This window comes from Podarcis erhardii (assembly GCF_964252035.2).
Source record: "Podarcis erhardii genome assembly, chromosome: 7".
Taxonomy (NCBI): domain Eukaryota; kingdom Metazoa; phylum Chordata; class Lepidosauria; order Squamata; family Lacertidae; genus Podarcis; species Podarcis erhardii.
Window position 1 is genome coordinate 57,039,067 of NC_138511.1, and position 141,698 is coordinate 57,180,764.

At 46.4% G+C, this 141,698-nt stretch overlaps 6 protein-coding genes and 1 pseudogene across 10 annotated transcripts; 2 read left to right on the forward strand and 5 right to left on the reverse strand.

Annotated features, from left to right (window-relative positions):
- Positions 1–14,845: 14,845 nt before the first annotated feature.
- CFDP1 (craniofacial development protein 1) lies at positions 14,846–34,780 on the reverse strand. The gene is made up of 7 exons (XM_081872480.1): positions 34,623–34,780; positions 33,284–33,395; positions 32,520–32,751; positions 30,887–30,993; positions 25,565–25,666; positions 16,809–16,967; positions 14,846–15,566 (listed from the first exon to the last, which is right to left on the reverse strand). The coding sequence occupies exons 1-7, from the start codon at positions 34,675–34,677 to the stop codon at positions 15,476–15,478; spliced, it is 858 nt and encodes a 285-aa protein (XP_081728606.1). The 5' UTR covers positions 34,678–34,780; the 3' UTR covers positions 14,846–15,475.
- Positions 34,781–35,378: 598 nt separating this feature from the next.
- TMEM170A (transmembrane protein 170A) lies at positions 35,379–40,500 on the forward strand. 2 transcript variants are annotated; one of them, XM_081872493.1, is made up of 3 exons: positions 35,379–35,602; positions 36,411–36,518; positions 37,721–40,500. In XM_081872493.1, the coding sequence occupies exons 1-3, from the start codon at positions 35,458–35,460 to the stop codon at positions 37,849–37,851; spliced, it is 384 nt and encodes a 127-aa protein (XP_081728619.1). In that variant the 5' UTR covers positions 35,379–35,457; the 3' UTR covers positions 37,852–40,500. The 2 variants fall into 2 exon arrangements, with proteins under 2 accessions (XP_081728619.1, XP_081728618.1); XM_081872492.1 differs by having other exon boundaries at positions 35,390–35,602; positions 36,348–36,518.
- Positions 40,501–41,698: 1,198 nt separating this feature from the next.
- On the reverse strand, positions 41,699–50,574 carry LOC309347725 (C-signal-like). The gene is made up of 6 exons (XM_081872484.1): positions 50,283–50,574; positions 47,912–47,963; positions 44,662–44,849; positions 44,189–44,347; positions 43,575–43,685; positions 41,699–41,945 (listed from the first exon to the last, which is right to left on the reverse strand). Exons 1-6 carry the CDS (start codon positions 50,427–50,429, stop codon positions 41,832–41,834), a joined length of 771 nt encoding a protein of 256 aa, XP_081728610.1. The 5' UTR covers positions 50,430–50,574; the 3' UTR covers positions 41,699–41,831.
- A 4,716-nt stretch (positions 50,575–55,290) lies between these two features.
- Positions 55,291–57,244, reverse strand: LOC309347733 (protein S100-A6 pseudogene; annotated as a pseudogene). The gene has a single exon. The product of its transcript is annotated as a protein S100-A6 pseudogene (transcript).
- A 144-nt stretch (positions 57,245–57,388) lies between these two features.
- CIAPIN1 (cytokine induced apoptosis inhibitor 1) lies at positions 57,389–68,204 on the reverse strand. Its single transcript, XM_081872474.1, has 9 exons — positions 68,055–68,204; positions 63,598–63,773; positions 62,841–62,993; positions 61,787–61,863; positions 61,231–61,393; positions 60,407–60,480; positions 60,056–60,171; positions 58,925–58,994; positions 57,389–58,073 (listed from the first exon to the last, which is right to left on the reverse strand). The coding sequence occupies exons 2-9, from the start codon at positions 63,752–63,754 to the stop codon at positions 57,963–57,965; spliced, it is 921 nt and encodes a 306-aa protein (XP_081728600.1). The 5' UTR covers positions 63,755–63,773; positions 68,055–68,204; the 3' UTR covers positions 57,389–57,962.
- A 542-nt stretch (positions 68,205–68,746) lies between these two features.
- Positions 68,747–82,004, forward strand: COQ9 (coenzyme Q9). Its single transcript, XM_081872473.1, has 9 exons — positions 68,747–68,905; positions 70,591–70,762; positions 71,236–71,371; positions 72,071–72,213; positions 72,431–72,515; positions 74,129–74,233; positions 77,149–77,304; positions 80,432–80,485; positions 81,345–82,004. Exons 1-9 carry the CDS (start codon positions 68,845–68,847, stop codon positions 81,378–81,380), a joined length of 948 nt encoding a protein of 315 aa, XP_081728599.1. The 5' UTR covers positions 68,747–68,844; the 3' UTR covers positions 81,381–82,004.
- A 4,586-nt stretch (positions 82,005–86,590) lies between these two features.
- On the reverse strand, positions 86,591–120,685 carry DOK4 (docking protein 4). 3 transcript variants are annotated; one of them, XM_081872472.1, is made up of 8 exons: positions 120,288–120,685; positions 101,685–101,792; positions 99,381–99,495; positions 99,097–99,216; positions 98,106–98,295; positions 92,453–92,594; positions 90,987–91,110; positions 86,591–87,573 (listed from the first exon to the last, which is right to left on the reverse strand). In XM_081872472.1, the coding sequence occupies exons 1-8, from the start codon at positions 120,351–120,353 to the stop codon at positions 87,500–87,502; spliced, it is 939 nt and encodes a 312-aa protein (XP_081728598.1). In that variant the 5' UTR covers positions 120,354–120,685; the 3' UTR covers positions 86,591–87,499. The 3 variants fall into 3 exon arrangements, with proteins under 3 accessions (XP_081728598.1, XP_081728597.1, XP_081728596.1); XM_081872471.1 differs by having other exon boundaries at positions 86,591–87,547; positions 92,453–92,591; positions 120,288–120,683; XM_081872470.1 differs by having other exon boundaries at positions 86,591–87,547; positions 120,288–120,683.
- Between the last annotated feature and the right edge of the window lie 21,013 nt (positions 120,686–141,698).

A 141,698-nucleotide genomic window follows, 5' to 3' on the forward strand; every position in this document is an offset into this window, starting at 1 on the left:
AGGGAAGTTTTTAATCTGTGATATTTTAGTGTATTTCTGGTTTTTATGGAAGCCGCCCAGAGTGGCTGGGGAAACCCAGCCAGATGGGCGGGGTACAAATAATAAATTATTATTATTATTATTATTTTTACACTTGATATAATTTTTATTATTTTTCTTTTTTAAAAATTACAAGGTATAACAACTTCTCAAAAACAAATCAAATAAGTTTGCTCCACCAAGCACATGTCTTCCCTTCAACTGGCTTCCCAGTTTCTAATAAATTGTATGTGCATTTCAGCTGCCAGTTTCTGTCCTCCAATATACCGTATTTTTTGCTCTATAAGACTCACTTTTTCCCTCCTAAAAAGTAAGGGGAAATGTGTGTGCGTCTTATGGAGCGAATGCAGGCTGCGCAGCTATCCCAGAAGCCAGAACAGCAAGAGGGATTGCTGCTTTCACTGCGATCCCTCTTGCTGTTCTGGCTTCTGAGATTCAGAATTTTTTTCTTCTTGTTTTCCTCCTTCAAAAACTAGGTGTGTCTTGTGGTCTGGTGCGTCTTATAGAGCGAAAAATACGGTATATCAAATCCCTTTTTGTCCATGGTCAGATACTATTTTTACATTACGTTACAAGATTTATTTCAGTCCTGCTAGTGTCTTCAAATTTTTGCAATAGTCTTTCAAGTACTCAGTAAATTTACTCCAATCTCTTTGGAATTTCTGGTTGCCTTGGTTCCGGATCCTAACAGTCAGCTTGGCTAACTCCTCTTAGTCCATCATCTTCATCCGCCACTCCTCAGTTGTTGGTAATTCTTGTGACTTCTCCTTTGGGCTAACAAAATTCTTGCTGTTGTTGTGGCATACATAAATAGTCTTTGGTCTACTTTTGCAATTTCTTCTCCCATCAACTTAAGCAAAAATGCTTCCTGTTTTTGGGGGAAAGTATATGTTCACATCTTTTTTAGTTCATTGTAGATCAATTCCCCAAATGCTTTTGCCTTACTGCAAGTCCACCACATATAATAAAAATCTCCAATCTTTTTCATTACACTTCCAGCATGATTTGTTTTTCATCTTATACATTTTAGCCAGTTTCACTGGAGTCAAATACCACCTATACATTATTTTCATTGCATTTTCTTTTAAGACCATACATGCTGTAAATTTTAAATTATGATTCCATAATTTGGACCAAGATTCATACTGGATATTATACCCAAAGTCAATAGCCCATTTCGTCATTACTTCTTTAACCTCTTCATCCTTAGTGTACCATTCTAACAACAAATTATACATCTTTGACAATTTAGTTTTACCTTCCAACAACTCGGTTTGAAATCTGGATTTTTTACTTTCAAATCCAAAATTCCTTTTATCTGCACTAAATATGTCATTTGTTTGATGATATTGTAATCAGCCAGTAAACGTTTCCCCTATTTGTTCATATGGTTTGAGTTTCAGTCCTTTCTCTGTTTCCATCAACATCTCCCCATAGGTAGCCCATTTCCCTTCCATATTCAATTTTTTAACAGTCAGTGCTTCTATTGGGGATAGCCACCAAGGTGTTTTCCATTCTACTAGATTTTTATATCTATCCCATACTTCATAAATTGATTTTCTTATCGTGTGGTTCAGAAATCCTTTATGCACTTTTACTTTATCATACCACAAATACAAATGCCACCCTATTGCCATCTATTGTCATAACCTTCCAGATCCAGTAGATCTGTATTCTCCAATGTTATCCACTCTTTTATCCAGCACAAACAGGATGCCTCATAATAGAGCTTCAGATCTGGCATAGAGAATCAACCTCTTTCTTTTCTATCTATTAAGAGTTTGAACTTTATCCTTGGTTTTTTCCCTTGCCAGATAAATCTCGATAAGGCCTTTTGCCAATCCTTGAATTGTCCTGTTCCTTTAGTTATCAGAATCATTTGAAAAAGGAATAACGTCTTGGGTAAGACATTCATTTTTATATCGGATATTCTGCCCCACAATGACATGTTTAATCTACCCCATATTTCTAAATCTCTTTTGATTTCTCTCCATATTAATACATAATTGTCATTAAACAAATTAATTTTTTTAGGGGTTACCCAAATTCCTAAATATTTTGCTTTCTTTACCACCATAATTCCAGTCTCCTGTTGCAATTCATCTATTTTTCCTTTAACCATGTTTTTCACCAACATTTTAGCCTTTCCCTTATTCAACTTGAATCTCACCAACCACCCAAATTCTTCAAATTTTCCCAGTGCTTCCCTTACACTGGTTTGTGGCGCTACAGTGCCCTTTCAAGTAAGGTTAGATTGGCCCCCTCAATCTTGGGTCTTAAATGGGTTGCAAGATGCATTTGTTCCATCAGGCCTTCAATTTATTTTAATTCCTATCTACTTGTGGATCAGTTATATTAAGCTGTTTTAATGTCCCCTGGGTTTTACAGTTTTATTTATTTGAACTGCCTGTTTTCAATTTGTAAACCATCTTTTGAGCCCTCCTGACTTTATAAATTAAAATTATTACTTTCTGCAGAACAAGGTTGTTCCCGTACCCCAGGCTGCTGCTGAGTGACTGTCTCACCCTGTGTAGAAATGTCACTATCTTCCTAATAAATGCTGGAGAAAAGTGTGTCACACCAGCACCCATTTCTGTCAGTGCTGTGACTTTAACACAGCAAATCAGGTGAACATTTCAAATGCCTGAGATCACTACTGACTGGTGCTAAGAAACTTGTGGAGATGAGCTAAAAGTCTTTTTCTTCAGCATGGTACATCTGAGATGGGTGTAGTTTCAGCAAACTGCAAGCAGAATGGTTTTCACTGATGAAATCCTCAGTGAAGTATTAAATGGATTCAGATAGGGAATGTAGGTGGGCCCACAGTAGATGTCATCTGTTGATTGGTTGGGAGGTGTTGAATTTTTTCCTGTTGCATTGCTTGCCTAGGTGCTTTAAGTTCTATATCCACTTCATTGACCAGTTTCTTGCATTTCTCTATTATTGTGTTAAAGATCCCCCCAGTAGCTTCACTGTGATGTTCCATTATTCCCAGCAACTCTTGTACAGGTGCTTTCATGTCCATTATATCCAAGTTCACAGATCTTGGGTGACTGGCTCTAGCTCTGAAGAACGTTTGCTTAGGACCACGCTTGTTTTTCTGAAAAACAGCAACAACAGATAAATATAAGTCATTAAATAAATATTAAATTATATGTGCTAGCAGTTTTCCCTAATGTAATGCATTAGTGGAATGTTGTTATGTACAATTTCCCCCCAACATGCACATATTTTGGTTGGAGAACTGTGCTGCAAGATTTGGAAAAGCATGACTTGAAAATAGTAGGTGTGCTTCAGTTTGTGTATTGCTTTGGGAAGTGTGAATTAGGTGGTTTTGCACTGAGATGAAAACTGAACCAAATTTCTGCCCCAAGAGCTGGAATTAAGAAAGGGGGAATTGCCCACTTGGTTACAGGATGTCATTTGGATTCCAGAAATCTGGAAGCAAAGTTGCTATTCCACATGCAGCTTAAATCAGAATGGCAGTAGTGGGTGCTGCTAAATCACCCATTCCTGAAAGCACCTGGAAGCTGTCACTGCCTCTCACCCATATCTGCCATGCATACAGGGCTCAGAAAACACAGGTCCAGGAGGTTTTTTGCTCGTCCCATGCTTACTAGGCTGAGCGGCTTTCCATTTGCCCCACTGCTTTCCCTGGGAAAACCTACCCTTTATTGTTGAATCAGAGCAAGTAGCAGTCCGTGGAAAACACAACTGACGTTCACTCCGATACAGAGGTAAAGAGCAGGTTTTCCCTGGGGGGAAAGTGGCGGGACAAGCAGAAGTGTGGACAAGCCCAGTGTTGCAACCAGCACAACCTTGCACAACTTCTCATAAGAATCCCTGGATTTCCTGTAGCCATTGCTGCGTTGCTGGTGCCATGGCTACAGGGCTACAGCCCACCTGCCACTCGCTTGTGACTCTGGAGGACCATATGGGTATTTAAAATGGTCACATGTCATTCCTATGTGGGTGCTTAGTCTGAAGGCAGACCAAAGGAGGCTCTAGTTTGTGATGACCACAGAAATATTGCATTGCTCTTCTTGCTACAAGAAACCACAGCAGCTTTCTCTGGAATATTTCCGTATGGGGCTCCGCTGAGCATATTGCCTCCAGTGGGGAGGCACAAAAGGGAGGTCATGTGATGAGGACAAGGGTGATTGCAGAGGAGGCAGGTTTAGTCGTTGTCTGAGGACTATTCCTGCCTCCTGCCTCCGGGTCTGGTCCTGACCGGATGGATACTAGAATCAGCAAGGGATACCCACATGACCTGAAAGTGTTGCTGTGCAATGCCAGGTCAATGATTCATAAGACCACTGCCATCCATGACTTGATCATGGATGGAGGATTTGATCTGGCATGTGTAACAGAGACTTGGTTGGATGAAGCAGATGGGCCTGCCCTTGCCGCTGCTTGCCCACCAGGTTTCTCTTACGCACAGCAACCCAGGTCATGTGGGCGGGGAGGGGGGGTTGCAGTGATTTTTAGGAAGTCATTAGTCTGCACCAGGCGTCCTATTGGGAAGACCCAGTTTTCTGAGTGCATGTTCTGGAAGTTGGGCAATAGGGGCAGTACAGGATTCCTACTGGTGTACCGACCTCCCCGCTGCACCAAGGATTCCCTGCCCGAGCTGCTTCAGGTCGTGGCGGATATGCTCCTGGAGACACCTAGCCTGGTTGTCCTGGGGGATTTTAACATCCATGCCGACACGACCTTACAAGGGGCCGCTCGGGACTTCGTGGAAAGCATGGCCTCCATGGGGCTGTCCCTGAATAAGTCTGGCCCAACTCATAGCCACGGACATGCCTTAGACTTGGTGTTTACCTCTACGGATGCTGGTGATCTGACATTAACTAAAAGTGAAACAAAAGAAGTGCCATGGTCAGATCACTTCCTGGTGCAACTGGACTTCTCCGCAACCCTTCCCCTCCGCAGGGAGGTGGGACCGATTCGGATGGTCCGCCCCTGCCACTTAATGGATCCAATTGGCTTCCAGAGAGTGGTAGGGGATGCTCTATCCCAAGTTGATGGCCTTTCAGCTGATTCCCTGGTGGCCCGCTGGAATGCGGAGTTAACCAGGGCTATTGACTGTCTGGCTCCGAAGCGCCCTCTCCGATTGCATGGAGCCCGGACAGCCCCGTGGTTTTCCCCGGAGCTGAGGGTGATGAAACAATCGTTGAGACGGCTAGAGCGCCGGTGGCGGAAAACTCATTCTGAATCAGACCGGACACGGGTTAGAGCTTAACGTCGAGCCTACCAAGTGGCAATGGCGACGGCGAAGAGGGCCTTCTTCACCGCCTCCATTGCATCTGCAGAAAACAGCAGCAGGAGACTTTTTCAGGTGGTTCGCAATCTATCAGAACCACCTGTACCAACGGGGCCTGGTAGGGACCCCAAGATCTCCTGCAATGCTTTTGCAAAGTTTTTTGCAGATAAAATCGCTCAGATTCAGAAGGAGGTAGACTCCACCGTGGGAGCAGGGCCAGGGCGGGAGAGTGCTAGAGTTCTGTCTGGTCCTGTTACATGGGATCAATTCCAATCTGTTACCTCCGAGGATGTGGACAGGCTGCTTGGACGAGTGAAACCGACCACCTGTCTCCTTGATCCTTGCCCATCCTGGCTGATAAAAGCGAGCCGGGAAGGGCTGGGCGATGGGCTTTGCGGGGTGGTGAACGCTTCCCTCCATGAGGGAGCCTTCCCAGACCCGCTGAAAGAGGCGGTCATTAAACCGCTTCTTAAAAAAACATCTTTAGACCCGGCCAATTTGGCCAACTATCGCCCAGTCTCAAATCTGCCATTCTTGGGCAAGGTGATTGAGCGGGTGGTTGCTGAACAACTCCAAGCACGCCTGGAGGAAACGGACCATTTGGATCCCTTCCAATCGGGATTCAGGCCTCACCATGGGACTGAAACTGCCTTGGTCGCGCTGGTTGATGATCTCCGGCGGGCTAGGGACAAAGGTGAGAGCTGTTTCCTAGTTCTGCTGGATCTCTCAGCGGCCTTTGACACCATCGACCATAACATCCTTCTGGACCGTCTAGAGGGGCTGGGAGCTGGGGGCACTGTTATACAGTGGTTCCGCTCCTTCCTCCTGGGCCGTGTCCAGAAGGTGGTGGGGGGGGATGAATGTTCAGACCCCTGGGCTCTCACTTGTGGGGTGCCTCAGGGTTCTGTCCTCTCCCCCATGCTTTTTAATATCTATATGAAGCCGCTGGGAGAGATCATCAGGGGGTTTGGACTGGGTGTTCATCAGTATGCAGATGACACCCAGCTCTACCTCTCCTTTAAATCAGAACCATTGCATCTGCAGAAAACAGCAGCAGGAGACTTTTTCAGGTGGTTCGCAATCTATCAGAACCACCTGTACCAACGGGGCCTGGTAGGGACCCCAAGATCTCCTGCAATGCTTTTGCAAAGTTTTTTGCAGATAAAATCGCTCAGATTCAGAAGGAGGTAGACTCCACCGTGGGAGCAGGGCCAGGGCGGGAGAGTGCTAGAGTTCTGTCTGGTCCTGTTACATGGGATCAATTCCAATCTGTTACCTCCGAGGATGTGGACAGGCTGCTTGGACGAGTGAAACCGACCACCTGTCTCCTTGATCCTTGCCCATCCTGGCTGATAAAAGCGAGCCGGGAAGGGCTGGGCGATGGGCTTTGCGGGGTGGTGAACGCTTCCCTCCATGAGGGAGCCTTCCCAGACCCGCTGAAAGAGGCGGTCATTAAACCGCTTCTTAAAAAAACATCTTTAGACCCGGCCAATTTGGCCAACTATCGCCCAGTCTCAAATCTGCCATTCTTGGGCAAGGTGATTGAGCGGGTGGTTGCTGAACAACTCCAAGCACGCCTGGAGGAAACGGACCATTTGGATCCCTTCCAATCGGGATTCAGGCCTCACCATGGGACTGAAACTGCCTTGGTCGCGCTGGTTGATGATCTCCGGCGGGCTAGGGACAAAGGTGAGAGCTGTTTCCTAGTTCTGCTGGATCTCTCAGCGGCCTTTGACACCATCGACCATAACATCCTTCTGGACCGTCTAGAGGGGCTGGGAGCTGGGGGCACTGTTATACAGTGGTTCCGCTCCTTCCTCCTGGGCCGTGTCCAGAAGGTGGTGGGGGGGGATGAATGTTCAGACCCCTGGGCTCTCACTTGTGGGGTGCCTCAGGGTTCTGTCCTCTCCCCCATGCTTTTTAATATCTATATGAAGCCGCTGGGAGAGATCATCAGGGGGTTTGGACTGGGTGTTCATCAGTATGCAGATGACACCCAGCTCTACCTCTCCTTTAAATCAGAACCAGTGAAGGCGGTGAAGGTCCTGTGTGAGTGCCTGGAGGCGGTTGGAGGTTGGATGGCGGCTAACAGATTGAGGTTGAATCCTGACAAGACAGAAGTACTGTTTTTGGGGGACAGGAGGCGGGCAGGTGTGGAGGATTCCCTGGTCCTGAATGGGGTAACTGTGCCCCTGAAGGACCAGGTGCGCAGCCTGGGAGTCATTTTGGACTCACAGCTGTCCATGGAGGCGCAGATTAACTCTGTGTCCAGGGCAGCTGTCTACCAGCTCCACCTGGTACGCAGGCTAAGACCCTACCTCCCCGCGGACTGTCTCGCCAGAGTGGTGCATGCTCTAGTTATCTCACGCTTGGACTACTGCAATGCGCTCTACGTGGGGCTACCTTTGAAGGTGACCCGGAAACTGCAATTAATCCAGAATGCGGCAGCTAGACTGGTGACTGGGAGTGGCCGCCGGGACCACATAACACCGGTTCTGAGAGATCTGCATTGGCTCCCAGTACGTTTCCGAGCACAATTCAAAGTGTTGGTGCTGACCTTTAAAGCCCTAAACGGCCTCGGTCCTGTATACCTGAAGGAGCGTCTCCACCCCCATCGTTCAGCCCGGACACTGAGATCCAGCGCCGAGGGCCTTCTGGCGGTTCCCTCATTGCGAGAAGTGAGGTTACAGGGAACCAGACAGAGGGCCTTCTCGGTAGTGGCGCCCGCCCTGTGGAACACCCTCCCATCAGATGTCAAAGAGATAAAGAATTACCTGACGTTCAGAAGACATCTTAAGGCAGCCCTGTTCAGGGATGTTTTTAATATGTAATGCTGTATTGTTTTTAATACTGATTGGGAGCCGCCCAGAGTGGCTGGGGAAACTCAGCCAGATGGGCGGGGTATAAATAATAAATTATTATATTATTATTATTATTATTGTGGATGGGTTTGCTCCTAAGTGAGAGATTGGAGCAGCTGGAGAGAGGAATACTAGTTAACTTTGCTTTCAAGTGAGAGGTGGAATACTGGGGAGCAGGGTCTTCGGTGAGAGCATGTATTTCCTTTATGAACACAACAATTTCTCAGTGTTGTGTGATTTTGCTTTTGTGTTGTGATTGATCTATTGTAACTTTTTTGCATCGCTGTGTTGTTCACTGCTTTGGACCAAAAAGCAGAATATAAATCAATGATAACATGGATGTTTTCATGCCCAGCATTGTAGGAGTACATGCTATTTCCAGTGCAGTCAGCTACCATAATGTGCATCTGGTACCATCACAGCTTTTGGTGAATGCTGCAGATGCACCTTTTTTACCTCGACCTTTAACACTTGAGAGGTTTTCAGCCTATTCCGGTTGCCGTAATTTGTTTTAACTGTTTTTAAATTCTGATTCTTAAATCGTTGCAACAGTAGGCTAACTGGCCGTGTGATAGCCTCTGAAGTAGCAGACCACCCTCAGTATAATGAGTGACATTGTTGGGATGCCAGGGGATATAATCTTCTTCTCCCTACAACTTGATGTCTCGAAGGCCAGAGGAAACGTTTTCACCCAGCTCTCTCATCTACAGTCTGGCTGACATGTGCAGTGGGCATCACGTCTCAATTAAGCCAGCGGATGTGTCTCTGGCAACCTTTCCTTGCATGCCACGGCACTGTTTCCGTTCCCTTGGCTTCATCCTGCCACACTGATTTACCTTTTAACATCAAGGCTGTCTGGTGGACTTCATCAAAGAGTATGGCTGTGCTGCCTCAAGTCTGGATATACCCTCAAGAAGCAAGGCAGCTTAATTGGGGCATTTTGATTGAGCCCAGTTGATGAAGCTGGGAGCATCGTACCAGTTTACTTGTAATGAGCCCATGACTGCAGCCACCACAGCAGAGCCACAAAGCAGAGCATCACAAATCGCAAGGCAGGCAAACGCCAGCTCTTGGCTGTCACTTGCCCCATTGCCACAGGGGGCTGCTGGCATGCCTATTGGAGCTGCTGTATTTTAGTGCAGCTAGTTCCTACCATCCCCAGTCAGCTTAGCTGATGATTCAACCAACAACATTGTGGGGGCCCAGGGTTGCAGATCACTAGTAGTAAGTCTGAGTGTTTCATTGGAGAGATCTGGACTCAGATCTGTGCTCAGCCGCAAGGGCAGGACGGGAACCATCCTTGATGAGTAATAATGGAAATATTTCAAAACTGTCATCGCACATGAAATAACAGAAAGGGCCCCTAAGGGCACCACATTATTTTCCTACAGCAAAGTTGCTGATCAGGATTTGATCTGACACTCTGATCGCAGGGGGAAGTTTTAGGACACCCCTTGCCTTAGTGAAGATGGATCCATCCTTTTCCTTTTTCACCTTTAAAAGCTGCTTCTCAGTCAATGCTGTACTCATTGATCTGTCACCGCCACTTCTGGCTAGCATTCCTTGTGACATTCCTTGGGAGCAGCTTTGTTGAAGTCTTGCTCTTTATAGCAGCTGCTTTTCCCTTGTCTGCTGAGCCAATTATTTTATCAAAGAATGAAACTAGGCTGGTCTGGCACGATTAGTTCCTAATAAAAGCACGTTGGCAGCCTTTAATCACTTAATTTCCCTCTAGGCACTTAGCAATTAATTGTTTTCCTATTCATTCTAATATCTTCCCAGATAAAGAAGTCAGGTTAACGGGACCTTTCCTTTCCTATTTTTTTAAAGAAAGGTGCTTCAGGTGCTTGTCTTTCATCTCCAGGGTCCAGGCTCATAATTCACAAGATCTTGATTGGAGTGGCTCTTGGTTCAGGAATTCACCCAGGGATTCTATCAGTCCCAGGGAATCAGCTCAATGCAGCAAATGGGGAGCCCGTTGCCCTTCATATGTTGTTGGACTCCATCTTCCATCTCCCCCACCCACCCAACTTCCCTGCACAGCCTCAGTGCAGGCTGGGGAGACGGAGCCAGATGCAACGACGACTGAACAGGAGCCTGAACAGGAGGGTGCAGCCTTGTTGCCTGGAACCAGGGGATACCTTTGCAGATGGGATCAAGCCCACCTCCCCAAAGCACTGCACATTTGCAAACTTAGAGCACATTTTCTACTAAAAGAGGGATAGGCAAACTGGGCCCTCTAGATGTTTTGGGACTACAACTCCCATCATCCCTAGCTAACAGGACCAGTGGTCAGGGATGATGGGAATTGTAGTCTGGAGGGCTGAGTTTGCTTATGTCTGTACTAAAACCTTTAATGCTCAGATCAGTGTGATACAGAAGCCAAGGAGGATTCAAAAGGCACGGCAGGTGCTATGCTTGGCTAGACATGGGAAGACATTGATCCAACAAGCCACACATTCCCCCATTATGGGAATGGGGCTGGCACAACTCACATGTGGCAAACGGGACTGTTTGCAGAGCCAGCAAACGGGCACTCCTCCAGAAAGGTTGGGCCTGGCCTCTCTGATTTTGCCTGCACTGCAAAATCTGATGACTCCTCTGGAGCCAACCAGGTAGACAGGGCAGCAGACTCCTCCTGCGTGGCTGAGTCCGGCAATTCTGGGGGCAGAGCTGGCACGACAAGCAGAGTATCCAAGTCAGAGACGGACTGTGGTTACTCCAGAGGCGGCTCAGGTGTCACTCCTGGGTGAGTGGCAGGGAGACGTGACAGGCTGAGACTCTCCACCCCCACCCTCCACCCCCACCCTCCACAAAAGGCCAAGATTGGCAGGGTATGCCCCATCCCACTGGGACCCTCCGCGTGGTTATTCTTTACACAACTCCAACTCCTTGCCAGCTCCATCTGGTCATCCCTGCCACTCAAGACCATGGCACCCCTTGCTTTTTACTGTTGCAGATTTGGACCCGGAAGTGAGGTATAGGCCTGTTTTTTCTTTTCTTTTCCAACACCACTTTGTAAACTGCTGTTTTACTTGAATAAAAAAAATACTAAAAAAAACCCCACCCATTGCACTGAATTGTTTAGCTATTTGAATAATGTGATTATTATTATTTGTTTGTGCCATTGTATGTTACTATTGTTTGGATTAAATTTTTACTGTAAACCTCCCTGCATGGATAGATTAAGAGTGGTGTAGAAAAGCTTAAATTTTAAAATGGAAAAAGGCTATTTCTTTTTTTAAAAAATCCTCTGGGGTACTTTGTTGTGCAACCTGTTCCCTTGCATCGCTTAGTGCAGGCATAGGCAAACTCGGCCCTCCATATGTTTTTTTGGCCTACAACTCCCATGATCCCTAGCTAACAGGAACAGTGGTCAGGCATGATGGGAATTGTAGTCCCAAAACATCTGGAGGGCTGAGTTTGCCAATGCCTGGCTTAGTAGTTTAAGGCTCCACTGCTGTCATCCTGCCCTAGCAATCAACCAAATCCTAGAGGTAACGTAGTTTCTTTCCAAAGCTGGACTGAATCCGAATGGTATCTTGGCATGGCTCGTGTCACCTGTGGCCTTTCTCAGCTTTTCAGCCAGAGTGTGCTGACAGGCCTCATTCTATATGCAGCATCGCTATTTGGGATTCTGGAAGCAATTTGCCTCCTGGGAAGGTAGCCCAGAGCAAAAGTAGCCAAGTCCTGTGATTTGCATTGCCAGGACTGTCAAACGGTTTCCAAGATTCCCCACATTTCTGGAGCGAGCTTAGAAAAACGAAGAGAGAAAAATGGAAGAAAACGGGGCTGGCAAGGCTTGAACTGATTAACTGCTTTGGTTAATCAACTGCAGCTTGAATCTCAAGATTAAAATATTTCCCCTGATTAACAGAGAGCAGCGACAACAAGCAGAGCCTCGCAGGAGTCAGGATTACGAAGGGGGCCCATCATTGTTCTGGCTCTCTCTTCTCCTTTTTCCTCCACCAAATGGGTTGAAAAAGAACCTTTAAAGAAGGGATATCCTTCCCACTTTATTCAGCACGAGGAAATAGCTCATCTTTCAAGGTGAAACTGCTTATGGCAGTAAGAACCAAGGGCAGCTGTTAAAGCTGACGATGCTCTTGAAATCAATGGAGTGTATCTCACACACACACACACACACAGTGTTTATGAATCTCATAGTACGGAACAAACTCCATTAAAAACCTCTCTTGCCTCTGTCCCCACCATATGAATTTGGTCCATATTTCTAACCCATGGGTAGACAAACTAAGGCCTGGGGGCCGGATCTGGCCCTATCACCTTCTAAATCCAGCCTGCGGATGGTCCAGGAATCAGTGTTTTTTTACATGAGTAGAATGTGTCATTTTTATTTAAAATGCAACTCTGGGTTATTTGTGGGGCATAGGAATTTGTTCATTTTTCCCCTTCAAAATATAGTCCAGCCCCCACAAGGTCTGAGGGACAGTGGACTGGCTCCCTGCTGAAAAAGTTTGCTGACCCCTGTAATCTAACCCCTTGTCTGGGTCATATGGGCCTGGGGCATGTGCAACACCAGGTAATAATACATGTATGGTAAGGGAGGGTTCGAAATAGGGGTGTACACAGATATCTTCCTCTCCCCGCATGGCAGCTTGAGTGCAGGAGGAAGTGTAATAATGGTGAACTGCACCAACTGAGACTCCCTTCTTGAAAAGTTCCTTGCATATCGTGAAGGAACTTCAGGGAGGTTTGGTGTACCTAGTTTGCCAAGTACTACCTTGTGCTAATTTTATTACACACAGGAAGGTTTGTTTCACTGGAGATGAGGGGGGCATTATAAAATATACCAACTCCCCCCCCCGCCCCCGAAAAAATTAAATCACTGGATTGTGGAGCCTGGCTCATTTCTCTCTCCCCCTTCCCTGGTGCATGGCATGGCGCATACTGTGTCTGTGTCTCAGAATAGGTAACCATGCAATAAAACCACCGAGACAAAAATAACCATGTGGTGGTGGTGGGGAGCCCCACAACATTTTCGATGAGAATTAACATTCACGTCATTCTCTGGCTTGCTTTTTGACGGCTCCCTGGGGCTCCATTGGCTGAGAAGATCTACAGAAACCGTTCCATTCCTCAACCACCAACGGCCTCCTCATGCCACTCCTTCCCTCTGTACCAGAGAAGGACAGGAGCCTTCCTTCTTGAAGGGGTGTGTGTGAGGATTTGTGACAAGCTGCTGGAAAAGCAGAGGCGCCCCCAAGCCAGGGCCAGCGTGGCAGCAGCTGCTGGAGAGCGCAAAAGCATCCAGGGTTGGCTGGAACGGAGGTCCTGCAAGCCAAGGGGGTGAAAGGAGTCTGCTCTGCTTTCTCCCAGGCAAAGGCCTGGAGGATTTTAAATAGCTGTCTGTGTCCTCAGACACTTTTCCACAAATGCACTCCTGATGCAACAGTTCGGGACGTAAAGAAAAACCCCTCAATTAAGACAATTGTTAAACAAAACACTAACTAAAAAGGCAGCAATTTGGATAAACATCCAGAAAGAGCTTGGCCCAGGGGGAGGGGGGATTTTTAACATTCACCTTTTAAAAGCCTAGGAGAATAAATGAAAAATTTACCTGTTGCCTAAAATCAAGTAGAACTGAGGCCTATTGAGTCCTCTCTAACACTACTGATGCTATTGAGAAAATCTCCATTCAACCACAAAGCTCACTCTCTGATCTTAGGCCAGTCACTATCTGTAAGCCTAACCTACCTCACAGGGGTGCTGTGAGGATAAAATGGAGCTGGGGGGAGGGAAGAGAGGGGGAAACTAATATCACTTTGGAGTTCCTTCAAAGAAAGACAGGGTATAAATAAAAAAAGCAGGATACTGCCCCAAAGCACAAACCCAGCAGATGTTCTTGGATTGTGTGAAAGTTCAAATAGGAGGCAGTCCAGCAACTGTGCTGGTCCCTGATCATTTTAAGGCTTTAAAAGGTAGAAATAAAAAATACTTTTGAACAACAGGAAGCAGAGATAGACAAAGGGGTACCGGAGCAGCACAGCCCGACATCCAACGGCAGCAGGGCTGCAGAATTCTGTGCCAGTTGTGGCCCTGGAAGCCTTTTTATTTCCTTCAATGGTGCTACCAGATTACAGATAAAAAGTTTTGCCTCCAGTTTCACTTGTAAAGAAAACAAGTTCCCCAAAGTTGTGAGACTATTACATTTCTCTCTGTTGGTCTGACTAGGACCAGTCCACTGCCCCACCCACATGAAAGGGGTTGATGGGTCAACTACAAGGCAGGCTTGCACCTGCAGGATTGTACAATGCATCCAGAGTTCGCGGTGCTGCCTCCTTATCTCTTCCCCAACTGTTTCCTCTATTTATTGGTTATGTTCTCTACAAGAACGTGGACTTTAGACAGACACACACACACACACGCACAGACAGAAGCCAGTTCCCAATGCTGATCAAACGTCCACCTGAGTTCCAGGTGGTCTCAAAGTGAATCCCCATAGGAGATGGTGGGGAGAAAAAACACCAAATGATGCACCAGGTCGTGCTCCTCATGTTGAAGACAGGTTACAGCTTTCCACATGCATTTTGCTAGCACGCAGGATCAAGGCTGTGAGAACGGGTTTGGACTCTGTCCAAGCAGCCAGTCTTTGCTTTGATAAAAGGAGTCGCTTTAAGGTTCCCTGCCAATGGATGAAGAACGACACACCCGACAATAAAGTTTTAACACTTTATTCAAAGGAACAAAGGGATGCCGACTTTCCTCACATGCACGCTGCTGTTCCTCCGATGTTCGTGCAGAGCATGACAGAGGACTTGCTTTTTAAAAAAAAATCCTGGTGAAAGGGTTTATGAAAAAACGAGAGCGGAGATCCCACAGGGAGAAGAGGAAGTGTCTTCAGAAAGTGGGTCAATGGGCCTAATGCAGACACAATGCATCGTGTGCTTGGGAAGAAAAGCCCTCCAGCTGCACGGAGGCGCTCTGTGAGTCTGCAGCCCTTGGGAGACCCATGGAGCTAATGCCCCAGGGAAGTGGTGCCCAGGCAGCGGGCATGAGCAGGCTACTGCCACAGCATAAAGTTTGCTTTGCCCCTCCTAACCACCAGGAGCAGGGAGATCTGGAAAACCTCCACCGCAGCCGCTGACAAGCGCCCAGCAGAACCACTCTGGTGTTTCCTGCACACAGCAGCCCTTTGGCAGGCAAATCACTTGCCACAGCGACCTCCATTCACCTATTCACTAGTGTGGTGAAAAAGAAAATCCATATAGGTCATAACTCTATGAGTTTCTGCCTTCTGAGGCTAGCCAGATCAGAGGCATGATTCGGACTGGGCTCTGCAGCAGTCTCAAGGTTTCATGTTGCTCAGGCGTATGTCCCGCTCATGCTCAAACTGCCGGTGGTCAACCCTCTCCAGAAATGCTTTCCTCTCCAAGTACCTGCATGGAAGGGGTCAGAGGGTTAGCTCCAGAGACACCAAAACACAAGCCAGTCTGGCCTCCAGTTTGACACCAGGAAATAAACTATGGAAAGACCCTGTTGCTGGTGCCCTTGCAGGGGCTTCACTGCCTCAAGTGCCACCTCGCTTTTTCAGCCCCAATGAGTCATTGTTGCACAAGGCTCCCCTGGCAGATGGTGGGCACTGGTGCTCCCATGTCACCAGTAAGTTCTTGCGGCCCTTTCCATGTGCGACATGTCTTGGGCAACAACTTTGCATATGGATTTAAGAGAGTGGGAAAGATTAAGAATCAGGCAGAGCTAAAGTCCTTCATGTGACTTTCCTTCCCCAACAAAATAACCCAAATTGTCCAACTAATTGCAAGCTATAAATAATTTCCAATAATGACACTGGAGACAAGCATGAATGAAATCAAGTGCATTTTTGTGGAACCTTCAGTTGTCCCTCATCAACCCCTTGCCATAACTCAATGGGGCAGCACAAGGCCACCTATCTCTCCTCCCGCAAACACCCCAGGGCTCTCACATGGCCTGTCCTACATACTGCCAGGCACACAGATCAAAACCAAAAGGGCATTTCCTGTGGGGCTTGCCCTACATAACACCATAATGAGAAGCAGCTGAAGAACTCTGTGTGTGTGTGTGTGTGTGTGTGTGTGTGTGTGTGTGTGTGTGTGTATCCCCCTCATCTCTTGCAAAACCAGGCCAGGCCAGAACAAGAGTGTTCTGGTTTCACAAACTTAGAGCTCACTGCGATACACTGGTGGTGAATGGGGGTGAGATGTGCGTGGAGTACACCGGGGTGCCCCAAGTTTTATTGGGATCTATTATTGGTACATTCCTGGGCGATCTGCATTAGCTCAGAAAGGGTTTCTAATTCCCAATTTAACTGCCTATCAGTCTTTCTGTTCCAGTCCTATGAAATATAGCTATTTGTTGATGCTGTCCTGGTCTTTGCGCTGTTCCACTGGCCAGTTTCCAGGCTCTGCCAGGTGGATCTTGGACTTCTAGCAAAAACACACAGTAGATACACGCTTAAAAACTGCCCATCCCTGATGTCCCAGGGGCAGGCAGTGCCAGACCAAAGGGACAGCTGGGAATCTGCTCCCTGCTTGAAGTGTTTATCTGAGGCCTCAAGGTTCGTGGAAAGAACCACAAATGTAAAAACCCTGGAAAAGATATACTGCTGCTGCTATGCCTGCTGGAGGATGCTGGCCTCTTACCCATCTTTCCCTCGGTTGTGGATGGCCAGCTCCTCCCCGATGCCCTCCTCTTCTTTGAAGGTCTCCCAGTCTAGCTTGGATTTCTCCAGGGTGCTGAGCTTCTGCTTTTTGGTGCCTATCTTCCCCAGGAGGCTGTTCATGCCACTCGGCCGCTTCACTCTGGTAGAGACAAGAAGGCAGATTACAAGGGAGGTTCAAGGAAATCCCAACAAAACAAGGAGGATGAGCCCAGGTGGGGAATGCAGAGCTCCTCCAGAGTCCAGCAACCTGGCAGCTCTTCCCCTTGCAGGTGAAAATTCCTACAGGTGGGCCCAAGCTGTCATTGTCTGCAGCAGCTCAGCAGTTTAGGGAATGAGCTGTGGTTCAACTCTCTTTTCTGCCACCAATGCACACACTACCAGTCTTCACAACCTGGTGTCCTCCTGATATTTTGAACCACACCTCCCATCAGAGCTGCTGGCAGGGGCTGATGGAAGTCATGACCTAAGACATGAAGAGTGAATCAGGCTGGTGACTTCCCAATATGGAGATATAATACCAGTCTACTTAAAGGGCTGTTGTTAAGGATTATGAGAGAATATATGCAAAACCATCTGAACATGCTAAAGTACGCTGCTAAAGTACACTATAAAGTCGTAAGTATTACGGTCACTACTTCTAAGTCCCATGGAGAAGAGGAAGATGGCTGAAGGCATCAGCACAGCATCTCTTGAGAACTTAACACTTGATGAATGCATCCAGACAATTATACACTGGACTTGTTCAGGTCATGGAGCCTGAAGTCCTCCTCTCAGTTACAGCATTAGGAAACCCCAGTGTATGTCAGAGTACATGTTAGGTCACTGGAGTCTCTAGCCCAGTGCTACCTACAGCTCTACCCAACCGCAGCTCCCCAGGGTCTTGTCTATTCAGGTTTCTAGGTCCCAAGTGTTTGGGGATGTATGATAGATGAGAGCACCCTTTAATCCACGAGCTTGGGAAGGCCTTCCCCTGGCCCTCCTAGGTTGCTACTCTGGTGTCTTATATTGATTGTTTGTGGATTTCTTTACAACATTTTACTGTACTCTACTGTATAGTCTGTTATTTTCAATATGCTACTCATAGCTTTGGGGACCTTTGGGCCAAAAAACAGTACATAAATAAAATGTAGAGACAACAACCACCCCATAAACAAGGTTCCCATTTGCCTCCTTTTACAAATGGAGCACAGAGAGAATAATAATCCATAGCACAAAGAGGCTTCACTATCCAAAAGTCCATCTGGCTCTTGAACCAAAGTGCCTCCCATGGTCCATTCTGATAAAACTATTGCCACATATATGCACTTGTGATAACAATGTCAAAAGTCTGCCTGCAGCTAACAAAACTTTTTACTTTTTCCTCTCCAACTTTCCACAAGGAAGTGAGTCACGAGGTTATTAAGTGCCCACAGGTGCACAGGCAGCTTGCCTTGCCAACACACAACTTTGGAGTGCCATGGGAAGGCTTTACAAAAAATGCAGAACGTCTGAACACTGATTATTGGGCCTCCCTTTCCTTTGCTCCAAGCACCAACAAAGCAGAATCCTCCACTGCTTCTCAAATGTCACTGGAGTTACACTCCCAAAACTAACCTACCTATTCCAAACCCTCCCAATCTGGATCCCCTCAACCCAACTCCGCAGTTGGCAGAGAAAACTACACTCTTTCATCTTCTCACATAAAAAACCAAGAATAAGCCCCAAATACCTGCACCTCCCCACCTCAGAAGGAGGATGGGGAATCCCCAACATAGAAGCATATTACATTGCCAACCAAATACGTCATATAATCCCATACATACTAGAAGATGAGACAAAACAATGGGTACACCTAGAGAGGGACACAATTGAAAATACCTGCACCACAACATACCCATTCCTGCCAAACAAACTAAAGAAAATTCCCACAACACTTAACAGGTACACACAGACCATGCTCAAAGCATGGAAAACACAAATAGGCAAACTATCCCCAACCCCATCCCCACTAATCCCCCTGGTGTACCACCCATTATTCCACCATGCAGCACAAAACCTCCAGATAAAAACCTGGCGAACCAAAGGCTTATATCGCCTAATAGACTTTTATAAAAATAACAAACCCTTGTCAACACAAGAAATACAAGACAAACTAGAAGACACCCAAATGCCCTGGTTAGCACAGCACCAACTACATGCCCTCTTAAACAACCCAACAGTAAAATCAGCAGCAACTAGGCCCCTGACAACCTTTGAAAACCTCCTCCTAACAACAAAGGGAAACGGTAAAGGGACGGTATCCGCAATATACAAAATACTACTCCAAAATCCCGCAAATCCCCTAGACGCAATCAAAAAACAATGGGAGAATGACATAGGCTATGAGATTAACCCCACTCAATGGACCAGAATGTGGACTAAACCCCCCTTTAAATCCATATCAACGAAAAGAAAAGAACTCACACTGAAACTCACCTACAGGTGGCACCTAACACCAAGGAAACTAGCGCTAATACACCCAGGAACCTCACCAAAATGCTGGAGAGGGTGCACCTCCACAGGCACATACCTTCACATGTGGTGGGAGTGTCCCAAAATCCAACTATTCTGGACAACAGCCATACAAGAAATATGTAAAATAACTAAGCAAGTATTAGACTTCACCCCAGAATTGGCCCTACTAAACATCTTCCAAGACAACAATGCCCATTTACACCACAAAGAACTCATAACCTACCTACTTTCAGCAGCCAGAAACGCCATAACCAGACACTGGAGAGACCTGTCAGGAGTAAGCATGGACCAATGGTACCAAATAGTATGGGAAACAGCCCTACTAGAAAAATTAACTAATAAACTGAAACTGACACGGGGACAAACAGAAGAAGTCACCTTCACCCCGGTATAGCTCCCCTTTATCACATACACAGCCCAACAGGACAATGACAATAATCCACCAACAGCATACAAATCAATATGGCTAACCTGATCCAAAACACCCACCCACCTCACTCACACACGAAAACAAAGATCAACACAGCCAATCACAAACAAACAATCACATCCTAGGCCAACCCCAACCTCTCTCACCACCAAAGGAACACAAGTGAACAACACAAGCACGCTGACACCAAACTCTACATACATTAAGCATAATAGAAACACCGCTACCCGACCCCACCCCCATCCATCTCCCCTCCCTCCACCCCGCCTTTCTTTTCTTTTCTTTTCTTTTCTTTTTTCTTCTCCCCCTAATGCCTCAACAAATGAAATGGATTTGTAAAAATGTTACATGGGGGAAAAAAACAACAACGAGGCATTACACTTACACTGTAAAACAAGAAAACCCTTAATAAAATATTTTTTTTTTAAAAAAATGTCACTGGAGTTTCTGAAGCCAGTTCTTTGGACAGCAGAAGTCTCCTAATGAATGAGGCCCAGTCCTGGAAAAGAGTCTAAATCACAGCCATCTGCCCAGTGGGAAATTCTAGCCCTTAAGTAACAAAACAGCATGGCCCTCCAACTCCCAGGGTGTGCAGGAAACGCCACGCGGCCTTAATGGGGCCTCTGCAGATCCGTCACTACAGACGTGGAAATGGCATTGCAAACTCCCATGAACCCCGTCAGCAGCGTCTCTAGCTTGCAGTTTATTTGCATTCCTGGGATAACTTCCTTTCTGCCAATCAGGGGCCATTCTGAGAAGTCAGAGCGGAAACGACTTGCATTCTAAGGCCGAGGGGAACGAACCATGGACAGGTGAGGCCAGCATTCAGGATATTTTACTGGAAAACAATGAGTCAGAGGAAAACATTTTCCAGCCCTTTTGTTTTCAAGATTCTTTCCAAATTCAGGGCCTCAAGGTGTACAACAACACACTCTCACTCTCTCTGCACTCCTTGCTGCCTGTGTAGCTAGTGCAAAATTTGAAACACAATCCAGGCTCATGCCTCTGTTCAGTTCAACAGCCAGGCTAAATGCTTGCTTGTAACAAGGGTGGCTAACCTGTGGCCTTTCAGGTGTGGGCAGAGTCAGGCCTAGTCAGATGGCAGGGATGATGATGGAAGGAGTCCAGAAATATATGAAAGGCCATAGGTTAGCCACCCCTAGTTTGTAACGTTTTGAATTTCACCACTTCTCCCAGCTCCTCAGATCAGCACCCCTGGCTCTCCCCGTTTTCTTTATTATCCTCCGCACAATCCTGTGTGATTAGGTGTGCTGAGAAAAAGTATGAGAAGCCCAAGGACAGCCAGTCTCCCAGAAAGAGGTCTCTGGCACTTGCGAGATGGGAAACGTGCCCTGCCTGGAAAACAAGTCCAATGAGTGACCTGCCCAAGGTAACACGAGAAGCCCTTTCTCATGAGCAGCCCAGCGACTATCATCAGGATCTCACTCTCATCCTCTGCCAAACAGCTGCCATTAAAGACCATGGCTAGTCATTGGACTTTCACAGCTGAGATAATAAGTTTAGAACTCAACATCTGAAGGGCCTGGTTGCTGAAAGAGTACACTTTTCTGGTCTAGCATACAGCACAGGGCTCCAGCTTTTACTGAGACTGGCTGGTTCCCGAATCCAAGTCCCTTGTCGTCTCCTTGCACCCCCCCCCCCAAAAAAGTTCTCAACCTAGCCAGCATTGCTCTTTTCAAAGTGCACCGCTGTGCTTCAGGGCAAAACGCCTGCCGTTACAGGAGCCATATTTTGTTCCAAGGCACATTTTTCAGAGCCGCTCCAAGCTCCCCTTTTGGCTGGTGCCTGCAGAATTGGTGCTCTGCAGCTGTGCTCCCTCCCAGCCTCTACAAAGCACAGAGCAGCTAAATGAAGGACAGATGCTCCCTGCCTGGCCCCTCCCCCTCCAGGCCTGGCCCAATCAGCTCCCTCCTAACGGCTACGCCTTGCCCGGGACTGGCGTGGAATCGACACGCAGCATCACAGCAGAAGGGTCTAAATCCCTGGGATTGCAGGGAGAGTGGGGGAGTGCTAATCCAGAGAAAGAGCACTGCTTCCACCAAAAACAGCAGAAAGAAGCATCCATGTCTCAAACCACAGGAAATGGCTTCCACAGCTGGCCGCTGGCCTGCGCAGCCAAAATAAGATTTGCTCAGGAACAGGGGTGTGCTTCCAGTCATACCCCTTCCAAAGAAGGGCAGCAAATGGGACCAAGCAGCGCCACGCACACCGGAGCAAAGTGCTGGCTCAGAGGTCTAGCATTCAGGCTTTTGGTTGAGACTCCAGGTCTCCACTCCATTTAATGGCATTTCTAGCTGCTAGCAGTGTTTTGAAAGGGCTGCAGTCTTCTCAGCAAGAGGCCTCCTCTTGACGTGGGCTCTCAGGGTGATGCAGCAGGCTAATAGGAACTACAACACAGCACACAGTGAGCAAAGAAGAAGGTGATTTGTCTGGAAAGCAGCCTACTCAAACTGGCTGTGGGACTTTTGAAGCAGCTGGCCTCTGAAAAGCTGTTAGAGCTCTTGGAGGGAAATGCAGAGGAATGAGGCCCCTTCTAGCCTGACAAAGAGTTTTCTAATTGCTATTAAATCTGTAGACGAAATGACATCACCTGGACAGTAACTGATTTCATGGCTCAGAGTGGTTCTGCGCCCCCTGGTGGCTGTGATCCATTAAAAAAAAATCTATCCACACCAAAAACCTGAAGCTTCCTGTTCTATGGGTGCTGAAGAGGACTCTCTTGCAAACAAACAGGGATCACACTTTGATCTCACCACATGCCTTAGTGCCAAAAGATTATATTTCAAATGGCTCTAAAATTAAGTCTACAAACATGAAGATATCCCTGTGACAGAAGGTTTTGGGGCAGTCACCCCCAGGGATGATGGAAGCTGCATCCCAGCAACATTGCTGGGCCACAGATTCTGCACCTTTTCTACTGCCCCCCCTGCCACCAGGAAAGAGAGCAGCAGAATTAACACAGGCATTGAAAGTGGATGTTGACAGCAGGAAATGTGGCCATCTTTTCATGGAGCCAGACGCAGCCCAGCCCCTGAAGGATACAATCCCAGCCCAGGCTGTTTCCTGGAGAGCTTTTTGCTTTGAGACAGACGGCAGCATCAGCATATATACAGGAGAAAACAAGAGGCTCCTCCAGCTACAGCAGAAGGCTACGATTATCCCATGACCTCTTTAGTTGATCCAATATAACTCTTGGAGTGGTTCCTGAATTCTCAGCATAAAGCAGGGTGAAGACCAAAAGAGATACATAAACCAAAGCTTTGAGGGAGCTCCTGGAAGCAAAGATGCATGTCTTTACCTCTCAAATGCTAGAAAGGAATGCATCTTGTAACAAGGCACTGATCTGATGCACTGATTCAACTTATGTAAGACTGACCCTTCAATCCAGTCCATGCTTAAGGAAAAGGGAGCTGCCCAACTTGCTTTAAAGTTGAATTTCACCTGCTGATAATTCACAGCAACCTGGGAGGTGACAAGAGGCCACAGAGGTCACAAACTCAGGGCTGTTATTTTGGAAAACACCAAGATGAGAGTGAGAGACCAAGGCTGCTATTAACAGCAAGCAACTCTATAATAAGCCCAAACAGAAAGGCCAGGCTCTAACAATATTGCTACCAGAGCTATTTTCTCATAGCCTCTGCTGTGATTAGCACACTGAATTTGGGTTACAAAAGCAGGGAAATCTAGACTGAAAATGGAAGCTTTGTTCCCAAAGTGGAGTCACTGTGCACTGGCTAATGCAGCTTGAATGGTGGGAACAATCAGACCTGCCAGGATTACAGCATGGCGGAGAGAGGGGGCAGGTGGAGCTTTCCCAACCCACAACCAAACTCCTTCATCTTAAAACCCAACATCTGAGAACAATTCATTTAACTATTAGCAAGGAATCTTTCACACTGTGTAGCAACAGGTCCACAATGCAGGTGTGATTCAACTATTACATAGTAAAAGCAAAGGAATACCGTATTTTTTGCACCATAACACTCACTTTTTTCCTCCTAGAAAGTAAGGGGAAATGTCTGTGTGTGTTATGGAGGGAATGCCTATGGGTGGCATGCCTACGGATTTTCCTCCTCTAAAAACTACGTGCGTGTTATGGTCGGGTGCGTGTTATAGAGCGAAAAATACAGTAGGTGCAAGACCTCCATCCTGTGCCTCTGCTTCTGGACTAGAAATGGAACTGAAGAGCTATCAGCTCCATCAAGACCCCTGCCTGGAGTTATGTGCAGGCTTTAGCAGGGCAAGAATTCGGCGCCCAGATGGCTGCATCCATAAACCAAACATTACATGGCTTTCAGTTGTTATATATGCATTGTTAATATTTGTGTTGCAAAAACCACCCTGGGATCTTAAGTGATGGAAGGGTGGTTTATAAATGGGGTAAATGCTCATTGATAAGGGAGTCCAGTGGCATGCAATTCTCAAATCTGCTCTTTACAGGTTGTTCTAAGTTAAGTTGATTGTTTGAAGTCAACTGGCCTTATTACAGCACAAGCCTAAGCTTCTCTACTCAGAAGTAGAGTTGTGCTTGGAATACAGCCGAAGTCCAGTGATCCCAAAGGGTCTGCTCAGAGTAAAACGTATAACCTTAGGTGTCAAACACTGTCTTCAGTCTTGGGGTCAATGCATAACTTTATAACACTTATTTTACAACTGTTTTATGGTTGAGAATGTTTATACTGAATGGCATATTGTGTTATTAAATAAATTATTACATTTCTGCTTCAACCTGCAAATGACATTGCTTTACTGTCATGCCCACTTTATTGGGGGGGGGGGGTTCGAGCATCCCATCTTGCCTATCATCCAGCTTGAAGGAGAGTTCTGCAGAATTCAAAAGTTTGCTCAACATTCTACCATTTAAAATATTTTTATATCACCCTTCATCCCTGCAGCTATCATGGTTGATATACAGAGAGCATGACCAGCTAATCATACCAAAACAAAATACAGTAATACACACAAACCCAGAACAATGAGAGTATATTTCAAAATAATTAAAACAATAGAGAACTTGGAAGACATTTTGAGAGATTTGGGTTGGTCCTAATAAAATTGTCCTACTGTGGATTTTATACTCCCCACCACCACAATGGAATAACATGGCTATTTATGCTTTTTGTATGTCTGGTTCTACCATCACAACTTCTTGCCAAGTACTCTCACTCCATTTGTATGGTTACTGTTTATTAAGACCAGGAAGCACTTTCTGCAACGGCCTCAAATTGTCAAGCTTGCAACTTCAGCTTGAAAGACAGGATACAAGAGAGAAGGGCAGAAACAATGCACTTCAGCTCAAGAGGGAAGTAGCCAGAATATTGTGTGCAGCCATAGAACCTCTTCAGGGGCCACTTGTCCTCTCAAGGAGAATGGCAGCAGACCTCAAGTTCCTTTATGAATGAAAGCTCACTGTGATTTGCGTGTGAAACCTCCTTCCTCCCTGGCAAGAATGCTCTAGTTCAGGGCTTCCCAAACTTGGGTCTCCAGCTGTTTTTATACTCTCATCACCCCTAGCTAGTAGGACCAGTAGTCAGGGATGATGAGAACTGTAGTCCCAAAAGAGCTACAGACCCAACTTTGGGAAACCCTGCCTAGATCATTCATTCATTTACTTCCCCTGAGGGTGACTGGAGCAAGGGAAAGTCTCACAAGTAGAATCCAAGCAACTCATTGATGAGTACAGAGGTCCCAAGATCCTGCCGACACCAAAGATGCAAGCGATACACTCTCCCAGCAGAATTATAATGTCCACAAAAGCTTTGGAAATGTAGGACCAGGCGGCTAGGGCTTACCCAGAAACAGTAGGCGAGGATGCTGGGACGACAGTCTTCTGCTCTTGCTGCTTCAGAAAGAACCGGGCTTCTTCAGACGTAGCATCGACTTCCTTTGTGACCCTGCCACAAGGAGAGGGAAGAATATCAAAGCCATATGTTAAAGCTGGAACACGTGTGTAGAGCAGAAACCATAGAGGCAGCTGGTGGCCATAAAGTTGTGAGAGGCAGTGTGGTGTTGCAATGACTACAGAGACCTGGGTTCAAGTTCTTGGTATGCCATGAAGTTCACTGGGTGATTCTTCTCAGCAGCTCTGCTTTGAAGATGCACAGCCCTCTTAAAACATTTCTTCTCAGCTAAGCAACAGACCACCACCAAGCATCAAACTTCTAGAGGCATAGTGGAAAAGACCCTAGGAATGAAAGAATTATCCTGCTGAATGAGACAAAAGGCCTAGCACTTTCTTTTCAATAGTGGCAAGTCAGATGCCTTGAGAAGCTCATCTTTCCCACAAGCAGAGCACGATTGTGGTATCCACCCAGTTCATCCACAACATCTGGTTACTGGCCAGTGAACATACCAACCTTAGCTGTCACAGCTAACAGACTAATTCATATACAGCTTTTTCATATTAATTCCAAAAGTCATTCATAAATTTAATTCCTACCAAGAAAATGTCCAGGAAATAAATAAAAGCCAAATAATCCATCCTCAGATATGCTATCTAACCCATTTTTATGCAGTCATTTTTTCCTTCATCCATGACAGTGTAGTTTCTTCAGTTCAAAATCTATTGCTTTGGCATCCTCAACAGACACCATCTTCAAAAAGTTTGGAGGAGAATCTACAATATCCCTAGAACGATGGTTTTTGTGGCGTTGCTGAAGTGATCATCTACTTAGGAAGTTCTGTTCAACATTTAACCGAAATCTACCTTCCTGTTATTTAAACCTGTTACTTCCTGGAGTATCCTCAGTGGACCTGGTGAACAATGATTCTCTTCCTTCCTAAACACATGAAGTGTCAACATACTCCCTCCCTGTGGCCTCTTCATTAGGGTAAACATGAACAGTTCCTTCATGTAGAGCCATTTGAAATGTGCTTTCAAGGTATCTTATCTTCTTCAGAATATTCTTCAGTCTGTCAATATCTTTCTTAAATTACAGGCTCAGGTAATCTATGCATAATGCAAGTCTCATCAGTAACAATACTACTTGCCAAGCCCTGGAACAATGTGTCTTAAGAAAACTAAGATGCCATTTGCCCTTTAAACCATACCATCAGGCTACTGGTTCATACTGAACTGGCTATTTACTAAAGCCTCCCCCAAGTACTCCCCATTTAGCCAACCCCTCCACAGGTAACCAATGTGCAATAAGGATCACAATAAAACACTACAAGCAATACCAAGTCCTGACTGTTCATTTATAAGGTCACTGACAATTAAATGGCATCTGTTTCCAGTTCCAATTTATTACATTTACTGTGTCTAAGGGAGTAACTGTTACAGCAAATATAAATTAAGATCGGTTGGGAGCTGTGTTTATTCTTTTTGGGACTGACGATAGAAGTCTTGGAGAATGGCTAAGGTTTGGATAAAAATCCAATCGGAACTCATACGCTAAGAATTACAGGTTGCATTAGGTTTTTGATTGTTCATAAATGGAATATGTAGTAACTATAGGGTATATTTGCAGAGTTCTGGTTTGCAACAGGAGGAACACTCTTATTTATAAACTGCAACTTGGCAGCATCCCTGATAGGAGTCCAACCCGGAAAGGTTTTTTCCCGTGGAATCAGGACAGAACATATAAACTAGATAAAGACTAGTCAAAATGAACAATTACCACTACATGCAAGTCCTGCTATTGGGACATATGTTATTCAAAATCTCAGTTAACCAATCACAAAGAATTATACCCTAATGGCTGGTTCAGATATCCAGACAGTGGGAGTTTGCTCAGTTGCATACTTGTTTGTGTTTTGCTGGTCATGGGCAGCCATTTTGGGCAGAAAACACAGAGAGGGAGAGATCAGACTAATCAGTTTTTCCTTTGTTTGGCTTTTGCAGATTGGAAGCCGCTTCAGGTACAAACTATGGGGGGAGGAAGGGCAAGAGAGAACAGAAAAATCACACATTAGAAATGTTTCCATAGGAAGTAATGGAAATCAGCTTCTTATGAAATGCTCACTTAAGGAATGATTTCCTATGACTCTATTGTGTTCAGAAAGCGGGACCTGTGTGTACCCTGTCATATGGTTATTTTATGTCTGTATGGTGCAATGCCTCTGAATATCACATGCTGGGAAGAAACATCAGAGGAGACCTACTGCCTTTAAAACCTGCTTTTTCCCTTCCACAAGGCATTTGGCTGGCAACTGTGGGAAGCAGAATGCTGGACTGGATGAGCCCTTGGTTTGATCCGGAAAACTCTTCTGCTCACCTCCTTTCTCTAGTGAGATACGAAAGTCTCTGGCATTTTCCAGGCAGGCTTAAGCAAAGGGTGAGGTACTTTGGAACCTCCATAATTTCTCATGTCAGAGCAGACATCTAGAATATTGGCTGTTGATGAGACTGTCTCATTGCTTTCAGATTTTCTTTCTGGTCAAGGGTCTGATAGATTAATTCCTAAGCGAAAGAACTGGTTCAATTACTGCACACTCTTTCAATTTACATCAGTGCAGGGGCTTATAACACATTTAGTGCTATCTGTGTCAGGATGAGAAATTATTGTTCGCTTTTGCTGAGAAGAGTTTTCTCTTTAGATATTTCAGTGGTTAATGTGGGGAGGGGGCTGTCTAGACCAGTGTTTCCCAACCGGTGTTCCGCGGCACACTAGTGTGCCGCGAGACGTTGCCTGGTGTGCCGTGGGAGGGCACACTCATTGAAAGCAAACAAGCATTATGGTGGTGGCGGCAGCAGCGGCAGCAACAACGGCAGAGGCAGCGCTTAGGCCCGGCCCACATCGCCTCGGCTCACAGGCTCCGGGCGCCGACGCCGCCCCCTCCTCCCGCCGCCAGGACGTGCGATTGGGTGGCGGGCGCTGGGCAGGCGGTGCTCCGCTGGCCCGGCTGAGGAGCGAGCGCAGGCGGAGAGGGGCGGTCGGGGCGCCGCTGCGCCTTCCCGGGGCGCCCAGTCCGCGCGCGGCGGGAGGCAGCTCCACTGGAGCCACTTACCTCGGAGGAAACGGGCACGGGGAGCAGGGCAGTTGGAGGAGGGCTAGGCCTCGACCCTGCGGCGGGGCAGGGTTAGGCGCGCCTCAGGCCGGCATCCGTCGGGGTTTCGCCCGCCCAGCTTGGGCCTGGGACCCGGCTGCAAGAAGTGCACTGCCAGCATTTAAAAATCGCCCCGGGACAGCGGAGGACTTCTCCGCTGTCCCGGGGCGATTTAAAAGCCCCCGGGAAGGCAGGCAGGGGGGACAAAGACTTTTGCCCCCCGCCCGCCTTCAGAAGAGGTCCAGGACCTCTTCTGAAGGCTGGCGGGGGGTGAAAGTCTTTGCTCCCCCCTGCCTGCCTTCCCGGGAGAGCGGAGAAACACAGCGTGTTTCTCCGCTGTCCCGGACAGCTTTTGAAGGCAGGCAGAGGGGAGCAAAGACTTTCGCCCCCCGCCCGCCTTCAGAAGAGGTCCAGGGCCTCTTCTGAAGGCGGGCGGGGGGCAAAGGTCTTTGCTCCCCCGTGCCTGCCTTCCCGGGAGAGCGGAAAGTCTTTGCTCCCCCCCTTCAAAAGCCGTCCGGGACAGAGGAGAAACGTGCAGCGTTTCTACGCTCTCCCGGGAAGGCAGGCAGGGGGGAGCAAAGACTTTCACCCCCCGCCAGCCTTCAGAAGAGGTCCTGGACCTCTTCTGAAGGCGGGCGGGGGAACAAAAGTCTTTGCTCCCCCCGCCTGCCTTCAAAAGCCGTCCAGGATAGCGGGAAGCGCTTCCCTGCTATCCCGGACTGCTTTTAAAATGCTGGCGGTGGGGAGCAAAGCCTTTCGGCCCCCGCCGGCCTTCCTGGACCTCTTCTGAAGGCCGGAGGGGGGGGAAGGCTTTGCTCCCCACCGCCAGCATTTAAAAGATGTCCCCGGAGATTTCCCTATAGGCTTTCTTCTTGCGAAGCAAGCCCATAGGGAAATTCATCTTGCGAAGTGCCTCAAAAAATGGAAAACCCTTTCGTCTTGCGGGTTTTCAGTCTTGCGAGGCATTCGTCTTGCGGGGCACCACTGTATATATAGTCAATATAGGCACAGAGTTAATTTTTTAAACATTTTCTAATGGTGGTGTGCCTCGAGATTTTTTTCATGAAACAAGTGTGCCTTTGCCCAAAAAAGGTTGGGAAACACTGGTCTAGATCATTTTTATATCAATGCAGGAAAAAGTCCAGACAAGCAATGGGAATTTTGAAGCATGAAACAGAAGCAAGGTTCTGTTGTTGTGCAGCAGCTCCTGTTGACAAGGCAGAGTTAATTTTTATCCAGTTCCTGGCCCTGGGTCAATGTTATATCACTAGGTAATTGTTGTGGGCCTGAATATATGAAGACTTGTCTCCTCATATATGAACCTGCCAACATACTCTAGTCCATGGGCAGGCAAACTAAGGCCCGGGGGCTGGATCCGGCCCAATCGCCTTCTAAATCCAGCTGGCGGATGGTCCGGGAATCAGTGTGTTTTTACATGAGTAGAATGTGTTCTTTTATTTAAAATGCATCTCTGGGTTATTTGTGGGGCCTGCCTGGTGTTTTTACATTAGGAGAATGTGTGCTCTTATTTAAAATGCATTTCTGGGATAGTTGTGGGGCATAGGAATTTGTTCATTTTTTTTATTTTCAAAATATAGTCAGGCCCCCCACAAGGTCTGAGGGACAGTGCTGAAAAAGTTTCAGCCCCCTGCTGAAAAAGTTTGCTGACCCCTGCTCTAGTCGTTAGATGGTTTAGAAATACAACCCAGGGTCCCTTCTAACACACAATATCTGCATACAGGGGTCAAGAGCTTTTTGCCAGCGGTGTCCCTACTGTGAAATTCTCTGCCCCCTCAGCCTTTCATAACCCATTGGGGACAGCACTGTTCAGCCTTGTGTTTGGAGGACGCCTAGTGGTCCTGTCTTATCCACCGATTATGTTGCTGTTTTGATGCCATTTAAATTTTTTTTAGTTTTTCTGTTCTACTGAAACCTAAATCTTCATGTGAATGATGCTAAGATGCTTTGGGGACCCTATAATGGGACAGAAAGTAAGGATATGCATATTTTAATAAAATACTGCTGATATTTTCAGACACAGTTGAGGCAAACAGTTAAATGCAATTGCTCAAAAAGGACCAGGGATATGGCTCATTGTGGCTAGAAAGGCAAGAGGCCAAACTCACCTCACCTCTTCACCTGCAAAGTCAAAGACTTTGGTGATGGCAACTTTGCTCTTCTCAGATCCCTCTACCACCTCCTGAGGTTTGCATGAATTCTTCTCTTCAGCTGGCTAACCAAAACATTATGAGAAACCACATTTGTCAAACATCAGAGCCAGCCCAAATTCTCTTTCACGTTCATTAAAGTTCAGATGTTCTAGATTTGCAATACCATGCCCAATACCAGCAGTAGCTTCTCTGCCATCAGCTTCCACTTCCATTCAAACTTCACTCCTATCTAATCTGGATTTTCGAATGACAATTCACTTCCCTGGTAATTCAAGCATGAAAACAAGTGTGATCTGGAACCCCAAGTTTTGCAACACAACTGTCAGGTGTGGAGAGTCCTCCTCTCCCTTCAGTAACTTCACAGATAAGAATTAACAAGCAGTTGATAGATTTATAGTCCTTTTATTATAGCATCATGTTGTAAGCACAAATACACAGTTCTCCACAAGGAGGGCAGTTGGCTAGTCTAATCCTCCTCCTGACTTCTGCAGCATTTTAGGTGCCAATGGAAAGTTTCTCCTTCCCTCTGACTCCTTTGCTCTCGGATACATTCAGACCTCCAAGTCTGTGGTGAGGGGGTTCCCCTCACACACTCTCAACTAGCTTCCCCTCCCTTCTGGTTCTGTTGTCATTATCTTGTAATTGGGTAACTCCTCCCTGAACTGTTCAGCGGTCTCTCTCTCTCTCTCTGCTTAGGAACATGCTGTGGATGAGCGGGGGCGGGGGATTCTTCCCCCTCTCCATCGGAGAGAAGCTGGTCTGCCATAGAATGCATTCCCCAGTCCTCGTCTTCAGGCCATTCCCTGACATCAACAAATCTCATGCCTAGATGTAATGGGTTCAACTACTTCCTGCTTAAAGTCATGAAAAAGAACAACAGGCCTCTTCATCCCAAGATATCAAACCTCAAATGAACTATCATTTGAAACTTTTAAAGATCTGATTAATATAACACCATTTATGCAAGGGTACTCTGAAGACTTTTCTAAGTTGCAAATAATGGCATTCATGGCTCCATTTGTAAATTTCTTTCCAGGCAAAACTGGTATTGATCTACCTTAACTACCTTCCTCCATCTCTCTCTCTCCTCCTATTTCTTACAGTAATCTCTATACAGTGGTACCTTGGTTTAAGAACAGCCTGTTTATGAACTATTCGGTTTACGAACTCCGCAAAACCAGAAGTAGTGTCCCAGTTTGCGAACTTTATCTCGGCCTAAGAACAGAATCTGAATGGTGGAAGGGCACCTGCTGTGGGAGGCCTCATTAGGGACAGCGCGCCTCAGTTTAAGAACGGTTTCGGTTTAAGAATGGACATCCGGAATGGATTAAGTTCATAAACCGAGATGCCACTGCAACATCATCAATCTGATCTACGTTCTTGGAACAGCAAACAGGATAGTCAGAAAGAATCAACAACAAACACCCCTGATTGGACATTTGTGTGGAATCTCCCTTGCTCTGAATGTCTTGATTAGTGATTGGTTGGAAACCCAAATATCTTGCAGACATTAAGTATCAAAGACAATATACTACCCCTATTGTGCCCTCTCCAAACAGCAACGCCTGAATGACACATGCCCTCTCACCTTGTCTTTCTGTGTGCAGCCAGACGCCTGAACTGCAGGAGGTGCTTTTGGTTTCTGGCCCACATCACTGAGGAAACTGGCCCACAAAGCATCCTCTTTTTGTCTTTTATCACTTTCTTTCATGTGTGGATTGCTTTCTGCCGACTCGCCATCCTCACTGTCGCTTTCATCATCCTTTGATGCCTCTCCTCCACCTGGTTCTAAGAAGAGGCCACATCCTTTGTTCCTTTTCCTAGGAATGAATGTCACCAAACCATACTCACATTAGCAAATGATTTACATCCACTGCCTACATTATACTTTTGCGGTAGTGAGCTTTCAAAAGCCCAGTAGTTGCAATGTGGAATCATGAGTTAAGACTGAAAGCTTGATAAATGACAGTATGTCCGTATCCCATGCACCACCGCAACAAGAATGGAGACACGAATGTGAAAAACTCAGTCAACGTATAATTAGCCATTTTAATGGCTACTATCTCAGATAAAGAAGAAAACCTAGGCAGATATGAAAGAGAAAACTGGGGGAATTCTCAGCCAGCTCCTTGCTGAACCGGCTGAGAACTGTTGCTGAGCTGGCTGTGTTACTGATAGTTTCCCTCTTCCACTGTCATCACTCTCTAAGGATCCACCTATTCTGAAGGCATGATTCTTGACCTGAGCTATTTCTTCATAAGCAGAACCAAATATGTACATTCCTAGAGCCAGCCACAGGGTTCTTAATCAGCTCACTCACTTCCATTGACATCAAATGAAGCTGGTGCCTACCGACATGTGATCTCCTTGGAATTCTTCTTGCATTTTTCCCTGTGTGATGGCTTCTCCTCCTCCTCCTCTTCCTTAACCAATTCATTTACATCATCTTCACTGTATTCTTCACCTGTTATCAACACAGCTTTAGTTAGCAAAACTAATCATTTCAACAGATTTTGTGCCTGCAGCAATAGTTAGGCTGGGATTGCATGTTATATGGGGAAAGGGTCCTATGGGATTGCAGTTGGGCAGTATTCTGCACTACAGTGGTCTTTCTGGGCCACCCAACTCTTATCATTCAATATTCCACTCCTGCCCATGGTCTTGCATTCCTTTATGTCAACTTCAAAAAGAAACCATTCCTTATTATCTTAATGTAAAATCCTAGATATTCTTTTTCTAAATTAAAATTGGAGGTACACCGCACTCTTACACATCAAAAGGTTTATGTCTCACCCTTAGAGAAGCTACTGCCTGCATTTTTGTTGAGTGTGTTTGATTGGAATAAATCGAGTCCAGCGTAGGAGTTCTAAGCCTTCAAATCAAACATGACCAAAATGATTGTGATATTATTATTTATATCTATTAGCTGTCTTTTCAGAAAAACTAAACTCAAAGCAACCTAACAAAAATGAACTTCAAAAACATTTTTGTTATTAGCCTTATAGTGCGATGTCACTTTAATACTGTTACTAAAATAAAGGTAACATTTTTTTTTAATGGTGAAAGCTCCCTGCAAGGAGAAAAACAGCACATCAGCAAGAAACACTTCTGTGGTCCTAGCTTTCTACTTACAAGGGGTTTTTCTCACTGGAAAACCAGTGTGGTGGTTAGTGTTGGACTAGGACCTGACAGATCAGGATTCCAATCCCCACTTAACCATGAGGCTCACAAGTGGCGACCTTGTGTCAGTCACTGCCTCTCAGGCTAAACTACTTCGCAGGGTTGTTGTGGGGATTAAATGAGGAGGGGGAAAAGACCACTGTACACCCCCCTGAATTCCTTGGAGAAAAAGGTGGGATATAAAGGCAATAAAATAATAACAACAAATAAAAATAAAATAAAAACGACAACAATAAGAGAGCATTGAAACGTTGATTTCTCTCCTCCATTTGTAGCCTGAAGTGGTTCAGCCCATTCCACCCCTTTCAAACTCCGTCCACCTCATTCAACAGCTCAACTTGCTGAGCCGGGGCTGCTGTCACGTGATGAACACAACGTGTAGCCCGGATGTAAGAGGCGTTCTGCGCGTAGGAACCCCAGTCCGCAGCGCTCCCAGGCATTCTCTTTTTGAGGGGAGGGACCGAGCACCCGGGCCCGGTCCTCTCCTGAGCGCGGGGACCGGGCCGCCCACCTGAGGGTAGGTAATCTTCATCCTCCTCCGACGAATATTCCTCCGAGTCCGACATGGCTCTTCAGCGAAGCTAATGCGCTCCCTCAGTAAAGGGCAGGAAGTACTTCTGCTACCATAGAGCACATCCGGTTTCCTGAGCAAGAGTGCCTCACTATATGAACCCTAGAGATAAAGAAGGTTAGAGTGACACAACGCTTAGATTTTATTTTTTAAAATCGCGGTTTATGAAAAAGATGAGGCGCCATAAAAGGCTGTGAGGGAAGTGCGATCGTAATGTTGCCAGTGGGTGACGATGACAGGGCCCTTCCCTCGGCCTTGCTGCGCTATTAAATCCCATGGAGAAGAAGAAAAGGACGCAGCGAGTGGTCATGGTTCTATACTTATTTTTAATAAACTCAGTAATCCACGACGGGAGTTTCAGTCTGAGGGTACAACGGGCTTCTCCCGCTGAGGCAGCTTCTACTTCTATTTCCTTTTTTCGTTTATGACTTATATTCACCCCACTGCCCCTCCTCTTTACCCTAACGAGGTAGGCCGCTAGACCCGGGACGAAGCGGCCTAGCCTGCCCGAATGTGGAGTCGAGCTCAGGCGTCGACAATTCAATAAATTTATTCCTTTTTATTATTAAAACCTGGACCCTATATTCAGTTTTAATTTATTAAAATAGTTGTATGCCGCTGTGTCGTAAAAAAAAAAAAAATACGTTCAAAGCGGTTTACAGTACATCAATAGAAAGGCGGCTTCCGCTTCGTTCTCCGGAAGTTCTTGCCTGGGGCCGCTCTGGCATTGCCTCTCTGTGGCACTGGCGGAGCGGATGTTGATGTCGAAGGAGGCATGGAGGGAGGCGGCGGCGGCGGCGGCGACTCGGTCCCTCCCGCCCCGGGGGGCCTCCTGCACCAGATCCTGAGCCTCCACCTGGTGCCTCGCTCGGGAAACGTCACCCGAGCTGCGTGCGCCGAATCCCTCTGCGAGTTCACAGGTAGGTTCCGGGCCTCACGCCACGCCTGCCTTCCAAGGCCCCGCGAAGGGGTTGGGCGCCCTCTGCACGTACCCGCGTCGCCTCCTTCCCCCGTCCCACTTGGAGGGGTAGGACAAGGTCACTGTGGGTGCCACTGAAGGAAAGGGAGGCGCCTGTCCCTGGAGTCTCCAGGTGGGGGTGGGCAACACCTGGGAAGGCTGCTGCTGCTGCTCTCACCACTCAAAGTGTGTGGAGACCACCCTGGAAATTCCCCCAGCAGCCCCAGCCAGGAATTCATAGCCCAAAACCAAAGAGGGAGGCCATCCCTTTGGCGAAGGCTAACCAAGGGTAGGCAACAGGTAGATTGGGGTCCACAGATAGGTTAATCAAGGGTTTCTGACTCCAGAGCTGCCCCCAAGATACTTTAATGCATGAGACAAAGCAGCTAATCTATCTTTCTTACTTAAAAAGACTTATACCCTACTTTTTCCTTCCTTAGAGTTGCTTAAAACAGCTATTAATTAAAAAGCAACAATGGTCCAACTGCTGAAGCTCAAATCTTAATAAAACTAAAGGCAGTATCAAAAAAGAACAGCACACGATCATTACTTTGAGCTGTTGCATTGGGGTCCTGCTTCTGGGCTTCCCACACTGCACCTGGTTGACCACGGTGAGAACAGGGTGCTGGACAAGATGGGTCCTTTGGCCTGATCCAGGTGGCTGCTCTTCTGCTCTTACTACCCTCTTCTTTCCTATCTCATGGCAGAGATGTGGTATGGCGTCTTCCTGTGGGCAATGGTGTCGTCTCTCTTTTTCCACATCCCCGCAGCACTCCTGGCCCTCTTCACTCTCCGGCGGCACAAATACGGCAGGTTCATGTCGGTGAGCATCCTGCTGATGGGCTTCGTGGGGCCATTAGCAGCTGGGATTTTATCAAGTAGGTTGGCTGTTTGAAACATTCCTTTGCCCCAGCTGCATCCCAGCAGCCTAGCAATCTCCTTGTTTCTGTGTCCAATGACAGGACATATTGGGAACAAATCTGGGATTCCCAATCTCAGACTCATAAAATCTCGCTAGGAGAGGGAGAGTTTACATTATAGCACTCTCTCTGTGTGTCTTTCTCCCCCATCCCCCCACATAACATGACCAATTAGGCACGGGAGAGTTTGGAATAATCCTGGGAGTTTTCGCAGAAACACACCCAAGACCTCAACAGCCACATTTTGTGAGGTTTGTTAAAAATAAAAAAGAAAGGAGGAGGATAAATGGAAGAGGCAGAATGTTGCTATAGTCAAAGAACAAAAAGAGCCCTTTCATTCAAGCCTATCTATCCTATCAAATCTACTTACAAGTGGGTTTCTCGTGTCCTCACATGTGTAGGTGGTCAGATGAGCAATGTTGAGCGAGCCTGGGCTGTTTAAAAGTGTTTCTGACTGGCTGGACAATGCCACCTGTCAATCACATCTGTCATGGAGACGGTTTGACACCTTTTGAAAGTTGAGAGGCCATTTGGGGATTGCCATTCTTCTCTTTGCTACCCATCTTTCCAGCCTGTGACAGCCAGAAGTATGGCTGTCAGTGAGGGTGTATGTATGTGACTCCAAGATGCTTGATGTTAACAACAGCAGAAGCTATCCCTATTGTGCCCTGCTTTCGGACGACCCTTTGGTATTCATACTAGTGGTGTTGTGGTTTCTACTAAGGCTAGGAAGCCTTAGGTATGGATCCCCCACTCAGGGCTGAAGCTCCATGGATGACATTGTGAGGACAAAAGGGGAGGGTGAGGAAATCGTATATGCTGTTCTGAGCTCCCTGGAGGAGGAGCAGAGTTTAAAATGTGAAAACAACTGCTCACCCAGCAGGCTGCTTTTGTGTTTTTTAACTATTGGCTTAGCAGCATTCCTAAAACTAGGTTCTGTCCAGATGCGGTTGCATTACAACTCCCATGAGTCCAAGATCATGCTGGCTGGGGTTGAAGAGAGTTGCAATACAACACATATGGAGAGCACCAGGTTGAGGAAGAAGAAAAGTGAATGACAGTTGTCCATTTCTTTTGCTGTGTATTATCAAGTGAGAAGAAAGGAATGATGGGACATGAACAACCAACCTATGATGTTCCTTTCCCCCCTTCCTGAACAGGTGCTGCGATTGCCGGTGTTTACAAAGCTGCTGGAAAGGACATGATCCCCTTTGTGGCCATGACTTTTGGAGTGGGGCAGACCTTTGGTGTGGTGATGATTTCTTTCTTACGGATTTTAGCCACCCTTTAGCATCCCGCATCAGATGCCATTGCAAACAGAGCAGTACCATGCAGGATTCTGGGGGTGAAGAGGAAAAAGGGCATGTCCATGGGGAAGTTCTTCTATGCAAGCCCCACTGAAATGGATGGAGGCCACAGAAGAGCTTTGCCATGCTCTGACACAGGCCCCATTCATTTCACTGGGGAGAACTTCAGTGGATCTGTGCAATTTTTCTCCAGTAATTATCTCTGGCAGCCTGGAGCAGCCCCATCTCATCCTTGGCCAGCCGGCTGAAGATCCTGGAGGAAACCATCCTTCTACAAACACATCTTATAGTCTCCAGATGGCATTCTGGCACAACCCTGGCTGCTTTCTAACTGAAAATGAGACATTGGTGCAGAATATTTTGATCAAGTCTCTTCTTGTCAAACAATACAAGGAATGTGTGAGTGAGTGGGGGATGGATAGAAGGTTTAAAACTCTGTGGCCCTCCAGATGTTGTTAGACTACAACTCCCATCAGCCCCAGCCAGCATGGCCAACAGCCAGGAATGGTGAGAGCTGTCCCCTCCAGATATTGTTGGAGTTCAGGTTCCCCACCCTCGGTCTGAATATTTCTGGAGCACTGCCATGTAGCCTGGAAATGTTTGCATCCACCATTGAACAAGCTTTCAGCCAATTCTTTGTTTATATTTTGTAAACATTTTTGTAACCTTAAGTGCCAAGCTTTTCTGTTTTGGGGTAATTATTATTTTTTATTCAGCAAACAAATGTGTGATGGTGAAGCTGTCTTACTGTAACCGAAAGTATCCATCTTAGGATAGTACCGCTGGAGAAACTTCACTACTGAATCTCATTCCTGACAGGGAGAATGCACTTTAATGGACTTAAACCTTTTCTTATGGAAGAATGTGAATTTGAAGCTGTAAGAGAGAGGGTGAGGGGCTTCTTCTGCAAAAAATCTTCTTGGATTCTGGTCATTGCTGTGTTTAGACTGCAGCGAAGGCTGAGACAAAAGTGGTGGTGGGGAGAATGCTTTGTTGCTACCTCAAAATATGTGGCATGTATATGAAGTGCAGTTTTACCGAGCCGTGAAGGTTCTCGCTGTGTCCCTTGTTCGCGAAACAAATGGTAGTTGGATGAAATCCAGTAAATGCTACGATAATCAGTTCCTGAACACTGGGTTGTTCCCTTGTTAATAATGTCCTTGTTGATTAGGTTGTGCAGATTCTGTGTGAAACATTTCTTAACACTTGTATTACGTGAGGAGTATTGTGATAATCTCTTGTCTTAAATCTTGTTATATAGGCCTGGATTTTTAGAAGTATGTATATAGGAACAGTAATTGTCCTGCAGACAGCTCCCTGCTATGGGGACTTGGATCTTTCTTTTTGGAACCCTACAAGTGCCTGGGCAATTTGCCTCTCCTCCAGGGTCCAGTCTTACTACTGTTGCCAGCCCATTGTTACTCCTCAAGTGCCATCCTCTGCAGAGTCGTGACCTGTTATCTGCAAATTCAGAAATGCTTCCTCCAGAGATTTGGGGGTGGCGGAGATTCTATGTGTTTACTGGTCCGTCTTTGGAAGATAGATCTTTGCATTCTCACTCTTGAGGCCATTGCAGCATCAATTCGTATTTGGGGTGGGGAGGAGATGTACAGCCCTCTCCTGAGACTGTACAGTGTCAAAATACAAGCAGGTAATCGCTTGTTTAAAAATGCCCCCTTGTCAATATCTAGACAGCTCCTCTCTTACAGGGAGACGGTTGTGGGATGCTTTGAAACAAACTTCCCCTACATCCTTTAGGAGATGATGTTTCCCTGAATGTTTAAATTGGCTCTGATCAGTTAGGCTTTTAAAAATATATAATCCAAGTTCTTGGTGAAATGCATCTTTTTGTCCAGTACCTCTCCTGTTCTCCATGTCACCCTTCCATTGTAGAATTTGGGTCATGTGGTTGGCTTTGCCAAGCAATGACAGACCTTCACTTCTTCAATTGCAGAAGCTGACTGGGGGAGGGGGGTTGTGGCAGGTAGGTAGGGAATGGCTGTCTTTTTTGTAGGTAACAAATCAGGATTAGCCAGTCAGATTCTCTGACCACGTTGTAGAATTTCCAACCACTTGGTTGGGGCTTCCCCATGCCTTAAGGCTGGTTGAGCACTTTAGATCTATAATTTGTCACTTTAACTTTCCCCTGATCTGAAAAACGTTGGTATCATATTCTGATCTTTTTTCCTCTTAACTTTCTTCTCTTCAGTTTAATATGTTAACTTCCTGTTAAGTTTTTTCGGGGTAGGGGAAGGGTCTACCAAATGCTTAGCAAATGTGAAACCTGTTGAATTCCAGTGGAGCCTAAAAGCGGATCTCTTGTGAATGCATCAATGCTGTTTACTGTTCTCATGAACCCCACCGTGTATCGGGACTGTGGCCAACGGAACCCCCTTTTCTTCAGCAAGCTCTTTCCAAGGCCTGCAACCGTGAGCCCAACTTTGTGCGGGAGATGGAGAGGCCGCGTCAAAGCTCTTTTTCCCTGAACTGTTCCACTAACTGCTGCGGCAAACGTGAACAAAGCTTTATAAGGCAGGGAGAACAGAACTGTGAATATCAGTTTTTATTTTTCTACCAACACTTCTGATTTTCACGTTTGGTATTTTAGCTAATAAAATCCCAATTGATCCTTGTGTCTTTTGTGACTGGCAAACCTCTTTATGGTCGTTCTCAGTGGGCATCTGGGAAGTTGCTGATTCAGCAGAGGCTAATACTTCTTTTACAGGGTTCTGCATCTCTTGGCTAGTACTTCCAAAGATGAGGCACCCAGTTCCTATGAATATTTGTGCTGTCTGTGCCTCAATATTCTGTAGTGGTTCCCATTGAAAGAAGACTCACACTAGTTTCTGGGCATAGCAAGCAATTGCAAGTATTCTAATTGCAAGGGACTGGATTCATAGGAACTTAAGAAACTGTATTTATAGTGTTCCTGGCCATTAAGCCATCTAGCTCAGTATCACACTCAATGACAGTGGCTCTCCATGATTTCAGATGGGAGGGACTGAACCTGGGACTTTTGAGCTACAACCCACAGCCACTCCTTTTTCCTATCCCTACTCTCTTGCCTATTATCATGGACCGTCTGGATGCAGAGGAGTGGTGGGAGGCACCAGGCAGGGAGTCCCCAGGGGGAGAAGGCTCAGAGCCCAGGGACTGGTGGTGGGAGAATGATGAGTGGTGTCAATGGGGGAAGGAGCAGACTGGGAGGAGGTGGTGTTGGGAGCATACAAGGCAACAGGGTTTAGTGAGCAGGAAGAGGCTGTGGCAGAGAGCAGTGCAGACTCCAAGCCTGAGTGTGGGCAGACTGTGGAAGAAGACACAGAGTCTTCCCCTCCTGCTGTGTCCAGCACCCCTTCTCCCTGGTCTCCCAGAACACACACACAAATGAGAAACAAGAAGGCAAGGAAGCCTTAAGCTACGAGGGAAGGAACCAGGGGAAGAGCCTTAGGGAGCGGGGTGAAGACGGGGACCCTCAGTCCTCACAACTGCTTCCTTGGAGCAAGACCTGGAAAGAGTTGCTGAGACCACTAGATTCAGGTAGGTAGCCATGTTGGTCTGACGCAATAGAAATATATAAAAAAATTGTCCAGTAAGTTTGTTCTTGGTATGAGCTTTCGTGTGCATGCACACTTCTTCAGATTCTGAGACCACTAGGCCTGAGATGTGGTTTGTTTCCTTCAATAAAGAGTTCACTGGCCCCGGGTGATTTTTTGTTTTATTGCTAACCTTCGCCTGACTCCAGCCCTGACAGCCATTCAGTGTGTTTCAGTCTCTCTTGCTTCTCAGGTGCATTTTTATGGCTAGCAAAAAATGATGGAAGACTAGGACAGGTTATGAAAGCCATGCGATTTATTTCTTGTAAGTGCTGTCATGGCAGCTAGATGCAACCACATTACTTGTAGCTGACCTGGGTTGGGACACATGGACACATCCATCAGGAGAGATCCCTCTTTGGCTGCTGGCTTCACCAGGGCACAATCCTCCCCTCCCAGTCCACCAGTCGGCTATTTTTCTCTTCGTTGATGCTGGAAAGCACTTGGATGATCCCCTGCACACTCTCTTGCACCGTCAGTTCCGCCTGCATTGTGCAAACATGTTTTTGCATTGAAAATCCAAACCAAAACCCGCCACGAGGACACCAGACTTAGGCCACTTGGGAAAGGAAAGGTGGGGGCACCAGGTGTTTCCAGACACCTTGAGCTGCAGAAGCTTCTATTTTATGGATGCCCTGCTGGCAGTTTCTTTGTCGCTTTGAGCATAGTTATGGGGAACAGTTTATTAATTTAAAAAAATCACAAGAAGACCTGGGTGGGGGCCATGGCTGCTAAAGGCTTCAGATTGCCAGGAACCAACCTTCCACAGGGCTGGATAAGTTTCACTTCTGAGCAGGGCCAAGTGGAGGAAATGCGAGAAAGTCCCAAGAATGGAGACTTTTCTGCAGGGAAAAGACCCCAGCCACCTCCTTCCTGGCAACTTGGGTGAAAAAGGCCAGATTCTGGGTATTGGTTCAAGCTATGCTGCCCAACCCCTGGTTCTAATTTCCTCTAGTTCAGTGGTTCCCAAAGTGGGCAGTATTGCCCTCTGGGGGATGGCAGGATTACCTAGGGCAGAGGTTTTCAGCCTTTTTGAGTCCATGACTCCCTTTACCAACTTACATTCTTTCTGTGGCACCCCTGTAGGGCTCAGGAGTCCAGTTATGCCACCCCTTGCCCGCAGAGCTAGCAGCCTCTTACCCTTTTCAGACACCCTCCTTTGTGGAGTGTTTCCTCAGCCTCCTCCCTTTGAGAGTCCTCTCGGCAGCCACTGCTGCCACCCCTGGTCTCTGAACTCCCCCCGCTGCCCCAAAGAGAGGTGCCTCCTCACACTGCCCCACGGGCCTGGGAAGAGGATGCCCTTAGCCTTCGTGGCCCAACTGAGACTGGCCAGAGGTGAACATGGGGCTAGCACCTTATTTTGGGGGGCGGCAGCAGGCGCTGCCAGGCCTGCTTGGCAGAAAGGCTCCCCTTCAGCACAGGGCACTCAGCTCCCAGGCAGGCATGGCACACAGCAAGCACAAGAAAGGCCAGTGCCTTTCCCCCTTGTCTGTTCATTCCCAGCAGCAAGGGCTGGCGGACTGGCTGGTTAGGCTCCTTCACCTGGTCGCTTGCTTACTGCAAGGCTCCCCCACCTCCTGGCAACCAGCACCCCCTGGCCAGCCCCAGAGGCACCATTTGCCTGCAGAACATGTAGCCAGGGCTGCTGCAACAAACAGCCACGCAAGCCTTGGGGAGGCAGAGACATGAGAGGGCATCAGAGGAGGGAGGGAAGGAAAGAGAGAGAGACAGAGGCCAGTATTGCCCACAGCACCCCTGACCATGGCACCCCAGGGTGCCACGGCACACTGGTTAAAAACCACTGACCTAGGAGAGGCAGGGGGAATACTGGGGGTGTGAATTATCAGACTGAAAAGCCAGTATGAATGTGCAATTAGTTATTACTGCTATGAGTTTTATTGTGTTACTATCTTCTTTGGTGGGTCATGCAAACCACTATTCTGGCTTTTGGTAGGGTAGGGGCCCCTGGGGATGAGTTTATGGAACAAACAGGGCAGTGGCCCGAAATTGATTGGGAACCACTGCTCTAGTTTGCAAGCTGTCCTTCTTGCTCCTCCTCTGCTCTTTTACCGCATCCTGATCTAATGACCAACTGCGATTTTGCCACTACGTACCTTCTCTGTTCCCATTTCCGTCTTCACCCATCCTGGGTGAAGTGCAACGCAAAGGATCCCGTCATCCTTGTACTCCAGCGCCTGGCACCGCGTGAGCATGTTCAGCGCCGTCTGAAGAAAGACAGAAGCAGCAGCACCGTGGAGGTTACAGGGTAAACTAGCAAGTCATGCAGCCGGATCAGGCCGGTGGCCCATCTGGTCCAGCATCCTCTTTGCCACAGTGGCCAACCAGATGCTCCAAGATGGAACCCAGAAGCTGGGCTGCAGGCAACAGTTCTCTCCCTTGGGATTGTCAGCTGCTAAGAGAGGCATGCTGCCTTCATCAATGGAGACAATACATAGCCATTGTGGATAGCAGCCACAGGTAGCTCCCCCCTCCTCCACCCATTCGTCCAATCCCCTTTTGAAGCCTTCCTGCTTGGTGGCCATCACACTGCACCTTGTAGGAGCCAATTCCTAACTATGTGCAACAAGGGCTGGAATTTGCACTATAAATTCACCCCTCCCAGGAGGCCACAGTGATGTCAGCGGCAACTGTCCCCAGCCCCACTCCCTGTTGCTGACAGATTGGCCAAGATGCAGGCAGGCAGGAGAGGCTGTGCTGCCCACGTTACCTTGCTGCAGCGGTAAGAAATGACGGGGAACGTGGCCATAGAAGGGGGTCTCCCGATTGAGCTGCCGATGGTGGAGACGTTGATGATGGCAGCCCTGCTGCAGCTCAGCCCCTTCCTGTTGCTCCTCTTAGCAGCCGTCTTCAGCATGGGCAGAAATGCCTGCAAAGGAAGACAGACATGGGCAGTCCCTTTGTCCCCTTCCCAGGCCCTCCATCCTTGGTTCCCAACTTCTCCTTGGATGGACCCCTCCAGCATTTTTTGTTCCCCTCTCTTTCTTGGTCAATACGTTATGAGTGTGGCAGGGTATTAGGAAGACAAGCCCCTGTCTCAGGAAATTCAGTGTAATGAAATAAGCAGGGAGAGCTTTCCGTTAAAGTTGAGGGAGCCTTTTAACATCTCCTTTCACCTGCTGCTCCCTTCTTTGCCCAGAAGAATGGATGCCACCTCTAGCAAAGTATGAGGATAAGCTCTACCTGTGTCACCAGCATTGGGCCAATGAGATTGATACGGTAGACACTCAGCATATCTTCTTTGTCCACCGACTCCAGGGTGCTCGGGGGCATGACGCCCGCGTTGTTGATCAGCAGATTTAGTCCACTTCCGGCCAGGTGGACCTCAACTTCCTTCGCAGCAGCCTTGATGCTAGCCTCATCCGTGGACTCTGTGGAAAGAGGGCACAGGATTTGTCATGGAAACACATTCCTCTCCTTTATAGCTTTCCAGGGCTTCAGAGAGAAGACTTTCCCAGGACAACCTGGAAAAGCTGGGCCCGGGGAACTGAACCTGGGACCATCTGCATGGCAAAGAGCTACAGCTGTTCTCCATGGGTTTGGTCACATTTGTTCTTTCCTTCATCCTCCTCAGCCTTGTCCCCATCAAGACTGAGAAAGAGTTCTCTGCTCAAGGCAAAAGCCTCTGCCCGTCAACCGCAGACAATCCCTTGTATACCTGGAGCATCTCCTCTCCTGTCGTTTAGCCTGGACACTGAGATCCAGCTCCAAGGGCCTTCTAGCAGTTCACTCCCTATGAGAAGTGAAGCTACAGGGAACCAGGCAGAGGGCCTTCTCAGTAGAGGCACCCTCCCTGTGGAACACCCTCCCATCGGATGTCAAGGAGATAAGTAACTATATGACTTTTTAGAAGACATCTGAAGGCAGCCCTGTATTGGGAAGTTTTAAATGTTTGACATTTTATTATGTTTTTATATGTGTTGGAAGCTGCACTGGGGCCACCCACCTAGATGGGCAGGGTAATAATAATAATAATAATAATAATAATAATAATAATAATAGTAGATGATACTGGGTTGGATGAGCCCATGATCAGATTCAAGTAATGCCCAGCATGATGGTATCAAATACAGGTCATGTTAATCCAGGGATATAGAACCTGGGAAACAGCAACACAGGAAAGAAAGGCATTAGGGGGCCCTTGGAAAGAGGGAAAGTCAAAGGTGAACATGGAAGAAAAAACTATCAATGGCTACTAGGCATGATGGTTATGCTCTGCCTCTACCAGTTGCTGGAAACCGTAGGAGAAGAGAGCCATCGTCTCCCCCTCAGCTGTAGGGCGACTGAGGGAGAGGCAGTAGGCAGACGCAAGTCCCATGCTGCCATTTCAGGCAGCACGGAACCTGCAGGCACCTAAGCCACCATGTCACTCCTAAAACGTTTCATGAGCCCAATTTTAATTTTTAATTTTTTAACTCATTTATTCACCACCCCCACCCCCCGTGATGACACCCGGGCCCGGCTGCACCCCCACACCCCCTTTCCTCCACCACTGGGAGAGAGGGATCTTGTGCTTGGGTCCTGTTTGTGGTTTCCCTCAGGCATCTGGTTGACCACTGTGAGAACAGGATGCTGGACTAGATGGGCCACTGGCTTCATCTAGCAGGCAGGCTCTTTGTGTTGCTATTATATGTGCCATTGCATATCAGGCAGGTGCCCCTCTTGCCATTTATCTACACCAGTCTATCTCCACTATTTCCTCTATCATCTTGTTCCACCTCTATCTTGTTCCAGATTGTAGCACAATAAAAACAACAACACAATACTCAAGAAATAAAAGAAGTAATTAAAATTCAGTTAAAAGCCGTGCATCCAGCCCAGCACATTAAGATTGGGACAAGAGGCAGAAATATCGTTAAGTGGTCTGTGATTTTCAGTCACCTTCAGTGATTTTCAAATAGTCTTTTGTTGTGGGGAGAGTCTGGGAACCACAGCCACAAACCTCAAAGTGATTTCATAGTAAAAACATGAACAATAAAAGCAATGACAATATAAATAAAACCATTTCCATATGTAAGGAATTCCATATATATAAACAACTAAAAACAATTCCATGTGGAAAAGCTATTTCAAATCCAGCATGGATACTGACCAGGTTAAAGAACTCCACGTTAAAAAAGCTTTTATAAAGAAGTTTTTGAAAAGAAAACAACCTGTTTCTCATCTCTTCAGTGAAGCCTGAGGCTTGTATTCTCAAAAATGTTGGAACTCACAGGAGGAGAATACTGTTATTTTTATAAAACACAGCACCACTCCCTCCCCCCACCTGCGATTCCAGCAACTAGCATGCAGAGGCATTACCCATCGTACCAAGAACTAACTTAGTTGGTCTTTAAGGTGCCATTGTGACTAGTATTGATACCCGATTCCATTGATACCCGATTCCTCCATGAATTTGTCTAATCCTCTTGGTAGCCATCTTTGCCTCCTGTTTATGCACTGCGTGAAAAAGCACGTTCTGTTGTGTGCCCTGAATCTTTCAAAATTCAGCTAATGCAAACAAACCTAATACAACTCTCAGGAAGATGTATTGTAATGTGGGCCTGCCAGAACAGCTACAGCCTTTTGTATGGAAGCCACTCAGTTAATCTGGGAGTGATAGTTAACTGGCACAAACTTTATAATCCTCTTCAATATACGTGCCTGGGCCTGGCAAATAATCCTACCTTTATTTATTTAAAAACCTGCCAAAGGCCCCCTTTGCACCACTTTAAACAAGCATGGCTTCCCCCAAAGTATCCTGGGAACAGTAGTTTGTTACAGTGCTACAGTTCCTAGAGTCCTCTAGAGGAAGGATGGATTGTTAAACCACTCTGGGAACTGTAGCTCTGTGAGGAGATGAGGGGTCTTGCCTAACAACTCTCAATACCCTTAACAAACTACGGTTCCCAGGATTCCTTGGGGGAAATCCATGGCTAAAGTAGTGCTTTAAATGTACAGTGCAGATGGGAGTCGTAGTCCAAAAGAAGTGGAGAACCTTGTACCTTGAGTACTTGTGAGTACAGATGGCCTTGCCCCATTTCTATAGGTGGCCTCCCTGAATAAGTCTTTCCCCTGGGGCGCAACGAACACATGGCTCCATGGCTAAAGTAGTGCTTTAAATGTACAGTGCAGATGGGAGTTGTAGTCCAAAACAAGTGGAGGATTCCAGGTTGAGGGAGAGTGATCTACCTTGAGTACCTGAGTGACTAGAAATGACCTTGCCCCACCTCTGCAGGAGGATGAATAAGCCTTTCCCCTTCAAAATGAACAGAGCAAAGAGATGTGAGGATTCTGCCTGGAGCATAACTAACACATTGTGACAGGAGGCACTTAATAAATGAATGTTCAGCTATCCACCCTAAATGGAGCCACAGGGCATGTTGGTTTCTGCAGTTCTAAGATTAAAGAACTGAAATGGAATAGAAGAAAATAAATAAGACGAAAGTCATACCCAGCTGCAGAATCACGAGGCCGGGATGTTTAGAAGCCAGCGATCTCAGTTCCTAAAAGGAGAAAAAGGGGGTTATGTGCGAAACAAACCCTCAAGGCTTCCTCAGTGCTGCTGTAAAAATGTCAAATGCTAGACCCAGAAAAGTCTGAGGCCCGAGCATGTTTGCATAATTTCACTTATTTTGCACAAATTGTTTTGCTTTCGTTTGAGTTATATGGGGCACTCTAGACTGCTCAGTGTTACTCAGCCTCTGGCTTCTGAGATTTTAGCAGACATTGACTGGCTTCACAGTTTTTTCGAAGCCACAGGAGTCAGAAAGGTGAGAATCTCAAGAAACTAGTTTTTTCTGCTACTGCAGAATCACAGCAGACATACGTACAACTCTGCAGATACTGAATAAGTGCCAGGCCCCCAAGGACCTCACGGACTTCTGGTGTAACCTGTGCTGTTATTATTAATTGCATTTATAGCCCACCTTTTTCCTTTAAGAAGCTTGAGGTGACGTACATTGTTCTCCCCCTTATTTAATTCCCACAACAACTGTGTGAGGTCAGTTAGGCGGAGAGGCAGTGGCTGGTTCAAGGGCACCCAGTGAGCTTCATGCCAAATGGGGATTTGAACCCTGGTCTCCCAGGTCCTAGTCCAGGACTCTAACCACAATACCACACATGCAGCATAGTAGAGTACATTCTCTCTCTCTCTCTCTCCCCCTGGGGAAGGAATTGTACCCTAAATGAGAACTATGGAAACTCTTAGGAAACAAAATGTTAAGAAGGCATTCCGTCCCCTACCCCTCCCAACCCCCACAAGGCAAATATAGGAACAAAAGAAAGAGGAACAGGGTGACCAGTGATGGAAACCAGAAAATGTGGATTCTCTCTCTGATGGAGCATTCAGAACATAAAGGATAAAATAATAGAGAGCTTTCTCTTAAAAACAAAAAACCCAAAGCTTTTCAATGTATGATACAATACAGTAAAAGCCAAACTAATCTAAATGAAAACAGAAAAGAAAGGAGAAAACAAAACAAGACAAACACACAAAAGGAAGGGTGGAGACACAAAGGCCTCTATCAGAGGTGCATCTTAACCCTTGTACCACACAAAAGGTGGTGGACTCTCCCAGCTCTCACCTGGGAGCTTCCCTTCTTCCAGCCTGCCTCCCTGGAAGATCTTCCCTTCCCTGCCTCTCATGCAGGGTGTAAGGGAGAGCTTTCCCTTTGTAGCTTATGCTGAGCAGTTTTAGCTGAAAAGATGGTAAACGCTTGCTAATTATTATCATCATCATTTCTTACTCACCTGTCTCCATAAGGTTCTAAGGCAGGTTGCAGCAATGGAAAAACACAATCTTATTTTGTAAAAACACAATCTGTCAAACAAGCCTTTTAAACTGAGATCTTTCCCAGCCTGCACCTGTATTTGAATGGTTTTTAAGATGTGTTAAATGTAGGGTTTTTAAAAATTGTATTATAGCTTGCTGCTTGTTGCCCTGGGCTTCTTTAGGAGCAAGGGCAGCTTATAAATCTTAAAGATAATAATAATAATTTTAAAATGAGGTAAAAACAATTTACAATAAAGAGAATAGGGTGGGTCCTAAAAACACACATCTCAGGGGTCAACAGCCAGGGTCAAGAGGTGCACAACACGATGAGAGCTGAAGGTGCTGGATGCATTTTTGTGGAAAGGGGATACCACAGCTCAGGGGCTGCTACAAAGAACACCCCCTCTCCCTTAGCCACCGCCCCATGGAACTTCTGAATGGAGTGGAACTAACTTTCTTGCACAGCTCCCTTTCTCTCTCTCAGCCTGGAATCGGATGTGAAAAACTGTCACTTCCTAAAAGGATGGTCAGCTCTGAAGTTGGGGATGAGTGAATCTGTCCATTTCAGTTGCTCATTTCCCCAATCTTTAGTTCTCCATGGTGGAATCTACACATGTTAAAAATGTCATGAACATGCTTTTTAAAAAATTGTTTTGAAAAACGCATTGAATTTGCTATAGCTCACCACAATTGTATATTTCACTTTACCACACATTTACAAACCTTTTATTTGCAGCTGTATAGCAGAGCCCCATATTTCCAGTTTGCTATTTTTTTGTTTTAAAAGTCCTCATGAGAATTCATCATAATTTCAGTGTGGATTTATTCTAACATGCACAATTTCTGCAAAGCAATTTCCCCTAATAGAATGTGTTTTGGTATGTTCTCGCTGCTCTATGCAATTATATGCACGCTTTGCCATGGGGATGCTCATTAAGTGGCAATTCCAAAAAGGTGGCTGCATCTCAGCTCACGGATAACTCTGGAAAGTGCAAAGCAGGTACGTTTGCATTAACTGAAACTAACCTCTTTCCCATCCCTACGGTCTCACCTGGCTTTTTCCTCCATGTGGATCCCTGCATGTGGCGAAGACCCATTTTGGTGGTTCTCGTAGTTGCAGGAGCTGCTTCACCATTTCCAGCCCGATACCCCGATTGGCTCCTGTGACCAGGACGCTGTGGAAATGGGCCCCAGACATCACCAACTTGGATGCAGACCCTCTACTCTTGCTATCCGTCTATTTTCTCTGCACTTAAATTTGAGCTGGCACTGTTTGCCCTTGCTGGTTCCTGCCTATTTATACTTACTGCTACGGAGACCAGCTTTTGTTCGGGGATTTGTTAAGGGAGTTGATGCTACGTTTCATAATTATGACTCATGGCAGAAATCTCTGGGTAAACAAACACACACTGGAAGTTTTGGGCTGAAAGGAGACTCTGCAGGAAATCACAGCGTACTGAATGTATTAGGCATGGCAATCTATGCAGCCTGGTTCATAAATACAGCAGAAATCCTTATAGACTAAAGGGTTTCTGGAATGGAAAACAACCCCAATTTGTAGCAAACTCAGCCGAAAGTGAAAAATTTTGGGTGGGTGCCCTGCGGCCCAAGCACACATTTTTGTAAGACCGTAGCTTGAAGCACTGATCTTTGAAACAGAAAATACAATAAAAGGTACCGTTTCTAAAAAGTAGGGCACAGGACTGGCAGGAGGTTTAAAACACATGTGGGGAAATGACTGGGAGATAATAAAAAGAGAGAGAGAAGACCAATGGATTAAAATCTGAAATTCCTGCATAAATCTACTTCTGCCAGCATTAGAGAGTTAAAGCTGAAAAATTGCATTTGCCACCCCAATCTCTGAGCGGTGAGAGATTCCACAGTTTCCAGGTGCTTATCCAGAGTTTAGTCAGAAGAGACTGGAGTGCCTTTAGGAAATATGGTTTTATTTACACATACCAACAACCTGCGGATAAGATAGTAGGGCTCACTGCATTAACGCCCAACAGATTTTGTTTCTCCATTAGTCCCAGCTTTGGATCCAGCACAAAGCAAGCCTGCCATGGAATTTTAGATGTATATATGAATACTAATTGTCCTGCAGACAGCTCCCTGCTGTGGGGGCTTGGATCTTTCTTTTTGCTTTGCTTTTTGAAATAATTTTTATTTGATTTTACAAGTGTAGAATTATAGCAATCCAAAATACATATCCATATTTAGAGATTTATCTGGATCTCCAGACTTCCCAACCTTCCCTCCATGGGTCTTTTTGTCAACCTTTTCAACTGCATATTATTTCATAATCCATGTTTTATATCTCTCCATATTGTCCATTATAATTGCTACAAATGTTATTAAAATCCTGCACATGTTTTCATCTGCTTACAGAGGTCTCCTAAATTAATTATAATTTTTTCTTTATTGAACCTTTGTCTTCTTGGTTCCTGAGCTTTCTGGACAGTTTTGCCATTTCGGTGTACTCCCAAAGGCTTGGTTTGCCATTCCTCTCCGGTAGGCACTTTGTCTTCTTTCCATCTTGGATCTTTCTTTCTGGAACCCTACAAGTGCCTGGAAAATTTTTCCCTCATCCAGGGTCCAGTCCTATTACTCTTGCCAGCCCATGGTTACTCCTCAAGGGCCATCTTGCGCAGTCTTGACTTGTTATCTGCAGATTCAGAAATGAATCCAGAGATTTGGGGGTGATGGAGTTGGCAGGTGTTTACTGGTCCATCTTTGGAAAATAGATCTTTGCATTCTCACGTTTGAGGCCATTGCAGCATCAGTTCGTTTGGATGTGTGTGTGGAAGAGATGTGACTTGGATGAGCCACTAGTCAGACTCAAGTAATGCCTAGCATAAGGATATAAAATGCAGGTCATGTTGAGCTGGGGATATAGAACCTGGGAAGGGCAGAGGTCAAATGACCATTTCCCCCCCATAAATGGCATGGTTTCATTTCTTATACAAATACAGTGGTACCTCAGGTTAAGTACTTAATTCGTTCCGGAGATCCGTTCTTAACCTGAAACTGTTCTTAACCTGAGGTACCACTTTAGCTAATGGGGCCTCCTGCTGCTGCCGCACCACCAGAGCACAATTTCTGTTCTCATCCTGAAGCAAAGTTCTTAACCTGAAGCACTATTTCTGGGTTAGCGGAGTCTGTAACCTGAAGCATATGTAACCTGAAGCGTATGTAACCCGAGGTACCACTGTACCGAGGCACTTTGTGTCATCTGTCTATGCAAATATCTGGCCTGTAGAGAACCTTTATTCTAAATAATGTTACAATTCACAGGAGGAGAATAGTTATTAAAACGCAGCAGCACACCCTCCATTTGTGATTCCGGTAACTGGCATGCAGAGACGTTAGCCATCGTAACTAGTAGCCATCAATTGCCGTATCCTCCATGTCTAATCCTTTTTGGTGGTCATTTTTGCCTCCTATGGGAGCAAGTTCCAAAGTTTATTTATTTTAAATAATTTTTTATTAAGCTTTTAAAGGTTACAGAAAAAAAAGGAAAAGAAATATATATATATATATATATACATAACAATCAAAGAAGAAAAAGAAAAAACAATACTTATAGAAAAACATCATCAAAAAACAGAAAAAAGAAATAAGAAATAAGAAACAAGTCAAACCTTTAAATCACTTACTTACATCACTTATTTCCTTGACCTCCTCACGCCTCCCATTTTTGTATTCTAATTCAGTTAGATATTTCAGCAAATCCTTCCAACTTTGTTTTTATCCTAATTATATACTATAATTTTACATTCTCTCTTTCACCAATCCATTTTTACTTAATCCTTTATATCTTTTCGGCTAAAACCACATAATTTTTTCCCCAACATCTTTCTAACATTCCTTAATTTTACAATATTTCTGAAGATAAACTTTAAATTTCTTCCACTCTTATTCCGCCGACTCTTCTCCTTGGTCTCGGATTCTGCCAGTCATCTCAGCCAGTTCTATATAGTCCATCACCTTCATCTGCCATTCTTCCCGAGTGGGTAGATCTTGTGTTCAAGTTCCAAAGTTTATTCACTGCATGAAAAAGCACTTTCTGTTGTGTGCCCTGAATCTTTCAACGTTCCGCTAATGCAAGCAAACCTAATACAACTCTCAAGAAATATGAGTGGTGGAAATTCAGCTGCCAACTATACTGTGCTTTAAAAAACAGTCACCACCCTGAGCATTGTAATGCAGGCCTGCCAGAACAGCTACAGCCTTTTGTATGGAAGCCACTCAGTTAATCTGGGAGTGGTAGTTAACTGGCACAAAGTTTATAATCCTCTTTAAAATACATGCCTGGGCCTGGCAAATAATCCTACCTTTATTTATTTAAAAACCTGCCAAAGGCCCCCTTTGCACCACTTTAAACAAGCATGGCTTCCCCCAAAGTATCCTGGGAACAGTAGTTTGTTACAGTGCTACAGTTCCCAGAGTCCTCTAGAGGAAGGATGGATTGTTAAACCACTCTGGGAACTGTAGCTCTGTGAGGAGATGAGGGGTCTTGCCTAACAACTCCCAATACCCTTAACAAACTACGGTTCCCAGGATTCCTTGGGGGAAATCCATGGCTAAAGTAGTGTTTTAAATGTAGAGTGCAGATGGGAGTCATAGTCCAAAAGAAGTGGAGGACCTTGTACATTGAGTACTTGTGAGTACAGATGGCCTTGCCCCATTTCTATAGGTGGCCTCCCTGAATAAGTCTTTCCCCTGGGGCACAACAAACACATTGTGACAGGAGGCACTTAATAAATGAATGTTCAGCTACCCACCCTTAATGGACCCAGAGGGCATGTTGGTTTCTGCAGATCTAAGATGAAAGAACTGAAATGGAATAAAAGAAAATAAACACGAAAGCCATACCCAGTTGCAGGAGGGGCGGACCTTGGTAATACAGCACCCTGTGCATGCGAGGCCAGAAGTTCACACACACACACAGCTCAAAGCTACCTTCCCAAACCAGCTAAGGGAGGCACAGGCTTTAGGAAGGAGGCACAAGACTCTGGCAGGGTCTTAGAGCCCTCCTTCCCAAAGCTGGGCAAGCCCTAACTAGACTTTGGGAGAGAAGCAGGAAGGGTAGCTACAGACTGCTTATTTGGTGAATGATGGGAAGAAAAAGTAGCAAACACCCAAAATACCTGGGGATTCCTTTTCCCTTTTCAACATGTGGCTCTTAAAACCAGATTAATGTTTTAATCTCATCAGCTATTTGGAAGTGATGCCAACAGAATAAAATATTTAAAGAATTTAAGAGGTAAGGGGTGGGGGAGTAGGAACAAGCAAGCAGTTCATGATTAAAGACAAACATTGTTTTCCTGCTACTTAGCCGGTTAATTGGCTGCTATTAAAACTTTCTGTTTGGAAACAGTGCATTAACACATAAGTTTATTTATTAATAATGCATTCTATGCAGAAAAGAAGAATTATGTTTTCTATAAATACACAAAGTAACTAGGTTCCACGCCAAGGGACCAGCTAAATTAATAAAGACACCAATTTGGACTGGATAGAGAACCAAATTCTAAGAATATGCTGCAGTTAAATCAAAATAACAACATCAAGGACCAGGCCTACCTTGAAATCCCTACATTACCTTAGAACAGGTGTTGGGAATTCAGGCTGGATCCTGGACTGCAGTGAGCCAATTCGACTAGTAGGTGGCGCCACTCACAGTCATCTGATGTCACCATGCCAGGCAACCCTTTTCCCCTTTGAGGTCAAACTGTGCTGCAGAGGAACTTCCCAGTGAACTGAAGCAGGGGTTGAAGTCTGACTGTTCAGCTGGCCAGCCCTGGCTTCAAGCCCTCATTTCAGCAGGTTGTCTGCATTACAGAATTCTGCAACAGGAACTCTGCAGTGCAGTCAATCTCCACACTGAGCAGTGCCGACTTCAAGACCAGCTTTCCACTGGGGTTGCCTGCACTACAGTTTTCCATAGGAACCTAGAAAGTCATGTCCCAATTCCAGGACCCAACTTTACCAATCTTTTTGCAGGCCACCCCCTGAACAAGCAACAGTGTTCTTTAGAGTGGTTTTTAAAAAAATCATTCAGTGTTACAAAATTTCTTTACTCGACCTCATTTTAAACCTGTTTTAAGAATCATTACACAATTAGTAAGGAAGAAAACCTGAAGAAATGTACCCTAATTTTTATTTTTTTTACAACACTTAAAATTTTATTGGACATGAAATCGTCTACAGAGGTATAATCCTGAACCATGACACCTTGCCCCACCGGGGCGTACATTTAAGAAGTCCAAGCTTCATTACAAATCACTGCCGAGGCACCCAGGAAAGTGACGTATTCCTGGAAATTCACCACTTGGTCCCCATTGCGGTCCAGATTTTTCATTAATGCCTGTATCTCTCCGTCCTGCAGTTTTGGCCCAATGGTCAGCTTGTTCTGGATCAACTCCTTCAACTCCTCCTTACATAGGCTGCTCTTATCACCATCCTTGCAAGCGTATTTGTGGAAGGTGACAACCAGCAAACCAAAAGCTTGGGTCAAGAGGTGCTGCCATGGTGAGAGATCTAAGTAAGATGGTCTAGTGCCGAGTGGCAGGAAGTGGTCAAATGCACCCTATTTTAACCTCTATTACATGACACCAGTTTGTGCACTAAAGTTTCAAAGCATAGGAACTGAAACCTGCAGGAATGAGTTAGCAAGGGTCACCAACCTTTTTGGCACAATTGCAAACAAGAAAAATTGTTGTGGGCACTGCACACAGCCCACACAGCCCCCTATTCCACTGGCTACCATAGAATACCTCTCAAGTTCCAATTCCAGTAGGAGAGCTAGTGAAGGTCTCTGTGGATACATGAGCACTCATAGGTGCCGCGGTAGCAACCTCTGTAGGAGGGAATGATCTCCTGCTCTAAAGCCTTTCCCAATACCCGTGACTGAAGTTGATACAGCATGGGTTTGAAAATTCAGCATCTCAGCAGGTGAAACAGCAGGTAGTTCCCAGCTCTTTGAAAACATAAGGCATTTAAAGTTATTGCTACTTCTACAAGTTAAATACCTTTACTCCATCTGGCTCCTAAAATGAATAGGTCTCCAAGGGGACCAGTTTTCCACATTCTTTTGTTTTGGGGGAAGAAGGTTCAAGAGGCTTTGGACACCGTTGAGCACCCCATAGCAAAGTGAGATGATGGTTGAAAAGTAAGCAAAATGTGAAGGCTGGCTGATTCCTACTTATACTGACACAATGGGCCTATACCACTTGTGAACTGCTTGCCAATTGTCTCAATGATCCCCCTGTTACATCAAACCAAGGCAGGGAATGAAACAGATTAATTTAGCCTCTGCTGTCCTGCACTCATCTCGATAGATCAAAATGGCCCAGTTTGCTTGGTTTAGTGTAAATGAACAAGTTACCTGGTCTGGTTGAACATGGCCTTGTAGTTAGTCTTGCTCCAGACAAACGACAAGTGGCAAACCAAGAACAAACCTTGGCAACAACTAATGGTTTGTCTGAAGTGAGACAAAGCACATGCCTAGGTTCACCTGCAATGCTAAGCCAGAGCATGGCTTAGTGCTAGGGAGCACAGCAGCACTGGGGAGGAGTGCAGCAACCACAGTCTTCTCTCTGAAAATAAGGTTTGATTCAGTGTTGCGATATGGATCTGCATGTCTAGAACAAAACATTTCTTGGTTTAGTCAAAGCTTATTTCTTTTTCAAGAAGCATCCCCTATTACCTTGAAAAGCACTAAATCCATCTCTGTTCAGTCTGCCTTTCAACTTACATGACATAGCACCTTAATCATCAGAGGAACGGTAGAGTATTGCTGGGAATTCTCAATTTGCTGCCTGCACAGACATTATTAGAGGATATCAGTGTCTCCTATGGAAGTCCAGCAGAACACCCCAAAACAAATAGTTCTCCATCAAGCATGCAGTGAACCAGCCCATATAACTGACTCTCCTCCTGCTTTCCCATTCTAAAAGAAGGAAACATTATGAAGAGGGGAAGGAAAGCAGGAATGCTTCCTAAAAGCCTCCGTTCAATAAGACTGTCACCAGCTCAAAGTAAAACCCTGCCCCTGCTCAGGTACCATCTCCCTCTCCCTGAGTCCTCCAACACCCACAATAGAGAAGTTTTCTTGGCAGTGATATACCAGAAGAACTGAAGAAATGAGATAGCTAGTTTCACAGGTTTAATTTCAGAACCTCATACATTTCAGTTGCACAAAAACCTGGAACACATAACTGTGCAACTGGGATTTCACAATCAATCCCTCTACTCCCATCCCCAAAATGTAATTTGTGGTGCTGCGTTTGGCCACAAAAAATATACATAAAAGGGTTCTTGGTAAGACAAGCCAGCACTTGAAGCTGCTTCAGAATTCCCAGGATAATGTGAAGACAATTGCCAGTATAGCCATTTTGTCTATAGAGCATGTTAGGATGGCCAGTGCCTTGATGTTAAATCATACTCATTTTTTAAAAACCACAATGTCCACTAATCTATGTTAATGAACAGGACACCAAGGAACAAGTAATAGGTCAGCTAGTCAGAGACGAGCCTAGAATGCACACCTTTCCCTTTAGCTTACAGCAGCCCATCTGCTTGTCTTCCTTGACCCCAATAAAGTCCCTTTCCCTTTATTAGAGACCTTCCAAGAGTGAGGGTTATGGCAGCAAAACAATGCACAGCCTAAAAAGGCAAAGAACAGCTGTGTACGTGTCCCACAAGGAGGCTTGATTCAGTCCTTCTCTTAGGCATCATGGAGGTTATTCTCATTCAAGAGGATCTTCTCGCCAGGTTTGAAGGCTGGCAAGCCACGGTAAGGGCAGCTGGAACAGCGGAATGCATCCCCCAGGTAACACTGCAGGGAGAAGAGAGGCCAAGTCAGTGCCCTGCCAAAGGGGAACGTTTCACAGTTCCTGTTCATTTTCCAAGTGGGAAGGGGCTTGCATTAAATAGGACTTCAAAGTTTGTCTCAAGGGGTGAGGGGAAGAATTGGCCTTAACGAGACAAAGTCAGTCAGTATTGAGGCTCAATGCACCACGTTCCCCCCACCCCCAAGTGGAAAAAATATTTTAGTGGCTGCATATAATCCTCCAGGATAATTCTCATTCCACCTCAACCATAGCAGTTGAACAAATCTGAACCAAAGGCTATTTAGGGAACAGTCCACACGGCTTGGGGAACAGGCAAGATAGGAGTTACATTTTTACACTCATCTTGCACAACACTTCTTCACGTGACAAATTATTCTACGGCTTTCTCTTCTGTGTTAGAAACTGTATATACCCTTCACATACACCTATGGTGAACACACTTAACTAATTTGCCATGTATACAAGCTATCAGAAATCACCGTGCTTTGCTCTGCATTTACAAATGGCGGAAAGCACATGTGAGTGCTCCGGAGTGTAGCTGATCTTTGCTGAATGCGGGTCTCAAATACAGCAGCAACCAGCTGACTTGCAGTGGCTTCAAACCCTGCTAGGATCAGCTACAGTCTGGAGCTGGCAGTCAGGGAATCTAGCCTAGCCGATCCAAGCTGACCATGCTGACTGTCAAGTGACTGGGAGGAGGGCAGCCTGTCAGGATGAAAAGGGGCTGCCGTGATGGGGGACCAAAGGATTCAGCACAGCAGAGTGAAAAGGTTCCCCACTCCCGACCTAGATATAAATCCAATGTTTTGATTAGCAAGTAAATGTACATCCTTACATTGCCACATGCGGATTTGGGCTGAATGTTGTTCTTCTGCTGCTCTAGCTCTTCAGCAAGACCACAGGTACTGCAGAAGGGAGAGGCTTTATAAATCTACATATAAATCTATTTATTTAACAAAGAAATCATTATATAACAGTTTGCAAGCAGGCAGTGGGTGGCTTATTCTTCCTTAGAGAGTCTGTAAAGCTCTCTAGACATGCTAGTTCTTATTTCTCTCCAATCAGATCACAGCGGTGCTGTGCAGCAGAGAGTATCTCAACTGCTACAAACAGGACAGAACACTGAGAAATGCAAATTCCAAGATCTTCCCTATTACCGGTATTTAGGGACCTCCGGGCATAGGGCTGTATATAAATTCAATAAAATAAATTTAGTTGAAGAATTCCAGTTCCTGGCCTAGGTTTCAAACTTAGGAGAAACTACATTTCCAGCAAACTGACCTTATGTACCATTATTTGGAAGTCCTGGTTTCCATGTGGACTCATTTCCAAGTTGATGTGAATAAGCTTGCAGTTCACGCTCTTCATTTTTTACCTAGATTTCCCCAAAGGCTATATTTTGCTGATTCCACCCCCACCCCACTATCTTATTTCAGATGCACGATTTGCATAACTGATCTCAAGCAATAAAGTTCATAAAGTTTGTAAATAAATAAATAAAACATCCCTACTAGTTAATACAAAGCAAATCTTATAAAAACAAAACAAAAAGAACAACATCTAAACCTGAAAAAACCCACATGCAATTCGAGCAGCTTGTTTGCAGCATCACAAACATTTGTTCATGTCACAAAAAAGTCATTTCTCTTGAGAGTAACAAGGTGCTGGGCCTATGACCATGGAATCAAATTCATCTTAGGGCCAGAATGTCCATGTACCTCGGTTTTCGAACGTCTCAGAAGTGAAACGTTTCAGTTTTCCAATGCCAAAAACTCAGAAGTAAATGCTTCGGTTTTCGAACAAGCCTCGGAAGTCGAACATGCTATGCGGCTTCCTCTGCGTGAAAGATCCGGAGGCACAGCTGTGGGCTACTGAGGTTTCAGTTTTCGAACATTTCGGAACTCAAACTGTCTTCCAGAACAGATTATGTTCGAAAACCGAGGTACCACTGTATTTCAGTACTCACCAGTTCTTACACGCTTTCTTCTTTCCAGAGTCCTTACAGGAAGGGGCTTTAAGGGAAGCTGGATCTGGCTTTTTCAAATCCTCAGGGTCCAAAAGCTCGTCTGAATCCAGAAGATCCTGGAAAGAAGAAGACGACGACGACCATGATCCATATGAAACTAAGATGTTTCCCTCCCCATTAAGACAGTCCCCATTTTGGGATGTTTGTTCCAGGTGTGCTTCTGCACAGTCCTAGAGATATCTCAGAACAAAACAGCAGAAGTAATGTGGCACTGGCATAGCCGTCAGAACACAGAGAAATGTATAAAATAAGGGCATTCCTTTGCTTGCATTAGGTGATTTTCATACTCACTGCATCATCATCATCCATATCATTGGCAGAAAGAGTCCAGAGCTTTGCAGCCATGGGATCCACAGCCGGCTTTTCTAAGGAGAACAGAATAAGGAATTATAGAGAACAGAACAACAGTGGGGTCATAGCACATATTTTGTCTAATCCATTCTTGGGAACTTTTAGCTCAAACTTTGTTGGAGAGCACCTCAGCGTATTTTCAGATCTAACTATGGAAAATCTCTTATAATGCATCCAATATAAGGTCTGCTCCCAATATAGATATAAAATATTTACGTGGCCCTCTAACGTGGTGGCATAACAATGAAAACACATTATACTGTGCTCTGAAGCACATCACTCTGTGAAGTTCTGTGAGACGCTGTCATGATAAAATAGGGCTGCCACAGCTGAGATATTGTACTTTCTGCTTTGATTTTCTTGCAGATCATCTTACAGAGAAAGGGGGTGCTCAAGATAAAGGCTTGTTTTTCCCTTAATTGCTCCCCACTGAACAAATGATGGGCAGGAGACCTAGAAGGCTGGCTGAAATTAAGCCACAAACCACTCTGGCCAATGGAATGTAGATTCCACACCCTAATATAAAGCAATGTGAACATGTTCATCATTAGTTTAGCGATTTGCTTTGGAGGCTGAAATGAAGGCTACCAACAGACACTACGCTTATAAGCTAGAGGGTAAAGAGCATTGCTTTCAAAGACCATGTGTCAGTAACCACCTTGGTTATTATATTGACTTCTAAAGAACAGAGTGAGTTCACATTCTATGGACAAGTGAATGTATTTCCTAAGATTACACTGTGAAGAGGAGAGATCCCTATTCACCTCTCTCTTTCTTGACAAAAGAAATTTTGAGTTGACTTGAAGATCCCACTTCAAAATTGGGTTTCTTGCCTTCCATCTGAACAGAATAAATTTCATTGCACTGGAACCCCAGATGTTCCTGAAGAGATTGGATTTGTTCAGAGGTTAAGGGCTCTTTCTGTAACTAAAAAACAAGACAAAGCAAAGTATTAGCCTGGTGTCAAATCCATCCCAGAGTACCCAGAAGAAATGGCACATTAGCACCATGATACCCACACAATATGTTTCCCCTTTGTAGAAACCTCATCCAAAGAAACCTAATGGTAGTATTCAACTAAGTCCTTCTTAAGTATAGACCCACTGAAATTAATGACCCTTAGTTAGCCATGCCCATTGATTTTACTATGTATACTCTGAGTAGGACTAGCAGTGAATGCCACCCAAAGCAAGCATTTTCAAGGCTACTTTTGCTTGCTCCCTAGGGAAACCCAAAGCTTTGTTGTCTCCAAATATATTGTGCATAGTTAGGTTTTCTGGAATAAATGATCTATAGAAGTCTCAATATCCACATACGTACCTCCTTTATTTCCACCAGCCCTGAGAGTGTCAAAGCTGCAGGTAGCTTGGGGATTGTCTTGAGCCCATTGTTGTTACCTGGGAGGTGTAGGACAAGGAGGAAACAGCATCCATAATCAACTATGTGCAGTGCTCATAGTATGACTGTCCCACAGAAGAGTGTCCCACAGGCCTCATTCTTTGTATTTCCTGAATCACTTTAGGAACTGCCAGACATCAATTCAATTAATTAGGAAATATAGTGGGCTCTGGCCCTCACTAATATAAATGGGCTATTTCTAGCAATCTCCCAGTAACTGAATCCCTAAAGCCCTCTAGCTGATCTTAATTAGCATAAGGAAGTGATTATTAGGCCAATCACTGAATTAACTTGTTTAAATATCTTGTTCTCTTGCACCACAAGCAGGAATATTGGCCCTGGCTTGAACGTGGTATAACTTAACTCAAGAACGCACAACTTCCAGCAGTGCTTCCACTGATACCCAGTAATATTCAGTTACAGATGCTGTATCAACATCTGGTTAAATCAACTCTGCCGTGACCATCTGACATGCTCAGGTGTAGACAAGCTCTAAGCTATGGCAGCTTAAATTCAACGAAACCGCGGGCAAAACTAACCAGGAGACTCAGGAATCAAGAGGATAAGGACTTTAAAAAAGAATGGGAAAAATTAATAATTTACCTAAGAGAACATTGTAAGCAAATTAAAACATTAGCTGGACATTAAGAATCACTTGTAAAGCAATGAGGTTTATGCATAACTTATAGTAATGAAAAATATGGAGAATATATTATGTAGATTGGTAAAAAAAATTGTTATTAGGACCCATGTTAGGGATGGGGGGAAGTCACGGGTTTCAGAGAATCTCATGGATTGATTATATAAAGAATTTTGTTATTAATATGTATTCACAAAAACCAATAAAAAGCATTTCCAAATAAAAAGTTAAAAGAAAAAAATGAATAAAAATAAAAATAAACTCAACAGAGCCCCATCAGTCAAATTAATGTTTGACACCCATGGTCCAGAGGTAAGAGAAAAGGTACCCCCTTACCTGTTTCTGTCGTCACTACTTCCTTCAGAAGGACACGGCCCCCTGGCTTGACTATCCGAGCTATTTCAGCCAATACTTCTGCACTATGCACAGTCAAGCTGCCAGGTAACAGGCCTGACAGAACCACATCAAAACTGGATTCCTTATGGGATGCTGAAGAGTTAAAAGAAGAGCACACATTATCCCTCTACATACATATGCATGCCGTCATAACTGATGGGGTTTTACACCATGACCTCAGCAGTATTTTTTCAAAGCCATTTTAAGTGGTAATCTTGGAAAACTCTTATTGAGTCAGTCACTGAACAGAACTTCTAGATTTCTTGAGATTGCTACACACAAGGCTGCAATGTGTTATTCTGGCTGTCTCCTTGCCTCTGCATGCTGCAGTCAGAATCAGGCCACTTAGGCAATTCACATATTGTATGGCAAAAACCCAGGTACACCAAAAAAAGTATAACATCCTTTGCATGGCCACAAAATCTTCCCATGTTGTACAGGATGTCATTGCTGTGTGCCACAAGCAGCCTGACAGACAGACAAAGAGACAGCAGTCACTGCCCCATCCCTGTTTAGCAACTTCGCCATGGCACAAGAGCAGTAAGGGCTTTTCTCAGGCTGTTAGTGACTTAACAAGGAGCTCAGTGCTGTTTCCTTCTCTACACACAACACTCTATGATGTCCAAGATGTACTGATTCAGTGCTACGATGAGACCTCAAAACCAAACACAGCAACGAATACTTTTTCAACACTTACATTGGAGCAGCTGGTTGATATTTTCTACGGATACATGACCCTCAACTCCAACAGCAGCCTGGATGTTCTGCACAAAACTTTGCAGAGCTTCAGCAGGAGAGTGCCTATCCCAAATGACTGCCACTTGCTGGCCCATGGAGATCCCATGAGCCGCCATGTCTGAAACAATGCAGAACCTGAAAGAAACAAAAAACAACTGTTGACAAAGTGCAATATATTAAGCGCCAAGGAACAGAGACTTAAATCAACAGGAATTTCTGGAGATTTCCTGGTTGTTAATATTGACAGCATTCTCTAAAGAGAACGTGTCAGCCAGTTTCCCCAAATGGTACGATTCCTTACAAAAGATGGTTTCAGTTTAGGGGACTTTGCTTCTATTTTCAGTTACAGCACTGTTACCAAGATCTAGAGAATACAGGGGTAGCATCATCATCATCATCATCATCATCATAATTTATTATTTATACCCCACACATCTGGCTGGGCTTCCCCAGCCTCTCTGGGAGGCTTCCAACAAAATATTAAAATACAGTAATGCATCAAACATTAAAAGCTTCTCTAAACAGGGCTGCCTTCAGATGTCTTCTAAAACAGTGTTTCCCAACCTTGGGTCTCCAGCTGTTTTCAGACTACAGTTCCCATCATCCCTGACCACTAGTCTTGCTAGCTAGGAATGATGGGAGTGTAGTCTGAAAACAGCTGGAGCTAAATTAATTGTGAATGGTGTAGTTATGGATGAAATCCCAATAGAAAAAGGGACACGACAGGGTTGCCCAATATCCCCTCTATTATTTATATCGGTCCTGGAGGTGTTGTTGAATATGATTAGAAGGGATCAGCTGGTTGAAGGAATACACCTCGGAGCTAAACAATATAAGTTAAGAGCATTTGCAGATGACCTAGTTCTGACATTACAACAACCAGAAGTCAGTACAAAAAGAGTTTTAGAATTAATTGAAATATTTGGTCAAGTGGCTGGTTTTAAACTAAATAAGCAAAAGACAAAGGTACTGGAAAAAAATCTAACGATGGGGGAAAAAGATAGCTTTCAAAGGGAAACTGGTTTGGAGATAACAAAAAAGGTGAAATATCTGGGGGTGAATTTAACATCCAAAAATATGAACCTGTTTAAAGACAATTATGAGAAATGTTGGTTAGAAGTGAAGAAAGATCTTGACACATGGTCTAGATTGAGATTATCCTTGTTAGGCCGAATTGCTGTTATTAAGATGAATGTATTGCCGAGATTGTTGTTTCTGTTCCAGACATTGCAAATTATAGATAAGATGGATTGTTTCAAGAAGTGGCAGAAAGATATATCTAAATTTGTCTGGCAGGGCAAAAAACCCAGAATAAAATTTAAGATTTTAACTGATGCAAAAGAAAGGGGGGGTTTTGCGGTGCCGGACTTAAGACTTTATTATGAAGCAGCAGCTTTTTGCTGGTTGAAGCAATGGCTACTTCTTGAAGACACAGATATTTTAGACTTGGAAGGGTATGATAACAATTTTGGCTGGCATGCATATCTATGGTATGACAAGGCAAAGATATACAAAGGTTTTAAAAATCATATTGTCAGGAAAGCTTTATATAATGTTTGGAATCGATATAAGGATTTGTTGGAAAATAAAACACCCAGATGGTTGTCACCAATGGAAGCTAGAGCGGTAAAAAAACTTAACATGGACTCTAATTGGCCAAAATATAGTGAAATCATAGAATATGATGGCGAAAAAGTTAAATTACAGAGCTTTGAGAAATTAAAATCCAAAGTTCGAGACTGGTTACATTACTATCAGATAAATGAAACTTTTAAGCAGGACAAGAAACTAGGATTTCAGAAAGAGAGGTCAAAATTGGAAACAGAACTGTTAGAGACCAATACTAAGAATTTGTCTAAAATGTATAACTTGTTGCTGAAATGGAATACACAGGATGAAACAGTTAAATCAGCAATGATTAAATGGGCACAAGACTTAGGTCATGATATTATGTTTGCTGACTGGGAACAGTTATGGACCACAGGACTTAAATTTACGGCATGTAGTGCCTTGAAAGAAAACATAATGAAAATGATCTATAGATGGTACATGACTCCAGTCAAGCTTGCAAAGATATATCATTTGCCCAGTAACAAATGCTGGAAATGTAATGAATGTGAAGGAACTTTTTATCATCTTTGGTGGACCTGCCCAAGGGTTAAAGCCTACTGGGAAATGATCTATAATGAAATTAAGAAAGTCCTTAAGTGGACATTTGTAAAAAAACCGGAGGCTTTTCTCTTGGGCATGGTCGGCCAATTGGTACCAAAAAAAGATAAGATCTTTTTCATGTATGCAACTACAGCAGCAAGAATACTCCTAGCAAAGTATTAGAAGATGCAAGAACTACCTACTCTGGAAGAATGGCAGACGAAGGTGACTGAATTTATGGGACTGGCAGAGATGACCGGCAGAATCCGTGATCAGAGGAAGGAGACGGTGGAAGAGGACTGGAAAAAATTTAAATCATATCTTAAGAACTGTTGCAAAATTTCGGACTGATAAAATGTCAAGGGTCAAGAAATAGAGAATTATAGCTGGAAATATTTAAGTTAGGAAAATCATGAAGGAAATTAAATTTTGAAAAGGAATGAAGGATTGCTAAAAATTTTGGACACAGGGGTGCAGTGAAGGGGAGGCATGGGGAAGTCATGTATTGTTTGTTTGTTTGTTTAATTTTGTGTTTTTTGTTTTATGAAAATTAATAAAAATTATTTCAAAAAAAAAAAAATGAAAACAGCTGGAGACCCAAGGTTGGGAAACACTGTTCTAAAAGTCTGGTAGTAGTTGTTCTCTTTGACATCTGGTGGGAGGGCGTTCCACTGGGTGGGTGCCACTACCGGGAAGGCCCTCTGCCTGGTTCAGTGTAACTTGGCTTCTCACAGTGAGGGAATCGCCAGAAGGCCCTCGGTGCTGGACCTCAGTGTCCAGGTAGAATGGTGGGGGTGGAGACGCTCCTTCAGATATACTGGACCGAGGCCATTTCTTTATTCTTATCTCATCTGCACACATTTGAACCACAGATCTGCAGAAGGCACTACTCTCCCCCAAACGGTACAGATAAGAGTTTCAAAACATACGCGTGTACACGAAAGCTCATACCAGTAACAAACTTGGTTGGTCTCTAAGGTGCTATCAGAAGGAATTTTTAAATTTTGTTTCGACTACAGATAAGCAGATCTTAAGCAACCAATGAAAATGGAGTAATAAGAAGTCTAGAATCAGTTTGTAGCAAGTAGTGAGACCATGTCTGCACATCAACTGATCAGGGTCTTCCATTTCTACCAAGGTTCTCCCCTTTTTACTGAAAGTAATTGGGCCTGGTAAAGAGTTCAATCATACACATCTCTTTAAAGATCCATCTCAAGGCCTTTTGCTCACTTTCTGCACCTTCAGCTGTGGCCAGCTTCAGACAAAGCATCCTTACCACACGGAAACTAAGCTACTCAACTCGAAAAGCAAGAGACTTTTATGCAAACTGGGAAGGTGATGCCTTTTTTCAAAAAGACCTGCAGGGCCTCTCTAAGCTATCACCTACCCTCTGCAGTTCTATCAAGGGAGGGCTGTGACTATAGGGCCTCTCCATTGCAGCTGCAGAAAGACCACCTTTGTGAGGTTTCTCTATTGCCTCTGCTGAAAGACCAGCAACTTTGGGTTCCTTTTCCTCAAATGGCTGCATTCCAGCTGGCCATCGCAAGAACTTTGTAGCCTGGCGCCTGAACTTGAGTATGCTTTGGGCTAAGCAACAATTATTATGGTGAGTAAGGCTGCAATTAAATTCAATGACTAGGTAGGCAGGAGGGAAAAGATATAATCCCAAGAAGAAACTGAAGGACGCTCTCTGGTGAACCAAAGAGGATGGGGATATATGAAGTTACTTAGTGAGGAGGTGGCAGCAACTGAAGAGCAGCACAGCTGATAAAAGTATTGGAGCAGTCCGCCAACCTGGCCCCATCCAGGCATGTGGGACTATAACACCCATCAGCCTCAGCAGGAGTACAAAACACCTGGAAGGGGGCCAGCTTGGCAAATGCTGGAATAGAAGCTGAATGACCCAAGTTCATATCCTGACCCTGCCACAAGCAGGGAGGGGGGGGGAGAGCCGTGTACATGGCCCCTCGAGCTCCTTCAAGGCCCCCCGGCTTCTCTTTCCTCCTCCACCAAACGGGGAAGGGCCGAAGTGACGTCACGAGCCGCCCAGGTGCCGGGGAGATGGGCGGCCTCGGGGCAATTCGCGCGTGCGTCTGTGTGGGCCGGGGAGGGGGGGACGACGGACGACGACGATCCCCGCCTTCCGTTAGAAAAAGGTCTAAAGGCGACCCAAGGGCAGCGAGGAAGACCCTCGCCCATTTCAAGCGCAGGAAGGGAAGAGAACGTGCCTAGGCTGCCCCTCCCCGCCCGCGTCTCGACACGTACCGCCTTTCTCGCTTTCCTTCCCGGAGCCGCGAGCTCAGCAGCAGCGGGCCGCCTCCCCTTTCCAGCCGCTCGGGACGGACCTTTCCCGACTCGTCACGAGCTCTCGATCGGCCCTCAGCTAAGCCCGCCCCCTACCTCAGTTGCCCTTTGCAAAGATGGCGGTGAGCAATTAAAGAGCGGCTCCTGACGCCCCGTTGCCCGTTCCAAAGATGGCAGCCAAGGGGCGGACATTTGTGAAACATAGAGATAGAAGAGGTGGGGCGGGGAATAGAAGAGGAACACAAGTCTGACTTTTCCAAAAGCCGCCATTGTCCGTGATTCTCTGAGTCATGAGTGTGGGGTTTTTTTTTTAATCGCCCCTGGCCATTGATTGAGCTGGGTGATCTGGGAGCTGGAATCCCACAATTATCTGGGGGGTAACAGGTAGCTCCTTGCCTTCTAAGGGAGCATTGTGGTGCCACACTATTCCTAGGCATATTTATTTACTTCATAAATTTATACGCCGCTTGATTGTAAAAATAAAAAGTATCTCAAAGAGATGATCTGTCTGTGATGCAACGCAGCTATAACCTGCAATGTGACTTTGTGAGTTGCAGCGGAAAGCCAGTAAAGCCCGGAAGTGTGGTTTATAAAGACAACTCTATACTACAGCTCCTGCTTCACTCTCTTTGAAGCCTGCCAGCGGGGGCGGTTCCTCCCACTGCCTGTTTGCCCTCCCCAAAGATGGCGACTGCCCCTTCGAGCTTCCCGCTCCAAGGAGCTTCTTATTGCTCCCTGGCCCACTGTAAAGATGGCGGCGGCCGCGGCGAGTCTGAGGCGAGCGGGTTGGGGGCTGCTACGCTGCCAGGCGGGTGAGGAGCAGCTCGTGCGGCGGGTGAGGGCGAGAAAAGGAGGGGGCCGCCTGCCGACCCCCCACTCCCTCCGCGCCCGGGAAACTGAGCCTGCGGCCGGGGCCTGAGCGGGGTTTGTGGGGCGGGGCGGGGAAAGGTGAGGCGAAGGGCAAGTGGCACCCAAGGGGCAAGGACGCCCCTGAACTCGCCTTGAGGGGCCGGGGAGGCGATTAATTGTGGCTCATTTGCGCAGTTCATGCAATCATTATACGCTGTTGTGTTAAATAACGCTCAGGGAAGGGAAAGAGCCACCGGGATTTCTGAACCCTCCGAAACTCAACCCTTGTCAGGCTGGTGTTTGTTGCTCATGTATTTATTATTATTAATCATGTACAATCAAAATGATAAATCATTTATTTAGTTGCTTTCAACCTCTTTACACCTGGTTTGAACGCTAAGCCATAGCTAAGCTTGGGCCATATAAAATATTATTATTGTTACCGCTATTATTTGTTTCATTTATTCATATTTGTTTGTTGCAATTATATCCCACCTTCCCCTCCCCCCAAAGGAGCTGAAGGTGGCATGCATGGTTTTCTTCCCCTCCTCATTCAAATCCCCACAACAACCCTGTGAAGTAGTGACTGGCCCCCAAGATCACCCAGTGGGCTTCATAGCTGAGTGGGGATTTGAACACAGCTCTAGTCTAACACACCACTTCATCAAGGTGTGCAGGATGCAATTCCCCGAGTTTACTGCAGCCATTCCTCACACTCCTTGAATTTGGAGGAAGGGTAAGGTTTTGACTTCCTGGGCAAGTTTAATCCTGAGATTCTAAAGGGTCTATGATGCAAATACCAGCTTTAATTTGATTGCTTGGAGTATGGCTTCAGATGAATATCTGTGTCTACATATATGCATTATCCAAATGTCTACTGATCTGTTCACCAAGGAGCAGGAACTTACACTGAAGGAGCCTATGGACATGCCAACAAAGCTAACCAACCAACCAAACAAGTTTCTTGCATACTCACAATCAAATGATATTTGTTTAACCTAGAGTTTTGCAGTGGCATAAAGCAGCTCAGCACATTCACTTGTTCAATTTCACTGAACAGAAATATGTCCTTCTGCAACAATAAAAGAGAAAGCATATTTGCCTGGACTGACAAACATATAGATAATTGCCAGTGTAATCTGGGTATGGGGCAATTATTGGCTAACATGCCACTTGCATTGGCTAACTTGTTCAATTTCATATGTCCTTCTGCAACAATAAAAGAGAAAGCATATTTGCCTGGACTGACAAACATATAGATAATTGCCAGTGTAATCTGCGTATGGGGCAATTATTGGCTAACATGCCACTTGCATTGGCTAACTTCTTTTGGCATGTTAGGACAGAGGCTTTCAAAGGTAATACTTGTTTGAAGTATCAGTGATGTATTGTACGAGCAGAACCCAGCCCTTTTGAGAGGACTAGAGCATATACAGGCTTAGTCTAGGTCCAAATCCTTGCTCATCCTTGCAAATTTAGAAGGTAGCCTTGAATAAGCCATTCTCTCTTGGTACCAGGCATTCCTATCTCATTGGCTAGTCTCATTGGGTTGCTTTGATTCTAAATTTTTATAACTGTACTTCAAAAATGAAGTTGATGTGGCTAATAAAGACAATAGTTTGTCTTACTGAACTGGTTTCTGTTTCAGTCTTCAGACGCCAGCTATACCCAGTGCAACGTGCCATTCAGTCTGCAGCTGTGCTGCGGAGAGCGTCAGATGAGCAGAAACAACAGCCCCCACAGTCTTCCAGCCACCAGCATTTGGAGTCAGAGCCAGTGGGGGAGCAGCATGATCAAGAGCATCCACACTTACACCCCAGGTAACCTGCATTCTCCTACCACCACTTAAAGCTCTGAGAGATCTCATTTCCCACAAACTCACAACCAGTTCTGGCGTAATGCTTTGTATTGCAAGCAGGATGTGATATTTCTGCATCCCTGGGGAGGCATGTTCCTATGTGTTCTTTTGAAGCTGGCATCTCCTTCCCATGCCTGTAATCCCAGGATGACGTGAGCAGCATTGCAGTGTGTCTTCTTTTACTGCCCCCACAAAATCCATACTGATCTTGTGATGAGCAGATCCCTGGATTTATCAGAGGAGGCATCAATTCCCTTGTAAATGTTAACAGACTAGCATTGTGTACACTGAACAAGCAAAAGTTTGAGCACAGCAAACTGGGGGCAGCTTTTAAGTTGGCAGGAATTATGAAGGCAATGGAAAAGTGATATGGAAGACCAAAATGGGAGACTCCTTGGTATTTGAGGGTGTGACTTTGTATTTTTATTCTCCTAGTTACACGGATCAGGGAGGTGAAGAATCAGAGGGCTATGAAAGTGAGGAACAGCTGCAGCATCAAATCCTGACAGCAGCTCTGGAGTTTGTCCCCACTCATGGCTGGACAGCAGATGCTATTGCAGAGGGAGCCAAGGTAGCTATCAAGAGGACTGATGTGCTAAGAGGTGCAGGGAGCATCTGCATGAGGTGCTAAACACAGCAATGCTAACCATGTCTACTCAGAAGTAAATTCTGGTGAATTCAGTTGGGCTTAAACTCAAGTAAGAGGAGTTAGAATTACAGCCTTAGTAAGCTTTTAACTGTTGTGGTGGTCCCAGAACAATTCTTATTTTATGTGGGTGCTGAGAGGTTTGCGACAAAGAACTTAAAACTTTGCAGAGCTATAACTCTGAGAGTTGCCTGGTGGGGAGCCATTGCAATTAACCCATATAAAAAGTTTGTTGACCACAATGGGTCTTTACCCACAAAGCACATGCAAGACATGACGTAAATCTTGCCTTGAGGGCTCCTACATTCTAGGAATCTGTTTCTACTTTCTGCAGATGGAAAACAGTAATTTGGAGGATGTTTTTGGATGATATCATTGCAATGCAGAGGGATTAGCTGTAGGATCCTTAAAAACATAGTGTAGAGCAGAACTGCCTGAGTTTTAACAGCAGCATGAAAGCTACTCTGCACATGAGATAGGGCCATAATGTAGAGCGACAGTGTTGGCCACAGCATTGTTGCTTTGCTTGGAATGCTTGTACCAAACAGGCTGTAGAACAGTATTGCCTGCTTTCTGGCTCCTGGGTAATTTACCTGTTCAACCTGTTTCCCTTCTTCCTTTTAGTCACTGGGTCTCTCTGTTGCTGCAGCAGGGCTCTTTCACAATGATGGCAGCGAACTGATCCTGCACTTTGTTGCACAGTGTAACTCCAAGCTGACTGAACTTTTAGAGGAGCAACACAAACTGGTGCAGCTCGGTCAAGCAGAGTGAGTACTGGTCACCGCAGCTGCTGTGGGAGGTTAGTTATTGTGCCACCATTTCAGGCAGAAACACAACAGGTGACAAATGTATGTTGCCACAGAAAGCCTAACCGTGGAATGTGGTCACAAGGAGGGCACTTGTGAGGTAGTTTCCCTAATGCATCTTGCTACCAATTTTTAATTAAAGAATAAAATCACAATAAATGCTCTTTTCCTTTTAAAGGAAGAAGAAGACAGACCAGTTTCTGAAGGATGCTTTGGAGGCCAGGCTGCGAATGTTGATTCCATATATTGAAAAATGGCCCCAGGTACAAACCTAACATTATTTTTGAAAACATGGGATATCCCTTAGTGTCACCTATGTTCATTGCTTTGTATAGCAGAATTGGTATATTTCTTATAATTCCCTGGGAAGCCAGATGGTTGACATTAAAGTAGGGATTTCCACATATTAGGGAGGTATTGGAAGAGTGGAGGGGAAAGAATGTCTCTTCCCCCCTTCTCCCTTCCTGAACAGCTGTCCCTCTCCCCCTTGCGGCATGAGTAGCATTACTAGGCTGCTATTCTAGGATGGATGGAACCTTGAACAGAAGCACTTGTTATGTAGGGCAGGGATATGCTACAACATTGAGTTGCAGATCACCCTTGCTGTTGTCATTGTCACCCCAAGAGTGATTATTTAATTCATGTACCACTTAATATATTTAAAATATTTCTAAGTGGTGTACAGAAAACTGAAGCGACATCATAAACAAAATATTTCAAAAAAAATACAGTTACATTAATTAAGATTCTAATATATAAAAATCAGTATCAATTCATTTCCCTTCTGACACACTCTCCTCTCTCAGCCTCCGAGTTCTCATCCAAGGACCAAACTCACTCAGCTTACCCACCAAAGTCTTACTATGAGAAGAGTTCCTGGAAACAGCAGACATCACCAGGGGTGCCCAAACTTTTTTCAAAGAGGGCCAGATTTGATGAAATGAACATGTGTGAGGGCCGACCAAAGTTGAGCTTTTTAAAGGATTTTACCCCAGGACATATACTGCCATGGGGGCCGGGTTAAATCGACCAGCGGGTCAGATTTCTGGGTGGGTCCAAGGTGGATGATACTTCCTCAGGCTTCCTGTAGCTGTGTCCCATTCAGCTCCACTCTCCACACTCAGTTCCAGGTGCAGCAGGTTTATTGAGCTTTCCAGGGGGTCCAGAGGATGGAAAGAGGGCCCCCTCCACTCTCAATGGCTCTTTCTTCACCCTCTGTCCTCATCTCCTTCCACAGCTGCTTATACCTCTCTCTGTTTATCCAGTCAACAGTGCTGTCATGTTGATTAGGGTGAGAGATGGTAACCTGACCGGAGTGTGGGGTGGGGAAGCAATTCCTTTCACTTTTTCAGATCCTAAGGGCCTTTAGTAGCAGTCATCTTCTTGGAATCACAAAATAGCAAACATATCCATAATTTATTTTTCCTATTCAAGTATGATAGGAAACTCAAGCTTGAGTTAGATTGCTCCTGGTATCAAAGTTTGAACTGGATTTCTCTGTGAATTGCTTTAGGCCTCTCGTGGCTGCCATTGCTAGGTTTTTACGGTAATAAAAAGCATTACCAATGTTTTCTGTCCCATAAGATGGGCACAGGCAGTGGAGTTGAAGCTATGATGTATGCAGAAATGGCAAGGAATCAGTACTGGGAAGACTTGTATAGCAGGGATAGCCAACATGGTGCCCCCCCAGATGTTGCTCCCCTCACCCCTGACCATTGGCTATGCTATCTAGGGTTGATTAGACTTCCAAAAAAATGATGTTGGATTACTCCTGTTGCAGATGAAAACAAGGTGTATAGAAAAGGGGGGAGGAAAGTGTGGGTGAAGAGTGTTTCTCCTTGCCTCATTAATTTATCTGGCTGTTCCCCCTCCCTAGGCTATTAGTGTGCTGTTGCTGCCGCACAATATCCCAGCCAGCCTAAACCTCCTGACGAGCATGGTGGATGACATGTGGCACTACGCAGGAGACCAGTCCACCGATGTAAGTCTGAGCAAGACACAGATGTTGATAGGACTTTGGGGAGCAACAGGAAAGCTTGAAATGTTCTGCCTTGCATGATAAATACATTCTGGGCTGTGCTTGGGAAAATTATGCAGTTCAAACACTTGCGGTGCTAAAAAGCTTTCAGGATTTTGGTTTCCAAAGAGCTTGGGGTATGATGGTCCCTCTTTATTGCATTAGCAACAGTCACTCGCTGAAAAAGGAGGACACAAGGAGGATACAACTCTTAAGCCCCAAGGGTCCAAAAAGCCCTGAAGGTAGGATCAGAACTGTTGTAACACAGGCCCCCCTCATACCATGGAGCTGATCTAGGATGATACCATGGTCGATGGTATCAAAAGCTGCAGCAAGATTGAGAAGGAGCAAAGTTGCACTCCCTTTGTTCTGTTCTCGATAAAGATCATCCATCAGGGTGACTAAGGCCAGTTCAGTCCCATGACCAGACCTGAACCCAGATTGAAACAGGACTAGATAATCCATATAAGCCAAGGGTGCCTGCAGCTGCCCTGCCACAACTCTCCACTACCTTCCTTTAAAGTGGGTATTTGTTATTGGTTGGTAGTTAGCTCAGACTAAACCAGCGGGTCGAGAGCTGGCTTCTTTAGAAGTGGCTGCACTGCTGCTGCTCATTAATCACACCCAGCTAATCAGATCCCCTCTGCTAGTTTTAATAAAGCAACAAGAGCAGGGCTCAAGAGGCCATGCGGTTGGGCATAGAGTTGCAAGCACCTTGTACATATCGTCAGTCTGCATAAGCTAAAATTAAATATGCAGCTCATCCAAGTGTGTCTGGGCAGGTAAGGATAATGGGTGACTGGGCTCTCACTGGCCCTCTGCTTAGTGGTGTGCCCAGTCATGCTGTCAGCAAATTAAAACAAAAACCAGACTTAAGTTACAATGTTTATATATCACTTTTCTTGAAGACACCTAAGGTGAGAAATTAAAGCCTTATAAAAAAAACTATTAAAAGAAACATAATAATGCAAACTAAAACGACCAAATCAAAGCAGACAGCACTTCTAGAACTGGATATATTTGAAACTGACAGAATATTAGCTGACAGTACTGTGTAAGGTTTTTTAATTATAACATTGTTTTCCTTTTATAGAAAGAAACAAAGTGGAATGTATTTATTTAAGTGACACACACAGAGAGTTGAACTGGCCATTTGCCACAGTTCTGCTGCTCAGTATCCCACCTCCAGCCGGGACAACAGAAAGTGATGGATGTTCTTTGAAAACTCGTAAGCAGCTCCCTAAAAATACCCAGGGCTTATGAGAGCCATCAACTTTCTAGCAGGAAATAATAGCAAAGTAAATTATATCTTAATTAAAGTAATTAATGAATTACTTGACCTATTGCATTTACATAAGTAAGGGGTAGGAAAAGCTTAGTGGGTCTTGTTAATGAATGACTTTAATAAACTTGTGTGAGGATAAAATAGCAGCCACTGCAGTGACAAATAAGTAGCACACAGACAAATTAAAGGAATAAACCAGGAAGCCAAATAAAAGACAGTGCTCACACCAGGAAACTAAGGTTCTTTTTGGAGTATGCAAATTGTGGATGAACTTGTTAAAATATTCAGCCTTACAAATAGTGCTTAATTTTCTTCCCTCTCCCTCTCCCCCTCCCCCTCCCCCCAAGCTTTCTTGGAAACTGGAAAAGTGCCTTTGCGTTGCTGGCAGGACTTCATTGCAACTATTGTGGATGGCACCAGATATGTTCATTAGGTAGTTGCAAAAGAATCCAATTTTCCACTTTGGTTAACGACAGTTTGAGAAATGATAAAAAGAAATAGGAGAATGTCGTTTGTTATAATGGATTTTGAGTGACATGTTTTTTGAAGTTTCGACAGGCTGAATGATATAGTAATTGGTTCTCAGCTGTGGTGTGCCTAACATAGTTTTATGTAACCTATGAACTGATTAATGCCCCAAACAGATGCTGGTTCAATAATAATCTCTACTTTGTTGATCTGGAGGATCCTGACTGTCCTTTTGTGTTTTTTGTGTTAATCCCTGGTTTACATGCTTGATAGACAGGTATTGGGGTGATTTCTTGGGCAAAATTTCTATTCTACTAGAAGGTATGTGCCGAATTATTTTCAGAGGGTTGTTTAATTGTTTAAGTGAAATCCTGAACATATGTATACAAAAGTAAGTACCACCAAGTTCAATGCAATATGTTTCCATATAAATGGACATAGGATTGTAGTCCTTGTATGTTGCAATAAAAAGACAGAATATTGTGACACCTTCAACATTTATTGTTCGTGGGGTTTCATGCGGCTGGTTTAGCAGCTAGTTTGACTGAACTTCGTGCTTTGGGACTAGTTACTAGGCTAACGTGGAACAAGGCCAGTTTGTTTTTCAGCTCAGCAGTGGTGGTTGGTGGTGAATAGAGAGATTTTGCACTGGGCTGTGATCCAGTAGTCTGTAGAAATAAATGGGCTGTGCAATAGAGACCCATGAAAATCTGCTGGGTTCCATTTACATACTAGAATCTTTCATCCGTCAGTCCTAGGAAGGAGTGATGCTTCAGTGCAAAATAATCACACAGCTCTACATTTGCTGTGTAGTAGTAGTAGTAGTAGTAGTAGTAATAATAATAATAATAATAATAATAATAATAATAATAATATGCTGCCCATCTGACAGCTTTGCCCCAGCCACTCTGGGCATCTCCCAGAAGAACTCATTGCAGAATCCAGCAATTCTTGGTGAATAATTTGGGTTCACTTGTCACAGAAATCTAGGTTTAAAAATAATAATGCAGGGTTCAAGTGCTACTACTGGTCATGGATGGGATAATTTCATATTGGTATAGCCTGTGAAGTCTTAATTTCTTACAGGAACTCATGTAACTTTGTCTCTTGGTTTCTACCCTTACAGATAAACTGGTACACTCGTCGAGCAGTGCTTGCTGGCATTTACAACACTACAGAGCTAGTGATGATTCAGGACTCCTCTCCTGACTTTGAGGAGACTTGGTCCTTCTTACAAAACAGAATAGCTGATGCCATGAACATGGGACACACAGCTAAGCAGGTAATCCATTTATAAACAGCACAGTCTTCTGTGGCACATGTGAACTGTAGCTTTGGTCATACTTTCATATGTGTGTGTTTAAACCCAAGAAGTAACTTCACTTGACTGTTAAAGCCAGCCTTCCCCAACCTGCTTTCCTCCATTTTTTTGGACTACAGTGGTACCTCGGGTTACATACGCTTCAGGTTGCATACGCTTCAGGTTACAGACTTCGCTAACCCAGAAATAGTGCCTCAGGTTAAGAACTTTGCTTCAGGATGAGAACAGAAATCTTGCTCCGGGGGCGTGGCAGCAGCATGAGGCCCCATTAGCTAAAGTGGTGCTTCAGGTTAAGAACAGTTTCAGGTTAAGAACGGACCTCAGGAACGAATTAAGTCCTTAACCCAAGGTACCACTGTACAATGCTCATAAACCCCAGCCAGCTTGGTCATATAATGCTGGAGCTGATGGGAGTTGTAATCCATAGCTTCTGTAGGGCACCAGGTTGGGAAAAGGCCAGTTTAAGCTATAGGTGAGGAACTTTTATGGGGTTAAGGAGTCATTCGCTTGAGGGGAAAGTGGGGAGGACAAGAGTCAGAAGTGGGCTAACAGAAGGCGCCTTTTTTTGCCTCTGCCCCATTCGTAAACATCCGTTCATGCATCTCCCCCATTTGCAAACATACAACTATTCACACATCCATCCATTCACATACCTCTAAATATTTAGGATGCACATATTTTGCAAATAATTAGGATTTGGGTTCAGAATATCTTTTTAATTGATTGTTACATCTTATGAATGCTAAATTGTATTCTTAGTCTAATTTAGGAGATTTAATGCTTAGCTACTGTCACACAGTGTTCTGTGTAGAGCTACTGGGAATTCTAGAAGCAAGTTTTCATTGATTCAGATTTGGGGAGATGGGTGTGGAGAAGAGAACTGTGCCTTTGATAGCCCCAAACCAACCATTTTGTTGGCTGTTGGCTCACTCCTCTCTGCCCAGTGCACCGATCTAGCCTCCAGAATCCTCAATCTTTCCTGGGTGTTCCACAAGAACATGCGCACAGTCCTGAGGTCCTATGACAGGTTTGGGTAGATTCATTGAAATTAATGGAAGTGACTAACTAGAGTCCATTAATTTCAGCTCTAAGTAAAACATAGGTGGATACAACCATTCATGTATATAAACTCATGGTGGCAGCTAAAGTGGATGGGCCGAAGCCTACCTGAAGTTTCTCTCCCATTCTCCTCTCCACAATCCATCAGAAAGATGAGAGTGCTGGAGGCTGGCAGGCACTTCTCAGATGGCGCTGCTTCAATCTCCACATGCTGTTATCTTATGAGAATTCCCTGTGTACCTATCTGCCTGCCTCCAGCTCTCTCTGCCTTCTCTTTCCATCTCCCTCATTTTTTCTCATGGCTGCAGTTTGATCATGGTGAGAGCAAGAGAGATGGAGGAGAGAGAGAGAGAGTGGTAGGCATGCATGTGAGGTCAGAGGCATGGCAACAGAGTGCTGTAGCTAGAGTGCCTTTTGGAAAGATGTTCCAGTCTAGTCATTATTCTCAGGTGTCTCATTTTGTTGGTGTGCCTGCCTGCTTGCCTGCAGGGCTCTTGTCTTGTCTATCTGGTTCACCTTGTGGCTGTGACTACATTGCAGCAAGGGGAATGTGAGAGACTTAAAGTGAGAAGAGAGACCCTGGAGTCTGGGATGCACAGATGAAGAAGCTCTGGCAGACCAAGCCCAGTCCACCAGTTCCCCATCCCTTAGTCCAGGGTTAGGGAACCATTATCCTGTTTGCTGAGGGTGCATTTCCTCAGGGCTAGTTTGTTAGGGGCCAGAGCCAAAGTGGGTGGAATTTGCAGCATCACAGGATTTAATAGGTCTCCCCCTCTCTCCTCCATCTCTCTCTGTTTCAGCTTTCTTCTGTTTCCCAACCCCTCCATTAACACAGGTTGGAACTAATTGTTTGTCACAGTCTTTTTCTCCCTCACCCTTTTCATTGCTCTTTCTATTTTGGCTCTGTCCCATTTATGGTATTTTCCCCGGGCACACACTGTCTCTTTCTCTCTGTCTCTCTCCCACACACATACACCTGACATATATGGGAAAGTGATACCCAGAGGGATGGCAAAGAGAACAAGAGTAGACCTGCAGTGTTTGGAGGGTCACATGTAATTAAGCAGCTGCCAGGCTGTAGGTCCCCCTTTGGCTGGTCTGAAACCTGCCTTGCCTTGCCAATTAGGAGTGTATTTTAAGACTCCTTAATGTGCATTGGCAGCCAGGTCTCTACTTACCTGCACCTGACATTGCATAGGATATCAGACGTGAGGGGGCATGTGGGTGTAGTTTGGGGGGAAATGGCCAAAGATTCTACACCCCTGCATTAAAAACATGCAGCATTTTGCTGACAAAGTTGGAACCTTTTTTCAGACAGGTACACAGATTGCCGGGCAAAGTCTAGCACTACCCCCATCTGTGCAACATATGAAAAGGGCCCTGCCTACATGCTGTGGTGATAGCATTGGAAAGAACCATTATATTATCACCCACATAGTTGCAGTCAATCCATCTGTGCAGCTTCTCATAACTTTGCAATGCTTCGTTCTCATACAGGCCCTGGTGGAGAATGTAAGTTAATTATTCACATTAAGGAGAAGAAGTGGTACTCAATGCGATACACTTTATTGGTCTCTGAATTAAATCGGACTAATTTGCTTAGAAAATCTTCCTGGAGATTTCGAAGCAAGTCTTTTGTTAGTGTTGGAGCTGCTGCTGTGATGTTAATCAATTGTGTTTGTTCCAGTTGTGCCTGGTGTTTGCTGTATACGTGCAGGTCTTTGGATCCCACTGAGATCCTAAGATTGCATGTCACTGTAGTGCCGTTTCAGGTTTCTACAGATACTTCCGGCCAAATAGCATGTACTTGCTGTCAGCTCTATCACTGTAGAATAACTCTTAGGAAGCATCCTTATGCTGAGTCAGACAGGACTATTTCTCAGCCCTGTCAGAAACTGAACATGGCTCACACTACATGCAAAGCAGATATGCTCTGCCACTGAGCTATAGCCTTTCCATATTGGGCTGGTCCACCAATGCAAAACCAGCACAAAGCACAATATTTCAGTGCCTGCGTTTTGTTTCCTAGGTGCAGGCAACAGGAGAAGCCCTTGTCCAGGGACTGATGGGTGCTGCTGTCACTGTAAGTAATGCCAGACACAGGATTTCCTCAGGTGGTTGCATACCAAAAAGCTTCCCCCCTGGGAAATTATTGATGCAATAATGGATGTGGAGGAATGCAAAAGGAAATGGTTGCTTGTATGTTGTTTTATGCCTGCATAAAACATGTTTGTTTAGGTAAGCCTGTTCAGCCACGTAGAATATTGACATGTATTTTTTATTTTTTGCTATAGTTGATTTTAATTATATTTTAAATAACTGTTTTTACGGATAATTTCAGTGTTTTGTTTTATATATTGTTAAACCGCTTAGAGGTTTTTTACAAATCCAGCAGCATATACATTTTGTTAAACGAATCCAGAATAAAATGTTAAATTGCTTAGTTAGTGAGCAACCACAAGAAGTGTAGGAATTCTCTCTATAATCTGTTGCTGCCCAATGCCCTTCCTTGAAAGCTGTTGCCTTCACATTTTTATCTTCCCAGTCCACTTTCCTGCCAAGCTATCTGTGTGTGTTATGCAGGGTTCTGCTGTATGTTTGGGGGCAACATGTTCATGTCCTCCAGAGTACTGACCAGGCCTATTTGGGCCTCACTTTCCATCCTAAGTGAATGGGAACATGCCCTGAAACACATGGTGCATGTTTCAGAGAAATTTTGTTAAGGGGTGGGGGCAAGCTTTTTTCCAGAAAAGTTTGCTCACCTTATTGATCTTATTCTCACTGAGGGACTCCTTCCCTGTAACACCATTTGAAAACCACAGCTTGCTAGAGTTAATTTTCCCAGTCATAAGGAGCAGTCATAAGGAGCAGTGGCCTGTTTGCAGCAAGTAATTTTCTCATTGGCCTTATATTTAATGACATATTATTTGTGAACCAAACAGATACGGAATCTCACAGGACTGAACCAACGTCGATAAGATGGAAGAGTTGGGAGAGGGAGTTCCAAGACCCAAAAAGAGGAGGAATCCCATCGCAAGAAGTTTAAACTGTTTCCACAATTTTTCTAGTACTATTAAAACACACATTAAAGGTTGTCAGCCTAGCGTGAGAACCTTTTTTCCTGGGCTGTGTAAATGTCACAACCTGGTTTTCTGGTGATGATGCCGCTCCTGATGCTTGACCCAGTCAGCAAAAACTAGTAATTAGGGAGGGTCCATTTTTAGAAGATTATGTGAATGAAAGTTGGTAACCAAAAGTGTCTTGCTTTCATTCACCCCCACATTTGCTATCTATGTGTCTGACTCAGAGGTTGCTGCATCATTGGGAGACATGGCCAGCACGGTGCCAAATTTAGTGGTTCTGCTCCAACTCTCAATACATTTCTGCTCAGGAAGGATCACATCATCACTGTAGGCTTCTGTTGATGTTTTGTCACTGCTTTCAGTTCTCTTCCAGGACTATTTGCATGAAAGCTGATGGCAACTGTAGCTTGAAAGCCCAGCTATCGAATAGCCATCAGAGTTCTATTGCAAATGTATAATTTTCTCTGTTCCTGGACACTGACATGTCTGTAAATTAATAATAATAAAAATTCAAACAGCCTTCTGTGTAAGTTTGCAGCTGCTTCATTCTGAGATTCATTCAGTCTTTTGGCATAAATAGTATCATCTGAGATCCACAGTAATGGTACAACAAATGCAAGTTTTGCTATTTTGGGAAGGACTGATACATGCACACACATTTTCATGCCCTGTGTGAGTGAACGAGCTGTCACAGAATGTTGCCTGAAGTCACTTTGAACATCAAGGGAGGCAATTCAGCTGCCGGTTATGTTAATCTAGTTGTGATGGACTCAAGGCTTAATATTACTTGAGTCAGTGCTTTTCTTTTTCTACTCCGTCATGAAGCTCATTGGGTGGCCTTCAGCCAGTCACAGTTTCTTGGCCTAGCCTACCTCACAGGGTTGTTGTGGGGGATTTTATGGGGATGTGGGGGGAACAATGCCACTTTGAGCTCCTTGGAGGAAGGATGGGATATACATCTAATCCAGTGTTTCCCAACCTTGTGCCTCCAGCTGTTTTTGGACTACAATTCCTATCATCCCTTGCCACTGGTCTTGCTAGTCAGGGATGATGGGAGTTGTAGTTCAAAAACAGCTGGAGGCACAAGGTTGGGAAACACTAATCAATAAAATAAAAACCCAAGAGCTCACAGGCCTCTTCAAGCCTGGTTAAAAAAACTTCTATCTCCCTGCATTCTGATTCAAACCAAAGCTGTTTCTGGTTCTGTGTCCCTTCCCAGCTCTAATGAGTGTCACATTTTTAAGGCTGGCAATTCTATACAATTAACAATACAATCCTGGAGCTCATCAAGCAAAACCATCACAGTGATTTCATAGCCAGCTCATAACAGAGACACAAGTCAATCCGTCTTAGCCAGACATTTAAGAGGGGCTGAGGTGCTAGTGTCTCGGCATCCTTTTGTCCTTAACTGAAGCAACTGTATGGTTTCAAAGGGTCAACACCCTCTCATTCACACCCCATTGTATCATTCTCTCTAAACTGTTATCGTCTATTGTATAATACAATGCGCCATTGAATCTAATGCATACCCTAATTTTCACGACGTAATCTGGCCAAAAAAGGTGTGCATTACATTTGAGTAAATATGGTATAATTGTATGATGATGATGATAATAATAATAATCTGAGACTGGAATAGGGAGTAATGTTTGTTTATTGACCAAGCAGTTCCATTTTAAAAAACAAAACAACCAAAACATGTTTGGCAACCCCCACGTCCGCACCCCCCCTCCCCACAATCTGTGCATCAAATAATCCTGAGCCAACCTCTTCTCCATTCACAGCCTGTCCAAGCATTTGCATGTCCCAGCCTTCATGCCACATCCCCCTCCAGAGGATACTAACTAATTTATGTGTTAACTGCCCCCTGCCCCCCTACTGACAGTCCATTAACAGAGCTGCCTGGCTCTGTCACTCTTCCCCCTTGGCTCCCTGCTACTCCAGACTCCTCATGCTAGAAAGGCCAGGCTGTTTTGGCTGCCCCTCCCAAGGCTTTTCCAAGAGGAAAAGGGGCCAGCAGAGTTGGATCTTCAGATTTACACGCCCAAATTCTATGGGGGGAGGAGTTGCCCAGTAGAGGGCCAATGTGTCCTGTGGCAGGAGGACAGGGCTGTTTCCTAAGTATCTGCAAGGTGCCTCTATGATACGAACATCTTAGCAATGAAACAGGCCTGCCTTTGCCAAGCTGCTGCTCCCTGTATGCTTTAGACTGCAATTCCCATCAGCCACTGTGGTCATATAAAGCTGGAGCTGATGGGAGTTGTAGTCCAAAAAGTCTGGAGCGTTCCGGGTTTGGGAAAGGCTAGTTTAAGCCATGGGTGGGGAACATTTTTGGGGTTAAGGGCTCATTTCTGTGGGGAATAATTGGGAGACACACACACTGGTAGTGGGCAGGACAAGAGGCAAAAGTGGGCTGGTTGGGGGCAGACATTTTCTCCCCCCCCCCATTCATAAACATGCATCCATGCATCTCCTCAACTTGCAAGACATGTGATGTGCATATTTTGCTAATAATTAGGATCTGGGTTCTGTATAGCTCCATGATCATCACATCTCTCTACCTGGACTCTCCCCAGCCCACTTCCCTCACTGACTCTGCATCTCACCCTGAGTGTTTTTGCCTAGCTGGAATGTCCCCTTGAACATTGATGGTGTCTTTTATTTATCAGAATGGAAGACAGACTGTGTAGGAACTAGTGTTCTTTATTAAGGTAAACTTTTTCATTCGTTGCTCTATTTTGCCTCTGGTCCTGCCCAATGCTGGCATCTGGCCCTCGGGATGGTTGCCCAGACAGAATGTGGCCCTTGGGGTAAAAAAAGAGAAAAAAGGTCCCCCACCTCTGAACTCAGTAGTTCCTCTGCACACATGGAACACATTCTCAATGCTGGCAATGTGTTTTTGCAAATCACTTTCCTAGCATGAAGAAAGGGATGCTATTTTGGAAGCAGGTTTGGAAGAAGTGAGCAGACATAAAAGAGAGCAGGAGACAGATAAAAGCAGGGAGGTGAGTGAGAGGCTCTGGATTGGGGTTCAGAATATCTAAATGGCTGTCCCATGGAAGACAGAACAAGCTTGTTTTCTGCTGCTCCAGAGAGGAGGACCCAAACCACTGGAATCAAATGAAAATGCATTCTCATAAGAGAAAGGACCCCAAACTGTGCTGAGGTTAGGAATCTAGCAAATCTCAAGGAGAACTATGCTTAGAAAAAAGCTACAGCCTGGGAGCCTCCTGCTGTTATTCTTTCTCCCATCAGCCTCAGCCAACTTGACCAAAGAGTTTTAGTCCAGAAGTACCTGATAGGCTTGGAATGTCTCCCACCTGAAAGCTTAGAGTGCTGCTGCCAGCCAGTGTTGACAAGTCTGAGCTAGATGAACTCAGTAAAAGGCAGTTTCCTATGTAATAGGCCAGTAACTGGGAATAGCTTTTACCAACAAAACTGAGCTCTCGGTTAGAAGGCTTCCAGGACATATCAATACTACGGTCGAATATTTCCAGTGATCCCAAATTTTGTGGGTCTCTCATCCAACTTCCCCACCCTACTGGTACTTAAAATATATTTGAATTGGGAGTGCTGTTGAAGCAAGGCTGCTTGGACATTTGCTGGTCCAATTCACAGGTGTCCTGGGAGATCTCTCCCGCTTTCAGGTACAGACAAGATCCAAAAATACAGTTATTTACACACGCAGAGCACAAGATTGTAAGATGTTAACTCCAGTGCTATTTAAACAGGGTGGCGGGTCGGGGGGGAGGGGAACCCAACAACAACACAAAACAACACAATACCAAGGTTTGTACTACAATAAAAAGAAGATAGCCCTTCTCAAAGTTATTCAATAAATAGTAAAACTAGAAAATCAATTGCTTCTTTAAAAAATTTCAGCATAGGAATAAAACCAGCCACTCTGTGAAAGTGTTTCACTAATTCCACTTAAAATTTCTAACTGGGCCAGGGCGGGAAGGTGGTTTTTTTGAGGGGTTGGGGGTAGCTGGGAAATACTAGGGACAAAAGAGGAGGGGAGGTAAAGAATAAACTCTGTTCCAGAGGTTGGCATTGGGCCTTTTGAACGGCAGGATTGCAGGACGGGAAACTGGGTTGCCAACTGACCTGGTGTGCTCCTGTCAGCAGCCTGCTCTAGAGATGTCAGCAGGTGAAGCACTTTAAAGCCTTGATGGAAGCACCATCACAAGCTAAGGCCTGCAGATCAAGTTGCTATCCAGGGCAGAACAGCAAGGGCTAGTCGAAAAGTTGGCAACCCCATGGCTGCCCACCTTCAATGCTACTGCTGCTGTTTCCAGGACAGAGAAAGGAGCTGCTTCCCCCAGCGGGTGGGTGAGGGGAGCCTTGGGAAAGCAAAGGCCTTGACGACCATTTGATTGTCTGCAGCCAGTCAAGTGAAGATTTGAACTGATTTCCATTTTGTAGAGAACACTTGGTGGGGGACAGGTTGTGTGGAGGGTGGGGCCCTTTAGGATGTAAAACCTACCAGAAAGCTTAACTTTGCTTTGTGGGCAGGTCAGCCTTCACTACAACTTCCATCAGGCCCAGTTAGCACAGCCTGATGGAGGTTGGTAGTCCAAATCATCCGGAGGGCACTGGGTTGGTGACGACTGGGGCAGATCACTGGGGGTGGAACTAAGGGCGAGAGAAGCTTTCCTAGTGGAATGTAGCAAAGACAAGCCAATGCTAAACAAGGCAGCCCCAAGTTATTTCAGCCCCACCACCCGCAAACATCCATTGGGAACTGCCCTTGTCTGGGGGAGGCTTGTGCGTATAGTTCTATAATCTAGCACCCACGTTAGAAAAGGATGGTGAGCCCACCCCTTGCAGGCAATGAGCTGTCAATAAATATCCATAAGGAACAGCCGACGTGTGCACAGACTGAGTGAAACACCATCACTGCCTACCCAGTGCAGACCTTCCGGGCCTTGCCTGCTCCAAGCAAGCAGCCCACACTGAGATAGAGAGAGAGAGCACACCTGTGCCTCCCTCGGAAGGACGCTTGTGCAGAAGTCACAACCTGGAAAGGAAAGTGGCAGCTCCTTCTCATGAGACATTGCCACAAAGGTCAACTGTGTGTGGTCAGCCTTTCAAAGAAGTGGAAACTAAGCTCTGCAAATCTTCCCAAAGATCATAGGGGGTTGGACTAGATGAACCTCGGGGGTGGTCCCCTTCAAACTCCACAATTCTATGAAATCATTATTTTTTCAGGGACAAACACTTCTGTCGCCAGCAAAAGGACTGCTGTGGCACGGAAGGGTTGTTTTCTGGCCTCCCGAAGTCAAGCGAGAGAAGGTTTTGCTAGGCTGTTCTGCAGAAAGTCCTGGGTCAGCAGCGACAAGCCCCACCTGCCGCAAGGAGACCATGTGGCTTTTTTTCTCTGCTGCACAACCTGGTTCTTTGGCTACCATTCGGGAAGACTTTTTTTCCGTCCGCCTGCAAGTTCTCCCCTTTGGACTCGTAGCCACGGTCCCAACGGAAGAGAGGGAAAGGGCAACCCACCTGGCCGTCCGTTTAAAAATCTCACCAGAATGGCTAAGAAATGTGCATTCCTGTGGGGGGTGGGGGAATCTCTTGATATATAGAATATGCACAAGCAATATTATATATTTAAAATAGTTTTAACAATATATAGCTAGTCCTCCCCCTCACATCCAGGCTCTTCCTTCCATCCCAGGCCTGGTAGGAGTTTGCCTGCTTGGCTGAAGTTCCTTCCAGGCTGACAGGGCTCAGATCCTCTGCTATGAACATCCTCCATGGGGGCAGCCTCTGTGCAAACGTCGGAATCTCCGCCCGTAGCTGAAAAGCTGTCCCCAAACCCTTTCCGGAAAGGCAGGAGCAGGCACTGGACCACAAAATCTTCGGTGCTGAGCAACAGCACTTGTGGGCTGAGCTGGCCCTCTGCCCGGGTCTCTCCCTCCATCCAGGGCTGCATCACTGTGAAGCCGAGCTGGAGTCTTTGCTGTCGTTCTTCCCGCTTTTGGGAGCATTTGGCTTCAACAAGATGAAACGGTTCAAGAGGTCAGTCTCTGAGCTGGCCTGGGGCCCCGAGTACGAGTCACCTGTGGGCAGAGAGCAGACCTCGTCTCTGTTTGGAGAAATGCATTGGTGTTAAGAAGAAGGACATAAGAAGAGCCTGCTGGATCAGGCCCACAGCCCATCTAGTCCAGCATTCTGTCCTCACAGCGGCTGATCTGTGTGAAGCCAGCAAGCAGGATTCAAAGACAGGAGCACTTTCCTCTCCTGTGGCTTGCAGCAACTGGGATGCAGAAGCATCGCTGCCTCTGACTGGAGGCAGAGCATAGCTATCACAACTAGTACCATCAATAACCTTCTCCTCCATGAATGTGCCCAGTGCTCCTTTAAAGCCATCTAAGTTGGTGGCCATCACTGCCTCCTGTGGGAGTGAGTTCCACAGGTTAACTATGAGCTATGTGAAGAAGTTCTTTCAACATTCAGTTTCCCTTTGTCCACTTTTTCACACACTTCTATCATGTTCCCTTCGCTACTCATCTTTTGCCTTTACTAAAAGAAAGCCCCAAATATTGTAAACTTTCCTCATAGATGAGTTGCTCCATTCCCTTCATAATGTTAGTTGCCCTTCTCTGTCTGTTCATTTTCTAAAACTCTGCAACATCCTCTTTCAGATGAGGCTACCAGAACCGCACAAAGCATTCCAAGTGCACGTTGTGCCCTAGATTTGTACAGCAAATGATGATGGAAGTGAATCTGATCAACAAACCCATGTATGTTTCAATTTGACTGACAGGTCAGGCTATTTGACATAGCGTAAGCTGTGACCCTGGAAGCCCCTGGCTTGAATCTCAGCTCTGCCATGAATATTGGCTTATCTTACAGGCTCATTGCAAAAGTATCTGAGATGCAGATAATGTTAGTCCTATTCAGAGGAGACCCAGTCAAATTAGCAGGGGTGACTTAACTTAGGTTCATTCATTTCAGTGGATCTGAGGCATTCAGAATGCTTCTGCATGCGCTGCATAACTTTCAATTTTTATGATTACTCATTATATTGTCATTTTAACCAGCCTTAGTCAACCTGGTGCCCTCCGACTGTTTCAGCCATGCTAGCTGGGGCTGATGGGAGTTGCAGTCCACAGCAGCTGGAGGCAGCTAGGTTGGCAAAGCCTGGTTTAAACACAGGCCATCTTTGATACCTTTTTGTTGGTGTATTCTAATATTCTAAAAGAATTATGGTGTACACTTGTAAAACTGTCCAGGGAATTGTGGGCTAGAGAAGCACTATGTCATAGATGAATCGAACCACAAGATAGAGACTGTTTTGGCTGAAGGACGGCACAGAAACATCCCAAATAAAGACACAAATCCACTGGGCACAATCTTGCCAAAGTTTAAGCACTTTTTTTCAGTCCCATTGATTTCAAGAGAGAGACAGAGAGATTTACAGATAAGCTCAAGGCCCCCTGTGCAAATCAATAGGGCTTAAAAGTGCTTAACCTCCTTTGGATTGTGGCCATGGTGTTTTAAGATGCCAATACAATATCTAACGTAACTGACGGCAGAGCAGCATCAAAACATGACATTAAATGAGGGTTGCCCTGTCAGCTTTCTGATATGTAGAGGCATCCTAAATCCAGAAAAATCTCATTTGGCCATGAAAGTCACTGGGTGACCTTGAGCCAGCCACCGTCTTCCCTCAGCCTGACCTACCTCACAGGAAACAAATTCCTTCCAGTAGCACCTTAAAGACCAACTAAGTCAGTTCTTGTATGAGCTTTCGTGTGCATGCACACTTCTTCAGATACTTCAGATGTATCTGAAGAAGTGTGCATGCACACGAAAGCTCATACCAAGAACTGACTTAGTTGGTCTTTAAGGTGCTACTGGAAGGAATTTGTTTTGTTTTGACTATGGCAGACCAACACGGCTACCTATCTGTAACTACCTCACAGGGTTCTTGTTGGGAGATTAAATGAGGAGGCAGAGAACCATGTATGCCAACCTTGAGCAACTCAGAACGACAAATGAAATGAATCAATGAATGGATACTATGCTGTATTGTTTATCTATGCTCTTCAATTATCTTTTTTTCTTAAATTGTTGAAATTGTGTCCATTGCATACTTATACTTGGAACTGCTTTCATATCTATCGATACTAAGCAGACTATAAATGACTTAAGTAAGAAACATGGCTTAGTGTGCAATCCTATACGTCTCCACTGAGGTGAGCCACTCACAGTCTGGCAGGACTTATTCCCAGGTACACCTGTGTGGCCGGGGTAGCCAGCCTGTGTCCTTTTGGGGGTTACTGGACTCCCATCAGCCCCCAAAGCGACCATGGCCAATAGTTATGGATGATGTGTGTTGTATGCTAGGAACATCTGGAAGGCCACAGGTCAACCAAGATTGCAGCCTTATTTTACCTTTCTGCTTTCTTAGCTTCATATTCTGCCCTTCCACCGAAACGGAGCCCAGAGTGATTAACATAAAAGAACCCAAATAACATTAAAAATGTTAATCAGAGCTAATTTTAAAAATTGCACCAGTTAATACCTTTAAAGTTTTAAAAGGTGCAGGATGATTAAAGCAAAGCTGCCTTTCAGTGAAAACCTGTTTACAAAAAGGTCTAAGCTCAGCATTACAGATTTCAGGATCTACTCCAGATCACCACCAGAAGCAAAATTATTGTGCTGTTTTGCATGATGAAGAGCCCTGGAGGAAAGAAGTTAAGTTCCTTGAAAGCAAGGGAAGCAGGCTCTGATTCAACATGACACATGTAGAGCCCTTTTCAAAAAAGTGAAACTCCAACCACCAGCAATTTTGTAAGATCTTGAGAAAGCGAGATCTTAACTTTTTAAAAAGGGGCAGCTTTAATCCAGGGATACCAGTTGGCAGCCGAAAGGCTGGATCTGGCCTGCAAATCCATTTTAATCTACACCCCCCCAGGAGCCACTCTACCAAATTTGAATCGCAAACCCTGAACACCAGCTGCAACTCTGTTAGCACACCCTGCGAATCTTTAGGGTCACAGAACAGAGACATAATGCAACGAGGTGAAGAAGAAGAAGAAGAGTTTGGATTTGATATCCCGCCTTTCACTCCCTTTAAGGAGTCTCCTTTCCCTTCCTCCCCCACATCAAACACTCTGTGAGGTGAGTGGGGCTGAGAGACTTCAAAGAAGTGTGACTGGCCCAAGGTCACCCAGCAGCTGCATGTGGAGGAGCGGAGACGCAAACCCGGTTCCCCAGATTACGAGACTACCGCTCTTAACCACTGCACCACACTGGCTCCTTGTTGGAGTCAATGCAGGAGCTGGATTTTGGGAGATTTTCTTTTGGGGATGGGTGGGGGAGAGATAAGGAGAAACAGCTGACTCCTTGCACCCCCACCCCAAAGCCTACACTTTCCAGAAACACACAAGTGCCTACAGATTTTGGGGGTTTGGGTGGGAGACAACAGGACAACTGAATTCTGTGGGAAGCCCAGATTCGCCCCCCCCCCACTAGAGAGCAGAAACTCACCACTGTAGTTTGAGGATTCGGCAATGTTCTGCGAGCCGGTGATGTGGTGCCAGTAGGCGCTGCGTGGCAACATGGTGGTTGGTGTGCAGGGGTAGGAGTAATGCTCTGTGCCCTTGTTCAACAGCTGGAAAAGAGGAGGGGGAGTGTAGATTTTAGGAATCAGAGTTGTGCACAGTGGAGAGAAAGAATGGCAGGTAAGGAATGCTGCAGTCTGGGAAGAGTTGAGATAATAATACGGCCAACATTGGCAGGGGGTGGAAGCTGGAACAAATTACTGGGGTCTGGAAGGTGGTCCAGAACCCAATTATCTTTCATATGTTTTGTGCAGGGACAGCCCATCCCGTTTCGCTGCCTGAGGCAAAATGGAAAGGTGCCGCCCCTCTCAAAGCCTCACGAGACCCCAGGGGTGGGGGCACAATCTTGCCAAGCTGGCCCCTCCAGTTGTTTTGGACTGCAATTTGCACCAACTCATGGGATTTGTAGTCCAGGGGTCCCTTTACCTTTTACATCTGGAGGGCTGGACCAGGCTGGCAAAGTCACCGTACATTTAAGGCACTACTGGACAGCTTTAAACTGCCATGGCTCCTCCCACAAGAATTCTGAGAGCTGTAGTTTGTAAAAAGGGAAGAGAGTTGCTAGAACATCCTTGATCCCCTCCCAGAGCTATAATTCTCAGAGTAGTTTAACAATCAATCCCTGTTCAAAGGAACTGTCTGGGAATTGTAGCTCTGAGAGGGGAATAAGGGTCTCCTAACAATTCTCAGCACCCTCAACAAACTGCAGCTGTTTAGAGAGGCAGGATACTGCTTTAATGCATGCGGTGAATGTGGACTAACTGAACTTAAGTGTTTGGGCTGATGTTTTAAAGGTGTCACAAGAGTCAAGGAATCTCTCCAGGCATCCCCTCAACTGCCGCCTGGGGGCAACCATTCCTGCAGCGGAGAGCTGGGAAGCAGAGCTCACTCTGTCAGCTCTGCTGTGACAGGCTAGCCACTAGCCCCACCAGGCCTCCTCTCCCTTCAACGGTCACCAGGGGGCAGCCATTCCACCAAGCTGCCTCAGTGGGGAGAGATGGGAAGAAGGTGGCTTGTTGCATCAGCTTTCATCCAGTTCCTGGAACTGTTTAGAAATTGGTGCCTGAGTTCTGATTTGAATTTTCCTCTTCCTTTCCCTTCATTCTTTTAGTTTGTTAAGCACACGGGTAGGGATTGCACAGAAACTGCTCTGGGAGCCTTTGTGGCCGAGGCACAAGCACAAATGCTCCAAAATAAAATAATCCAACCAACCAACCTCCCTTTCATACTTGCCTCTGTGCTGCAGCATGCTGAATGTGTACAGGTCTGTTCTTGCAAAGCACCAGCTGTTTTGGAGACACCCACTTCCATATCCCCAGTGCCAAGGGATGGCTAGAGGCAATGAAAGCCCCCTACATCCCACATCCACCTCCCCTCCAGCCATGAGCTCACCCTCACATTCTTCTCCATCTCCAGAAGGACGCGCTTGTGCTGTTCAGCAATGGCTAAGGTGGCGCTGTGCACCCTCTGGTAGATCTGCTCACCCTCCTGGGTCTGAAAGGTATACAGGCCTTCGCCGGCGTCACACATCCTGCTAAGCAAAAGGGCGGCAACAGAGAGCAAGAGGTCAAAAGCGGGACCCCAGTGAAGGGGTGCACAAACCTCATACCGGCTGCTTCCACCCCATCGGTGCTGTTCATACTGTAGTTGTCCTGTCTCCCAAACTCACACTTGCACCATTTACACCTCACTCCTGCATGGACTTCACAAACATGTATGCTTACATCCCTTTCTCTCTGCCCCACTTAAAAATCCAGTACAAGAGCTTCACAAATACATTTTGCTTTTTGTTTTGTTTTTGTGTTTGCTTACAGTTTTTTTTAATCCCACTCTTCAGGTGGAAAAGGATTGCGGAGCTGCTTACAAATGCCAGTGCTAAGAGAGGCTCTGTTTTCAGGCTTGCAATCAAAAAGACATGGCACAAAAGGAAGGAGGATTGGGAGGGAGGAGGAAAAACACTTAGGAGCTATTTCTTAGTTACAGAGTTCTTGTAATGACCAGGCGAAATGGAAAGATTTCAAGTATGGAAGGAGCCAAAGGGATGCGCTTTAAGGGCTTGTGAGACTGTGGTAGTTTGCCAGAGCTCTCCTGTGCTCTGCTGAAGTTTGGTGCCTGCAACCAAAAGGTCCTTCCTACCAAGTGCCTTCTGAGCCCAAGCAACTGGTCCACGCCTGCCTGCTTCCACCAGCTCATCAACTCTGACAGGACTACAATCCATTCCCTACCCATATGACAAGTGTGTGGAGCATGGAGTTGTGACCCTGTGTAACACACACAGGCTGCAATGAAGGTGCCCACTAATGCACCCCCAGAAAAGAGGCCACAGGAATGGCACATACTAACTTTTACATGCAAAGGTAGAATTAAGCATAAATATATTTCATCTCACCCTACTGTGGAAGACAGTGACCTGGTGATCTGCTTAGTCTGCAGACCAGGGGCTTACTGGCCTCTTGGGTTCTCTCATCATAAAACTGGACTTGGACCAGGTAGTCATGCAAGTAGAGGATGTTTCTAAACAGAGGACTGTCCTTTAAATTAGGACACAAGGCCACCCTACATCCACTGTAATCCAAACACAATCCCATAGCAAACACTGCTCAGTGCTTTCTGAAACTGTAACTAAAACAATTCATTTGTTGTTACTTCTTAGAACTCGGACTTAGAAGCCAGACGATAGATTGCACAAATGGGCAGGCTCTCAGATAGGAAATTGCACCTACTCAGCTCCTCCTTGGTCATTCTGCTGCCAAGCTAAACTAAGCTAAACCATGGTTTTGCTTAGCATATTGTCTGAATCTGGGCTCAGGTCCAGTTCTCCCCGACAAACGAGCTATAAACCACACAGCAAACTTTGGTTACAGCTCATAGTTTGGCCAGAGAGAGCTAAACCACAAGTGTGTGTTCAGACAACACAACCTTGAACTCAGACAGGCTAATCCAACAATGGTTTGGTGCAATGCAGCAGCAGCAAAAATGGTCGGGGAAGAACCAACAATCTGGCTGCAATCTCCTTTGTAGAAGTCCACACCTTTGCTCATCCATACTAAACCATGGCTTGGCTGAGTGTTTCATGCAAAATGGGCCACAGGCTATTTGAAGACCCAAGGACAGCTGAAATTATTTTATGAAGTTGACTTGGGGTTGTTTATATAGACTGGTGATAGTAGAGTCCACCCTTTTTTGAGCCTGGTGCAGTTTCCACCAAGGCTGGGAGACTGGGAGCATCTTGAAGGCTCACTCAGTTGCTCCTTTGACCCTGCCCCCTCTTGTGAAAGCATTGCTCCTCTTCTGTTTTGGAGCTAACTATAGTTAGCACTACATCTGCCCCAGCATCTTCCCTAACCATGATCATCATCAAACAACCGTTTGCAAATATGATTAGAAGCAGATTTGCAAATTGTGTGGCTTGGGCTAAGCATGATTAGCATTGACATCGGCACAGAGTATGGCTTGCTCTGAGACAAACAGTTCCACTGAGCTGTATGTGCAAAGAACTGCAGCCTAGCATTTGCCCAAAGGTGCCCAGGGAGTCTGAAGGCCTCTCCAGACAACCTCTTTATTGAGCACTCATCCCGATTTGCTTGCACAAAGCTTATTTAGAGATTAGATTATATCGAACCTTTTTTGAACTTTCCTTCTGATTTGTTCGCGGCGAGGTTATATGAAAATGAATATTCATTCTGATTTGCTTGTGGGGTTTTTACACGCCTTTCCAGTAGTCATCCATTCTCCCCACACTATTCAGTGCACTTCCCCATCACTTTCCAAACAGTGCAAAGACTGTTTTTGACCAGACAGAAGTTTATAAAATTATGCATGGCATGGAGAAAGTGAGTAGAGAAAAGTTTTCCTTCCTCTCTCATAACACTAGAATTCGAGGACATTCAAATCTGCAGCAGGTAAAACAAACTACGTCTTCATGCAGCACAGTGTTAAACTATGGAACTCACTCCTGCAGGAGGCAGTAATGGCCACCAATTTGGGTGGCTTTAAAAGAGAATTGGACAAATTCATGGCGGAAAAGGCTATCAGTGGCTACTAGCCACAATGGTGGACTTCCTCCACTGTTAATGGCTGCATGCCTGATACCAGCTGCTGGAAACTTAGGAGGGGAGAGGGCTCTTGTGCACAAATCCTGCTTGTGGGTTTCTCACAGGCATCTGGTTGGCCACTGTGGGAACAGGATGCTGGACTAGATGGGCCATTGGCCTGATCCTGCAGGCTGCTTTGATTTTCTTAGGTTCCCCCCGCCTGCTTTTTTAGTGGATTTGTTGTGCTAGGGTGATGGAACACTTTAATCCATTTTAAACGTGCAAACCTATAGTTCTGGTATGTGCTCGATTCCTTCCTGCAAAGCAGTCATGGAGCATGTGCCCGTACTGCCCTGGGCACAAGGCGCACCACGGCCGAGGAGGGTGGATGGCAGCATTGCCGTCTAGTCTCCTGCTCTCCTCCCCACTGAGCTATGGCCAGGAATACGGTAAGTGCTGCAGCTAAGGCACAGTTCCTTCTCACTCTGAGCCAGGCTCTAATGAAGGAGCCTGCTGTGGGGGAGCCTGTTTGCACCCCCCTCACAAAATTGTGCCCGGGGCTGCAGCCCCCACCCACGCTATGCCTCTGCTGCAAAATCCCAACAGCCTGGAGGCACTCTGATGCAATAGTATTGCACCTGGATAAATCTTTTGAATGGGTTATGAATTATCCCTCTATGGCAAAGATCTGAGATCCTCCCACACCGGGAAAGAAAGAGGTGAATGGGACCTCTGCCTGGCTTGGGAGTTTTTCATCCTTATAGTATAGTGGGTGGGTTATTCCCCTTCTCCCCCACTACCTTGCCAAAGAAACAAACAGCTTTATTGTCAGAACAGGCTGTTCCACAGCCTCAGAGCAGGGTGGGACGGGGCTTGTTGGAAGAGTTCCTCTAATCTCTCTATAAAAGCCAGGCATAATGAGTCAGTGAAGGTCTGGGATAAAAGGGAAAGATCAAATTTCTTTCCTTTGTAGATGGTAATTAGCTGGAGTCACTAAGAGGTGCAGACTGGGATGGTCTAAATCAATTTGCAAAGTTCACAAGGTAGGGAAAAGTCCGAGTGTTTCTGGGAAAAAGGCTTTTTGGGGTTTAAAATCCTGCCATGGAGTGAGATGCGCAAACTACTGGGCTTCATTGCATGGCTGTAGTGGGGGCTACAGGGCTGTTCCCCCTGCCCCACCCATCCACCCACAATCGCTGCATGTGAAAATCCATCCATATGGATTCCTGTCTGGCTGCACAGAGCAAAGTCCATATGGGACTTGGGGGACATAGGAATCTGCTTTACACATTGGCCCTGTCTAGATCAGTATTGCTGGCACTTACTGACAACAGCTCTCTTGTGCTTCAGATCTTTCCCATCCCAATTAGAGAAGCCAGGGCTTAAACCTGGATCTTCTGCCACATCATCCAGTCAATTGGCATGGCTAAGGGAATGGAGGGGATGTGGAAGAGCAAACCCTCTCTACATGCATTCAGAAAGCATGTGTGAGGCACAACTTGGGAGTGGAGTGTGCCCACTGCACCTCTGACCTGAAGCATCAGGAAGTTCTGAAGGGGCTATGTGTGTTTGGATGTATGTGCTTAGAAGGCTTTTCAAGGTGGGCTTCCAGGTTGTGGTGAGACTTCAGTGTGTTCATCCAAGACCATAGAGAACTTCTCTTCAGACCTTCCTGTTCATCGTGGGAAGTCCAGGGTGGATGGTTGCAGTGGGTATGCCAAGCACACACAGGGACACAGGGCTGGTGCACATGCTGTCCATCTGTCCATCCTTTAGGGGACCTCTATTCCCCTCACAGAGCTACAGTTCTTGGAATGGATTAATGGTCAACCCCTCTTCCCAAGGAACTCTGGAAATTGTAGCTCTGTGTAGGTAAGGAGGCAGGCAGGTGGGGACTGGCTGACGGGAGATGGAGGTTGCTGAGGCAATGCCCCATTCATCCAAATGGACCAGCCTCCACTATGCACTTGGGTGGGTGGGTGGGAATCCACACAGACTTGACTTGTTCCTTTTTTTCCTGCTTTCCTTTTAGTACAGTAAGTCCTGCCAGCCTCTCCCGAGGCTTTATGGAGATCTTGATTATGTACCAGTAAAATATCCATGTGGAAAACATTAGCTTGGAAAATGGCTTTGGAATAGATTCAGTGTCTTGGGGATTTCCCTCTCAGAAAATCCTTGGGGAAAGCTGAAATCATGGGAAGACCTGACCCACTCTGAATGCTGCCCAACCAGCCCCTCAGTGCCCTCCAGTCTTCCCTGTGGCCAGTTCCCTTCCCTTTCCAGCAGCTGTGGCCTAGTGGGTGGAGGCAAGTTGAAGGGAGAGAGAGGACTGCTCTTTGGGTTTTTCTTAGGCCCCAAAGCAGCCTTCCCCAATCCAGATGTTTTGGACTGCATCTCTCATCTGTCTCATCACTCCCACCCAGTTGCAAAGCCCAGCAACAACACTAACTGAAATAAGCATGCCCTTAGCAGCTCCAGAGAACTACATGTGGTAACAATCCACTGTCTGCCTCATTTTTATGACTGCTACCACCTTATATCCATTTCTGAGTGGTTTCAGTCTCAGCAGGTCAATATAAGAACTTTGTAAGGAGTGGTGCCTGGATTTTCTTTTCCCTTTCTCCCCCCCCGCCAGCCCTCTTTCCTTTTGTATCCTGCCTTTCAGATTGCAAAAGCCTTCCATTTTGTTGATCTGCAAGCAATTTTGGGAGCCTCTTTTTGCTAAAGCATGGGGTACAAACCTTGAAAAGAAACAAATAAATAAGAAATCCCGCCTCTTTCACAAAAATCTCAAGATCTTTCCTTACAGGTAGGTTAAGCTGAAATACTGTGGATGGCCCTAGGTCATCTAATGTGATGTGCTTCACAGTGCCAATTCTCAGTGGTTATGGCCACTGTGCAGAGCTGGACTGATACTTTAAATTATTCCCAAGTTTCAGAACACACACACACACTCCTACAACCAGCACGGCGCTACAAGCCCTCTGGGTCACACGTCCCTGCATGCATACCGGCCAGCCTCAAAGGTGAACCGCGTGGCATCTCGCCCGTAGCGTCGCAGCGAGCACAGGGGCCAGGAGACGAGCTTGACGCGAGGGTTGTGCATGTCCCAGAGGTAAATGTTCTCGTGTGTGATCTGCAACTTGCACTCGCCGTAGATGTCCAGGTTGGGGCAGGGCAGGAGGAAGACGTTGAAGCGATCTGCGGGGGAAAAAGGGGCGCTACTGAGCCAGGCTTGCTGGCACTTTCTCTGCTTCACACCACCCCTTTGGCACCCTCCAAGCTGTCTCCTTCCCAATATTTTGCTTGAGCAACAGCAAAACTCACCAGTCTGCCACCTCTTGGGCTTGATGTTTGTGGCTCCAATTAGCTGCCTCCTAAGCCTAACTGTAGCCTCGCCATGTACTCCCTGGCCAGAATCTGCAGCTTAAACCCCAACACCGCCTCTGTCCCACACTTCGACAGAGCTGCTGTTCGCTGCATGCCCATGCCCTGGCTCAGTGTCCAGGGCTTCCTCCAGGTATCTCTGCTCTTGCCCTGGGCAGCAGTGCCTGCAATGCCCATCTCAAGGAGCTGCCCTCTGCACTGCCACGCCTGGCTCCCTGCTTGTGGAATGCTCTCCCAAGAGGGACTCACCTGGTGGCACCATTGCATAGCTTTAGGCACCAGGTAAATACATTTCTTTTCCCCCAGACTTTCCCCCAGGCTTTCGGCTATCTGGGGCCTCCTACGGCAGGTGAGATTTTTCAGTCCTGCCTTTAAAAAAATGTGGATGAGTTTTAGATCTTCCTCTGTTTCATTTTAGGCTGGTTTCAAAGTATGAGTTATGTCTTTATTGCTTCAAGTTACTTTTGGTAAAAAAAAAAGAGAGAGAGAAAAAGAACGGCTAATAAGATCAATAAATAATAACAGGCCATTTATTTCTCCAGTCAGTCCTTCCACCACCCTCATTCCCCGGCCACCCCACCACCATAGCAAATTCAGGACAGCCTGCCCCCTTACCTGTCTGCTCACACTGCACTCCAGGTGCCAGCAGATCTGGCTCTCCCAGGCTGATGTCGTTGAGCCGTGCCCCCAGGCACTCGATGGACAGAGTTTTGTACCACTCCTCAGCCTCCAGCTCTGCAAGATGGGAAGCGCCCTCAGTTAGTGTCCAGCATTCAGTCCCGTTGCCATTTAGTTCAACACAACACACATACACTTGCCAGTGGCTTGCAGCCTCGTAGAATGCGCCCGCACGCTGCTGCTCACAAACGCCCCCATAAATCCCACAGCGGGGCTCCTACCAGATTCACAGGTGAATGTCCGAGCCGAGTCGTCGGTGAAGATGATGGCCACGGCCTGCCGCTTAGTCTCCTTTGGTAGCCTCGTGATGCATTTCACGTTGCTTATCTCAGTGACCTGCAGGAGAGCCACACGCCTTAAGGGGAGCACCTCCCTACAGCCCACCTTCGTCTGCAGAGAAGAGGAAAGGGATCCCTGGGCAGCTCCATGCTGAGCAGGAGGGGGGTAGCTTGGGCCCAGGTCTCAATGCGGCCATCCAGAACTCTTTATAAAGCCTTCAGGAGTCTCCCTAGCCCCCTGCTCCTGCTTCACATCCTCCTAGAGTGATTTTGCCTGGCTGGGAATTTGTTCTTGAACTGTGATAATGCCTCTTGCTTAGCTAGCTGGAGGGTGTGTGTGTGTGTGTGTGTGTGTGTGTGTGTGTGTGTGTGTGCAAGCAAGCACATATAGACCTCTGACTTACACAATGCTGGAATGTGTGGTGCATTTTTCAATGCATTTCCCCAGCACTTTCCAAACTGCAAGTTTGGCTCCATCCTTTTTTTTATCTCTGGCCCCACCACTGACTTGGGGACCCCGAAAGCTTGCCTTCGGCCTGAAAAATGTTGCCCACCCCAATGTTCAAAAGAATACTTCCCAACTCCTGCACAGGGAATTGTGCAGCAGCTTAGATGGGAGAGCAAAAGCTGTTTTGTAGGGAGAAGCCAATGGGGAGGGTGGCTTCGTTCACCAACAATTCCAGAAGTTACTCATTTATGCTGGTGGTTGGGAAAGAGACTCTCTGGACAGAGGACTCTGAGACAGCAATCCCCCTTAAAGAGGTGGGATATGCCAACTCAGAAGTGTCTCAAGCAGCCTCGACCTCCTTGGGTACCCTGCGTAAAGAGAGAAGGCTGTCATTGTTGAGGGGAGGGGCATTTTCTTGGTCCAGAGGGCTGGGCAGGTGCCCTGGCCGTTCACCTCCATTTTCCAGGAGCCTGAGAGCATTGAGATGGGCAGCGGGGCGTATGAGTGGTGGAATTGGGTCTTGCATTGGGTGACTAAGGTGGTGAGGAGAGGAAGGCCCAGGAGGTTGGGTGAAAGAGTGGAAAGGATGGCCAGCGAGAGGACTCAAGCAGGAGGACTGTGTTCTGCTTCTAGAACATAAACAGGTTTATTTTTGCCACAATGACTCCCTTGGGCAGGGACGGTTTTTTCCAGCACGCAATGTCACATGGACCACAAGAGTGCCCTGGGGAAGCATTTAAGGATAATGAGAATGTCTCCGAACTAGGAAACGGTGGCCAATCATCATCACTAGAGCAGGCAAACTGCAAGCTGGCTCTGCGTGGGAGGTTGCCCACCCGCCAGCCTCCCCAAAGGGGCCCCGCGCTGGGAAGGAGGAAAGTACGAGATGCTGACCGAGAATCATAGAATTGTAGAGTTGGAAGGGAGCCCAAAGGTCATCCAGTCCAACTCCCTGCAATGCAGAAAGCACAGCTCAAGAATCCCTGTCAGGTGGCCACCTAAACCCTGCTTACAAACTTCCAATGAAAGAGAGTCCACCATCTTCCAAAGCTGTCAGTCCCACTGTCAAACAGCTCTTACCATCAAAAAGTTCGTCCTAAAGCATAGTCAGAATCCCATTTTCTTGTCATTTGAATCCATTGGTTTGGGTTCTACCCTCTGGAGCAGCAGAAAGCAAGCTTGCTCCATCTTCCATGTGACAGACCTTTAGATGTTTGGTGATGGGCATCCTATCATCTCTCAGTCTACTTCTGCAGGCTAAACATCCTCAGCTCCCTCAACGGCTCCTCCTAAGGCTTGATTTCCAGACCTTTGAGCCTCCTGGTCGCCTTCTTCCACACATGTTCTAGTTTGCCAATATCCTTCTTAAATTGTGGTGCCCAAAACTGGACACAGAACTTCAGGTGGGGTCTAACCAAGGCAGAGTAGAGCAGTACTCTTACTAGAATTGGTGCAGTGTAGAATAGCTTTCTTTTGCTGCTGCATCATACTGTTGACTGATGTTAAGCTTGTGCTCTACTAAGACCCCCAGCTCCTTTTCACATGTACTACTGGCAAGCAGGTATCCCACATCTTGTATTTGTGCATCTGATTATTTCTGCCTAAGAATAGAACCTCACATTTGCCCTATTGAAATTCATAGTGTTAGTTTGGGCCAATTCTTCAATCCATTAAGGCCATCCTGAATCCTGATTCTATCTTCTGCGGTATTAGATATCCCTCCCCCCACAAGGCTCTATCCAGCCCCTGTCCCCCCACGGAGCAGCAACAGCACCATCACATCAGGAACTGGGGCTAACCTTTGGACATCCTCGCAAACACACCGACTTCTCGTCCGGATATTTCTCCAGACGCTGAGGGCCTTTGCTGGAAGATTTGCGGAAGACGAGCCAACAACGCCGGTAAATCTGGGAGGGAGAAGGAAGGAAGGAAAGTAAACACCAGGGGAAGGGGGCCTGCTCACCCAAAGAATTAAACACCCACCTACAAAGAACACAAGTGAATCAGCCCAACCCTCCCTGTGCTGTCAGGAAGCTCACTGGGTGATCTTGGACCAATGACAGTCTCTCAGCCCTCAGCTAACCTACCTCACAGGGTTGTGGTGAGGATAAAATAGGGAGGAAGAGGCATCAGCCTCCCCTCCATTTTACCTCCAAAGTATCGTTAGAGTTTTATTGTGGTTGTGTTCAGCAACATATTATCAACACAATAATAGGGCATGTGGTGCATTTATTCTCCTCTGTAGACGTTCTGCAATACTTTCCCAGTGCCACTGCATTATTGCCACCCTGAGGGGCTACAGCAGAACAAAAGCAGGACAACCCCCACCCGCAAACCAAGAACCTCTCTGGTCCAAACGATTATGGGATTTCAGCAGGAAAATACAGCATATGCTCCGATTGGAAATGAAGCAGGATCTTTGCCCCAAAACATTTGCTGGAGCAAAGAGTATTGAAAGTGGGGTCACATGTGACTGCCCTGATGGCATCATGAGCACAAATCATCATGAATGTGCAATAAAAAGATGCCTTTGGGGGTCCCATGCAATCCATTGATACCCAATAGCGTGAATATTGTTGTAATTGCATCTAGTACTAGTTAACACCATAATGAGGAACTAGTCGCAGACTGCAGAAGATACAGACAATACATTTTATGACCGACCACCTCTCTGCTGCAGATTGTTCCTGTAACAAACAGAGCTGGTTTATTGTTAAAGGCATTGTGACAGCCTGAAGGCACCCAAAATCAGTGCTGGCATTTGTCAGATTAAAACAAGTTCACTGATCAGTCAAATATTTCCAAAAGCTGTCAAATATATGAAGTAACAATGCACGGAGAATGAATACCACCAAATCTTCCACACACCCTGCCAAAAAAACAAAATAACACAGTGCACTGCGCCATCCTCTAGTGGACTCTGGAATTTAACCTCTCCTGAAAATAATGTTCAGAGTGGTTTAACAGTTTTCCTAGGAAACTTTGGGAATTGTAACTTTGGGAGGGAAACAAAGGTTTCCCAACAATTTCAGCACCCTTAACAAATGACAGCTCCCAGAATCCTTAGGAGACCCCTATTCCTTTCCACAAAGCTACAGTACTCAGAATGGTTTAATAATCAATACGTTTTCTTCCCAGGAAACTCTAGGAATTGTTGCTCTAGAAAAGGAATAAGGATCTCCTAAGAACTCTCAGCCGCTTAACAAACTACACTTCCCAGAATTCTTGGGGGGGGGAGCCATGATGGTTTAAAGTGGTATCATAGTGCTTTACCTAATTGGTGCACATGCAGCCTAAGCCTCTGATGCCTGCACTGGAAGCATTACTGTCCATCTGGACAAAGGGGAAGGAGAGATGTTTCAGAGGCAAGGTGGGTGAGGGAGGAAGAGGTGATGCTCAGGCTGGGCGAGTGTAGAGAAGGCCAGCCAGCGTGGAAGAAGAGGGAAGACAACAAAGGCTCTGGAGGAAGTCATGAGCCCAGGAGAAGCCTCATTCCCAACAGGAAGGGGCTCTGAAGGTTTGTCCTGGGGGACAGCAGACCCTGAGGCAGAGCTCACAACAAAGGACAACCCCCGGTGAACAATGGCTGGATACAGATTGCCAGTGGTTCAGGTCTCCAAGTCAGCAGATGGCAGATGCAGACTAATTAGACTGGGGCCTAGGAGCTGGAGGAAGGAATAAAGGGAACAGTCATCCCACACACGAGACAACAGCAAGGAGCTGGACTCAGCAGAGAGAAGACTGAGAGGCACAGCTCTGGAGAGCTGTCCTACCAAAACTGTGTGCGTCTGCAAAGATTCCTCACAGAGATATACTGAGGTGGCTGCTGCAGACTTCGTGAATTTAGTCATAGCATTTATACTTCTTTTAAATACAGAGTCAGGGTCACCTTTGAAACATGCAATAAATGAATATTCAGTAAAATTGTAAAATTAAACAAAGCAGAAGCAGTGCCCAGCAGAGGCTGAAATCAGATAATATTTGCTTGCTCTCAAAATGCAAAAAGCCACAACAGAGTCAGGCAAGAAGCCCTATGAAAGCTGTTCAAACTATGAACACCACCTCTGTGAAAGACCCACTTCACATCCGATGGGGACTTAGAAAGGGGCCCCTGAAGTGGACTTCGCATGGAGGGAGACATACAATAAAGGCCAAGCCTATAGGATGTAAGCAACCTGGGGTGTTTCAGGGTGTTTTTTGTTTTAAATGGGAAAGCATTTTCAAAACAACAAGAACACATTGGCTATTAATTTGTTTCCCAGGCTCAATTTATTGTAGCTGGTCAGGAATAAGACTGGAATCATAATGTGATTTGATCAACTTGCTATAGCCAGCACCTCTGGCAGCCACACTTTGCCCCCAAATATGTTTCCACTTCCTTCAAAGGCAGCCCCCATGTAAAGTGCATGTCTTGGGACACCAGCATTCACTAAAAATGCCCCTCTAAGATCAGACTCCTGGTTAAGTGTGGATGTAGACATCACCAGATGTTCAGACCTCCCAGTGCTGTCTTTCCTCCCTCAGTGTCTTCCTTGGACCATCTAATTCAGCCTCCCCCAGCCTGGTGGCCTCCAGATGTTTTGGACCACAACTCCCATCAGTCCCAGCCACCACAGTCATGCTGGCTGCGGCTGATGGGACCTGTATTAGAACAACATCTGGAAGCATCGAGGTTGGGAAAAGCATGCCATGACATCACTAAATATTAGTAGTAGAAGTAGTAGTAATAATAATAGTACGTATGCATGTATGTATGTATGTATGCCAAAATAGCTTCCAATGGTGGGAGGTGGCTTGAAATTATTGGATAGTAGAATTCAGTGGCCACCATCCCATTCTGCATTTATTATGTGCAATTTTTCCAAGACAAAATAAAAAAATTCCTTCCAGTAGCACCTTAAAGACCAACTTCAGATACACAGTGTGTGCATGCACACGAAAGCTCATACCTAGAACTAACTCAGTTGGTCTTTAAGGTGCTACTGGAAGGAATTTTTTATTTTTTTATTTTGTCTTGACCATGGCAGACCAACACGGCTACCTATCTGTAACTGGAACAATTTTTCCAAGCTAAGGTAAACCTACAGCCCTGGGCAGAGACTCTGGAGCAGCTCAAGAATCACTGTTTGGCCTCTACTCACACATGACTTTTTCTGGAACCGACACCATGAAGTCAAGCAAGTTAACCTGCATGGCAACAGTCATACTGAACAGTAAATGATGCCATCTTTGAGTAAATGGCTGCCCTCCAGGGGAAGGATGACAGCCTGTACTAGCAACTCTGTCCTGGACAGGGCCTTTGCCTGCTTGTCAGTCCACACCACAGAGATAGCAGTATGATCAGTGATCAATTTCTAACAAGGGATGCCAGGGGCCCATCTCCCCAGTGAACCAACAACCAGAGCCCTGGGACTGTGGGGTTGGTTGCAGTCGCTCAAGGTTAAGAGAAAGGCTCTCAAAGGTGTGTTGCCTGCTATTTTAATTACTGTTATGACTCTGAGTATTCCTGGGCAGAGCATTTGTGGGCTCTGCTGCACTTTACACCTCAGATATCATTCCACAGAGCAGTGATGTGGCCCAGAGCATGCAGCCAGGGAAGGAGAGTGGCCGGCCAATGATCCAGCGTGTTTGAGAGGCCCTACAAGCAGGTGAAGGCCCCCAAATTGGCCTCCTGCACCATCATCCCCACCAGCTAATGGGAGCCAGGGATGCAACCAGAACAAGAAGCCCTTTCCATCTCTGCAGCGGCGTATCCGAACGCTGGGGAAATCGCTGCTGTGCCGACGACGAATCCCATTTTCTCTCTGCACCAGCACAGCAATGCTGCTGCTCTTCTGGGAGAGAGAGAGAGGAAGGGGCTGCCTCCAAATGAGCAAGTCCTTCCCAGCAGCTGGGGGGGGGGGCAGAGAAGGAAAAACAGCTCCTGCCTAACAGCTCCCTTCCTGCCCTCCTGCCTCCCTTGGGACTCCCCTACCTGTCACAACGCCAGTGTTAATTACAGCGCCGCCACTTAATTACCAGCAGAAGGAGCAGTGATGGGCTGCAGCAGTGGTGTGGGCACCTCAGAGGGCCTCACCCACCCCCTTTCCCATTTCCATCTAGCGGGTCACCTGCCCTGGGTGGTTCCAGGGCCCTTTGCTGCACACCTGATCCTGCCCAGACTCAACTCACCACACGATTTGCAGGGTGGGAAAGGCAGTCTGGCCTTGCCCGCCTCCTTGCTCAGTGCTGGCCTCTTTTCTCCCACCTCCCACCTTCCTTCTCTTGTGTTATTAGCATGAATTTATACAGTGCACAGCCCCAGCTCTCCTGCAGTTTAAGAGGCAGGCTAATGGGGATCTGTCTCCTTCAGCAACAGCAACGTCCAGGCAAAAGGGGGTGGAGGGGGAGGAACAGGAATGAAGCTCGTACCCTGCTTTAAACCAAGCAAATGCATTAGGCTCGGTGATATCTACACTGAGAACATAAGAAGAGCCTGCTGAATCAGACCAATGGCCCACAAAGTCCAGTATCTTGCTCTCATGGTGGCCAAACAGATGCCTGTGGGAAACCTGCCAGAAGGATCTGAGCACAAGAGCCCTCTCCCTGCCTGCAGCTTCCAGCAACTGGCATTCAGAAGCACTGCCGTCTCTGACTGTGGAGGCAGAGCACAGCCATTGTGGCTAGGAGTTATCGATAGCCCTCTCCTTCATGAATTCTTCTGATCCTCAAAGCCATCTAGGCTGGTGGCAATCACTGCCTCCAGTGGGAGGGAGTTCCGTAGTTTAATGATGCGCCTCGTGAAGAAGCATTTTCTCCCAGAAAAGTAACATTACAGTGGTACCTCTGGATATGAACGGGATCTGTTCCGGAGCCCCGTTCGCATCCAGAAGCGAACGCACCCCATGTCTGTGTGTGCACAGGTCGCGATGCGTTGTGTGCACAGGTCGCAATGCGTTGCATCATTTTGACCATCTGTGCATGTGCGAGCGGCGAAACCCAGAAGTAATGTGTTCCGTTACTTCCAGGTCACCATGGAGCGCAACCTGAAAGCGCTCAACCTGAAACAACTTCAACCCAAGGTATGACTGTACTACCTTTTTGCGATGCAGATGAGGGAGCCTCACAATGCTTGGATTGGCCCTCAGGCAGAGGCTACTACTTGAGGCAATTAATTCCATACATTAATTATGCACCACCTCACATTGGCTGGCCTGGATTCTTGACAAGGAAAACGCCTCTGCCCCAACTACTCTCCGCAGTGGAGCTGACCAGCCCACAAGGGTCGTTGTTCCTCCCACAAAACATTCCGGAGCAGGGGGACCATGGCGTCTTCCGCGGGGAGGAAGCCCTGTGCAAAATGGCTGCATTCGATGGGCTGCCTTGAAGAGGGGAGAGCAATGCTCCTCTGCTGTTCTAGCAGATACCTAACGAGCCCCCTGGGAGCCCAGCGCCTGCTCGGCACGTAGCATGGCTTCCTGAATGCACGTTCCATGCGGCCCACCTCCAGCACATCCGTGACGCTTTCAAAGGAGGGCCTGCTCTTCAAAGGAAGCGTCTCCACCACGGAGCAGCCTAAGGGAGGCAGGCCCAGACAGGGGCTTCAAAGCCTATAGCACTCGCCGCCTGTGAGGCTTGGAGGGGCTACAGGCAAAGTCCCCCCCCCCCACAGGTCATCACCACAAAGGAGCATGATGTGGACAGGGCCATGCAGGAAGCTGAGCAGCTCTGGCTATTTCCTGGTCTTTCTCGCCTCAGAATGCAAGACTCTCACACTCAGCCTCCCGGGCAGGTTCGCAGTTTAATATTTATTTATTTAGTATTTACCGTATTTTTCGCCCTATAGGACGCACCGTCCCATAAGGCGCAACTAGTTTTTAGGGGGGAAATAAAGGGGGGGAAATTATTTCCCCCCCAGGTGCAGGGCTGGGGCAGGGGAAGCCCGAGCTTCCCCCAACCCCAGCCCCCAAACAGGCAGCTCTCTGCAAGCCGTGGGAGCCCAGTGCCGGCTCCCGCTGCTTGCAGAGAGGTCCGCGAAGCCTGGACGCGCTGAGCTCAGCGCGCGCAGGCTTCAGCATGCAGGCAACTCTCCGCAAGCAGCGGGAGCCCAGCGATGGGCTCCCGCTGCTTGCGGAGAGGTCCGCGAAGCCTGCATTCACCCCATAGGATGCACAATCATTTCCCCTTCATTTTTGGAGGGGAAAAAGTGCGTCCTATAGGGCGAAAAATACGGTATTTATCGCATTCCCGACCCACTGTTTTCTGCAAGGAACTCGAGGTGCCATACATGGTTCTCCCTGCTCCTCACTTAATCCCCACCACAATGTTGCAAGCAGGGCTTTTTTTCAGCCGGAACTCACTGGAAACTCAGTTCTGTCACCTCTCAGTTGGGCACCATTTGCCATTCTAAGAGAACGAGGGAGGTGTTCACGGTGCTAGTGGTTCCTTTTCACCTGTTATCTAAATAAAGCTAATGTGGAGGTTGGTCCAAAATCAGACTCTGCTCTCTCTCTTCCCTACCATCATAGAACCATCCTTATCCTGTGAACCGCCCTGAGGGTATAGAGCGGTATATAAATTCAATATATTATTATTATTATTATTATTATTATTATTATTATTATTATTAACAGCAGCAGCAGCAGCAACAACAATATGATGCCCACTCTTTCTGGAGCATTTGTTCCAATTTGTTTGCAGGGACATCAGACGTCTTCCCATGTCCATAATTATCTCCCCCTGCAGCTTTTTTTTTAGTGTTTTCCCCTGCCCATTTTCTTCTTCTTCTTAAGTGGATTTGTTCCATCAGGAAGCTTTAATCCCCTTTAATTGTGCAAACCTAAATTCCCATTATGCAGCTGAATCCCTCCTGTAAAACAGCACATGCTTAGCTCTCTGTCTTGTTGAAACCAATGAGATTAAATTTTTAAAAAATACTTGATTGGACTGCTATTCATAAAGAAATACAGTTTTTGAGGGTTGCAGCAAGAGATAAAGTTTGGAACACCAAGGGCTATTTTCTTGTCTGCTAGGTGGGCAGAAGAAGGTGATGTGCGGCTGGAGCCCCATGTTAGGTTTCCTTCCCCTAAAAAAAAGAGCTGGGTGGAAATAGCTATCTCTGCCAAATGATGCCTTGCAAAAAGAAAACACTGATGCATTCATTTGTGATCAGGGCCAGCCTTACCGTCGGTAAAAAGAAGAAGAAGAAGAAGAAGAAGAAGAAGAAGAAGAAGAAGAGGAGGAGGAGGAGGAGTAGTTTGGATTTGATATCCCGCTTTATCACTACCCGAAGGAGTCTCAAAGTGGCTAACATTCTCCTTTCCCTTCCTCACCCACAACAAACACTCTGTGAAGTGAGTGGGGCTGAGAGACTTCAAGAAGTGTGACTGGCCCAAGGTCACCCAGCAGCTGCATGTGGAGGAGCGGAGATGCGAACGCAGTTCACCAGATTACGAGTCTACTGCTCTTAACCACTACACCACACTGGCTGTGGTAACTTAAGACAGCCAATGCTAGGAGGTCAGGGGGAAGAGCGACCATTTACTGGCCATTCCTCCTGAGCCCCCTTGTTGGTCTCCTCTCCTGGAGGGTGCAGCTGTGTGCGCAACGTAGCCTGCCCTATTGTAGCTCCTAAGCTATACAGTGGTACCTCGGGTTACAGACGCTTCAGGTTACAGACTCCAGAAATAGTACCTCGGGTTAGGAACTTTGCTTCAGGGTGAGAACAGAAATTGTGCAGCGGCGGTGCGGTGGCAGCAGGAGGCCCATTAGCTAAAGTGGTACCTCAGGTTAAGAACAGTTTCAGGTTAAGAATGGACCTCCAGAACAAATTAAGTTTTTAACCAGAGGTACCACTGTATCTGCTGCCCCCTGTACAGTGGAGGAGTCCGTCCCTTTGAGGGTGGCCATGTGTCCTACTATACAATCATTCCCTGGACATCAGACACATTGGACACTGGGTCAGTGTCTTCTACACTACAGTAAGATGTACTGCATTACTATTTAAATTATAGACATTATTCCTAAATGTGTATCTATGTCACCTGACCTCTGGGTGGCCATGTCGTGGCTGCTTAAGAGGAGGTAGAGGAAGGGAAGTGCTTGCCTCCCCCTTCTACCTCCCAGGAAGCAGCAGCGACACAACCACCCAGAGGTCAAGCGAGGTCAAGCTGCCCCTCCATGCCATTGGCTATTAATCTGTGCATGCAAGTCAACATATGCAAATGTTATGTAAATCTGATTCCCATTATGCCCTTTTTTGCAGAGAATTATTTCCTCTTTTTTGGCCAATGCACAAGTGAGGCATATAGGTGCAATTATGTTTGTTAAGTATGACAATCCCAGTCCCTTCACTAGAGCTGAAATTAATTTTAAAGTGCACAAGTCATTCTAGCTGCCATCAATAATAATTGTATAATCAAGTTTAGGTTAGCCTCCATTAAAAAAGTGCCAATTGGGAGGTTGGAACAACATTAAGATTTTGTTTTACAGTAGTTCCCTAAAATCTACAGGCCAGAATTGTGCTTCAGCACATTCCCCACCAGAGATGTGAATCACCAGGAGGGCCTAAGTAAGAAGGATGATTTTGGTCCGACTTTTAATATCTCTTTCTCAGGTAAGGTGCAATACGGTCAAGAATCTCCTCCTGTTTATGAACGAATGTGGCTAATACATTTAGAGATGGAATTGTAAGCTGAATGCTGTGACAAATTTCCCTTGGCACGATACAGAGTATCTGATCTGGTTATTATTTATTATTACCGTTTGCTTGTTTGTTTGATAATATGCTGCAACTGAACTTTCTGAAAACTAATAAAAATTAATTGAAATAAATAAGATTTAACAGCCTGTCCAGTGGGCTTCTGTATGTGGAAAGTGGGGCAGAGAGGCATCATGCCCTTTGTCTCAGGCAGAAAAATGCCCGGGGCCAGCTATGGCCTACACAGATATGGATTGCAATAACCAGAACGAAGAGCAGGCATGGCGAGGGCCTCCGTTCCTATCTTGCTGTCCATGCATGCCTGTTCTGTCCCCCCCCCCCCAATCCATATGTACATGCACACATTTTCTTTTAATGAATCCCAGCCTTCTTTCCACAGCCATATTCACTGACAAAAAGTCGCATGGAGGAATTGGGGGCGGGGGGGGGGGGAAGGGAACGCAGATTTCAAACCCCCAACAAAAGACATTATGTAGATATTTGGACAACAGTCTCCATACATTCCCTCTAAGGCAGCAATGCAGATTTTTTTTAGGGGGGAATTGAATTTCCCTATGCAAGTTTGAGAAATTTGTATATAACAATCTGCATAGGAAAATTTTCAAACTTTCTGAAGCCCTTGAGAGCAATCTAATTTAGCTTTCTTTGCTTTACTTGTATTTAGTAAACACAGCTAAAAGCTTTGAGACTGCAAAGTTTGCCCGTTACCGTATTTCCAGCTGGTATCCATTCATTGTTACCAGTGAACTTATGAACTAATTAGCAGCCTCATAGCTGGCGTTGCTTAGGGATTCCCAGAACGCCCCCACCCCCAAAACCAGTGCAGTTTTTAAATTAGTGGATAAAATTGGGTTTTTAGAATGGGTGGTATGTTTTTAATATATTTCCCCTCACTTGTTTTTAATGTATGTATGTGGGGGTTGGGGCTGGGGGTAGTAACTTCCTCTAGAGTTGCCATGGCAAGAAAAAAGTGACGACAACAACAACAGCAGCAACAAAAATAAATTCTCCGCTATGGCCAGCTTTGTACAAATGGCTTTCCTCTTGGTCTCCCCGGTTCCTCACATGAATGTTAAATGGAAGCTGCTGACCAGCTTTCTGGCCAAACCTGGCCAGTTTTACCTCTCTATGTTAGAAACTCTGATCTGCAGTGACTCAGATAGGGATGTGTACTTGTATATGAAGGTATAGTTCAAGAGGTGCGCTTAAGTATTTGGCTCCAAGTCATAAGCCACCATTTTCCGTCTGGATTTGCTCCTCAACAAGGATTCCACCCACCAGGGCTCTGGCAGGTAAACCAAAAGGCTGTAATAAGAAATAAAGTAGATATTGCAGTGGATCTTAAGGGCTAGTGCAGCCTTCACCAACCTGGTGCCCACTAGCTATTTGAAACAAAAATTCCCATCAGCCCCAGGCAGCCAGCACACCAGGGTCAAATACTTGCTCATCCATGAAGGTTGCCTTGGGCAAGTCAGGCCAACTCACAGGTCTGCAGAGAAGAAGAAGAAAAGCCCTGAACTAATATGGCTGTGAGTTTCAGGCCTTGACATTTTCATGCATCGTTTCTGAAGAACTTTTCAGTGATCAGCAAAGTGGAAGACTTCCAGACAATCTTTTTTATCATGCATCATTCTTATTAAGTTCTGGCAGCCAATATAAATGTTTTTCCTAAGAAAAACTTTTTTTTCTCTTTACTGTTACTGAGAAATGCAATGTTGGAAGACAGACCTCCTAGTCAGCACTTGTAACATCACAGGTGAATATTTAAGGAATTTATTAAATGCTTATTTTAGTTTTAATATATATTTTCCTGTGTGTTTCAGAGGTTCCACTCTCAGACAACAACAACAGATACTGTGGGATGTGTGTGAAGCTCCAGCAAGGCTATCCATTACACTAGAGTCTCCTCATCATGGTGATGGCCTGAAAGCAAAGATTTAAACCTCTCCACACAGCTAAGCACCACTTCACAGCACTGAGAGGAGAGGTGGCGCATGCCTGCATGTGGGGTGTGTTATTTATGAGTGAGTGTGTGCCTGTGCACATGGCTTGCATGTGTAGCCGGTGTGCATGTTGTATAGAATAACTTTCTGACAGAATAAACTGACAGTGGAACAGGCTCTCTCACAAGGTGATGGACTCTCCTTTACTGGAGGTAAAAAAAAAAAAAAAGAGGTTGGAAGGTTTCCTGTCAGGGAATCTTTAGTTGTGACTCCTGCACTGCAGAGGACTGGACTAGATGACTCCTTGGGATCCTTCCAACTCCACGATTCAATGATTCTGTGTGTGCCAAGTGTGTCGGGAAGGCTGCCACCAGTAAGGTGCGTGGGTACCATGCAATGCATGCAAGCTAACTGCTGTGAGGTTATGTGGATTATTTCTGAACAGTGATTTTAATATCATTTTATTTCTTTGTTGGACATTATTCTCTCTCCTATTTAATTTTAAGCTTATAAATTAGGTTAGCTTTTTTGTACGGCTTTACACAATGTTGTTAGGTTGGTTGGTTGGCATCTGTCTTGTCTCAGGAGACGATAGAGGAGTGTGCCTTTGGGGGTGAGGGCAAGCGGTTAGAAAGCTGTGCATGGCCTGCTGTGCTTGTAGAGACCGATGCGGGAGAGACATGTTTTGCTGCAGCTGTTGTATGGATTGATTATATATATGATTTATAGTGCTTTATTAATTCGTTGGAAAGCGGCATACAAATGATGATGGTGGGGCGAGATTGAGGAGGAGAGAGAGCCTGTTTGATGCATGCCTGCATACATGTGTGTTGTCTACATGTGTGGAAAGTGGGTGCTGTACATATGAGAGAGAGAGAGAGAGAGAGAGAGAGAGAGAGAGAGAGAGAGAGAGACTGGCAGCATGCAGCTCTCTCAGAGGGTTGAACACAGAGGTCCTTAATTAATAATAATAATAATAATGGACACAGGTGGCGCTGTGGGTTAAACCACAGAGCCTAGGACTTGCCAATCAGAAGGTTGGCGGTTCGAATCCCCATGACAGGGTGAGCTCCCGTTGCTCGGTCTCTGCTCCTGCCAACCTAGCAGTTCAAAAGCATGTCAAAGTGCAAGTAGATAAATAGGTACCACTCTGGCGGGAAGGTAAACGGCGTTTCTGTGTGCTGCTCTGGTTTGCCAGAAGCGGCTTAGTCATGCTGGCCACATGACCTGGAAGCTGTACTCTGGCTCCCTCGGCCAATAAAACGAGATGAGCACCGCAACCCCAGAGTCAATCACGACTGGGCCTATTGGTCAGGGGTCCCTTTACCTTTACCCCGCCCATCTGGCTGGGTTTCCCCAGCCATTCTGGGCAGCTCGCAACAGAATTAACGATAATAATAACAATAAAGCGATAAAACATTAGACACAAAAAGCTTCCCTAAACAGGGCTGCCTTCAGATGTCTTCTAAAAGTCAGATAGTTGTTTATTTCCTTGACATCTGATGGGAGGGCGTTCCGCAGGGAGGGCGCCACTACCAATAAGGCCCTCTGCCTGGTTCCTTGTAACCTCACTTCTCACAGTGAGGGAACCATCAGAAGGCCCACGGTGCTAGACCTCAGTGTCCAGGCTGAACGATGGGGGTGGAGATGTTCCTTCTGGTACACTAGGCTGAAGCCATTCGGGGCTTTCAAGGTCAGCAACAATACTTTGAATTGTGCTCGGAAACGTACAAGGAGCCAATGTAGGTCTTTCAGAACCAGTGTTACGTGGTCTCTGCGGCTACTCCCAGTCACCTTCAAGACAAAGATAGATACTCTAGACCTACAGCAATACCCGGTCATTATCCGAAATTCCCCCACTGACCCACTCATTAGTTCTAGGCTGTGAACTCTCCTACAGCCCCCACCTCCCTATTTAATAAGGAAAAAGAAGCCGCTACAGCCGCGAAAAGTAGAGGCAGAGAAACCTCCTTCCCTCTCTGTGCAGTCAACAAACTTCCACGTCCTCTGCCTGAAGCCAGAGCTCCAATTTAAATGTCCTCAAATTGGAGCAGAGCCCTCAGGGGCACGGAGGCTGCTGGAGCAGAGCGGGGCTTTCGGAGAAGTCATGTAAGAGTCAGGGAGGAGGGAGGGTGCTGTTTTGGCAACAGGGCCCTGGGCCATGCCACCGTTCTCAACGGGCTCCCCGGAGAGGAGCTGCGCAAACCGGAGCTGGGCTGTGATGGAAAACGCTGCGCTCCGATGCCAAGTGAGCGTAGCGTAGCCACTTCCAGCTGGTAGGCAAACAGAGTCCTGGCCAACTTGGCATCCTTCAAGCAAGGGTGGGGAGAGGAGGGATGTCCAAGCACAAGTACACTGGTCCACAGACGCTCTTCCAGAGCAGGTGCTCTCCAGAAAGCCTCGCCAAAGCAGGAAAACAGATGGAGGCAAGAGAAGCTGTGTGGAACCAGACCCAAAGGTCCATCTAAGTCCAATGGTGGGACTGGTAGGGCAGAAGGCAGGGAGGCCAGAAGTAGGTGGTGCCGGATGCAACTGATTCTAGTTTTATCACCTTCCTGCTGAGTTCTACAAGGTTTAACACAGAGACGGAGGAGAAGGAAGAAGTTGGCAGGCACTGCTACCCCCCAGACTGGTTGTAAATGAGACAGCAAGCAGGTGGGAGCTAGCTGTGGTTGGTGGGGTGTTCTAATGGGCCAGTCTCCCCTAGAGTGGCCAGCCAGACACCTCCAGGAAGCCCCCACACAAGGTCTGAAGGCAACATCCTTCTCCTTTTGCTGGTTCATGGCAGCAGGTACTAAGAGGCTTCCGAACCTGGAGGTTGAATACAACCATCAGCAGATCTTCCTCCCTCCACTAAGCTGGCTATTTTACTATATTTCTTTCTTAAAATATTTTTGTCCTGCTCTTCTCATGGCAAAGCCACCACTCAGGGCAGCTTACAACATTTGAGTTGCAGTTTTATTAAAACATACAAACACATCACCACCACCGATATAAAACAAAGCAGCCAAGGAGGCAGTATCAGGTCCTAAACACAAAAACCTGATGTGCCACATGCTACAAAAATCTACCAGAATAAAAGTGTCCTTTGTGGCCAACAAAAAACTTGGCAGGGAGGTGAGGAGAACTAGACTTCACAAGGCAAGGTGCTCCATAATCTAGGAGCAGCCACTGAGAAGGTCCTTATAGGGCAGTGATGGCGAACATTTTAGAGACCGAGTGTCCAAACTGCAACCCAAAACCCACTTATTTATCGCAAAGAGCCAACACAGCAATTTAACCTGAATACTGAGGTTTTAGTTTAGAAAAAAACAACTCTTACATTAACATCTTTTGTCTTAAAAGAAAAACAAAATAACAGAGCTTTCAGTGATACAAGGAAGCAATCCCAAGCGCTTTCACTGATTTAAAATTATTTGGCAGAGAATTCCACACTTTAAGGATTTCATTTGGATTTTCACAAGATCTCCATGTCGACGGGAATTCCCTGCTTTTAAACTCCAGCCCGGGCAAGCAAACGTTCTCGGCGTGGCCCTCTGAATATGTGCAGAGAGGCGCCCCCCCCATCATGCCGCCATTCCCTGAAAAGGCCCTGGGGGCTGCCCCACGTGCTAGCACAAGGTGTCCCGCTGCACTTGGCGGTGGTTTGGTGAAGAAATACTTCAGCAACCATGGCGCGGCGAGGATGGTGGGGTCCGGAGCCCCAGTGCCAGTGAGGGGCGACGAGGATGGGGCGGAGGCAGCTCTGCCTGGATACCTGGCGCTGGAACCAACGATGCCATCCTCCCCTGCCTGGCACCTTCCATTGGCCCCGGCCGGAGGGTGTGTAAAGCCTCAACCTTGCATCCTGCTCCGGCCTCGCAGTTTCCTGCACCGACCTGCCACTCACATGGCTCTCCAGCTGCCCAAGTTAAGCTGAGAACTCAATGTGCCACCCTCGCCTTCTGCTGGCTCTGAGCTGGGGCAACGGCACACGTGCCCACAGAAAGGGCTCTGAGTGTCCCCTCTGGCACGCATGCCATAGTTTCGCCACCACTGTTATCAGGCCATCTGAGAACACATGAAGAGCCCTGCTGGATTCGGCTAAAGGCTTATCTGGTCCAGCATAATCACAGTGGCCAACCAGATGCTTATGGGAAGCTCACAAGCAGACCCTGAGGACCCACTTGCTATTCCCAGCATCCTGCCCCTGACAGCAGAGCTAGAACACAGCCACCATGGCAGGTAGTCACAAGTTTTTCTAAGCCCCTTTTAAAGCCAGTAAGAACACAGGAGGCAGCAATATAGAATAGCTCAGTCGGTAGAGCTTGAGACTCTTAAAACAGGGTGGTGGGTGTGAGCCCCACGTTGGACAAAAGGAGGCTGCCCTGCAGGAGGTTGGGCTAGATGACACTTGTGGTCCCTTCCAACTCCACAATTCTATGAATATATCTTAAATTTGGTAAGGGGTTGAGTGTGGAATCACACATGGGCTTAAGCCGAGATGGGCATGTACATGAAGGCTTTGTTGGCCTCCTTGAGTCTGGTGCCCAGTTTGCATGACACCTTCGCCGCTCTCCTTGCACCTACATGGCAACAAGTAATTTCTAAACACAGCTCTCCTGCAATGCATGAAAATGTTCCAAGTGTGGAGAGGCGCAGGGACACATGCACAGCCCTCACACTCTCAGCCCCCCATCAGTCATAGACTTTTCCATGTGTTGCACAGGGAAGGTCTGCAGAGGACTTTTTACTCACTGTGGCTGAATGCAAGCGGACCCCGCCATGGGACTGGCAGCCCAGCTTTATCATGGATCTCCCATCTGATTGCTTGCATTCAAGCAAACTCAAGGAAAGCCCCAAACAGACCTTTCCCACTCAATACAGGGGAGGTTAGCGTTGATAGATATCCAATGAAGCTGAATGCTGGAAGATTCAGGGCACATAAAAGAAAGCCCTTCACAAAGCGCAGAGCTAAACCATGGAATTCACCCCCATGAGACGCAGTGATGGCTTTAAAAGAGGATTGGGCAGATACATGTAGGAGAAGGCTATTGATGGCTATGAGCCACGATGGCTATGTTCAACCTCCGCTGTTGGAGGCACTGTGCCTGTGACTACCAGTTGCTGGGAATCGCAGGAGGGCAGAGTGCCATTGTACTCATGTCCGGCCTGCAAGCTTCCCACAGGCATCTGGTTGGCCATTGTGAGAAGAGGATGCTGGAAGAGATGGGCCTGATCCAGCAGGCTTGTCTTGTGTCCTTATGATGCAAGTGCTGACCTTATTCAAGGCAAGGCTCTCCACGGGTGCTACAAAAGAACAGGGCTCTCATGTTGCTTCTGCAACGATTAGCCTTAGGCAGAGTCTTCTATATGGAGCAGCAGCTCAGTCTCAAATCTGTTCTTTCTGCCTTTACTGAAAGGTGCCTCTTTATTTTAAGGGACCCAGTCCATTCCAAGAATCAGTTACTCCAATGGAACAGAGTCATAAGACTCAGGATACACACCCATCCTGGTTCTTTTACCACAACAGCATGCACAATAAAGGCAAATGAAGAAGAGGAGGAGGGTATCAACGAGATGACAACAGCATGTTTTAAAGCAAGGATGGAGAAGCAGGTCTGAGGGACTCCCAATTCCCATCAGCCATGTTTTATTTATTTTTACATTTCTACCCCAACGTTCCTCTAAGGAGCTCAAGGTGGCATACACAGTTCTCCACCACCACCGTGGTATCTTCACAACAGTCCTGTGAGGCAGGTTAGGCGAAGAGATGATGACCGGTCCACGATCACAGCTGGTGAGCTTCATGGCTGAGTGAGAATTTGAACCCCGGTCTCCTAGGTCATAGTCCAGCACCACTACACCACACTGGCTCTCATGGTGAGCATGGACAATGGTCAGAGATGATGTAAGTTCTACAACATCTGAAGGTACATGCCTACCCCACTTGTTTTAAAAGCTTTGTGGAAGCAAAACATTTACACACACACATGTACATGCACATCAAAGTTTCACAGGTTCAGCCCCAAGATGCTCCCTGGGAGAGATTGAGATGCAATAGCTGGGACTGGCCAGGACACCCAGTGGAGGCCTACACAGTAATCCTGTCATTAAACAGAAACACACCCATAAGTGGATCATTATCCTCCAAGGCTCACAGCAGGCAACAACTACTATTAACCCTCACAATAACCTTCAGTTGTAGGCTGCCGAAAAAGAGATGGAAAACTTGAATCAGAGAGGCTTGCCCAAGGCCACCGAACCCAGGTGCCTCCTGTCCGACAACTTCTGTCCTTTGGAAATCCACTCCCAGGCTTTCTGCATCCTTGCAGTCTTCTCCCCAGCCTTGGTCTCTACAGATGTTGTTGGGTACCAACTCCCATCATGCCAGCGGTCAGGGATGAGAGGATGCGCACAACATCTGGGGACCCAAGGCTGGAGAAAGGTGCTTCAAAATAATCCTTCTCGTAACCATATTTCAAAATCCAAGTATAGAAATCCCTTCATGTTGCATACAGAGGATCAGTTCAATGCCCCTTCAGAAAATATTTATTGCGAGGAGGAAATGTGGATTTCTTTTATGTGCAATCCAGAAATCTCTAGCATGGAGTTTAGTCACCCTGCCGATAGAAGACGGCTGGAAAAGAGAAAGGGGCGATAAATGCTTGTTCTGTGTTCAAGATGCCCCTTGTTGCAAGCAGGGATATCTCAGAGGCCCAGGAAAGACACACCCTAGAAGCCAAGATCCATAGATGCAACTGTGCCTGGAGCAAGTCTAGGTCTGCAGTAAGAACCCTTGAGAGAAGGGGAGAGAAATCTTGCTGGGGGTGGCTGTGCTCAAAGGAAGAGCCGGACCCAGTGTCCGAGTTGGTCCTCCTCATATGGGCCAGAGGTGCTCACGGAGAAAGTATCCATAACATGACTCTGCAGCTAAGCAGTCCAGATGGAACGAGGAAAACCTCAGTGCCTCTTTCCAACAATTTCCCTCTCCCCACCCCCACCCCACCCCTGCTGAATCCTAGCCCTCCTCTTTCCAAAGGCAGGAGTGAAATGGTTAAAAATGTGTGTGAAATTGTCAGCTAAAATCACACAGCTTTTTAAAAAAACCAACATCAAAAACAAAGCAAAAATAAAATAAAAAATAACGAAGCCCTGCTGCTGATTGTGCTGATTTTGCCCAGCGACCAAAACCCAGCTGAGAGAAAAAGAATTCTAACTGCACTTGCATAAGCTGCTCAGCCACAGGCTCAGAGGAGTCTCTGGGGAAGGGAGTGCCACAGAAGCATCTGAAACAGGAGAACACAACCTGTCCACTGTAGCCAGGCAGAGTCAATCCGTACTATATTCACACGCACACAAAGGCAAAGAGTTGCTGTTTCTTTTATCGGCTTCAAGATCTGCAACCAGCTGTCAAGCTGGAAAGGAAATCCCCATGGCACAAAATGCGGACCACCACCCACCCAAGCCCTTGCAAAACCCACCCAATCCATCAACTCTGGGGATGCCACGTCCACCAAGGCAACGCCAGAATTGACCAGCAATTGGCACCTCTGTTGCCAGGACTCAGGCAGAGCCAGTGGGGAGGAAGGTCCATGCAGGAGGGATGCCTAGAGGAGAGGCAGAGAGAGAGAGAGAGCTATGCTGCTCTAGCCAGAATTCTTCCACACAAAAGCACTGGGGTTTTTTTGCGCAATTTGCACCTGCCCGCATGCCTACAAAGGACGCCAGCCAGCCAGAGCCCACTCGGAAACAACAAGGCGGCATCTGCCGGCACTTACCCCCAATTTCCTGCTCTTCATTTTCACGTATCCCTGTTTGACAATGTCGTTGAAATTCGTAGCCATGGCTCAGCTGCTGCCCAGCCAGGATCCACCTCCGCGCAACCGAGAGGAGGAGGAGGAGGAGGCTCTTCCCGGTGGGGCTGGCTCGCCTCCCCCGCAGCAGCGGTGACAAATCTCTTCCTTCCCCTCCACTCTTCCTCCGCTGCTGCCGCTGCTGCCACTGCTGTTCACCTGTTTTCATACTTTGGCTGCTACTCCGGCCCTCTCCCCTCCCTTCCTCTCCAGCATTGTTCTAGTCGGGAGCTCCTCTCCGGCTGCTGAAAAATAAAAATGACAGATAGATTAGAGATTGTGACATCTTTCTCTTGCTCCGCTTCCCCCCTCCCTCTTTCCTGTCCTCTCCCCTCCTCCCCCCTCCCCACCTCGGCTAAACCATTCAGGAGAATCCAAGGTGGCTTGTGCAGTCAATTGAGAAAAAAAAATTGGAACGGTCCAGCTTTTAACCCACGAGATACTTTGATCCTAAATTCACAAAGGAGATCCTTGCACTGAGCTTGGGAATCAGGCAAGAATGCATTTTCAGAGAGAGAGAGAGAGAGAGAGAGAGAGAGAGAGAGAGAAGTCTATAATTTCAAAAGGTGCAATTAAAAGGGATTCTTCTACTTGTTTTGAGTTTTTAATTCTGCCTGACCAGACGGGCCTTTGAATGTGAATTGGGAAGCCAGGTTCCAGCAGAATGCTGCTGTCTTCTGTAGCCACATTCACACAAGACAGCTGCTTCGCAGGGGCAAACCTATTTTGCTTGTTCCACTGCTGCTTTCTACTCTCCTGGGACCCATGTCTCCCATGGCCAGGTTGCCAACAGCAATCTGAAGCAGAAACGCTGCTCAGTTCTCACCCGTCTGAGCTGTCAGTTGGGGTAAAGTACTGCCAAGTGCCCTCCTGCCCCAAATTATACCATTAAAAAAATCCAGAATTCCAGATGCTGTTGGACTACAACTCCCATCCTTCCTTACCATTGGTCTTGCTGGTCCAGGCTAATGGGTGAGTGTTAGAGTCTAGCAACACCTGGGAGGCCACAGGTTCCCCATCCCTGGTATGGGCTAGACCCAATTTGAAGCAGGTTATAATGAGGGACACGGGTGGCGTTGTGGGTTAAACCACTGAGCCTAGGACTTGCTGATCAGAAGGTCGGCGGTTCGAATCCCTGCGATGGGGTGAGCTCCCGTTGCTCGGTCCCTGTTCCTGCCAACCTAGCAGTTCAAAAGCATGTCAAAATGCAAGTAGATAAATAGGTACCACTCCGGAAGGAAGGTAAACGGCGTTTCCATGTGCTGCTCTGGTTCTCCAGAAGCGGCTTAGTCATGCTGGCCACATGACCCGGAAGCTGTACGCTGGTTCCCTCAGCCAATAAAGTGAGATGAGCGCCGCAACCCCAGAGTTGGGCACGACTGGACCTAATGGTTAGGGGTCCCTTTACCTTTACCTTTATAAGCAGGGCATTAGAAGGCTTTACAATTGAAAGATGAAACTCCCACTACTTTTACCAGGCCCATCAACTAAATCCCAGGATGCTTATGTGCTCAAATCCTACTTGCAGGTTTCCCTTAATGGGCATCTGGTCAGGCACTGTGAGAAAGAATACTGGACTAAATGGGCCTTTCGTCTGATCCTGCAGGGCTTTTTTACATCTCCAATTCCACCGCACACCTTCTCCTCTGACCAGCAAACTCCAGCAAAACCTTTGCACTTTGTTGCTGCTCTTTGTTTCCAAACCGCTCAACCTACAGCTGAGTCGGCAGCTAAGCCTTAGGCAGGAAATGCACAGGACTCGCCGGCTTGCTGAGTCAGCCTTCCCATTTCATGGACAGGCACATCGCACAGACATGTTAGGATTCCCGTCTGATAAGCAACGGAAACATTGCTGGCCACTCAGAAAGGTGGAGCTCTGAGGTCACACACAAACACACAGAGAGACCACAATGATCACCCTGAATCGCTAAGCCCCAGGATGTCGCGCTGGGTGCTGGAATTTTATTGCTGGCTCCAGTACAGACAGTCCTGGACGCCAAGGATGTGTGGGCAGATCTGTGTGGATTGTGCTTGATGTTGGATTTATTTCCTGGCCTGAGCCCACCCACCCCCAGCTCAGAGCGAGCAGCACTGCTGTTTCTTGTTTGTCCTAACAGTGAACCTACAAGGCAGCGGTGGCTAACCTGGAGCCTTCTAGATGCTGTTGGACTCTGAACTCCCATCAGCCCTGGACAGCAGGGCCAGAGACTAAGAACTGTAATTCAGCAACATGCAGGGTGGCTCCCTGGCTGATTTGGGTTTGTTTTTTAAGAATGCAAATTTACACCAGGAGGCAGCAAGGACCTTAGGGCTCCACCAGAAGGAGCTGAGATGCCTCCGCTTCCTCTCTAGGCTTGCTGACCTTTTCAAGGATCTGCAAGGGCCTTCTTGCCAATCTCATCTCAGCCATGAAACAGTCACTGAGTGGCCTTAGGCAAACCACTCCTGAAATATTGCCATTTGCGAGCAGAAGACAGCATAAATGTGAAACAACAAGGTTTATTCTATGGATAACAACCATCTCCGCAGTGGCTGCACAGAATCCCCACCCAGTTTGCACAGCCGCTTCATTCCACCCTCTGGGAACCCTTGAAATCACACCTCCTTATTGCAAACGGAAGGGAAAAGCAGGCCACCTTATCCTACTAATTATTTAAAGAACTTTTACCCCACTCTTTAGCCACTTCTACAGTGACTTACAGCTCAATAAAACAAGAAATTTCCTGTACTCAGGCTTATATTCCAAAGAGACACATCACAGAAGGAAAATGGACTAGGAGGGAGGAGGAAATGTGCAAGCTCAGGCAATAGTTCTGAGTTACAAGTTCATTTAGCAGGATGGAAACAGTTCAAAGAGAAGAGGAAACAAAACCTGCTGGTGTTTCAACTGCATCAATGGACTATTGGCCCTGCACCCTTCCACTGCAACAGCCTGATAAAAATATACCAAGATGGAAGGGGAAAGAAACAGAGAGGATGTTTGCAAAATCATCTGGCAATTCCTCTAGCATCACTTTAAGCAAACGGCAGGAACTCTCAGCCTTTAGCATGACAAGGGCATGTAACAGAATATGCCATGGGTTCCCCATTGTTTCTGGGGTGCCCATTTGGCAAAAGCAGAAACCGCCCTGGGCACCAGCGCAAAATGGAGACTGTGGGGGCCTCCCAAGTCACAAAGACAAAAGCTTGCTCATGGTATTGAGTAAAACTATCCACAAACTATCCACAAAAAGGCAAAACAGTTTAGACAACCCTCCCCCCCCCCAAAAAAAACAGGCAGCATGCCACCTCCTGAGAAACCAATACCCCCCCCCCCCCGCAAACAAACAAGAAAACAGGCAAAATTCACCTGGCTATGTTCAGGCACACTGTTAAAATACATTTAATTGTCTTAATGATAAAACTTACAAATGAGAGCAATGCAACACTTAGCAATGGGGAAAACAAACTTACTGGGAGGTAGGTCTTATTTTTACATTTCTGTAATAACAATGTAAATGGCAATATTTTCTCTTTAATTTATTCATTGTACTATAGAGGGTTTTTTTGTATTTTGCTTGTTTTGCTTTGCTATGTTGTTCCATATATCATTTCCTTTCCTTATATTTACTCTCCATTTTTGAAAATATATTTTTATAATTAACAAAACCAACCAAATAATAATAACAAGGCAGTACCACTCCTTCCATATGGGAAGAACTTACTGCCTAACGCTAACCCCCACCCCCCTGTAGCTTACCAGGCAGGGTCTGTTTCAAAGGGTTTAGGCTTAGAGGGAGGATGGAACGAAAGGGACAAGAAGGCCACTCTGCTCTTCCAGTTCTGGGCAGTCATAACCATAAAGCGTGCTTCTTGTGGGAAGGGAGCTCTAGATGCATGGAAGTGTTTTGCAACGTCCAGACAACATTGTTGGCATCAAAATGCCAGCCTGTATCCCCCACCTGCTTAATCCCGACAAATCCTTTCTGGGGGGAAACAAACAAACACCTGTTGCAAATTTGCCCGCTTGCAACATCTCAGTCTCCTTTGCAAATCCAAGCCCAATCTGGAAGCACCCAAATATTCTTAGCCATCTCAGGCCATTAAGAGGGAACACAGTAGTGTCAGGGCCTCCTTCCAGCCACATGGGGGTTCCTGTTGCGAGGGCAGGGATGGTGGTTTCCATGCCAGCGCCACCCTATTCCCTCTCCACCCTTGTTGACAGCATTCTTTTCCATCTCAGAGGGCCCAGGTCCCTAATGTGGAATACAGTGGTACCTCGGGTTACATACGCTTCAGGTTACAGACTCCACTAACCCAGAAATAGTACCTCAGGTTAATAACTTTGCTGAAGGATGAGAACAGAAATTGTGCTTTGGCGGCATGGCGGCAGTGGCAGGCCCCATTAGCTAAATTGGTACCTCAAGTTAAGAACAGTTTCAGGTTAAGAACGGACCTCCGGAACGAATTAAGTACTTAACCAGAGGTACCACTGTAGATGAAGGGGACGTGGGTGGCACTGTGGGTAAAACCTCAGCGCCTAGGACTTGCCGATCGTATGGCCGGCGGTTCAAATCCCCACGGCGGGGTGAGCTCCCGTCTTTCGGTCCCAGCTCCTGCCCACCTAGCAGTTCGAAAGCACCTTTAAGTGCAAGTAGATAAATAGGTACCGCTTATAGCGGGAAGGTAAACGGCGTTTCCGTGTGCTGTGCTGGTGCTGGCTCGCCAGAGCAGCTTCGTCACGCTGACCACGTGACCCGGAAGTGTCTCCGGACAGCGCTGGCTCCCGGCCTCTTAAGTGAGATGAGCGCACAACCCCAGAGTCGGTCACGACTGGCCGGTACGGGCAGGGGTACCTTTACCTTTACCTTTACCACTGTAGATGAGGGCCAACTCAGCAACAAGTAAAAATAAATAAAATAGTCCAGTCCTGCTCCCTGGTAGCTTCGTCCCCCTGCCTCTACCCCCTTCCACTGTCTGCTTAAAAGCTGAAGAGGAGTAAAATATGCACTTGCTAAAAGGATCCCTCTCGGGGAGTAAATTTAAACCTTTGGATGGAGTTTCTGATGGGAAGAGCTGTCAACAATGGAACAAATGACCTTGGAAAGTGGTGGACTCTCCTTCCTTAGAGGTTTTTAAACAGAGGTTGGATGACCACCTGTCAGTGATTCCTGCATAACAGCGAGTTGGACTGGATTACCTTTGGGGGTCCCTTCCAACTCGATGATTCCATGAATTGACTTATCCACTCCTCACTCCATACACAGGATGGGAAGAAAATTGTTCGGTGGAAAAACCTGCCTGACTCGCTCTCTTAGCTTAAAAAACGAACACAGCAATATGTTCTCTTGCACATACAACAAACAAACACCCTCCTCTTATTTAAAAAGGCCTCCCCGCAACCTGGTGGGAGCTGTAGTTCAAAACGTAGGGAAAGGCACTAGGCTGCGGAAGGCCAGTTTACAAAGAGGGGGTCCAGCTAGCACAGCCGTGTTGTGATAAAAACTGATTGCCACACAAAGCCACAGAGATAGGAAATGCCCAGAGACCCACACAGCCTGAAATCCCTGCTAAAAATGGAGAGCGATTAGTGGTCAAGCTTCTCCATGAAAGGAGTCATTCAAATCTCTCCTAGAGAAAGCCTAGTCTGCACTGGAAGTTAAGTGTGGAAACCCAAACCAGTCTAGAGCAGAAACGGCAGTGTGGATGGTGGCGGCCTTATGTATCACCCTTATATGTCACCACCTCCTCCAAGGCTGGCATACACAGTTATCCCCCGCCCCCATCTACCCCATTTTATCCCCCAGAACAACCTTACAAGGTACACTAGACTGGGCTGGTCCAACCAGGATATTTTGATGCCTGAGGCAAAAGATAAAATGGTATCCAGATGCATTTCGAAGACAAAATCTTAAAACTTACTTCAAACTTGTGGTGACAGGACATGATCCAAGAGCAGCCAGCTAGCTTAGGGGGTGTGAGGTGAGGTAGGCACAGCTTTGACCTCCAACTGAGGGCATGGCCGTGATCCATATGTATGGGGAAAGTCGCTGCTGCTTTGCCTCCCACCATTTATTTATTATTATTTATTCATTGCATTTATATACTCTCTTTTTCTCCAAGGACCACAAAGGGATTTGAACCCGGGTCTCCCTTGTCCACAAGACATTCTAATCACTGCACCATACAGGCCCCTGAGGTGTCTGCCTCACTCTGCGTAATGGTTGGTACAGCCTTGAGGTTAGGAGAGAGCAACTGGCTCAAGGTCCGTTTCATCCCAGAGTGAGGAACTGAACTCAGGTCTTCCCTGTCTTAGACCACAACCACACCAGACATTTAGAGCGCTACAATACCACTTCCAACAGGCATGGCTTCCCCCAAAGAATTTTGGGAGAGGTGATTTATTAAGGATGCTGAGAATTGTGAGGAGACTCCCCTGCCCCTCCCAGGGCTACAATTCCTAAAGTTCTTTTTAAGAGGGATTGGTTGTTAAACCACTTTTTAAAAGAAGAAAATGAAATTAAAACATTTCCACACTTCCCTGAAGGTGATTCTCACTAGCCACTGGCAACTAAATGAGGTGCTCCTTATAAATGGGCAATAACTCTTTATAGAAAGAAAACAGGACAGATTAATTTAACAAAAGAAGAGGAGGAGAAACAGCATTAGGGGGAGTTTGTCTGGTGTCAAGAGTGAAGTTGCAAGCACCGCAGGTGTCTCTGACAGTCACACAGCAAGATTGCACACCTATTTGACAAGAGCACCAAGAACATTAGCGGAGGGGAGGAGGGGAGTTTGCTCCTGGCTCTGATTTGTTAGCAAAATTATCTGCCAATGGAGGAGGGGTGGAGAAATGGAAGGGAAGAATTTCGTTATACCCCTGCAAGCAGACAAGGTTGATGCAGGCTCCTAGCTCCTTATTTGCTGACCCTCGTTCAAAACTCAAAAGGTGCAAATACAGCCTGACTTATAATGAGAATCAGTGTGGTGTAGTGGTTAGAGTGACAGATTAGGATCTGGGAGACCAGGGATTAAATCCCCACTTGGCCATGGAGCTCCCTGGGTGACCCTGGGCCAGTCGCTGCCTCTCTGCCTCACCTACCTCACAAGGTTGTTGTGGGGATTGAATAGGAGGGGGAGAACCATGTACACCACCTTGAGCTCCTTGGTGAGAAAGGTGGGCTATAAATGCGATAGATAGATGACAGATAGATAGATAGTTTGCCAGCCCAAAATATGTTTGGACCCAAATCATAGGTCAAGAGACCACTTCCATCAGTTCCTGCAATAACACCGCAAACCCTAATTGTGCAGGTCTGGGTGCGGCTTTGTGGTGCAGAGCAACATCCTGCTCCTTAATTCCAACCATGTACATAGGAGCTGGAACCCAGCAGGTACTACACAGAAGCAGCTGGGTGTCTACACCAAAGGTGCAGTAGCAGCACATAGATGGCAGGATGTGAGAAATGCGGAGCAGGGACAGCGTGATCGTGGAGGTACAGGCAAGGCGAAAAGGGAAGAGATGGCAGAGAGGAACAAGAAGGTCCCAATGCTCACTTCTCTGAAAGCATCCTGAGCCCTGCATGCCAGCAAACCACAGCTTTAGCCATAACCAAAAGCTCTTTTTGAGAAATCAAATGAAAACCACAGTGGACTTTTCGGACTCTGTGGCAGAACTTCTTAAGATCTTATGCTGGAACCTAACAGCGAAAGATTTCCTCAGCTCTGTCCAGGCTGAACTCTAAAGAAATCTGACTCCAAGATGACTCCTATGCTAGTTGTTGCTGGTGCCTAGAACTTAATTTTTCCCAGCATCCAGGTTGTTCTCTTTTAAAAGTGGCAATCAATTTGGGTAGCTATGGGGTGGGACCCAGGGAGATAGATAAAATGGGGGGCTCTTGTCAAGCGGAAAGGAGTGCTCTTCCATCACTCTCATCCAGTTTTCCCCCAAACAGTGCCATTCCAGATTTTACAGACTACAACTCCCATCAGCCCTGCGAGTGCAAAGGTTACTCCAGCTCTCTTTCCAGTCAATCCCCCCAACTGGAATCCCTCAGGCTCCCGTGGAATGGTTCATATTTGTGCAATGACTTTTCCTGCCTGGTTTCTGCAAGTATGCACACAGCAATGTTAATGTCATAATGTGTTTTCTCCTTCCAGCATTTGTCTGGGTGGTCTTGTGAGCTGGATCCTAGACTCATTAAATCACGCTTAGCAGAACCATATGCAGAGAAAGTAGAGTGCAAGCGCTTGTCAGAATCAGCCCTTCACCCATTCATTGATCCACCATAATGGTCACCAGGTTACCTGAAAGACTGCCTGTCACTGTACAGTATACCTGTAAGATCACTTGGATCATATGTGGGGAAACTTTACTCATGAGAGAGCCAGTGTGGTGTAGTGGTTAAAGTGTCAGACTAGGATGTGGGAGAGATATGGGTTCAAATCCCCACTTGGCCACTAAGTGGGTGTGATCTTGGGACCAGTTACTGTCTCACAGCCTAGCCTACCTCACAGGGTTGTTGTGGGGATTAAATGAGGAGGGGGAAAAAACCATGTATGCCACCTTAAGCCCTTTGGGATATAAATGCAATCAATTGATAAAATAAAATATTCATAGCACAACATCCTACAAATTATCACAGGGCAATGCCTCAAAAAGGAGCATTTTCTGACACTGGCCTCCCCCAAACCAACTTGCACTGATCCAAAAGTGAGCAGGAAAGCAATGAGGTCAGAGCTCCTGATTTCATTGTTCGGCTCCAGAGAGGAGGAATGCTGGAAAGGCATCTCTTGTAAGAGCCACCGGCAGCCGTCCAAAACAGCAGTGTCTAGTAGTGAGCAGCCAGGGCCCCACACAGCGTTCGGGAAACTAAGGACACTTGTGGTTGGAAACTCGCCCTCTAAAGAAAAAAAAAGGGATTTGCCTTGCCAGATGGAATGCCTGCAGAGAGCCAAATCACCAGGCCCAGAAACGAAGAAAAGTCATCCAGGCGTTGGAGGGGCTGTGGGGGGTGGCGTGAGGAGCCTTATTCAGTCAGAACATCCCTAGTTGGAGGATTCAGGACAGAGAAAAGGAAGGCCTTTGTCACGCGCACAAACACACACACACAATGGAATCTGCTACGGCCAACTTTGACAGCTGTAAAGAAGGATTAGACAATTTCAGAGAGGATAAGACTATATCAGTGACTGGACAGAGTTGTGATGGATGTGTGCTACTTCCCCTGTCGGAGGCAGTATGTCCGGTTACTGGGAATCACAAGCAGAAGAGCACTGTTGCACTCAGGTCCTGCTCATGGGCTTCCCAGTGGGAGTTGTTGTTGAGACTGTTATTATTTATTCATTTATTACCCTCCGCCCTTCAATCTAAGATCCCAGGGCAGGTTACAGCATTAAAAACCAATCTAAACAACTTACTAATCTAAACTACCATAAAAACAAGGTGGGTCCTAAAAACACACACCTCAAGTGTCAAAAGGTGCATCTGTAAAGAGGCGCATCTTCAGCATCCTCTGGAAGCTGTACAATGAAGGCACCAGATGCACCTCTGTGGGGAGTTCCTCAGCTTTAGGGACCACCACAGAGAAGGCCCTCTCCCCCTGGACCACTGCCCCCCCAAGCCTCCAAGGGCAGATGAACTACCAAGAGCACCCCATCTGCCAATCTCAGCCCCTTAGAGGGCCTGTAGGGAAGGTGGTGGTCTTTCAGTTATTTGGGCCCTGAGTCCTTTAGGACTTTAAACACCAACCATGTTGGGCCACTGTGAGAACAAGATGCTGGACCGGCTGGGACACACCTCAAGTGTCAAAAGGTGCATCTGTAAAGAGGCGCATCTTCAGCATCCTCTGGAAGCTGTACAATGAAGGCACCAGATGCACCTCTGTGGGGAGTTCCTCAGCTTTAGGGACCACCACAGAGAAGGCCCTCTCCCCCTGGACCACTGCCCCCCCCAAGCCTCCAAGGGCAGATGAACTACCAAGAGCACCCCATCTGCCAATCTCAGCCCCTTAGAGGGCCTGTAGGGAAGGTGGTGGTCTTTCAGTTATTTGGGCCCTGAGTCCTTTAGGACTTTAAACCCCAACCATGTTGGGCCACTGTGAGAACAAGATGCTGGACCGACTGGGACTTCAGCCTGAGCCAACAGCCAGGATCTTCTTCTTTTCCATTTATATCTCATATTTGTCCTGAAATCACTCCACAGGCAAGATACCCCCCCCCCCCCGTCAGTCAGAAGCAGGATACTAATAAGACTAAACTGTCTTACAAGGTTGTTGGGATTCACAGACACAGGATACGGGAAGCCCTTTGAACTCTCCAAGCAAACAGAAACTGAGCAGAAAAAGCAAACCCTTCTTTGCGCATCTGGATTTTGGAGGGGATGTTTGCTGTGATCTTTCACAGGCAACTCTGCAGGAGGTACTAGAGAAGGGGGCCCCATGGACTCCTGCTTTGGGGGCATTGTAGGGAATTAAAAAGGCAGCAGCTCACAAGCTGATGTACCTGCTTTGGGGAACCCCAAGTCATCTGCCCACACTGGTGGGCCCTCCTATGGTTCTGGAGCAATGGCAGCCACCCAAGGGTGCTGCATGAAAATGAAAGGCCCAAGACAAAGGCTTGAACATGAATATCAAGTGCAGTAACTAGAAGGAGGTAGAAAGGCAGACTCCCAGTAGTTCAACCAAGCACAGCCAATCCAGAGGGCTGAAACTACCTGCCAATCACAGGGGATGATGTTTGCCTTTTAATAGCAAACTTCAAGGCTGAGTGCAGACAGAACTGTAGCCAAAATAGGGCTTCTGAGAACCAAGAGGGAGGTATCAACATGCTCTGGGGATGCCCCAAGATTTGCATGCATTAAATAAAATTTAAAATATCCCTTCAGGAAACAAACCTAAAGAGGCCATAAAACAGGCCAGCGAGGATACTGTATGCTCAGAGGAAACAGATCGCTGAGTGCAGGAACTGAAAGCTGGGGGGGGGGGGATAATGTAATGGAGCATCTTGGAAAAGGGCACAGCTGGCTGGCTGGCAGAAGACTGAAAACACTGAAGAAGGTTGGACTAGATGGCTCTTGAAGTCCCTCCCAACTCCACAATTCTATGAATCTATAAGAACTCAAGTCTCTCCCGAGTAGATCACTAGATCAAATCCCAGCCTCAGAAGCACGAAGCTTCCCCTCGCAAATCCCAGAGACTCAAGCCAAGGGCTCCCTTGGAGAAACCCGCTGCCTCTCAGTTCCAGCAGATGACCTTGAATTGATGCATTCTGAGAACAAACTCAGGCTCCCTCCATCCCGCTGCTTCACCCTCCCCACACTGCTCTGATCTTCTCTGAACCAAAGTCTCTTTAGGAGTCAAAGAGCAATTCCACATACCCTGCCTGAAAACAATCACCTCTCCGCCCCCTTGTGTGATTTTCTATGCCGCCTCCATCAACACACCAAAGGCGTCAGCCCAGCTGGAGCCTCTTTTTGTACAATGAGTTGCAGAGTCTCCAAGTTAAATAATTCATGCGGCGATAATCGTACAAAAACTAACAGATTCACTCCAAAGCCAAACACTCCTCTCTTTGCCTGCAGACTCCAGGACAAAATACACAGACACAACACACACACACACACAAATATCAGGCCTCCCTCTAAGCCTGCACCCAGAGATGTCTGTCCTAGGTTGACCTCAGGGTCATGGCTGGGATTCTCGGGTCTCCCTTAAAACTACATCCCCCGCAAGGGGTGCAGAAAGCCAGCTTTGGAACACGTTTTGTGTACAGTTCTGTAATCTGATGCTGTGTCGGGAACAGCGCAAAATTAATTAGGAAGGAACAGGAGTTATACGAACTGTCAGGTGTACCTTCTAAGGGTCACCTTCTCCTTGGGCTAGACCAAGATTTATTTATATAATCTATATCTATATACTATATGCTCTGCTTCTCCAGCCAAAGGAACCATTGTGCTCCCACTTCCATGTCTTATCATATGCTGAACAGGCATAACAATGGTCTGTTAAATAAATAATCTGGAATACCATTTTCTTTTTAATTTTAGGACTTTACATTAACTTCACACTATCGTGCTCCATGTTAGCTAAAACTACCTGCTCCCCGATTCTTAGGCTGCTTTGCTTATATATAAATTGGAAACTCAGGTCATTTACAAGCGCATGTAAGACATAAGCCCTGTAGGATCAGACACATGGCTGGCAGTCATGTAATAGTAAACCAAGCTATGGTTTACAGGGGCAGCCCGAGACATTTGCCACTAGAGACAACCACCTCACCAAACCTCATGGGTAGACTAGCCCTGAATGTGCTGAGCATGAAAGTTCTTGAGGAGGAGACTGTGGCTGCTTTCCTCCTGCTTCCTGCTGCTTTCCTGCTTCTGCTGCACTAAGGTGAGCTAAACCCATGGTTTGGCTTAGCATGCCCTCTGAACTCAGCTCGTGGTTTGTCTGCCTACAGTCAAAACTGTTGAGCTGTAACCAAGGTTTGTTCTTGAGTTTACACCTCATGGAGTTTGTCTGGAGGAAACAAACCATGAGCCTGGGTTCAAGTGACACACTAAGCCAAACCATAGCTCTTAGCAGCAGCAGAGCTGGGGGAGGAGCACAGTGGTTGCAATCTCTTTTCCATGGACCCTCATTTTCTTGCATTTGGAAACCACCTCCAAAATGTCCTCCTGGCCTAGCATCCTGCTACTAGCATCCAACCAGTTCTCTGTGCAATCCCTCCTGCTGTTTACCTGCACACCACACAAACACACCCTGCGCAGCAGTCTTTGATCTTTGAGTTCATCATCACTAGTAGCTACTGATAGCCCCATCCTCCATAAATATGTCCATTCAGGTGGGCCACCAGCTGAAGCTGATGGAAGGCACTCAGCACCACCAAGACCACCTAAGCCTCAAGTGACAGCAAAGGATCCAGGAGTTTCCCCAAGCTCTGTATCCGCTCCTTCAGAGGAAGTGTAGCCCCATCAAAAGCAGGCAACCTCCCAGCCATCCAGTCTAGGGAACCACCCACTAACAGTGTCTCAGTCTTATCTGGATTGAGATTCAGTTTATTGGCTCTTATCCAGTCCATTACTGAGGCAAGAAAACAAACTCCAAAACTCACTCAGTGGTTTCTTGTAGATGTTAAACAGCACGGGGGATAAAAAACGAACCCTGAGGAACCACCCCCCTGGCTCAGCCAGTTGTTTCCTCACTGCTAGTGTTTACCAGCCAAGAGGAGCAGCAGTCCAGAGCACCAGCATTAATCTCAACAACCATCACTTACGTTTGTGGCCATAACCCATGTGATTAAAAAAGGTACCCAGAAGTTGAAGCAGCATCTCTCTTGCTCCAAGAAAGGTGCCTAGATGAGGCCAGAGCACCAGGAAATTTGATGCTCCGGGACAGCACCCAGTACTATATACCTCTACAAATGGACAGGTTTATAAACAACAAACTCAAAAACAACAAAACAATTTCATGGTGGTGTATAATAAAATCAAGAGAGCATCATAAAATTATAAAACCACAATAGACAGAACAAAAGGACCAACAGTGAATCAAATTAATTATCTGAAAATGCTTGGTAAAATATTTTCAGCAGTCAAGGAAATATCACAATTGTAGGTGCCCGCCTGATTTCAACTGGGACCAAGGTTCAAAGTAGTTGTGCTGCTAAACTAACAATGTTACAGTCATACCTCTTGTTACGTTCGGTTCAGGTTACGTCTTTTCAGGCTGCGTCCTGCGGCAACCCGGAAGTACCGGAAAGGGTTACTTCCGGGTTTCGCCGCTTGCGCATGTGCAGACGCGCAAAATGACGTCACACACATGCACAGAAGCAGTGCACGGACAGACGCGGGTTGCGTTCTGCTCATGTTGCAAACGGGGCTCCGGAACGGATCCCGTTCGCAACCAGAAGTACCACTGTAGTTTGTGTAAATTAAATATATATTTTGCCCGCAACTGTTCTATCAGCTCTTAACATAAGAACACAAAAAGAGGCTGCTGGATTAGGCCAGAGGCCCATCTAGTTGAGCATCCTGGTCTCACACTGGTGACCCAGAGGCCTGCAGGAAACCAGCAAACAGGACCTGAACACAAATGCACAATTCCTTCCTGCAGTTTCTAGCAACTAGTACTCAGAAGCTGCTTCCAGTTGTGGAGGCAGAGCATAGCCATCATAGCTAGTAGCCAATGATAGCCGTCTCCTCCATGAATTTGTCAACCCTCTTTTAAAGCCACTACAGTTGGTGGCCATCACCCCCTCCTGTGGGAGGGAGTTCCGTAGTTTAACTATGTGCTCTTGATGCCCAGCAACCAACCCATCCCTTCAAACACTGCCCAGGTGGTCCCCCACAGGCCACAGTGCCCTTCTCAAACCCAGCAAGCAGAGGCTACAGCTACATCACTGCCTATCCTGGAAAAGATCCCCGTCCAAAGCAGTGGAGTAGCGTGGGGGGTGCAGGGGGGGCCGGCCGCACCGGGCACAACATCTCGGGGGGGGGGGGAGGCGCGCTCGCATTCGCAGCTCTCTGCCCCTACCTGGCAGGGGCGCAAATTACTTGCCTTGCCCCGGGTGCTGACAACCCACGCTACGCCACTGGTCCGAAGGGCTCTTTCCCCCTTGCGTGCCATCGCACGATGGTCTCACAGCCAGTTGGCAAAAACATATCCCAGGGAGAATGCTCTGAGGGCACATGAAGCACTTCTCCAGCCAAAGATAAGCAGGATTGGCTCTGCATATGCTCTGCTCTGGCTCAGGCAAGCGGCTTCCCTTGGAGAAAGGGGAGAGTGTCACAGCCACAAATAACTATGCCATAGTTATTGGAGCCTTGAAATTAGTAGGTACGTATGTTGTCCAAGACACTCACATTACAGTGGTACCTCTGGTTACGTACTTAATTCGTTCCGGAGGTCTGTTCTTAACCTGAAATTGTTCTTAACCTGAAGCACCACTTTAGCTAATGGGGCCTCCCACTGCTGCCGCACCACCATAGCATGATTTCTGTTCTCATCCTGAAGCAAAGTTCTTAACCCAAGGTACTGTTTCAGGTTACTACATAACCTGAAGCATATGTAACCCGAGGTACAACTGTATTATATATATATATATATATAAAAACGACCCAAAAATAAAGCACTGGGCATTTGTACATCTTTCCCCGAAACAGGGGCACATTGAATGCCCCCCACCAATGATAAAGCTAGTTTTGCACCTCTCAGAAATTTGGTCCAAAACTAGTCCAGGGCATTCTAATTACGAGGACATACCTACATGACACATAAATGCATGTGTAACGAAAGCCCGATAGCTGGTGATTTGGGGTGGAAGATATTGGGGGGCATTGCTCAAACCTATTATAATTATGATTAATTACTTGCCCTCCACCCTAAGCTCCCCAGGGAGGGTTACAACAATTAAAACACAATGTTATTCACATTACTTTGATTTTAAAGTATGAACCAAAAAGGTTAGAAATTGCAAGATTTATCACTCTGCCCTTTGGACCAACATGTCTAGAGGGTGGCTTACACGTTTAACTGTGCAATAAAATGCAGATGAGCTGGGGTGGGGGGTAAAAACCAGCCCCAAATATTCTGCTAGGAGCAGGAGGATGTGATGCCTTTGACTCCACCTGAGCTTCCTCTTCACCTGTAGCTAAAAGCAGCCACAGGTCCCTTTGTTTGTGTGTACACACACATTCTTACATTGTTTTCAGAACAAGCACTCTCGCAGAGACGCCCTGCGGGGTTAACAAATAACTCTGTAAGACAAAGCAAAGAAGGAGGAGGAGGTTATCTTATCTGCTCCCCACCAGAAGCCCTGCTATCTCTGCCGGAGGGCAGCACATTCCTCTTCCTTACTCCCCTGCGATGTTATCTTTGGGATAGTAAAAGCCAGCAGATCTCCTGTTCCCTTTCCCATAGCAGCTCTGTCAGTCTTATCTGAGCTACCACCGCACACCCACTTCGTTGTCTCTCAGATGCAAAGTCCCAGCCTGCCATGTCAGTGGGATCTTAGCGGTGTTTTGGGGGTGAAAAATAGACAGCCGTAGGACTCCGGAAGGCCGCCCCCCCCCCCGGACTCCATCTCTCCAGAACGATCCTTAGATAGAATGAACAGCTCCCAAAGTGGAAAGGAATTTAATCTATGTCCTTCTAGGGCTTGCTTTGAAACAAGGATCTTTTTTCGTTTCTCTCTCTCTCTCTCTCTCTCTCTCTCTCTCTCTCTCTCTCTCACACACACACACACACACTGTAGATGGAAAGAATCAAGACTGAAGGAAACACAGAACCCTGCAATTTTGATAACAAAGGATTTCCCAGCAGAATTATAAAAAGTAAGAGAAAAATTGGCAAATATACAGTACTCAATTTCTAGAAATCGTGCAAGTCAAAGAATTCAGCTTTTCGTAACACAGATTCTGAGGTGCCCTGGGGCAATATGGGTGCCCATTGGCTTATTTTTCGGCTGATACGGGATGCTTCACAGATCCACTGTTTGTTCTAAAAACCAATATACTGACTTTCCATTATTCGTCTTCAAGGTGCCTTAAAATTATTTATTTAGTTACATTTATATCCGGCCTTTCTTCCATCAGGGAACCCAAGGCGTTCCCAGGCACTGACCAGACCCAGACCTGTTTAAGTTCAGCAAGGCAGTCGCCTCCTGTTGGTACACCATGGTACCAACAAGGCAAACAAGATACAACACACCATTAAATGCACTAAAATCAAACAAACGCAAAGCAGAGAACAATAAAACATTGGCCTGATCCAGAGCAAAAAGCAAGGCCGCAGGAGCCACTGATTTCCTGGCTTGCTTTGCAGAGGACGCAACAATTAGTGACAATTAACATGTCTATAACACAAGTCTAATCAATTTCATCTGCCAAGACTTTCCCCAAGGAAAACCTTCCCCAGGAAAGGAAGTTTAGTGAAGCAGCCGGGGATCCCCAAGCAGAACTTTCAGCATTTTCTCAAACCTACAGCTCTTGCCGATCTTGGGCAAGCCAAGCAAGACTGGTGGTGGTGGTAAAACGTAACACTGAATAGCAGTTCTTAAAACTGTTTTCAGAAATCGGCAAGCCAGCCTTCTCCAACATGATGCCCTCCTGATGTTTTGAACTGCAACAAGCCCAGCCAGCAGGACCAACAGAGTCAGGAAGGAACCTAAGAAGAGCCTGCTGGATCAGGCCAATGGCCCATCAAGTCCAACATCCTGCTCTCACAGTGGCCAACCAGATGGCTCGACTAGAAGCCCGCAAGCAGGATTTGAGCACAAGAGCTCTCCCCACCCCCTGGCACTGTGGTTTGCAGCATTGCTGCTTCTGATTCTGAAGGCAGAGCATATCCATCATGGCTAAGGTAAAGGTAAAGGAAGCCCTGACCTTAAGGTCCAGTTGCGGACGACTCTGGGATTGCGCGCTCATCTCGCTTTACTGGCCGAGGGAGCTGATGTTTGTCTGCAGACAGTTTTTCCAGGTCATGTGGCCAGCATGACTAAGCCGCTTCTGGAGAACCAGAGCAGTGCACGGAAATGCTGTTTACCTTCCTGCTGGAGCGGTACCTATTTATCTACTTGCACTTTGATGTGCTTTCAAACTGCTAGGTTGGCAGAAGCAGGGCCCAAACAACGGGAGCTCACCCCGTTGCGGGATTCGAACCGCTGACCTTCTGATCGGCAAGCCCTAGGCTCAGTGGTTTAGACCACAGCGCCACCCACGTCCATCATGGCTAGTAGCCATCAATAGCCCTCTTCTCCATGAATCTCCATGAACCTTTCCAATCCTCCTTTAAAGCCATCCAAGTTAGTGGCCATCACTGCCTCCTGCGGGAGTGAGTTCCATATAACTATGCATTGCATGAAGAAAGACTGCCCTTTATTGGTCCTGAATCTTCTTCCAACATAGGAGTTGCCCTCCAAAGCATGTGAAGAGCCCCAGGGGGGTAAATGTTGTCAGGGATTCTTTAGTTGCGGTTCCTGCTTTGAAGAGGGTTGGACTAGATGTGTCCCTTTCCAACTCGACAATTCTATGATTCAGCAATTCTAACTTTTACTCAGAGTAGACAGCCCAACATGAATAGACCTATGTTAGTCATCTCCATTAATTGCAGTGGGTCTATTCTGAGCATGACTAACTCTGGATACAACCCAATAAATAAAACTGATTTAAGCAAAAGCAGAACTTCCAGTTCTCACTACTCAGATGGCCTACTACTATACTATTGTTTTCAGACTATAGTTTAATTTTCTGGAAGCAGTTCAAGGAAATTCCCAGGGACCAGTGCTTTTGCATATACAATACAGTGGTACCTCGGGTTATATATGCTTCAGGTTACATACGCTTCAGATTACAGACTCTGCTAACCCAGAAATAGTACCTCGGGTTAAGAACTTTGCTTCAGGATGAGAACAGAAATCGTGCGCGGCAGCAGCAGGAGGCCCCATTAGCTAAAGTGGTACCTCAGGTTAAGAACAGTTTCAGGTTAAGAACGGACCTCCGGAACGAATTAAGTTCTTAACCCGAGGTACCACTGTAGAAGACACCATCCACTATATGCTATAATGTAAGCTGTATACACCACCCTGGCAAAAATATTTAGAGATCTTTTTAGTGGTGGTTGCTACCCGCAGTGATAGTGATAAGATTAAATATCTGTTGTCCGCTTCTGACAGGTAATGTCTAATACATCTAAATTTTCAGTGAAAGCTGCTCAGACAAAGGCCATGTGGCCTCCTTTGTGATATAACACCCCCTCAAAAAAAGTATGTTTTATTTATTGTATAGGTCATGTTTTTATCTTTATGTATGATTCGTATGTATCAGTAATGTTCCTGTGTTTCTGTTTGGCTACAGCCTGTATTTGCTTACCTTACTAATAAATCTGAATGTGACTGCAACTATACTGAAAAAATGAAGGACCCCTATAGAAGTGTGCATTGAGCCATTGGTGCATAAAAGATTTTTGCATGTTGTCGTTGGCATTAAAATGTCAGTCCATATTTCTTTCTTTCTTTCATTCAGATTTACCATTTCCAGGAAAAAACAGCACCCTTTTTTAAGGCTGCCAATGTCCCGTTTCCAAATTAAGCCCCCATCTAGAAACGCTCAAAGCAAAGCAAAACCCGACCACTCCTGTTTTCTCCTTCACTGCCAACAAATAAGCCAAATGTGCTCTGCTGTGTTAGGCCGCAGGCCCATGACCAATGAGCCTGCCTGTGTCATGAGATATTCTGCTGAAGCCCTTCTCCAATCGCCTTTCTTATTAGAAGTGTGCTTTGCTTATTAGAAGTGTCCAACCTGCCTGCCACCTATATTATTATATTTTAAGTACCAAGTTAGTACCGTCTTCTCAGACATTTTAATATGTGTAATGGCTTTGTCTGTTGTATATTTTAACTGTAGTCTCACATTACATTGCTCATGCTATGGTTTTATTGCATATTTTATTATGTTGCTGACCGCCCTGGAATCTATTGGACAAAGGGCAATATAAAAATATTTTAAATAAATAATGAGAAATTGCAGCAGCGCTGATCTGCCTTGTCTACTGCCCATACTAAGCCTCTGGGCAAATGGATACTTGGCTGTTCATCTGCCCACCTTGAAAACATATTTATTCCATACTGAAAAAAAAACACTATGTGGTTTAGCATTATTTCCTAACTCCTGTTCATTTCTTGTTACTTGATCCCTTTGGGGATCTACATTGTGTCCCTAGTTCAGCAAAGTGGCCTGTTTCACCCCTCTGCAACAAGGAAAGACAGTACAGTGGTACCTCGGGTTAAGTACTTAATTCGTTCCGGAGGTCTGTTCTTAACCTGAAACTGTTCTTAACCTGAAGCACCACTTTAGCTAATGGGGCCTCCTGCTGCCGCCGCACCGCCGGAGCAAGATTTCTGTTCTTATCCTGAAGCAAAGTTCTTAACCTGAAGCACTATTTCTGGGTCAGCAGAGTCTGTAACCTGAAGCGTATGTAACCCGAGGTACCTCTGTAGACCTATAAAATCACTTAGATCATCTGGGGAAAGTTCACTCATAGAACCGCACCCTTACAAATTATCACACCAATGACTCAAAAACAGCCTTTAATGCCATTGCCCTTTCCCACTTCCATACATTACTGTTGGTGTTGTTATTATTTTTATTACCTGCCCTTCACCCTAAGGTCCCAGGGCAGGTTACAACACAAATTCAAAAACAGTTTAAAACAACAATCACAAAAATAAAGTGGGTCCTAACAATACAGATTTCAAGTGTCAAAACTCTACACCTCAAATGTCTTCAGACAGCTTGTAAAAAGAATTTTTTGCCCAGCCTTCTCCAAACCCATAAACTAATCCTGAATTCTTATTTCCCCCAGCTGTTTTTTTATCATACTGTATTGTTTTTTAAAAAGAGATGTATATTGTTTTTATGTTGCATTCTGTACATCACTTACAAGATTTCAAAAAAAAAAATATCAAGCAGTTTAGAAATGCTTTCAAATAAATGAAATAAGAAACAAACAAACAATGCTACTAAAGTTGCCAGGATACCCTTTTCACAAATGATAGGACTCGGAAAGTGACATTGTCTACGCGGGGGGGGGGCGGGAACCATGCTGGGTATTCATGGCACTGCCTGGCCCACCTCACAGGGTTGTTCTGAAGCTAGACTGTCGCTCTGATCTCCTTGGAGGAAACAAGGGTTTCAGAAGATAGAAAAGCAAGGCATGGAGAGGTGGGGTGCATGTTATGCTTTGCGGCTGGGGGGGGGGGGTGACCAGTTTTTTATAGTCCTGTCAAAACACACACAGAGCGCCCGACACGGATGATTTCTGAGAATTACGCGCATCCATGCGCGCGGTTTCCAGGTAGAGCGGCTCTCCTGCCAGCCCTTCGGGGATCACCGGTCCCTCCGATCGCTTGCAGCTGAGCTAGAAGGTCCCGGATCTGGGCTGCGAGGGCGGGGTGCACCCCCGAGAATAAAGCACCCCACCTTTCCGTGAAGACTCTGGAGAGCATCCTTTGGAGAGGGGGCAAGACGGCGACAGGGAGGAGACCCCGGGCCCCCTCCTCACCTTTCCTTGCGGGGAAAAAGGCTGGCCAGCCGCAGCTCCGCGCTTACCTGCGCCCCTGCTCCAGGAGTCGGTCCCTGCAGTGGTGCGCCCTGGCGTCGGAGCGCGCAGACGGGGCTCCTCTCCTCCTCCCGCGCGGCGTGGCAAGCCCGGCCTGGCTCAGGGGCGCGGGCAGCGGCCGAGCCCGGCGCCAGCGCGTGCGCTCGCTGCTGCTTGTGGGGCTCCGCCGCCTGCAGCCGCCGCCGCCTCGCCCGGCTCCGCAGCTCGCCTCTAATCTGTCCCAGACACGTCGAGACTCAGC

Coding starts and splice junctions, on each gene's coding strand:
- CFDP1 (XM_081872480.1), bottom strand. CDS start 34,677: ATGTCGGACTCGGAGGAATATTCGTCGGAGGAGGATGAAGATTACCTA. Junction 33,396..34,622: donor TGAAGATTACCTACCCTCAG/GTGGGCGGCCCG, acceptor TGTTGATAACAG/GTGAAGAATACAGTGAAGAT. Junction 25,667..30,886: donor TTTGCAGGTGAAGAGGTGAG/GTGAGTTTGGCC, acceptor TCCTTGTGGCAG/GGTCACAAAGGAAGTCGATG.
- TMEM170A (XM_081872492.1), top strand. CDS start 35,458: ATGGAGGGAGGCGGCGGCGGCGGCGGCGACTCGGTCCCTCCCGCCCCG. Junction 35,603..36,347: donor ATCCCTCTGCGAGTTCACAG/GTAGGTTCCGGG, acceptor ATCTCATGGCAG/AGATGTGGTATGGCGTCTTC. Junction 36,519..37,720: donor AGCAGCTGGGATTTTATCAA/GTAGGTTGGCTG, acceptor CTTCCTGAACAG/GTGCTGCGATTGCCGGTGTT.
- LOC309347725 (XM_081872484.1), bottom strand. CDS start 50,429: ATGTCTGGGGCCCATTTCCACAGCGTCCTGGTCACAGGAGCCAATCGG. Junction 44,348..44,661: donor GCCCAATGCTGGTGACACAG/GTAGAGCTTATC, acceptor CTTCCTTTGCAG/GCATTTCTGCCCATGCTGAA. Junction 41,946..43,574: donor CGGAAATGGGAACAGAGAAG/GTACGTAGTGGC, acceptor TGCACAATGCAG/GCGGAACTGACGGTGCAAGA.
- CIAPIN1 (XM_081872474.1), bottom strand. CDS start 63,754: ATGGCGGCTCATGGGATCTCCATGGGCCAGCAAGTGGCAGTCATTTGG. Junction 60,481..61,230: donor TTTTGTCAAGAAAGAGAGAG/GTGAATAGGGAT, acceptor TGTTCTCCTTAG/AAAAGCCGGCTGTGGATCCC. Junction 60,172..60,406: donor ATATGGATGATGATGATGCA/GTGAGTATGAAA, acceptor TCTTCTTTCCAG/GATCTTCTGGATTCAGACGA.
- COQ9 (XM_081872473.1), top strand. CDS start 68,845: ATGGCGGCGGCCGCGGCGAGTCTGAGGCGAGCGGGTTGGGGGCTGCTA. Junction 70,763..71,235: donor CATCCACACTTACACCCCAG/GTAACCTGCATT, acceptor TTATTCTCCTAG/TTACACGGATCAGGGAGGTG. Junction 77,305..80,431: donor TGGGACACACAGCTAAGCAG/GTAATCCATTTA, acceptor TTTGTTTCCTAG/GTGCAGGCAACAGGAGAAGC.
- DOK4 (XM_081872470.1), bottom strand. CDS start 120,353: ATGGCTACGAATTTCAACGACATTGTCAAACAGGGATACGTGAAAATG. Junction 99,217..99,380: donor GACATTCACCTGTGAATCTG/GTAGGAGCCCCG, acceptor CCCATCTTGCAG/AGCTGGAGGCTGAGGAGTGG. Junction 98,296..99,096: donor AGTGCAGTGTGAGCAGACAG/GTAAGGGGGCAG, acceptor TTTCCCCCGCAG/ATCGCTTCAACGTCTTCCTC.